This window comes from Nelumbo lutea, chromosome 1, assembly GCF_056320005.1.
Source record: "Nelumbo lutea isolate HS-2025 chromosome 1, American lotus-T2T, whole genome shotgun sequence".
Lineage (NCBI taxonomy): Eukaryota > Viridiplantae > Streptophyta > Magnoliopsida > Proteales > Nelumbonaceae > Nelumbo > Nelumbo lutea.
Genome location: NC_142684.1, coordinates 67,099,945 through 67,244,123, shown reverse-complemented (window position 1 = coordinate 67,244,123; position 144,179 = coordinate 67,099,945). Strand labels below are relative to the sequence as shown.

General features: G+C 37.4%; 2 protein-coding genes and 1 non-coding gene across 3 annotated transcripts; all 3 read left to right on the top strand.

The window, feature by feature from the left end:
• The first annotated feature begins 22,655 nt into the window (after positions 1–22,655).
• TRNAN-GUU (transfer RNA asparagine (anticodon GUU)) lies at positions 22,656–22,729 on the top strand. The gene has a single exon. It is a non-coding gene; the product is annotated as a tRNA-Asn (tRNA).
• A 26,524-nt stretch (positions 22,730–49,253) lies between these two features.
• On the top strand, positions 49,254–99,953 carry SRT1 (sirtuin 1). The gene is made up of 14 exons (XM_088964091.1): positions 49,254–49,474; positions 50,901–50,930; positions 51,174–51,266; positions 54,136–54,255; positions 55,352–55,452; positions 55,602–55,710; positions 67,350–67,429; positions 71,619–71,697; positions 73,066–73,119; positions 84,106–84,205; positions 95,878–95,960; positions 96,441–96,508; positions 97,025–97,127; positions 99,283–99,953. The coding sequence occupies exons 1-14, from the start codon at positions 49,376–49,378 to the stop codon at positions 99,577–99,579; spliced, it is 1,416 nt and encodes a 471-aa protein (XP_088820217.1). The 5' UTR covers positions 49,254–49,375; the 3' UTR covers positions 99,580–99,953.
• A 13,550-nt stretch (positions 99,954–113,503) lies between these two features.
• On the top strand, positions 113,504–135,510 carry LOC148875048 (Protein kinase superfamily protein). Its single transcript, XM_088964287.1, has 18 exons — positions 113,504–113,701; positions 114,588–115,181; positions 115,367–115,510; positions 115,602–115,727; positions 116,479–116,566; positions 117,754–117,847; positions 118,343–118,436; positions 118,631–118,685; positions 118,820–118,911; positions 126,404–126,574; positions 127,692–127,748; positions 127,902–127,985; positions 128,524–128,608; positions 129,066–129,127; positions 129,255–129,329; positions 134,379–134,483; positions 134,882–135,023; positions 135,158–135,510. Exons 2-18 carry the CDS (start codon positions 114,603–114,605, stop codon positions 135,229–135,231), a joined length of 2,127 nt encoding a protein of 708 aa, XP_088820413.1. The 5' UTR covers positions 113,504–113,701; positions 114,588–114,602; the 3' UTR covers positions 135,232–135,510.
• Positions 135,511–144,179: the final 8,669 nt, after the last annotated feature.

Below are 144,179 nucleotides of genomic sequence, written 5' to 3'. Positions count from 1 at the left end.
GACAAAAGCAGACCACTGATATCAGAGAATGGAAAACAAAACAAATACAAATGATAATTGATGTAACGGTTTCTGGTCACGTATCATTTTTTTTGTTGGATAAATAACTCGTCTGCTCCCCAGAGGCCTGTGACTCAAGGGCTGAAGTGGAGCTCCCTACATAACGCAACCCAGTTGCTCCCTACAAGAGGTGATCTAGCTACCAGCAACGACGGGAACTGAACCGGCTACTTCTTGCTGGCGATGATCTGCTCACCTTTGTAGGCGGCGGGAGCTGAGGGACCTGCGAGAACTAAATCAAAGAACCCGGGGGTGTTTACCCGGCGATGTCACTCCGATGGCTAAGTCAACACTTAGTAGCGAGCTGAAAATGATATAAGAGAATGAGAGAGCTAGAGAGCAGGGGTTACCTCCACCTTTTTCTTGCCTCCCCTTTCGCCCCTGGGGGGGTGAGGTCTTTATATACTAGAGTCCTCGTGGGTTTGGTGGAGCAGTTCTTGGATTCCCGATGTGATGGGACCTGCTTTCGTGTTAGGTGGGCATAAAGCCACCAACCGGTAAGGTTGCCCATTTCCACCTAAATCGGGGAGTGGGTGAGCTAATATAGCCGTTACAAGTCACAATCCCATAAAATGCGGGGTACGGTGGTGAGCTCATCGGGTTTGTCACACGGTGGTCGGTCTGACTAGGAGGCGAGCTACTTGTAAGTGGCAAGCTGCCTGTGGCGAACTGCCTGGGAGGGAACTGCTTAGTGGCGAGCTACCTAGTTGTCTAAGTTGTCAGGCTATGTGAGGGTGAACTGTCTGTGGCGAGCTGCCTGGTGGCAAGCTGCTTGGTGGCGAGTTGCCTAGTGGCAAGCAGCTTGTAAGTACTGCAAGGTGGCGAGTTGCCTGTAAGTGTTGCAAGGTGGCGAGCTGCCTGAGGCGAGCTGCCTAAGGCAAGCTCAAGCTATCTAGTTGTCAAGAGGCTCCACCTAGTTGGCATGAGGTGCCAGGTGTCATAATGTCATAGGAGGGCCAAATCCGCCTTCATCATTTGCCCCCCACTCCCGAGCTGAAAGTAACTCAGTGAAGGAAGTAGATTTCTCCTTTTGGCTCGTAATTCGACGAGCTCATAAGCACTGATTCAGTTTCATAGGCTTTGGGAGCTGCTTAGAAACGAGCTGCCCGTAAGGTGTCGAGGTCTCTACCAGTTTGGTATTGTAGCCTTTAGGCTTTGGGAGTGACTTGTAGTCCACTCTCCGGGACTTTGCCCATGCCAAAGAGGCAACTGGGTCTTATGCAGTATCGTGGCCTTTAGGCTTTGGGAGTGACTCATAGTCCACTCCTGAACTTTGCCCATGCCGAAGAGGCAACTGGGTCTTGAGCAGTATTGTGGCCCTTAGGCTTTGGGGAGCGACTCATAGTCCACTCCTGAACTTTGCCCATGCCGAAGAGGCAACTGGATATTGAGCAGTATTGTGGCCCTTAGGCTTTGGGGAGGGACTCATAGTCCACTCCTAAACTTTGCCCATGCCAAAGAGGCAACTGGATCTTGAGTGATGAAGAAGTCTTCTATCAGATCATCAGTTCGTGCCTGGGCCAAGCCGCCAGGTCGTTGCCAGTGCCAGGTCACACCAGGTCGACGCATGTGCCAGGTTGCCAGGCCGCCAGGCCATGCGCAGGCTGCGCCAAACTTAGCTTTCTGGGAGGACTTAGCTTTATGTAGGATGAGAACTTAGCTTTTTGTAGTGTTTTCCCATAGACGATAACAAATGATATAACGGTTTCTGGTCACGTATCCTTTTTTTGTTGGCTAAGTACCTCGTCAGCTCGTCTGCTCCCCAGAGGCCTATGACGCAGGGGCTGAAGTGGAGCTCCCTGCATAATGCAACCCAGTTGCTCCCTGCAGAAGGTGATCTAGCTACCAACAATGACAGGAACTAAACCAGCTACTTCCTACTGGCGATGATCTACTCATCTTTGTAGGCGGCGAGAGCTGAGGGACCCGTGAGAACTAAATCAGTGAACCTAGGGGTGTTTACCTGGCGAGGTCACTCCGATGGCTAAATCAACACTTAGTAGCGAGTTGAAAATGATATAAGAGAATGAGAGAGCTAGAGAGCAGGAATTACCTTCACCTTTTTCTCGCCTCCCCTTTTGCCCCTGGGGGGTGAAGTCTTTATATATTGGAGTCCTCGTGGGTTTGGTGGAGCAGTTCCTGGATTCTCGTTGTGATGGGACCTGCTTTCATGTTAGGTGGGCATAAAGCCACTAGCCGGTAAGGTTGCCCATTTCCATCTAAATTGGGGAGTGGGTGAGCTAATATAGCTGTTACAAGTCACAATCCCGTAAAATGTGAGGTATAGTGGTGAGGTCCTCAGGGTTGTCACATGGTGGTCGGTCTGACTAGGAGGTGAGCTACCCGTAAGTGGTGAGTTGCCTGAGGCAAGCTGCTTGTAAGTGGTGCAAGGTGGCGACCTTCCTAGTGGCGAGCTACCTGAGGCAAGCTATCTGAGGCGAGCTCGATCTGTCTAACTGTCAAGAGGCTGCACTTAGTTGGCATGATGTTCTAGGTGTCATAATGTAATGGGAGGTCCAAATCCGCCCTCATCAATAATGGTCGCTGAATCTAGATGAGATAATGGTCTCTCAAACCTTGAAAGAGCTTTCTTGGATGTAGATGGAGAATAATTGCTTGTACGGTGCCAAAAACAGAAAAAAATGCAGTGTTTACCATGACAAAAATAAAGCAAAATGACTGGCAAGGCATTGGTGCGAACCGAAGCAAAGGAATTGTGAGTGAGGTAGTGAGGCTACGTACCGGGGTCTCCATTAAAGACAAAGGAAAGCCAAGAGTAGGAGGTAGGCTAAAGGCTAGGGAGGATAAAGTGATAGAATCATGATCTCGTTATGAGTTGGAACCCTACTTATAGGGAGAGATCCCGAGGTCTCGAAAGAAATGAGTCAAAATCGTTTGATTCCCATTAGGAAAGAGAATCTCGAATTCGTTGTCAGTTGTCAGGAAGCATTGCTAGGGTTTTGCCACGTGTTATGAGATATCTCAAGGATGAGCTTTAATATAATAAAAAGTTCAAATAATAAAATAGAATGGCTTTTCTTTTGTTGGTCTGCTCTCAACTTGTTGTTTTCTCTTTAATTAATTGTATATGCTTATGTGATATCATCATGTGGGCTCCACCTATCAGACATGGAAGAGGGGTGCCTAACCCCTTCCCTCTTCCATTCAAGTCTTAACCAGACTGGTTTAGCAAATGCCTCAGGCCTTAGAGTACTATAAGTGCAAAATGATTTTTTTGATTTCATTCTCAGATGTCCTGATGGAGGATGATTTGGCCCGACCTACAAAATGATGACATGTGGACCTGACTCAGCGTGAGCAACAGCTCAGCATCATAGCCTGGTAATGGCTAAGTAACGAGCCTATAAAGCAGCTCACTAAGGGAAGAGCTTGCAACAATGCGAGCTCCGAATTCCCCGAGCTACCTCAAAGGGGATATTCCGATGCAACTTTAGCTAGCGAGCTAGGGAAACCAGCTCGCTTAAGCCCCCAAGCAAATAAGTCATTCTAGAGACTGATCCTAATAAGGGTAACCCTGAAGTATTCCTAAGCTCGCTACAAAATAGCTCGCAAGTGAGCAGCGCGAGCATTTCTCAGGAAGCTTATATCTAATAGACTGTACCAATCAAACTGCACCACGTCTCTTGACCGTTAGCGCAGTCCCTGTCCTTTCGACGGTCTGTACCCATGACTCTCAATAGGCGAAGGCATGCCTGTCCTTTGGAGATGTGTCACTGATCCGAGCAAGGAGTACATTGCAACGACCACCTGTGCAGCCCTAGCAGGTGACGGCTGTGGCAGGGACCCAGTGGCGGTTACGCCCGATCTGACAAAGAACGCCCCTATAAAAGCCCTTGAGGCAGAAGGGAAAGGGATCTTCAGACTTATACTTCCGCACTCTCATACTCTAACTAAATACATCTTTGCTCGCAAGCTAATCTATCGGGCACAGTGAAAGTGCGACCTATTCTCTTAGCTTTCGCACTCTTCTTTTCTCTTTCCCCTGCATTTTGACTTAAGCATCGGAGTATTTCCACCGGATAAACCCCCGGGAATCCTTCTTTTCCATCTTCTCAGGTGCTGCCCTTTGCCAGCAAGAAGCCAGTCAGCAGCCAGCTAGCAATGCCCGGATCGTGCCACACCATTTGTCGTCGTCTGTGGGAAACGCTTCAAAAAGCCTCCCCTTAGTTTCTGCTACTCCCTTTTTAAGACGTAGCACCCATGGCTTCTTCAAGCAACGTCGGACGTAGCATGGAGATGGACATCGCTAAACAACTCCAGGTTCCCGTGGTCTGCATTGGGCAGTTCACTATTCCCCTCTCCGCGGATGGGGTCCCCAACCTGAATGTGCCATAAATAACGGCACCCTTGAGCGTCCCCTTACCTTTTTCAGTCGGGACAACCATCACTGAGCCTTCCATCGTCCCTCCGACGACAAGCCAGAGCCAACTCGACAACCTGGTGTAGTCCATGCGGGCCATGAAAGCACATATGCAACTGTTTCAGCAATTCCAGCTCTACCAGCAGCAGGTGCTGCACCAAGTCTCTCAATATCACTAACAGCAGCAGTTACCTTAGCTGCCTCAGCCTCAACCTCAGCTCCCTTCTCGGCACCTGACCTCGCGACAATCTAGGCCTCGTCGCCAAAATGAGCGCCCTTCTCACCAAGAAGAGGCTTCCTAGGACCCCTCTAAGAAACAATCCTCCTCCTGCTGTAGGAAGAAAAGAATAGCCACTCCAATCTCGCTGCGGACAGTCAGGTCGGGAGGATCCCAGCTTCCCAGGCTTGCGTCGCCCCAGCAATCGAAGTTTGAAGCCCCACTTCTAGAGAACCGGTTTGAGATCCTAGCTGGAGACTCTAAGCAGGACCCCTCCGTCCGCAACCATCACTAGCAGCCCGAGTCGCTTCTTGCAAAAACTATCCCTAACAGTACGGAGGCGAGCAGCATCAACGCGGAGCCCGCCAAGAAGCAAAGATGCCGCCGCCGAGCTCATCGAGCTGCCACCTACAACCTACCCGAACTTAGAGGCAGAGAAGAGATAAGATCGGGCGAAGTAAAAGCTTCTCTCCTTTCTGTTCCATCCCCCCTGTCTCCCGATATCCTAGCTGTTCCAATGCCCAAGGACTTCAAGCTCCCCCCTCTCGATAAGTATGACGGGTCATTCGACCCGAATGATCATGTCGACGCTTTCCAGTCATAGATACACCTGGCAAGGGCTAGTGAGTCTTGCATGTGTGTGGCCTTCTCCACCACTTTCAGAGGAGTGGCCCGCACGTGGTATCGGAACCTTGCACCCAGATCGATAAGAAGCTGGGCACAGTTCGCGCAAGCCTTCACGTCCCACTTCGTCACCAGCAAGCGGTGTCCGCGAACCGAGGAATGCCTTCTCAGCATAGTATAGAGAGAGGGAGAGTCCATCCGGGGCTACATCAAGTGGTTCAACGATGCATGCATGCAGATACCGCACCTAGACCCTACAGTGTACCTTGCAGCAGCCAAGAAGGGCGTGACGCACAAGGAATTCAAGTGGCACATGGTTGTCAACAAGCCGGTGACCATAACTGAATTCCTCGAGCTCACAGACAGGTTCATTGCCACAGAAGAGGAGATCAACCAGAAGGGCGAATGCATGCCCAAAAAGAGAAAGAGAGAAGGGGAACCTTCCATCCAAGGAGACAGCCGAAAGAAGGACTTAGCTCGAGGGGCAAAGCCGAGTCAGCCATTCCAAGCCCCTGTAGCGGGCCGAACTGACTACACCCCACTGAATGCTAAGTGGGTCAAAATCCTGATGGCAATCAAGGATGCCCCATACGTGAAGTGGCCTCCCAGCCTAAGGGGGAATCCTAAGGAAAGGAATAAAAATTTATATTGCAACTTTCACAGAGACCACAGTCATAGTACCGAGAACTGTAAGAATCTCCGCGACGAGATAGAGGAACTCATTCGTCACAGATATCTAAGGAATTTTTTACAAAGTAATAATAATAATAATAATAAAGCAGGTTGGCAAGGGGTGCACAGTAAGGATGTTCCCGAGTCTAGCAACAGGCCGGTAGAGCAGTCACAGAGGCAACCCCTGGAAGAGAGGCCAGTTCGAGGCACCATCCACATGATAGTTGGAGGCTCGATCGTTGCAGGCTGTACCTCGGCGATAGCTCGAACATCTGTTCGCGAAACTTTCAAAGAAGAACAGAATCCTCCGTAGTGGCCGAAGACAGAGGAATCAATCTTCTTCATAGAGGACGATGCACGCAGGGTCCACTACCCCCACGACGATGCGCTCGTCATAAAAGTAAGGATCAATGATTTCGAGGTCAAGCGCATCCTTGTTGACTCAGGTAGCTCGGCGGATATCCTCTTCAAAGCCGTGTTCGACCAGCTTCAACTGCAAGGAAGTGACTTGAGGCCTGCGAATACTCCCTTGGTAGGCTTCAACGGAGAAGAAGTCAGGACCCTGGGGAAAGTAACAGTACCTGTGGAAGTCAGCGCATGGCCCAGCGTAGTAGGCTCAACCAAAATTTCTTAGGGGTCGTGACCCCCTCCCCGTACAATGCCATAACAAGGCGGCCGATCACCTATGCCCTACAGGCGGTGGTTTCCACTTATTATTTGGCAATGAAGTTCCCTACAGACTTCGGAGTGGGGGTAGCATGGGGTGGCCAGCTTGAGTCTCGCAAGTGCTATGCCGTTGCCCTCAAGGGAAAGACCAAGGTGGCCGACAATCTCGAACTGGAGTGACCTACGAAGCAAGGGGAAGAACGAGCTGCACCCACGGAAGAAATAGTTGCTATTCCAGCTTCAAGGGAAGACCCAGCTCGGACACTTCAGATCGGAGTTTCAGTCAAGGAGCCCTTGCGATCTGATCTAGTAAGATTCCTACTTCAAAATTTAGATGTTTTTGCATGGTGCACGACAGAGATGCCCGACATAGACCCTAATCTCATAACTCACAAACTCAATACTGATCCTGTAGTTAGGCCCGTTAGACAGAAGAAATGCAACCTAGCCCCAGAACGATGGAAAGAAGTCGACGAGGACTTCGGAAAGCTCCTCGTAGCCGACTTTATAAGGGAAGTCCATTATCCGAGCTGGGTAGCCAACCCCGTTCTGATAAAGAAGGCTAACGGAAAGTGGTGCTTGTGCGTCGACTACACCGACCTGAACCGAGTGATGAGAGTAGAATTTATCATATTTTTATCCCATGTGAACGCCAAAGCCTTAAGAAGTGGGAAGACAGTTGGTGAAGCCCAAGAAGACGACAAGGAAGCTGAATCAGTTGATCTTCGAAATGAGAATGAGGGAAGCACCCCTAAACTGAATTTACATGAAATAAAACTTCCTATCCCCTACCAAAGAAGAGTCTTGAAGGCCAAATTAGATAAGCAATTTGAAAATTTTCTAGAAGTGTTTAAAAAGATCCATATTAACCTCCCTCCTCTTGATGTATTGTCACAGATGCCGAAATATGCCAAATTCCTGAAGGAGATGATGTCCAACAAAAGGAAGCGGGAGGATTGTGAGTTGGTAATGCTAAACGAAGAATGTTTGGCCATTCTTCAAAATAAACTGCCTCCAAAACTAAAGGATGCAGGGAGTTTTTCTATACCTTGCACCATAGGCAATGCTGAATTTGAGAAAGCTTTATGTGACCTTGGTGCTAGTATAAACTTAATGCCCTACTCTATCTTTAAAAGACATGGATTGCAGGAACTAACATCTACCACTATTACCCTATAGTTGGCCGATCGAAACATTAAATACCCTAGGGGAATAGTGGAAGATGTCTTAGTTAAAGTAGGTAATTTCGTCATCCCTGCTGATTTCATCGTGTTGGATATGGAGGAGGATAGATAGATGCCATTAATTCTAGGGAGACATTTTCTTGCTGATGGTAATGCCTTAATTGATGTACAAAAGGGTCAACTTACTCTTAGGATCAATGGTGAAGAAGTGATATTTAACGTTTTCCAAACCCTGAAGTATCCCAACACGAGAGAACATGAGATATATGCAATCTACTCTATTGATGTGGTGGCAGCCGAAATTAATAAATCAAAGTTAGATGACCCGTTTGAAAGGTGTATTATTAATTCTTGTGATGGCATGCAGGTCATGGAGGAAGAGGTAAAAGAGGCGATGAATTTTTTAGAGGTCGGCCAAGGCCAAGACAATGGAGATTTCTACCATTAGATGGGCCGACCCCCTCTAAACAATTATTACCTTCCATCAAAGCACCTCCAACATTGGAACTTAAACCCCTACCCTCCCATTTAAAATATATATTTTTTGGAGAAAGTTCCACCTTACCCGTGATTATCTCAACTGATTTGACAGGTCTCCGGGAGGAAAAACTGGTGAGAGTGTTGAAACAACACATACAAGCCACCGGATGGAGCATTGCCGACTTGAAAGGGATTAACCCCTTGGTATGCACACATAAGATTTTGATGGAGGAAGGCTGCAGTCCCAAGGCACAACCACAAAGGAGGCTGAACCCTAAAATGCAACAAGTAGTAAAGCAGAAATACTGAAATGGCTCGAAACAGGTATTATCTATCCAATTTTTTATTCATCATGGTTAAGTCCTGTTCAAGTCATACCAAAAAAGGGTGGGATTACTGTAATTCTAAATGAAAATAATGAGTCAACTCCCACAAGAACAATAACTGGTTAGAGGGTGTGCATAGACTATCGAAAGCTGAATGAAACCACTAGAAAATATCACTTCCCTCTACCATTTATTGATTAAATGGTAGAGAGACTTGCAGGGCACGAATATTATTGCTTCCTAGATGGCTACTCCGAGTATCTTCAAGTACCTATTGCACTTGAAGATCAGGAGAAGACCACTTTCACATGCCCATATGGAACCTTTGCATTCAGGAGAATGCCATTTGGACTATGCAATGCACCTACCACCTTCCAATGTTGTATGATGTCATTATTTGGTGATTTCATCGATGACTTCATGGAAGTCTTCATGGACGATTTCTCCATCTACGGATCATCATTCGATAACTGCTTGCATAATTTGGAAAAGGTACTTCAAAGATGTGAGGAGTCTAATCTTGTTTTGAACTGGGAAAAATGCCATTTCATGGTTAGGGAAGGAATCATTCTAGGACATAAGGTATCCTCCAGGGGCATCAAAGTAGTTAAAGATGTACCTTTCGAATTCAATGATGATTGTTTGCATGCATTCAATACCGTTAAGCAGAAGTTGGTTCAAGCACCGACTGTATCTGCTCCTGTATGGGAACTAACCTTCGAAATCATATGTGGTGCAAGTAATGATACTTTGGGCGAAGTTTTATGGCAAAGAAAAGATAAGAAATTTCATACCATTTACTATGCAAGTAGGACCATGAATGAAGCACAAAAAAATTATTCCACTACCAAAAAGGAATTACTTGTAGTAGTATTTGCTATTGAAAAATTCAGATCTTATTTGCTCTTATCTAAAGTCATTGTATTCACTGACGATGCTGCCTTGAGGTGTCTGCTTGCTAAGAAAGATGCAAAACCTAGGCTGCTACGATGGATCTTGTTGTTGCAAGAATTTGATTTAGAAATTAAGGACAAGAAGGGTAGTGAAAATACAGTAGCTGACCATTTATCAAGGTTGGATGAAAAGTATGTTGAAAATATTGATAGTTCAGCCTTACATGATGAATTCCTAGATGAGCAACTATATGTGATTAATGGTAATAATGAACCTTGGTTTGCTGATTTGGATAATTTCTTGGCAGGGAATGTGTTTGGCAGGGAATGTGGTGCCTCTTCACCTGACATACCAGCAGAGAAAGAAAAATTTCTCTTATGTGAAGCATTATCTATGGGATGAACCTTACCTATACAAAATATGCAGGGACGATTTGATAAGAAGATGTATTCCTGAAGAGGAAGTGCTAAGTGTTATAAAATTCTACCATGACAAAGAAGTAGGGTGTCACCATGGAGAATCAAGAACCACTTAAAAAATCCTGCAAAGTAGTTTTTATTGGCCATCACTCTTCAAGGATGTCTTTGCATATGTAAGTGTTTGCGATCATTGCCAAAGGATAGGTAATATCTCCCGATGAAACAAGATGCCCTTGAGCAACATTATTGTCTACGAAATATTTGATGTATGGGGCATCGATTTAATGGGACCCTTTCCAAAATATGTTAATAATTCTTATATACTTGTGGCTGTGGATTATGTGAGCAAATGGGTGGAAGCAGGTGCATACCCTACTAATGATGCTCGAGTTGTCATTAAATTTATAAAGAAATTCATATTTACTCGTTTTGGAATACCTCGAGCCATCATAAGTGATGGGGGGAAGCACTTTTGCAATAAACAATTTGAACAATTGTTCAATAAATATGGTGTTACACACCGAATTGCAACCCCTTACCACCCCCAGACCAGTGGCCAAGTAGAAGTCTCTAATAGGGAACTAAAGCAGATTTTAGAAAAAACGGTCACCACATCCAGGAGTGATTGGTCCTTGAATTTGGATGATGCACTTTGGGCTTACCGTACTGCATTTAAGACCCCAATTGGCATGTCTCCTTACCAATTAGTCTTCGGCAAAGCATGCCATCTACAGTTGAGTTGGAACATAAAGCTTATTGGGCTACCAAATTTTTAAATTTTGATCTAAGCAATGCAGGTGATGCAAGCTAACTTCAGCTCAACGAGCTAGAAGAATGGAAGAATCAGACATATGAGAATGCCCACACTTACAAAGAAAAAACCAAAGCTTGGCATGACTTTCATATTGCAGGGAAGGAATTCAATGAAGGAGACAAGGTTTTGTTCTTTAATTCTCGCCTCAAGCAATTTCTTGGGAAGTTGAAAACCAGGTGGAGCGGACCCTTTGAAGTGGCTAAGGTATTCCCTCATGGAGCAATTGAACTACATAATGATAATGGGAGTATATTCAAGGTAAATGGACAGTGGTTGAAGCATTATATTGAAGGAGAGCAACCCATCCACCATGGGTCCATTCTCTCTTTGAAACCGTCATGAAAGAAAGTTGAAAGTCAAGCTCATGACTTAAAAAGAGCGATTGTGGGAAGCAACCCATTAAGTTTAGTTATTTGTTTTGTTCAGTTTTTTTCTCTCTTATGAGTGTGTTTTTTTTTTTTTGTATCTCACTTCTACAGGATCTCAACGAGGCATTCAAGGAAGTCCTCTTAACTCTTTCTCTCATTGTTCTTATTATGCATATTCCATACATTGAAGACAATGTATATCTTAAGTGTGGGGGAGGATTAAGGGGTTGATAAATTTTTTTCTTCGATTAATTCTAGCATGCTTCAATCATCACTCTTTAACCTTTCCTTTTGAAATTTTTGCTCCTTAGAGACTTGTTTTTTAATGATTGCAAACCACATTGAATCATGTACTTAGGTGGGATAGACAAAAAAGGATGCAAGCAAATCTAGCTGAAATTTTTTGCCATGAAAGGTACCTCAGTAGTGGGAATGATCAACGGACAAGATGCAATACAGATTTGACCCTTGTGAGCATTTGGTTTTTGATAGACAAACATTGTTTGATTATTCTAGAACTTGTCTTATTAGGCATGTTGAGACCATGATAATGAGTTAATGGATTGGAACATGATTTATCCAAAAAAAAAATCTTTTATTTCCTAAATAAGTGTGAGATTGAGCATAAAATACACTCACACAAAAAGCAATAAAAAAAGGGTGAGATGGAGCATAAAATGCACTCATATCCCAAACCCTAATTCACCTTTTGATGCATTGAACTCATGATAAGTGGTGGAGATGTGATACATAAGCAAACTTATGGTAATAACATTCCTGATTTCGTCCTAAAAAATCGTGAGAGGGTATTTTTGAATCTTGCTACATGTGATTGTAAAAACAAAGAGGTCTTACTCTAGTCCTAAATTATTCATGCGAAGAGATGCTTGTTTCCCTTGATTGTCGATTTCACTTGGGGACATGAGGATTGGCGATTTAAGATTATTCTTTGACAAGTTACAGAGGAAAAGAGGGGACGAATGGAAAGACCATTAATACTGGATCAAGGCATGCGGGAGAACAAATACCCTTTTGAGTTTTGTCTTCCCTGAGGACGGGCAAAGTTTAAGTGTGGGAGGATTTGATGAGAGTAGAATTTATCATATTTTTATCCCCAAATATTCTGTCTTTTATACTGAATTAGTACTTAATTGGACTCATATTTGTTGTAAATCGGATGATTTTTTACAGTTTCAGCATCGTTCAGTAATTTGAGCCTAACTCGTGTACTCGAACTCTATTTGGGATGATTCAATACCCACTAGAAAGATAAGAGAAAAATCCACAACTTTTGTGTTTTGGGCTTTGGCATATTCGGCCTGCATCAAAGTCAAATCCGTGCCCGACATCAGGGAAAATTCGTAGGAAGGCCCAATTCGCAGTTGAAGCCCAACTTGTAGAAAAGCCTGGAAGCAGCCCAATTCGCAAAGGAGGTCTAATACGAATCCAAGAACAAGAAACTGAGAAGAGTCATTCCAGATCTAAATTCTTGATATAATCTTAGAAAGATAAAGGGAATGAGTTCACTAGATAAAGAGATAAGAGTAGGATTAGACTATGACTTTCTATTCTTGCAAGATAAACTTCAAGAGGAAGTACGAGACCACCCCCTCCCCTTTAAGCTATATAGAGGGGTGGGCGGACCAGCTTTAGGCATCACTCAATATCTGGATTGAATCAAGAAGCAAAGGAGCAATCAATCAAGAAAGGAGAAAACAAATCAAGAAACTTGAGGAAGGTGATCAAGAATTCAAGAAACCTCAAGAAGAAGGTGGCAGCAAGAAGAGGAGATCTCAGCACCATGAGCGAATTCTAGAGTTCTTTCTTTCCCTTTGTTTGCTTTAATTCTTTTATCATGAACTGATTTGTTTCTTGTTAGGGCTGTGGAAAGCCTAACCAGGTTAATGATTATATTTTTATCTTTATGATTTATCGAAGATTGTGATTTCCATATAGTCTATGAATTATTGTCCTTAATGCAATTAAGAGCTTGGCCACCTCTTAATTGATTTGTGTTATGTGAATGAATCGAGAGAGGAATTCACATAATTGACTGATGATGTGTGGCTCATTGTGACACAAGCAAGTGTACTAGCCGTTCAAGTAATAAAGTAGTGAGCGAAGTATCGTTCCCACGAGGATTTAGGTAATAAGTATCAATACTGAATTGAGTACTTCTTATCTGACTAACAAATAAATCAAAACTTTAATGAAAGTTAAAAATCCTAAACTAAAATCTATCTAAATCATTGGCCAATTGCCTTCAAATCAGGTTAGAAGAGTAATCAGTAAATGTCAATCTCAGAAATCAGCAATCTATCAATTCGGATCTTTCGAATAAATCATGATTGAGCCTTGGTTTGGTGAAACCCTAATGTCATGAACAGCCTTTCTCAAGCGCATGTTCATCCTATGCATGAGTGACGGTTCTTCTACGAATAGCAAGAATCTAATCCCCATGCATGCATTTCTTCAAACACTTCTAAGGCATCAATTCAATTCTGAATTGATCACCAACTGAATTGTGCAAGTTATCTCTAACCTTACACTCAATTCAGTTCTTGAATAATAGATCTGAATTCCTAAAGTCTTTTTCAAGCACTCTAGGAATTCCAAGCTGTAAATCCATTCGGCCAATCTGAAATTTGTAGATGTAAATTCTCTTTCAAGCAATTCAGATCTTGCAATCTAGATCTGAGAATTCAGATTTGAGTTTTGAAGGTTAATTGGCCGAATTAATCTACAATTTAACCCCTATTCAAGAAACTTTAAGTACAATTCATAACCATTCGAATGAATCAAAAAGAATTTGATTCTTGAACTAAAATTTTACAAGCTGAAATACATCAAGAAAAAATGGAAGGAGAAATGGAAAGAAAATATAACAAAGAAACTGAATTCAAATTAAAGGAGAATGAAACTACAATTGAGTTATTACAAAAGATCTCTGAATCACAAAACCCCAATTTCGAACTCACCTTCTTCTTCTTGCTTGCTTGACTTGAACTTCCTTCAGCCCTTCTTCTTCTTCTTGCTTGCGCCTAGCCTTCTTCTCTTCTCTTATCTCAAGGTGGCCGAACCTCTAAGAGTGGGAGAGCCTTCCTCTCAAGCAATTGAACACCTCTCTCCCCTCCTAGAGACCTCCTTATATAGTTTTTCAAAGAGGCTCTTGCCCCTTCTTGAAGCCTCTAGAATGGGGTGTATTGCACCCCTTTCTTGAGCTTTCTAGAGCTCTCTTGAAAGCCTCCTAAGGGCTACTATTTGGGCTGCACTTAGGCTCTCTCTTAGCACATGATAGCTATACTTTGAACTGCTCTTTTGGGATGAGAATGGGCCTTCTTTGCTGGGCTGAATTCTATTCTTAGCAAGGCTTTCTTTTCTTGGGTATTCTCAAGGAATCCACTTGCTCTTCTTGGGCCGAAGTGCTCTCTCTTGCCTCCACAACCGGGCTGGGCTAAAATTGGTCTTTTTGAACATTCTTTTCTTGCCTTGTTCCTTCCTTTTCTTGGATTAATTATCCTTGAAACTTATTCTTACCAGTAAGCTAAATTAAGGCAAAATTTAATAAAACCGACATAAAAATCCATGCTAAAGTTCTCAAAAATTATAGATAAATTGTAGGTTCATCAACTGAACAGTTCATAGTGTGAATTGAATAGTATATAGAGATATATATACATGATTCATCTAAATTTAATGGTTTTCCTTGGATTTAATGCACTTCCATCTTGAGAGCTCTACTCGAGAGATCGAAGGGTTACCTGATGGGCGTAGTTTTAGTATATCTTGAGAGAGAATATTAAATAAAATTAGAAAGGCATCAACTTATGGGAATGACAAGTAATCTTGGTTAATCGAATCCATTAATATTAATTACAATGGTTAGGTGGACCAAAAGCCCTAGCGATTTCATCCATTGCATATTCGGTTAGTGATCACCCTTGCTTCTATTTTCTTTTTCTAGTTTTTATTTTTAGTAGTTCTTGCTCAAATCTGAATTTCGATTGTCCACATAATTAGGGAAGTCTGTGGTTGTAATACTTATTTTGTTAAATCCCCGTGGGAATGATATTTTTATACTACTTGATAACTAGTACACTTGCTAGGGTTATATTTATACTTATCACTGAGTCTGCCCAAAAGATTGCTTCCCCCTCCCCAGAATCAACCGCTTAGTGGACGCGACCTCAAGGCATGAGTTGCTGAGTTTCTTAGACGCCTATTCAGGCTATAACCAGATCAAGATGGACCCGACGGGCTATAAACAGAGTTTGGTCTGTATTATTACAAGGTTATGCCCTTCGGATTGAAAAATGCTGGGGCAACCGCTTAGTGGACGCGACCTCGAGGCACGAGTTGCTGAGTTTCTTAGATGCCTATTCAGGCTATAACCAGATTAGGATGGACCCAACGGGCTATAAACAGAGTTTGGTCTGTATTGTTACAAGGTTATGCCCTTTGGATTGAAAAATGCTGGGCAACCTTTCAAAGGCTTATAAATAAACTATTTGAGCCATTAATTGGCAGAAAAATAAAGTTTTATGTAGACGACATAGTCGTCACAACCCGATTCTCATATGAATTAATACAAGACACATTCTGTCTTTCAAATTCTGCGACAATTTAACATGAAGTTAAATCCAAACAAGTGTGTCTTCGATGTTACCTCAGGTAAATTCCTAGGGTACAGCGTCAACCAGCACGGCATTGAGGCCAACCCGGATAAGTTAAGGCCATCCTAGATATGAGACCACCCTGAAAATTGAAGGAGGTTTAGAGGTTGAATGGACGCATAGCCGCCCAGAGCTGCTTTATGTCCAAGTCGACAGACCGCTGCCTACCTTTCTTTAAGGTAATTAAAAGCAAAGGGTTTGAGTGGACCCAAGACTGCCAGCTCACGTTTGACGATCTCAAGAAATACCTCGCTAGTGTGCCAATCTTAACCCGGCCCGAAGAGGGCGATGTTTTAGAGTTGTACCTCTCGGCAAGTCCCTGTCCTTTTGACAGCGCAATCCCTGTCCTTTCGACAGTCTGTACCCACGACTCTCAGCAGGCGGAGGCATGCCTACCCTTTGGAGACGTGTCACTCATCCGAGCAAGGAGTACATTGCAATGGCCACCTACGCAGCCCTGGCAGGTAATGGTTGTGGTAGGGACCCTGTGGCGGTTACGCCCGATCTGACAAAGAACGCCCCTATAAAAGCCCTTGAGGCAGAAGGGAAAGGGATCTTCAAACTTTTGAATACTTTCGCACTCTCATACTCTAACTGAATACATATTTCGCGAACTAATCTCTTGAGCACAGTGATAAAGCGCGACCTACACTCTTAGCTTTCGCACTCTTCTTTTCTCTTTCCCCTGCATTCTGACTTAAGCATCGGAGCATTCCCACCGAGTAAACCCCCGGGAATCTTTCTTTTCCATCTTCTTAGGTGCCGCCCGTTGCCAGCAAGGAACCAGTCAGTAGCCAGCTAGGAGTGCTCGGATCGTGCCGCATCAGGTCCCATTACCTCCATTTCCTTCAAATGATGGGTGGCAACTTCGAATCAACTTAAGTGAGTTGTTTTACAATGCTCACAGCTATTTTTGGTTATGTAGGTGTTTATTAGAAAAGCCACCACATAGGCATTGGTGTTTATTGTGCATGAAACCACTGTTAGGTTTCAACGCTTATCAAATGAACAATGAAAAAAAGAAATCCTTTGATTTATGTGCATGAGGTGTTGGGGAAAAGTTCAAATTCCCGATCCCTCAATGCCTAGGCATTTATTGAAACAAAATTCTTATGTAGCAAAGCTAAGGTGGAAAGTAACTTCATGGGGTGTTACTTGACCTACCCATAAAACGTCCAACCAAACAACAAAAGCAATAAACGTTTAAAGTAACATTTTCCAAATAAATGTTTATCTTATAAACACTTCATAAAGAAACACCCACAATATCAAACGCATACTTAGTGGTTGTGGGTCATCTTATATTATCTTATCTTATATATATACTTAATACAAATAGGTGCAAAGGCACCTACTCGTGTGAAGCTCAAACGTGTGGAATCTTACGTTTCCTCCTTCACATTTACTACTAAACATTTAATTATTTACAATGATGCCATTGAATAAAACAAAAATAATGATAACTTGTCATTTGTCATCTCCATTTTTCTTATTTGATGCTAAACACCTAACTATTTACAATGATGTCATTAATAAATGTATACCTCTTTCATATTTGCTAAAAATATTTTCCCTCTCTCATTTTATTTATTTAACTTTCTCCCTTCCCGAGCACTATATTTAGGTAGGGATGTAAACAGATCGGATCAGATTTGAATCAGGGTATATCCAAATTTGATATGCCACTGTTCATGTCAAATTCGATCGGATACGATAAGCTTCAACTTAAATTCGAATCTTATCGATAAGTCAAATCTTCATATCTGATCCAATCCAACTTGTTTTCTTTAAAATTTAATAATTATTTAAAAAACAATAAAATATACCAATTTAAATAAAGAGAAAACAAAATTGCAAGTATTTTTTAAATATTTTCATCATATATATACATGTTTTTATAAAAAATAAATAATATAACAAATTTAAAAAGATACAATATAAATAATATATTTATAAATAAATAATATATATTATATATTTATATTTATAAATATATAACATATATCAGATCAGATAGCGTGTGATCTTAATCCAATCTGATTTCTTATTGGACCCTGTTATTCGATCCGAAGATTCAAGCAGGGGGTGATCTGAATTCAATAAAATAGGAACAGATCTTGGATTAGATCAGATCACGATTAAATCCATTTGCACCCTTATAATTAGAATTGTCAACGGGTTGGGTTTGGTTCTAAATAGCTCCGACTAGTCCTGTCCCAATAATAAATGAATATTTATATACTTATTATTCATTTATTTAAGTAAATTATTATCCATAGATTTTATTTATTTAGTTTACTAAATTATTTAATCAATTAATAATTTATTTCACTAATGAATTATTTTTTCTCTCTCACCGAGCCTAATATTTAAGGTTATCGATGATTTAATTTTGGTTTGGGATAGCCTCTACTTGTCTCATCCCAATAACTAATGAAATCTTATTTATTTTTTGGCCAAATTAAAATTTACTTATTATTCATTTATTCAAGTAAACTATTACCCATAGATTTTATTTACTTAGCCTACTAAATTATTTAATTAACTAATAAGTTATTTTACAAATGAATTATTTTTCTTTATCTCTCCAAACCAAATATTAGAGCTATCAACGGGTTAAGTTTGGTTTGGGATAACCTCTACCTATCTCGTCCCAATAATAAATGAAATTTATTTATTTACTTTACCAAATTAAATTATTCATTTATTTATTTTAATAAATTAAATAAATTATTATCCATAAATGTTTATTTATTCAATTCAACCCGAGCCTAGTATTTAGGGTTGTGAATGGGTCAGGTTTGGTTTTGGATAGCTTGGACCAATCTTGTCCCAATTATTTATTTATTTTACTATACTATCGATAGATTTTATTTATTTAGTTTACTAAATTATTCAATTAATTAATAATTTATTTTTCTAACAAATTATTTCCCTCTCTCCTTGAGCCTAATATTTTGGACTATCAACAGGTTAAACCTATCCATTGACTGGGTTTGGGTCAAGCTTTGCCTTTATATCAATAGAACATATTTAGGCCCAAGCCCAAGCTCGGCCCCATCAGACCTCGATCTTGAGCCTAAGCCTAGGCCCAAGCCCAAAGCCTAGACCCAAGTGCAAAGCCCAACCAAGAAATTGAGAAAATTATTTTTATTCTTTATTTAACAACAAGATTGATTTATTTATTTGTATTATTTCATTACATAAAATATAGTTTTGTTATATAAAATATATTTTTATTAAATATAAATGTATTTTGGTTGAGCTCGAGCGAGGTATTTCTATAAAGCCCAAGCTTAGCCCCGAAAAAGTCACACTTAGTGTTTTGGGTCCGAGCCCAAGCCCATAGGCCTAAATTCATATCCAAGCCCGCCCAAGAGTGGGTTGGGTAGCCCGATGGCCTAGCTTAGCCTGTTGGCAACTCAAGCCCAAAAAAAGTCAAGCCCTGTGTTTTGGACCTGAGCTCGAGCCCAAGCCTGTAGGCCGAAATTCTTGTTCAAGCCCGACCAACAGTGGGTCGGGTAACCCAGTGACTGGGCCTGGCCCATTGACAACACAAAATTAATTAACTAATTAAGTAAGTAAAATAAGTAAATAAATAAATAAAATTTATTTATAATTGTGATAGGATTGGTACAGGCTATCTCAAACCAAACCCAACTCATTGATAGCCCTAAATATTGGGCTTGGGGAGAGAGAAAGAGAAATAATTTGTTAGTAAAATAAATTATTGATTAATTTAATAATTTATTCAATTAATTAAATAAAAGATGATGGATAAAAATTTACTTAATTTATTAAACTAAATAAATGAGTAGTTTAATTTAGTAAATTAAATAAATAAAAGCTCATTTATTATTGGGAGGGATAGGTATTGGCTATCCCAACTAGATCTATTCATGGGCCAGGTAGCTCGATAGTCTAACCCAGCCCCATTGACAACCCTAAATTAATTAATTAATTAATTAATAATTTAATAATCTAACAAATTATTATTGCTAGCAAAATAAGACCTAGAATCGTGTCATTTATTTTACTAAATTTATTTATTTATTAAATTAATTATTTTATTATTATTATTTAACTATTTACAGTTATGCCAAGGACCTAATGAGGAGTCTATTGGCAATACTTAGACCATTAAGAAGGGAACAGGTCTCAACTTTAGAGGCATTTGCAACCGGTGGTAGGAACACTACAAGTCATCAACGACAAATCACAATTAGTTGAATTGATATAAGCTTATTAATTAAGAGAAGCTAACCAGCTCAATTGGAAACCACTTGAATTGCAAAGGAATTATAAAGAGAGACCAATTAGAAATCACCATTAACTGAGTTGAACCAAAGAGAAATTTTTAATTGAATATCAGCAATGAAAAATCAATGAAAGTGCAAAAGAGTTAAGAAAAGAAGAATTGAGATATCTAGATTACCATACCAAATATAAGCTTAGGCAATAAGAGGATCAAGAAGTATGGAAGGAAGAAATCAATAATAACTTGAAATATAGGGGGTTAATGGAACCAAAAAAAAATTGAAATATAAGAAAAGATATATCAGATAGCCTTTGATCTAAAATATAAAAAAGAATCTAGATTTAAATGATGGTTTGAATGAAGTGGAAAACTAAGGTAGTTTACACCTATAAAGTGGTTGCCTATTCTTTAAGCTCGGGACCGTTTGGTAAGTCTTTTTTGAAAGATCTTCTGGAATCTATAACAGTCAAAAGACATAGTGAGTTTTTGCATCAAGATCTTGACAGCCAGAAGACCGTCTGGTTAAGGCATGTCTTTCTGCGCAAAGATGAATTGAAAAAACCAAAAAGCTCCATTTAGAGCTTTTCAAAAATAGCCTAAAACGGGCTTCATGCGCCTTTTCAACCCAATGTCTTTTGACAGTTAGATCTCTTACAAACCAAACGGAAAAAACCACAATTCAATTTGCCAAGCTTCTAAATAGCCGATAGACTACACGGAAAGACGTGTCAAATTGGCCACTAGTTTGTTAATAGTTTCTATTTTTGGAAAACAAATGAGAAACCTCTTGATGCAACTGAAATAATCAGCAATGAAGTTTAATTTAAGAGGAATAAAATGGTGGTTTACAACTTTCTTATAATTTTGATTCTTCTTTATTGTTCATTCTATGGGTGTAATTAATAACCTCACTAAAGTGAATATAGCTGATTACAAAAATAGGTCAAGATATACCAAAGAAAAGCTTGTTATGGCTAAAGACATAAAGGAGATAAGCGATCAAAACAAACAAACAAACAAATAAATAAATAAATAAAAGGGGATAGCTTGCTTGGAAATAAATTCAATGAGCAACTACCACCATGTTGTTCTTGGGAAGAATGAGAAATCACTTGAACTACAAAGGAATTGCATAAAATAACCAATAAGATATCACCTTCAGCTAAGTAGTAGCATTGTAGCAATTAGAAAATAACAACTGCACTGTTTTCATAAATGAACTATAAAGAAGTTCTAGAAAACCAAGCAAACGATAATTATAAAGATAGTCATATTGGAAGGAGTTCTAGAAAACCAACTATTTCCATAAATAACAGAAATGTAGATGACTATTGTTACAATCCTTACCTTTTCTAAAAATAAAAACTTGCAAGGAAAATGATAGGGGCAGGGGTTTTTTTTGCCCGCATGAGGATGTTTAAGAGACATTAATGGATGTCCGGATGCCCGTTAAAGCCATAGGAGAGGCCAGATGCTGCAACCCTACGTATTGGAGTCACCCATGAGACCGAATCTGCTCCTCACACCTGACACCTTACAGGCGTCTCACACGCACATCCTATCATGCATTGGGAATTTTTCATGGGAGATGTTCTCAATGCACGGTAGATGTGCATGTGAGGCACCCATTTGTGAGGAGCAGATCCCGTCTCGTCACCCATCACCTATGCCATGGTTGCGGGTGGGCCCATCCATGTGGTGTTGTGAGAGAAAGAAAAAAATGCAAAGGGGAAACACAATGTTAGAAAAATAGTTGCAATGCATAATGTTAAAAATGAAAGAAATAAAGGTGGATTGCCATTGAGTGGAATGGAGGTACCCTTGCAAAAACTGAAAAGAAGATGAGATGTAATCTTTATTGCTAAAATAAATGAAAATAAATGCTCATATAATAACAATAATAATGGGAAGAGGGGTTCATTTTTGCACTTTCAAATGGAAATCCCACTGGTGTGATAACTGAGAATGGAGAGGTCTACGTGTGTGAGGCCTTTGGTGAGAGGGCCCTCACCTCCCCCCCTCTTTTATCTTTATAATATATAGATATAGATGTCCTCTAAATGACTCAATGAAACCTCCCAACATCTCACGTTGCAATGTCAGTGATTAAGCCCACTAGTTCTTTTTATTTTTCTTTAGGCATGTGGAGGGCCTCCTAATTTATGTTCATGAAATTTATTAATCAAAGTTATTGATGAAGTGAGTGTTGGCCAATGTGAATGATTTTCAGGGTGTTCATCATTCATCAATGTGGAAGATTTTAATTTGTTTCCTAAATACAAAAAACGATCATCATATCAGTAGAAACATTTTGCTGATGTGACAATGGTTTATGTTTTGAAAAACAAAACCAATCATGTTACAGGTAAAAGTGACAATTATTTTCGTATGAACTTATCGAAAAATATTTTTGTATTATAAAAAAAAACAAAATCATGCACATCACTAGAAAAGCGCAAACCATCTAAAATTAGGAGTGCACCTTACGTTGGCATAAATAAGAATTTCACTCTAATTAGGGCCCAAGCCTTGAAATTTTGACAAAAGTTTCATCCAATGTTGTCCAATATGTACCCCTACTTAAAATGATAGGGAGAGTTGGTATTTTTAAACCTAAGAGCAGGAGTAGCTTAGTTGGTTAGAGCGTGTGGTTGTTAACCACAAGGTCGAAAGTTCAAACCCTTCTTCTAGTAATTTTTTTAACCTTAGAATAAAATGCACTATAAATAAAATAATTTTATTGTACTATTTGTATGAGGAGAAATTGATAATACAAAATTTATAAGAATAATCATTTATGAAACCTGGTTACCTTATACAAATTTGATTGTTAGTTTCATTTTCTAATACATTTTTTTGCTCACATAATACAATTACATTATAATTGAATCTCCTCATAGTTTTGTTACGATGTTTCCCCTCAAATGGTAAATCAAATGATATTGTTTCTCGCATAGGTTTTTTTTCTCAATTCATCGTTGAAACCCCAATCCTTCCAAAGTACCTAAAAATCCTCGAACATCGGCATCAGACCTAAGACCTCCTAAAATATCTAACCCTGAAATTTCAACCTAAGATTCCCCTTCATTAATTCTTTAATCAAACCAAGATTCCCTTTCGAACCCTCTTATTAGCTTGAAGCACCCACAACCCAAATCTTCTTGATCCAAACACCATTGAATCAATTAGACCATACAATTGAACCCTAGACACACCAAAAACATCTACCCATAAATTTTTAACCTAAAACTCCTCTATTTGTCCCATCATCAAACAAATATTCCATTTCAGATGCTCATGTTGACCCAAATTTTTGTGATTTTGGCCCTCCAAAATCAATCAAATGTTTCCATAAGATCCTAAACACCCTAAAAACCTTACCTACCAAAATTCAAACCAAAATACCTTTGTTTGCCCCTCCATTACACCAAGATTCCATTTCAAAGCATCATATTGAATGGATTAAGTCATTTCCGAATCTGCCCGATCTCGGCATAATTAGGCCAATCTAATCCTACCAATCAACCCATAATGCTCAAAAACACCAACTTACCATATTTGAACAAAAAAATTCCCTCATTATCCCCTCCATCACAACAAGATTATGTTTCAAATTTAATAAATTAACCAAATCACTACCCCTCTAGATCTACCTAATCTGAGCCTATTTACGCCAATCTAACCCCATCAATCAATTCAAAATGCCTAAAAACCCCCCACCCAATAAAACTTTAGCGCAAAATACCCTTTTTCCCTCCATATAAAAAGATTCCATTTTAGCCAATATCATTAACCCGTATATACAAAACCACTATATATACTCAAAAACATCTCAACCCTTCATTTTTTTAACCCTAAATACCCACCATTAAACTAAAATTTTCTTTTGGACTCCTTAGACCCAAATTGACTAAAATACCCCCTAAGCATACCAAAATACCAAAATTAAATAAACAAATAAATAAATAAATACCATAATTAATTATAGTATTTTTAATGATACTTTGGCAATTAATTACGGTATTTATTTAATTAATAAACAGTATTTATGAAAACACTATAATTAATTAACGGTATTTAGATATAATTAACTAGTAATTCATTTATTAACAATATTTTATTAATTATGGTATATATTTAATTATTTAACAATATTAGGTATATTTTTTGTAATAGAACTTTTTATTAACTATGGTATTTAATTAAATAAATACCATAATTAATTAATAAGTACTATTAAATAATGCATTGCTAATTCTATTAAATAAATATTATAAAATATTATAAACTTATACTGATAATTAATTAAATAAATTAAATAAATCATTATGAGAGAGGGAAAAGGGAGTGATTATAAGGGAGCAAGAAAGCCTAAGAATATAACATGGCATGTTTCTACTTTGGTGTATATATATTGAAAATTTTCAACTACATAACAAAAAATATATATATTTATATATAAATATTAAAAATATATTTATAAAAAAATATAATAAATAATAAATATAAATACAATAAATATAAATTTCAGTATATATTAATATATAATAAATATAGATTAAGATGTTAAAATTATTATTATTAAATATCAATTTTCTAAAAGTTATTTTCTAGAATAATTAATTGATTTAAGTTAAATAATGTTTTTAATATTAGAACATTAATAATTGCAATTATTATTCTACTTTTTAATATCTATTAAAACTTTTTTGAAAAGTTATTACCTATTTTTGTTATATGAAAGCCTCAATACCTCTAAATTATCTAATATGTTTTTCATTATTTCAATAATATTTAAAAAAATTAAATTATTTATATCTTATATTCTTATTAGCAAATATTATTAAATCAATTATAATTATTTTTGTTTTTTGATAAATTTTTTAAGGTTATTACATAATTTCTTTAAAATATGATTTAGTTATTAATTTTTCAATATCTAAAATATTTAAAATTAGTTATTTACAATATTATTCATCTATTTAAATAATATCACTATTTAGTTATTGCAATATTACTTAAGTCCATAGGAAATTAGGATCATCAGTCATTCTGTGTCCTAGAACTTTCATTTCTTATTAGACATCTAGTTTAATTCACTTGTCAATCATCCTTTTAATCATTGAATAACATTAAATTCACTGTTTGATTAAGTCATTTCTTTTATTTGGCCCACTTGCATGAATGACCTAGTTAGTGTTTATGTTTTTCTTGAAAGTGGTTAGAGTATCTCTTGTGGATTTTTTTAATGTGTGTGTTGGTTCTATTTAATTTTTTAATGCCCAAAAAATTATTAAATCTTCTTTGGAAATTGGTAAGGTAGAGGTCGGTTTAACCGAACGCAAGTGGGGTGCCTAACACCTTCCAACACTTTACCTTGGTCATTGGACCCTAAGAATCTATCCTCATTGGGCAACGAGTCACCAAGAAAACAAATTGTTATTCTTGAAAAATCTTGGCTTTTCCTAAATTCTCAATTCCCAAAAATTTAGGTGGCGGCTCCATTGAATCCATAATCCATATTTGTCCGTCCCCCCCTCCGAGTCAGGTAGCCACAGATGGCAACTCTGCTAGTGACTTTCTAAGAGGACTAAACTCAAAAAATCGAGTTCCAAGGATATTTAATTAATTTTGGGCCTATACACATGTTGCACACACATCACTCATGTTGCAATGCATTTTACCCTTTCGATTTGACTTTAGGTGGTCCCTAGTATGATTGCTTAGGGATAACCATCCTAGAAAGAATAGGACCCTTCTCTCTTACCTTCGATATCTCCAACCACCGCTTGAATAAGGTTGGGGGCTCTGGATAAATGAGGTGAGGCCTCAACAACGTACCCAAGACTTGTCTTGAGGTATATGGGCAGCCGACCCGAATGAGGTTCCCCTACACCCCTTAAGAGCCTATAGAAACAAACCCAAGCCCTTGCATGTAGACACCTAGCAACTACCCTTAGGAGTCCCAACTAGGCATTTTAGTGCATTGGTACTTATATGCATTTGTCTTCTACTTGCACTTAGTTCTTGTTGTCTTGCATCTCTCTTTTTGTTGTGTTTGTATTCTTGTTTTTGTCATTGCTTAAGCAAGTTGGTAGGAGCATTTGCGGGGCCCACTCAGGTAAAATTCTTCATTTTCTTTCAAATAAAAGCCTACACAACCCAAACCCATGGTCACAACCCAAAGTCAACCTAACCTAAGTATGGACTTCTCTCAATATATAAGGGTTATTGAACGGATGTAACAGAATCATATGGATAAATTCCAAACTCAAATAGATCTATTCAAGAGACAAGTTAGAAAACTCTGATCCAATGATCAAGCCCAACCCAACCAGGGGCAAAGCATTCAGGCCCAACCATCATGGGCCACGTCAATGCCAATCCAACCCTACCAAGGGCTATACAGCCAAGCCCAAACTTCATGGTCCCCATGCTTGCCAATTCAGCCTAACCAAGGGAAAATCACTCAATACCAACAATCATGGGCCTCATCCATGCCAATTCATCCAAACTAAAGTCAAATTACTCGATCCCAACCATCATGAGCTACATCTATACTAGTCCAGCCTAACTGAGGACAATGCAATTGGGTTCAACCATCATGGACCTCAGTTCAACCAAACGAAGGGCAATACATCTAAGACCAAACTTCTTGGGACACATCTACACCAGTCCATCCCCACCGAGGTCAATACAGTTAGAGCTAACCATCATGGGCCACATCTATGCCAATCCAGCCCAACCAAGGAATTATCCAGCCTAGCCAAGGGCAATACAGTCAATCCTAACCTTCAACTCATTCAAGGCCATCCAAGGCAAGCCCAATCATATTGGGCCACAGTCCCACTACAACCCATCCAAGGGTATGCTTACCTGACCTAACAATGCCAGTCCAGTCAAGCCAAGCCCAGTTCAATCAAGTCCAGGTCCCAATGCAAGGGCCAACAATAGCCCAACCAATCCAGACCTAAACACCCCAGTCCTCAATTCTAATACATCTACCAACCCAAAATTCCATGCAAACGGCAACAATCTTGCCCATGACCCCAATCAACCCAAGGTTGGGCCAACGGTTAGACCACATAGAGCAAAGGCTAAGCAAGTTGCAAGGCAACAACCTAGACTTACTAGACCTTGACTTGACTACTAGACATAGACTACCTCCAAGATCTAATTGGCTTGACATAGACAAATATGATGGGATAAGATTCCCAAGGACCCACATAAGAATGCATTAGCAAATACTAAGGCCCATGGCCTTAATTGATGAGCTTCTAGCCCAATCATTCTTAGGGAGCTTTACTGGACCTACTGAGACTTGGTTAATGAATATCGAACCTAGCTTAGTAAAGATTTGGCCAAGTCTAGTTGACACATTTGTGAATCACTACTCGTAAAACATAGACATCCTATTGTTAAGGCATAAACTAGAATTGGTTAAGCAAGGACCAGAAGAATCGTTCACAAACATCATAGCTAGGCGAAGGGCCCAAGTAGCTCGAGTCCTTAAGAGGCCTAGTGAGGAGGACCAAATTTCAATGGTTTTAAAGAGATTGAATAAAGTATATGCTAGCAAGCTGACTCTGACTTATCATTCCACTTTTCAAGCCCTAGTTTGTGTAGGTTGCCAAGTGCAAGACTCTTTGATAGCTGGTAATACATTCACTATCGAAATATCATTAGAAGCTGATATCTCATCTAAAAATGAGCATATTACAAAGGCTAAGCCTTTAGAAATTAAGGTGGACCAACTAGGGAATGAGATCTAAACTCAAGAAGTGATCTACAATCAACCTTGGCAAGCAACCTGTGAGAATAAGTTGATCCAAGATCTAGAAGACCAACACCAAACCGATCCTCAAGACCCAACAAAGCTGCAACAATCCCTACCAAGTCATTAGGTCAGCACCATGCAACAAAAGAGCCAACAATTTGATCCCAACAAGTACATCAAGACCATCCAATCAGTGGAAGTTGTATCAAAGGCTAAAGAAGACAAGACTTTTGATCCAACCCAACTCATCAAGTCGATTCAGAGGTCAGGAGAAGAACCCCCCCAAAATGGTAATGCACATTATTAGTGTGGTGCAATAGAAAACTGAAGAAGATCAACCATAAAGCATATAAACATCAATGAACAGTTTAAAAAAGAAAAGCATAATGTGCAATCTGACCAACTAGACTTAGAACAAGGTTCTATTGCCTCAATTCAAGTGATTCCCACAAATCGGATGTAAGAAAATCTTAGTACAGATCTAGACCAGGGGCAAAGTTCGGCCTTGAAATCCAGTAGCCCATCTCTAGATTTGGTATTGAAGATCGGCATGGTATGAAGGAAGACATAGACATCTTGCATGGCACAAAGCAACCAGAGGAAGACTCAAATCAAGTCAATCAAGAACCCATCACTGAATCAGAAAGGCTGGTATGGTGCATGCCAAGAAAGCTAGAGCCGGAGCAAGTCGACCTATAACCCATCTCAAACATAGACACTGAAGATTAGCATTACATAGAGCAGGTAAATCAAGAGCCTCAACAAAACAATCCAAAGCCTAACATCATCATAGAAAAAAGAGATTGGTATGGCAAAAGACAAGGCAAGAGAAGCCAAATTGGGTTGACCAAGACCCCACCATTGGTAAAGAACCAGAAGGTAGGAAACATTAAGAGCAAGTGGACCATGATCCTAATCGGCCCAACTTGGGTGTAATTGACAACTTGAATCTAAAGATGCAACATGGAACCCATCAGGATGTAGAACGAGATAGCCATGACCTAGATTGGTCTAATCTTGAGGCCATCAAGATGTAGAAAAAATGACCATGGATCTCCAACAAGAAATTAAGCAAATAAAGCTTCTCCTAGGATGGACTGATTCAAATCTTGTCATTAATTCGGGCATCAAGGTAGAACTCTTGGATCACCAACAAGGGATGCCTCTCAAACCTCCTAATCCACCAGGGGTGACACCCAAGTCCATTTTTTATCAAGGCCCAAGTTTGAGGCCTCAAAGCTCTCTACAACTTCTTGTACAAGGTCGCCTGCTTCCTGACCTAAATCCGGGTAATCTGAACATTGATGCACAATGATTAGTCTTAAGCCCACATTTGACATTGGCCCGAGACAAAGGCCTCATAATTTTTTTCCAATCACTCGGTTCACCCATCTACCATGGGATAGTCCTAAACCCACATTTGACTTTGGCCCTAGTCTAGGGCCTTACAATTTATTGCAAAAACTTGATTCGCTGGATCCACCATGGGCTAGACTTAAGCCCACATTTTTCCTTGGCTCAACCAAAGGACCTCATAGTTTTTCAGAACTACTTGACTCACCATGGGCTAATCTTTAGCCCATCCCAGGCATAGGTCCAAATCTAGGGCCACACAGATTCCTACTACAAAACTATAAGCAAAACTCCCTTTATTCAAGCATGAAGCGGTCAGACCAAGGACCTGTTACTAGCTTCGGCCCTTGTCTGGAGCCCTCACATGTTTTAGAGGATGAAAACATTATCAGTCAAAGAACACATCATGATCCAACTAGATTAGCATCACCAAATACCTCAACACTCTCAATCAAGCAAAATACAAAGTCATGCATGATCCCCTTTTTTTGGTGATTGTTTATCATCTTTACTTTCATCCCTTTATGTACCCTAGTCAAAAACTTTCATATTCAATTTGTTTTTGCATTTCTTCACTGCTTTTCCCCGACCCCTATGCACTTAATTCAACCAGGATCCCCCATTAGATATAATGAGTCAACTATTCCTCCAAATACATTCATCTTCAATGCTGGAGACTCATTTCTTGATCTGAAGTGTCAAAGGATTCCTAAGCATCCCTCTTTGGGATTCTTTATCTTAACCATTGATCCAAGAGGTTACCATCTTTCAAAAAGTAATACCTTTTCTTAGCATGATTTTTCAAAAAGAAAACAAAAAAAATCAAATATTTTCTTAAAAATAAAAAAATAATAAAAAAGTTTCATAATACAAAAAAAAAATCAAAAATTTTCAAAATCCAAAAAAAATAAAAAAAAAAGTTGGGATTTCTTTGTCTTTAGAAGCAAGGTTTGAGCAAAAGAGTTCATTGGCACTGAAGCACATTGAGAAGGATTTTACCAATTTACATGCAAAGCTAAACTGCATACTCAAAATCAAATGGATCCAAGAAATGTTCAAGTCAATGACTCTCTACCATAGAAAGTTGGTCAAGTGTTGGAATCATGACAAGAACAAAAGTTCGTCATCATCAATCACCATTAGCACACTCATCATCTGATCAACACTTGGTATAGAGTCAATTATCAGTCTTGACCGCAACATGGCAAGTCACTAGCATGACAAGGCACCATGGTCCACATCATGCCAAGACATTTGATTAGAATGATAGATCAACGTCAGGAGATCCTCAGCATGACAAGTCAACCTATCAATTCTCAAAGTAACTCCTTAACATGACATCTCAAGATAGTCATATCAAGCAAGTGCTAAGCGCGTCAACAATTCAGGTATAAATGGACTTCCTGAGCTCAAAGTGCATAGAAAAAAATGAAAAGAAAAGAAAAAGAAGAAAAAAAAGGAAAAAGACTAAAAAAAGATTAAAATGGAAGATGTTCTTTCCATCCTTTCCCAACTCTTCTAACGCTAAGGGCAAAACAGTCGATTAAGGTTCACCAAAGAGGCCACCTTTGGTAGATTGTCACCCCACTGAGCCACCTATATATGTTTAGACATTCACCACATGCGACCCATGAACAGACCTAAGCCCTTCCTTCATTAGCCTTGAAATCTGACCCCTAAACACTTCCCGAAAGTGGATAGCTCATCTTCTCAATCTCTTTAAGCTACATGAAAAAAAAAGTGGGACAAGGATTCTTTGAGTTAACCTCCTATATCTTAGGCAAGGGGCAACGAAAGCCCTAAGGGATCTATAAAAGAGGAGGCCATCTTTGGCCCGACACCTACCCTAAGCTACTCATTATCACATCTTAATCCTTTGCAAGCCACTTTGGACCTACCCTTTCCTTTCTAAAACCTCAATTAAAAAAAAAAACAAAATTATTCAAAAATGTTTTTCCTTTTACACCCTTTCATTTTCTCTAGGGACCTTTTGATGAATACTCACCCACCTCCATCCAAACTAGGGGAAGCATGGTCAGGAGAACAAAAGTTTAGTTTTGACAAAAATTTCATGAAGAAAGAAAAAAAATTAAAGAAAGAGAAATGAAATCCTAGTACAAGTTAAGTCAAATATGCAATCTATCATTTCCCAAACTATTTACTTACTCAAGGTAGGTGATACAGTGCATTCAAAATACCTCAATAGGCCCCTAGGTGCCACTTTCAGTTTGAGCCTTTTATCCCTTCCTTTCTTCACCCAAGCCTTAAGCCACATTTCGTCCTAAGGAAAAATCCTCCTTAGATCCCTGGGCAACAAAGAAGATAGTTGGTACTACTCTGAGAAACTCCCTTACTAAAAAAAATATTGCCCTACAATTTTCAATAAGAAAGTGACCCTTGAACACTTACACCCCATTGTCCTTCTCACAAACCCACAAACCATTAAAGAAACCTTATGTACTTTATCCCTCCCTTTCCTAACCTAAATGCAAAACCACATTATGTCTCAAACAAAATCCTCTTTAAATCTTAAGAAGTTGTCAAGAACCTATTATCATAATCAACTTCTCCCAGAACTATGCTAGGTCGATCCCATATCGAGTACATAGGTAGTCTAGACCCTTGTCCTAGATGAAGCCATTCCAAAGGAAGGACATCTCCCAAGCCCACTGAGTTGAAAACCCGAAAGGACGACTCAAACAAAAGATAGGGCACGAAAAAAAAAACAAGAAGAATAAACAAAAGGGAGGGGGGGGGAAATAAGCCTCCTAGATGAAAACCTAAAATCTAGGCAAAAGATAAGGAACAAAAAAATGGCATGAGCAATGAAGTTCATATCCCTTCAAAATGAGCTTACAAAAGATAAATGACACAAGTTGAAGATGAAGGAAATTGAAGCCAAGGGAATGACTTATGTTGAACTTTGCTACAAGATCCAAAATTGGGAAAGCCATGAATGACTAATCTTGCAATAAGTCTCGGGTCTAGGCAGAATTTCGTGACAATTATATCTTGAAAAAGTGGCTAAGCTCCTAAGTCAAAGTTTTAAATCAATTCTTTGTGCGCAACATGCTGATAATAGTTCAATAACTCCAACGGTGCTTCTGAGGCAAGAAAGTTCCAAAAAAATTCCAAATATATATATATATATATATATTAACAAGCTATGCATTCACATTTCTCAAAACAAAAAAAAAAGGTGTTCTCAGCATTTCATGTAGTTCATCACCACCATTACTCCACCATACATCTCCAAGGCATATCAATTACAATTATCAGTCATCAAGCATCAACACAAGTAAGCACTAGGTATACATTCCTCAACTTAAACATCGTCTCACTTGCATTGCACTACATCTTTTATGGGAGCCCTGAGTCCTATATGCCCCTAATCTTCATATTAGGTGGTTGACCCAACTCCCAACATCAAAGCATATTTTGGACTTCAAAGCCAAATGCCCAAAGAGGCATGTATATTGACTTGCCCAAGTCAAACATACATGGCTCAGGTGTAAGAACCTGCTGGATGTCTTTTAGTTATGCTTAACAAGAAAATATTTTGGACTGACTTGCCCACACTCAACAACTTTCTACAAAAATACATTTTCTCATTGAAAAAGGTCTTTTTTCCTTTTTCATCATCTATTTATCAAATCATGCATCCTGAAAATTCTCAAGAAATTGGCTAGCGAGAGATTCTGCAACTCCTCTATTGCAGGGGCAACCATAATCCTAGACAACCACACAACCATTGTGGGTAAGAGATTTCATTTCAGAAATTCCTTCGGGAAGATCCATGGATTGGCCTGTGTACGGCAATCCTAATGTCAACACTCAAATGAGTGCTAAACAGCTATGGGAGCGTACCATAGGAGGAGATTCCAGGGAGATCATTTTCAATAAAAAACAATCTTCTTTCAATCATCAACACTTTTGTCATGAAAAAGTTTTTCAAGTAGCATTCTTTTGAACAGGACAGTCATTCCATTGCAATTCTACGCAAAAAAATTGGTTGTTTCCTCAAGTTTTGTTGTTCGGATTATCATCCTGCAACAAAGAGGAAAAATCTGTAGACACCCCATTTTTGTGCTCTTTAGTCTTTATACAGCACTTTGAGCTCCAAGCATGCTTCAACTAACCTATTAGCCAAATTGGGAGTATTTTTGGAATTTTAAAAAAGTTGGGGCCTTAAGGATCCAAGACCATAGGTACGTCGAGCCTAGAAAACCAAACCCAATGACACCAATATCACCCAAATCCGACACTACTTACCCCTTCATCTTTAGACCAAAGCTGGAACTAATTCTGATTGTCCAATCGAAGTCATTTTGACCCTAAACCTCATTCCACAACAAATCAGAAATCCAAAACCATATACATAGAGACAAAAAATCTAAATACAATGACACCAAGATCACCAGATTTCGACACAGATTACCACTTCATTCCAAGACCCAAAGTCGAAACCAATTTCGATCATCCAATCGAAGTCATTTTGATCCTAAATCTCAATCCACATCAAATCAGAAATCCAAAACCATAGGTATGTTAATCCTAAAAATCCAAATCCGACAACACCAAGATCACCCAAATCCAACATCGTTTACCCCTTCATCTCAAGACCCGAAGTTGAAATCGATTCCAATTGTCTGATCGGGATAATCTTTGATCATGAACCCTATGCCTCATGAGATATGAAATCCAACCTTTTAAATGAATGGAGCTCAAAATTTTGAGTCCAACAGTACCAAGATTGTCCAATTCCGACATCGTTAGCCCCTCTATCATGAGACCCGAAGCTAGATTCGACTTGGGCCTTCCGTTTAGAATCACTTTCACTACAACTTCGAGCCTAGGGTATCTCACGACCAAAATTTTCTCTTAGCCTCTAGAAGCATCTTAAAAATCCAAGATTTGACCAGATAGGAGCCTCCAATCAATCAAACCAATCACCCAAACTTAAAATGTCCAATTTAGGTAAATTGGTGAAATCTTTCATTCTTTATCGTGATTGATTGATATGATTTCTTCCAAATCTGTCTTGATAGCCCATTCTCTCAATCAATCTCCCTTCAAAAACCCTTTAAACCTCAGTCACTGATCTCCCAACTCAGCCCTCCATTCCCCTCTCAAAAAACTCTATTAATACAACCCCTTTCCCACATCCTAGACACAATCTAGCTTAGGGAGAGATCACTATCCCCATTAGCCTAGAGAATACACCCCCTCACATCCCAAACAGCCCCAAGTTTCCCTAACCCACGTCCTATACTCTTTCCCCACCATCTCTCACGTCCTTAGAGCCCCCCATATCAGTATTATAGTCCAAGAAACCACCAGATGGCGCATACATCCAAGAGACGAAGCATGAAACTTTCTTGAAGTGACAATGGTGCAACAAAATGACAGTTATACAACAGAAATCCTACATCATTTGGGCTACATAACAAGCGTCTTTGGCCTCCCAAATGACCAGGAATTCATCTTCAAGCTGAGGCATTCTTCAAGGAGTTGGAGGTTCCAAGAAGAGCTCAACAAGTGCAATACTCAATGTTTGAATTGCTCTACTAAACCGATTTTTCTTGTTAAATCCCTTCATTAGGTATGCTATTTCTGGGTTCCTCTTAATCACATGCTACATTCTTAATTTCTCTTGTTAGATAGTTTAATTTTTTTTAACTCTAAGTATTCACGTAAATTTAGCCATTGGTTGCCCGAAGATGAACAGAAATTTGTTAATTTCTCCAAATAGCATTCACCTTTTTCATTTTTTTTTAATTTTGATTGCTTATTTAGATTTTTTATTAACTATTTAATGGGGTTATGTCTAAAACCATTTTGTCTGCTTCCCCTCATTAGAAATAAAGCTTATTTTCTTAATTGCCTCTTTTCTTTTATTTTTCTTTCAAATTTGTTTAACAATTCGGTAATGAATAGTCTTAGATCATGCCAACGCGTGGATTTTATATTTTTTTAACTCACATGATTTAAGTTTCATTCATACACTTAGGTGATTGTAAGATACATTAGTATGATCCATTTGCTCATTTGTTTTAATATGATTTTTTTAATCCTTTAATGTTCTTTTTCCGTTTCAATATTATTTATCTTCTTTAATCAATCTCTTTTAAAGTCACCCCTCCTAGGTTCATTCAATGACTACATAAGCATCACCATGCACAAGTCCATAGGAAATTACATCAATCATTTCATGTCCCAGAACTTTCATTTCTTTAGACATCTAGTTTAAGTCAATTGTCAATCATCCTTTTAATCATTGAATAACATTAAATTCACTATTCGGTTAAGTCGTTTCTTTAATTCGGCCCAATTGCATGAATGACCTAGTTAGTGTTTATGTTTTTCTTTAATCTCTTGAATGTGGTTAGAGTATCTCTTTTGATTCTTTATTGTGTGTGCTGGTTCTATTTAATTTTTTTAATGCCAAAAAAATATTAAATCTTCCTTGGAAATTGGTAAAGTAGAGGCCGGTTTAACTAAAAACGTGTGGGGTTCCTAACACCTTCCCACACCGTACCTTGGTCTCTGGACCCTAAAAATCTCATCCTCATTGGGCAATAAGTCACCAAGAAAACAAATTGTTATTCTTGAAAAGTCCTGGGTTTTCCTAAAGTCCCAATTCCCAAAAATTTAGGTGGCAACTCCATCGAATCCATAATCCATATATCCACGCCCCCCTCCAGGTCAAGTAGCCATAAGTGTCATGATAGACTTTAATGCCACAAGGAGCTTTGATGTCACGATGGACTTTGAAATAGATTTGACTAAAATGAATGATTTTTTACTAAAACTTGATGAGGTAATTATCTTCATCCAAAGTAATAATGATTCATGTATCTAGGATGCATTATGTCGTTATGCAAATCAACAAAGGTCATACTATGTCATGATGCAAGTATGCACAAAACATTGATATTCTGTAGTGTGGGGCTTTGGTATCATGAAGGACTTTAATACCATAATGGACTTTGGTGTCATGAGAGACTTTGAAACAGATTTAATTTAAATGAGAGATCAATGATTTTTTAACTGAAACTTGATGAGTTAATGATCTTTAACTAGAACAGTAACAATTATGTATCTAGGATGCTCTATGCCGCAAAGCAAATCAACAATAACCTTACTATGCCATGATGAAATTATTCATGAAACATTGATATTCTGTTATGAGGGACTTTGGTGCCTTGAAGGAATTTACTGGCACAAGGGACTTTGATACCATGAAGGACTTTAAAACAAATATGGTTATTGTGATCAAACAATAATTTCTATGCCATAGGTCGGGAAATGATATGACTATCTGGAAGCTAGATGATTCTAAAAAGCATGATATGATTAACTAAAAAACACAATTCATCACATAATGAATGATTTTCAAATGAAATTTTTAACTAATCAATCAATCAAGAAAAATACAATGCAAAATGCCATATTCAGATATTTCAAAGCAATTGATATTCAAAGATAGACTTCCATCAGGGATTTTTGCCAGACTTGAATAAGAAATAAAAGCAACAACTTCCTTCTTGAAAAATAATAATCAATATATTTTAAATCTCAAAGACAAACATTGGATATGCAATTATTACTGATTAAAGATTCATATCGAGAAATACCCATTGGAAGGTGGGGCTACTCTAGTTTGGACTAATAAAAGGTAATTTAACTCAAAGGGATTGGTTGCTCAATTTAAGGCAAAAAAGTTGATGACCTCTCCAAAAATGAATATGTATGGAAAACTCCAAATGAGGGATGAGTTGAACTTGCTTGAATTGGGTTAAGTGATAATTCTGCCACATTTCAAATGATTGATAACTTCACTTGCTTGATTACTCAATTTTCTAATGCATGGTATTTCTAACAAAGATATTCTTCTTTTGGACCATTTTGCCCTGATTTTAGAGGATCACTAGGCTCAAATTCTTCTTTTCTTTTTTCTCTTCCCTTTTTTTTCTTTCAATTCCTTCCTTGCCAGCTTATTAGATCCATCAAGTGTTACTTATCAATTTCTCAAGGATCAAGGAGTTCCGACTAGGATGAACCATGGCTTAGGACAAGGATTCTAAAACAAGGGATAAAAGGCTCAAGAAACTTAAACTATAATGGGCATCAAATATTTGAATCCATATTTAGGTATTTATTCAAAATTATGCTCATGTTCTCTTATTTTTCCTCAATCAAACACTCTCACAATCATAAATGAAACAAAGTGCTCTTCATGTCTTTTAATACTATAGGTTATACACCCAGGTGATTAAGGAGAATTTTATTGTAGTACGAAATGTAAATATCTATGGTTAAAATAAAAAACTAAGAGCGGATGTCACTATTGGATGGACAATATCTTATCAATTTGATCATCAAGTCTGCCCTAGTTTCTCACTTGTTCTTCTCTTCTTATCACAACAGTTGGCTGCCCCAATTTATCTTTACAACCCCCTTTCCCTTTTGCTCTTTTTTTCATTCTTATTCTAATTTGTACACTTGCCTTAATTTTTCAAATTCATTTCTTTCCTTTCGTTTTTCTCAATTTATTTAGATTACATGTAGAATTGAGCATTTCACATCTGCCTCTTAGGAGGGTTTATTTAAATGAATCATTCCTACAAAGGCTCAAAGGGATAACTAGTGAAATAAATAATAAAAATGATTTCACGAAAAGGAATAAAGCAATTGGCCAAAAAAGGGCCTCCCATCATTTCTCCATTAAATACATAACACATAGGAAGGAAATACATGTCAAGCACAACTCGCTTTTAATCAACTCAAGGGTATTTATGTCATTTGAAAACTTTAACACTTGGAAACTTTGAGGTTACTCGAATGAGTCTTTTTTTCCCTTTTTTTCTTCTTTTCTTTTTTTACTTTTTTTCCTTTTTATTTCCCATTTTCTCTTTTCTTTTATCCCTTTGGAAATAAGCATCTTAAGAATTTAATTGGTTTAACAAAGAATAAATCCTAATAAAATCATGTCAATGGATTAACTAGTGTTGTTGACAGTGGCAAAAGATATAGGGGAAACAAAAAAAGGACCAATAATGGCCTCCAGTTCTTTTCCTTAATTAATCAGTAGAGCACTAGGTTAATATGACATATTCGTTTTATATTGGCTTAGGAAATAGATCAAATGGATTGCATACCCCATTGCAATGACTTCAACCTTATGACTGTCTTAGATTGAGCTATCAATGATGGATTTATTTGTGAATACACTTGGGAATAGATATTGCTGGCCTGATAGGGCTCCCCTCCCTCCTTAGACATTTATAGCGATAGACCTTCAATTGACAATCATTTTTTCACAAAATTATATCTTTGAGACTTATTTTGAGCCTATGATCCAAAAGTGTCATGCTCATACAATCTTCCTAAGGGAAGCGACAACTTTATCTCTTTCCTAGGCTAGAAAGTCCCCTTACTAAAACTCATTGTTTTATTCAAAGCAAAAAGACTAAACTAAAATGAACCAACTAAGTAAAAACTTTCATTAATATGAAATATGAGTTGTACAATGATCAAGTTCATTTTCAAACTACTAAAGAGTAAAAGCGAAAGGAATAACTAAAAATAAATTCCTAAAGTAGCAAAACAAAACTGATGATATCCTCTAATGAATCAGCTTCTTAGGCATTGGTGATATCATGTCTGGGATTTTCCTAGTGGGATCAAATACACCCTCATCAATGAAATCTTGAATAGAAAACTTTAGTGACCAGCAATGATTAGTTGTATTCCCAGGCCTTTAGTGATAAGCACAAAATGCATTTTCATTGTACATCCTCGGCTTCGGTTGTGGAGGTGGTTTCCATTTAAATGGTTAGAGATATCCCTTCGAAATAAGAAAAGGAAACAATTTAACATAAGAGCATGGTAATTGGGTGAGTACCCTTCTTTTCCTTCTTCTAGGGTGGTTAGTCATGCTAGGTTGCTTGGGTTGGAGCAAGTGGTGGAGATTGTGGTTCCGGCTTAGGTAATGAAGATGCATGAAGCGAAATTGTTGGAGGTGAGATCGATATAACTAATGATTTCTTGAAAACTATAGATCCACTATATAAACATCCTTGAATGATTGGTTTGGAAGATGAGGATGCTAGTTGAAGTGGTGGTCTAAAGGTTGTAGGAGTGGGCATAGATGTTGTGGGGGTTGGCAAGGACAAAGGCATGCCAGATGGGGGTATGTGAAATGTGTTTGTCCCAGTTTGAGATATCAGCCAATCCATCTTGGAACCCAAGACAACCACCATATGCTTAAGCTCATCAAACTCTTGGCGGTTACAAACCGGTTGTCAATAGGAGCATACATTTTTTTAGCAAAACACCAAACCAAAGAAATTAAACTTATTGTGCACAATGCAAAAAAAAAAAAAAACAAAAATGATGAAAAGGAAAGATGATGAAAAGATTTTTTTTCTAAGCAGACATTTTTCAAAACAAAGAATTTTTTTAACACAATTTGAGTAATCTAATAAATGGTCACTTCTATTTTGATTATAGAGTATTAGCAGCATGTCCAGAATCTTCAAGTTAACCTCATCTTGTTCTAGTGTTTCTCCTTTTCTTTTCCATCTTAAAGTAGCATTGATACTCAAACAACGGATAAAATATGCATGAAAATCCCAAAGGGAAAACTTGTGCATGTGTGTGTGCATTGGTGAAGTGAATGAAGTGCAATAAAACACGCTATAAATGACATGGTTGAGGTATGGTAGGACCTATCAGGGAGGCATCCTGGGGTTGTTCTGTAGGTACAAAGAAGTATAGCATTGAAAGGTTAGATAAATGAAAAGATGATTTATTGCCCTTTCACTTGATTAAGATACCTTATTTTTATTTTATTATCTCAGTTGAATCCAAGCGCCACTGCCCAGGCTGCCTATGTACCCTTTGTGAGGGATCAGACTAAGTGTAGTTCAAGTTATTTACAACTTTGATTATAATCAAGATGAAAAAGGAACGCAAAACCACATGATGAAAACTTGTAGTATGTCGGTAAGGCTGAAAGATTCCACTATCGATAAGATTTTGTATTGCAAGCCAGAAAGGTACACACTAATCAGTAGGATGTCTAGGCATCTGATGATAATTGTAAAATATATTCAATCTAAATCGATGGAGCATATTTGGAACTGGTTTTGGCTAAAGTGGAACCAAACATCCATATTGTACCAGCCGTGGAAATAACTGAGAAAGTGACATCGGAAGCGGAATAAACTTTCTCTTAACCCTTCTATCTGATTAGGAAGGAGAAGCAGGACGCTTAAAACCTGAAGGTCCAACCTGTTGATAATTACCAATAACATCTTGTACTTCATTCACTTCCTGATATGGTGAAGGGCCTATAGTCGGACCATGGCTTCCTGATCGAAAGTTATGCTCAATTCTCTTTCCAATAGTGACTATGCTCTTGAAATCCTTGAAATCTTGATACTTCATAAATGTAGAGAATGGTGGATCTAAGGCCCTTAGAAACAATTCGATCATTTCTTCTAAAGGGATGGGAATCTTTAATTGGACAGCAATGGATCTCCATCGATATGCATATTCAGCAAAACTTTTCTTGGGCACTTGTCGCATGCATTCTATTATCTCTCTTGTCAGTGCCTAATCTATGTTGTAATCAAACCATTCCAAAAAAAGTTGTGGGCACTTGATTCAGGTCTTCTTCTCATCTACTTCAAGTGATGCAAACCATGCTAGTGCTTCACCCTTCAAAATCCGTTGGAAAAGCTAAACTAGGATCCTCTCATCTACTCCAAGCTAAATCATCTCTCCGTAGCAGGTGCTCAAATGCACCTTAGGACAACTTTTTCTATTATACTTCTCAAATTTTGGAGTTTTAAACCCTTTTGGCAAGTCCAACCCCGGATGTATGCACAACTCATTGAAATTTGTTGCAAGAGGGGACTAAATATGCTTTAGTTCCTCCAGATCTTGCTTTAACTTTGCTATATCTTCACAAATGGGCACTATACTTAGTGGCAATGCTGCACTTACTAAGGACTGATGTTGATTCTCTATCCCAACGTATGGCTCCCTAGAGTATTCTGATCTTGATAACCTGTAGTTCTTTGAGTATGCTATCTTAACCTTTTTTGAACAAGCAACCATGGTCTTGAAAGGAACTGCTCTAATTCAGAAAGGTGGCTAACAATTCTATCTTATTTATCCTTTCTATTTTTAATGACAAATTTTCTTTTATTAATGCATTATAGATTTTATTTGCACTTTTTTTATTAAATTATTTGACCAACTGAGGAGTGAGAAAACAACTAGAAACTATGTGGGGAGGTTTGCTTTAAGGCAACTAAAGTGGGATTTGCATAATTCAAAATTTATGTGAAAATCATGCAATACTCACAAAACATTGAGAAAATGATGGTAAAACTGGTCTGCCCCTAGTTCAAAACCAGATGGGGTGAACACCGAAGCAAATAAAGAAATATGCATTAAGGTAGGAGTGGATTGACCACCTATGAAGAGGGTAGGCTACTATGAACTAGCTATCTAATCAAAGTGTCCAAGGGTATTGGTGGAAAGATGGGAACTAAGGAGTTGAGTGTGATGGATTGATTCATTAGGTTATAGTTGCACTAAAATGAAAATGAATTAACAAGGGGTAGTAGTGAAAAGCAATTTAGGAAGGTGGGTTAAGATTACCCTATGGCTGGAAATGGTTGTTAATGCTTCTATAGCCGACTAAGTTGAAGGGATGCAAAATGCAATATGATTCTAATAAGGCGGACCTCTATCATAAAAAAACATAGAAATTAAGGAAACACTTTCAAACGAAACCAAAACTAAGGAAAACAGTTTATTCAAATTAAAACTAATGCATTAAGCTTATTTGAATCACCACAAGTTTGAACGAAGTAAACTCAAATTATTTCTTTCAATCCTCACTTTCAGAAAAAAATGTAGTCAATCAATAACAACTAGCACACATATTTTATTTAAGAACCCATAACAACATATTTGCATTATTTTATTAATGTTTACTTCACTCATTGATACTAACCTTTCTTTGTCATTTTTAATTTATTTTCTGTATTTTTCATTCTTCTTGTCCATATCTTCTTTTTTATTTGATTTTTATTTTTCATGTTTTTTTCATTTTTTATTTTTTATTTTATTTTTATTATTTATGAACCGTTATGAGATTTCCGCTTGGTCTTTACTCCAACTTATTTAAAAAACTTAATTTTTTTTATTATCTTTTGCAAAATCTTCCTTACCATTTCCCTCTTACTTTCCATTGCTTTCCTTTTTTTCAGAATTTTATCCTTTTCTTTTTTTCTTTCTTTCTTATTTTTCATTGATTTTTATTTTTTATTTTATAATTTATTGTTTGTGTTTTTGGGCTATTCATGTAGTAGTAGTAGTTGTTGTTCTTGTTGTTGTTGTTACTATTATACTTTATCTATTTATTTTTATTTGACTTTTCATTTTTTTATTTTTTGTTTTTATTTATTTGCTTTTGACATTTTGATCTTTTTATGATATCACACTATGTGGGTCCCACACCTTATATGCATTTTTTAAATTTCTCTCTTCTTTCTCCTTTTCCTTTTTTTCACCACTCATTCTTTTTATCTTTTATATATATTTTTTATTTTTTGGATTTATTATGATTTTTTTATTTTTATTCTAGCATTTCTTGTTTCCTAATTAACTATACAAAATAAATATTATCAAATTTTCCTTTAATAAAAAACTGGTTTCTTTTTTCTTTCCTTTTAATTTTTTAATTTTTTATTTGTTATGAATTTCTACTAGATGTTTATTATATATATATATATATATATATATATATATATATATATATATATATATTGAATTTTGATGATATATATATTTTTTTTGTTTTTTATATTTGTGCTATGATTGGTTTTTCTTAATTATTCAAAAGAAAAATGTAGAAATTTTCTTAAATGATTTTGTTTCTCTTTCTTTTTTTCTTTCTTCTTATTTCTTTTTTTTTTCTTTTCTATCTTTTCTTTTTTCTATTTTTAATTCTTTTCGCTTTTCTCTTTTTTGTATTTCTATTTTTTGTTGATTTTTGAATTTCTTATTTTTATTACATTTTTGTTTTGATTTTTCATATATTTGGTATTTTTTATTTATTATGGTTTTTTCTTTTTATTTTATTTTGTCTATTCTGTTATTTTTATAATTTTTATTATTTTCATAAAATTTTATTCTACTATTCTTTTTACCTTTTGTTTTCCTTACATTTTTTATTCTTTCTTTTTTCCTTTGCTTTTTCTTTCTTCTTCTCTTTTTCCTTTGCTTTTTCTTTCTTTTGTATTTCTTACTTTTTCTATTTTCTCTACTTTTTTTTATTTTTCTTAGCTTTACTTTTCTTATTTTCCCTTTCCTACATCATCTTCTTCTCCTTTTTCTTTCTTTTTATTTTTGTGATGATTTGACCTTTTATTTTATTCTTTTATTATTATTATTATTATTATTATTGTTGTTGTTGTTGTTGTTGTTGTTGTTGTTGTTGTTGTTGTTGTGTTGTTTGTGTTTTTGTTTGTTTTTTATCTCATAATGTTTGTATTTCATTTCCCAAAACCTTGTTTGATTAAAATATAGTCTAAGAAATATAGATCATTCTCATCTTCTTTTTTTCACTTTTAATTCATTTTATTTATTTATTTATTTACTTATTATTTTTTATCCATTAAATATTTTCTTCTTTTTGTTTTGTTTTTTTTTTCATTTTCCCTTTTTCTTTTCGTTCATTTCCTTACCTTCTTCTCTTTTTGTTTTCTTTTTTATTTTTGTGAACATCTTCGTTTATAATTTTTTTTTACTTTTTAATACATTTTCATTTTCATTTGATTTATTTATACATTTTGTTTTTGTAATTTTAACTTTATTATGATAATTTTTTTTGTTTACATTCTTTTGTTTTTTTCACCTTTTTTTTTCTTTCTTCCTTTGTTTTTGTTCCATTTCTATTCCATCTTCTCTCATTTTCTATTCCTATTTTTTATTTTTTATTATTTTTGATATATTTGTAATTTTTTATTATTATATTATATTTTTGCTTTTTATTTTATTTTATTTTTGTGACAATTTAATTTATTTTTGGATTTTCAAAAATATCTTATTATTTCTACCTTCCTTTACTTTTTCATTTATATATATATATATATATATATATATATATATATATATTTCTTTTTATTTTTCTTTTTCTTCTTCTTTTTTAAAGGCTTCACCTTTAATTTTTCTCTATTTTAACGATGTGGTTTGATGTATCTAGTGTTTAACGTTCTGGTTTTGATTAGTTCAGATGTGTTAAGATCGAGGGGATCTAAGTTGTGGGTGTTTGGGCTGGACTAGTGAGATGGCTCAGAATGGGTAAATGAAGGAATATTGAGCCAAACTTTTATGAGTAAGTATTTTGGTTTGTCTAGGGTTTAATGCTGGTGTTTGATTTGAGAATTGAGGTATAGGTGGATGTTTATTGGGACCATCAAATTGGCATCACACATATTTAACTGTGGATTTTATGGCTTTGGGGCTAAGAGTTGGGCTTTTTGGGTATTTGGGTGTTTCAGAGAGGTTGGATGGGTCTGATCGGGTGTTTGGGGCAAATTGAAGGTTCAGACATAAACCGAACAAAAATAGGTGTTGACAAGTATAAAATTATTAATTATATGAATATTATTAAATCTATGATGTTTTTTGTGTTTTTAATAAATATTTTAAAGTTATTACATAATTTTATTATAATATTTAAATAATTCTTATTTTTTTAATTCAAACTTTATTTTGATAGATATAGATGAAAAGTGGGAGAGAGAATAAACAGGAATTATAGATAATTTAGGAGAAAAGTGGGGGATAGTGGTGCCACTTGGCTAAATTAAATTAGATTTTGGTAGAGAGATTTTAGGAATAGTTTTAGGAAGGGATCTCCATAGGGATAAACATAGTGGAAAGACAAGTGGGACAAGCATGATGAGGTGTCATTATGAGAGAGCGATAAGGGAGTGATGATATGCCTTCATGAGAGAGCAAGGAAGGCTAAAAATGCTTTTCAAAACCAGACTGGACTGGACGATTGGACCGGAAAAATCAGAAACCGGTTAGGTGATCGGTTTCGGTTTTCCCCAAAACTAGATTTTCTTAAAAAATTGTTGATTTTGGTTAGCAAACTACTGACCTGGGCGGTTAACCGTTCGAACGGTTTTGATCATTTTTTTTTGTCAAAACAAGCTGATCGTTCGACTCGGTAGTCGGACCCTTGACCGGTTTGGTCTTTGAGTCGGTTTTAAAAACCATGGGCTAAAATGAGAGGGGCTGAGAGTTCTCTATTAGGGTAATGGAGAAAGCTCAGGCCATGATGTGGCATCATTCTACTTTAGAATATATATAGATTATGATTTAGATTGTGTACAAATAAAAAATGGCAAAACAATATATTATATCCAAAAATAACACAATTTTATCTATAGGAGAAAATCAAATCTTCTATTAGTATGTATTAAAACAAAGGCGCCCATGTCAGATGGTTTCTCCTTTCTCCCCTTACCCAATCAAGCTTCTCCTTGCTGCTCAGAATACCATTCCTTTGCCACCTTAACACCACTATTTTTTTTTTCTAAAATCTCTCTCTCTCTCTCTCTCTCTCTCTCTCTCTCTCTCTCTCTCGTATAGTCATCTAAATCATATCCTCTCCTATTTTTTTCCTAAAACTATCTCCCCACCTAAAACTTCCTCCTAAAACATATCCTAATCTTGTCTCTTCCCTCCCCCTATATATCTATATTTATTTCCATCTCTATCTAAATACATGCATCAAATTTCTCGTCAATGTATTGAAATATTAACGTTTAAGTTAAAACTTTTTTTGAAAACAATTTAAGTTAAAACTTAAATAATAAAAGTAAAATAAAAATTTAATAATCAATTAAAAACCTTATTATAATTATAAGTGATACAACTAAAAATAAATAAATACATTTGATTAATTAAATAGATTTAATTACTCTCAATAGTTATTGTTGTTCATTGAATACTCTACTAATTATTGTTAATTAATTATTGAACTCTTCCAAAAAATAATTTAATAGTAAATTAAAATATTTATTGAATTATTTAAATTATAACTATTTTTATTTTATTTATTGCAAATTTATTTAATAGTAATCATAAATAAATTATTATTGACAATTACTTAAATTATTAAGTATAAATATAATTACAAGTATGGTAATTATTATTGAAAATTACCTTTGTGTTGCTTAATTAGTTATCGAACTATTTGAACAAAGTAATTTAATAGTAAATTACTAATTTAAAGATTTCTTTAAGTAAAATATTAGTAATTGATATAACAGTAAGTTAATAGTAAAATATTATTAAATTAGTGAATTTACCATAATTTTGATATATAAAATAATTAAGTAAATTACCAAATTATTTAAATAAAATAACATAGTAATTAAAATAATTTCATAATAGTTGAGTTCAACCCAAGTCAAACCCTTAGAATTAGGCTTAAGGTCCAAGCCTGTGGTCAAGTTGGATCTGTCCAACCCAAGATCAACTTGCACTAAATTTTGATTCACTTAGGTTAGGCTCAAGCCAGAGCCACTGGGCTTGGGTTAGTTAGTAAACACACACACACACACACATACATGCGTGTTTGCGTGTATAATTTAGCTAGGCTCGAGTTAGAATAAGGTCAGGTTGGACTCATGTTGCCAAAGGGCTAAGCCTAGGCCCAACTCCAAAAATTAAGGAAGTCCAAGCATTTAGGCTCAAGCCTAACCTAAGGACTAAAGATCCAAGCCCAACCTATGTAAATTTGTGGGCCAGGTCAGTTTAGACTCATGCTAATCTTGCCCAAGTTGCACCCCTATATATAGGCCCTTTTGAGTTTAGACTGTAATACATATGGGTCCATTAGTTTGATGCCAATATGGCTCCATGTGTTGTACAACAATTGTAAGTGCAAATTATTTAACAAGCTTGTGCTTTAAGTTACCTAATATATATATATTACCTAAAAGCAAAAGGCTATACGACCAATTGCTATGCAATTGCCTAGTTGAATCTTTTTTTATATAACGTAAATGAAATCTTATAATCTTATAATCTTTCAATTTTCATGTTTTTAACCATTATCATTACAAATTTAATCAATTTCAATGATACTATTGAATGAAAAAATCATAACTTCTCCATTTTCCTTTTCGTCTTTCATATTTAATACTAAACATGTAATTATTTACAATGGTGCCACTGCTAACTATTTATAATGATGCTAGTAAACATTTACCTTTTTTCATATTTATTAAAAATTGTTTGTATCTCTCATTTAATTTTATAATAACTTTTATTAATCAAAAGTCCAATTAAATTATTGATACTATAAATAAAAGTAATTTGTAATAATTTTTATAAATAAAAATAATAAAAAATAGTGATCTTATAAAATTAAATTTGCTATGAGTTAACTTTAAAACTATTTTTTTATTAAATTGAATTCTATTTAAAATAAATACATTAATTAATCTCTATATTAGGCCTATACATAACTTGGCCCATGATCACACCAAATTAAGACTGTTGCAGGGCCCTTTCTACTTCATTTTCTTTCTAAAAACTCCATACAAAATAGAAATAGAGCATATGAGAATAAGGATGTCAACCCAATGACCCATAAACCAATTTCCAACTTAAGTTAATGGCTCTTGAATTTTCAAAATGCATTACAAGAAATATAATTGAAAGACTGCAACATAGGTTAGGTTGGTATTTTGTTGAACATTATAGGGTTGGACGGGTTGGTACGGTTTGATTCAACTCTAACCCAACCCTCCCATGCTTCCACTCAAACCCAACCCAACCCAACTCAATGCTATGCAATTTTCTTAACCTACCCATTGTTTATAAGTTTAACTCCACACCAACCAAACCTGTCCTATAGTATTTCAATTGTATTTTTTTTTGTGATACTTTTTAAAAACTCAATAACCATTAATTTAAGTTGAAAATTGGGTTATGGGTTCCAAGATATCACTTTTCCAAAGTGAAAGAAAAAAAAACCTCACAAACAAATAGTAAAATAAATCATATACTCCCTGTTGGGTACCTAGTCTTCCTATCCCTGGCGGGGTGGGGATGAGGATGGGGATTTAATAGGGATCCCCGACCAGGGACGGGATCAGGGATGGAAAGTGAAGTCACTGCCATGCCTCAACCCCAATTATATATATATAAAATATTGAGTGCATATTATTATTTTATATGATATCATTTATATTATTTATGCATATTATATATGAACATATATATCAAAATATATTTAAAATGTCATCTATATGTTTAAAAATTTTCCTTATTTTGAGTAAAATGGAGGATAACTTTTATTTCCAATGGGGGGGGGGTGTCAAGGTTGGGGTCAATGATTTATTTCAAAGTTGGGGTTGGGGATGGAGAATATGATCCTGACCCAAACCTGCACCTTTACCATTCCTAAGGGTTTGCCACATTTGAACCTAATCAAAACTCTGACTTACCCCTACATTCAATTTGGATTAAAACAATCATGAGAATAAATCATAAGCTTGAATGTTATGGGTTAGAAGTTAGACAAAATTACAAGAATACTATTTATATGTCTAGGGGATTATGACCCGATTGGCCAAATCAGCCAAACCTGCACTCCATTTGAGTTAAACAATCAATAAACCATAATATGCCGGATCCTAACCGGGGTGAATCAAGATGATGTAAGGGTGATTCCAGATGAAGTTACCATTTAACTTTGACCTATTTACATCCGGTAGGTGATAAGTCCAACCTTGTCAGGCCCTGCCATGATTCCTAAGTTTAAAGTTTCCATCAAATAACAACTCTCTCTACTTCCCCTCTCTCTAGATTTGAAGTTTTAGGGTTTGTATGAGAAAGCTATTTGGAACGTTTGGGTTGGGTAATAAGGAGTTAAAAGGACATCAACATTTATTATGTGTGCTTTTGGAATGATGGGCATTTTTGTCAATTGCTCTCTAATAGAAATCTTTCCGGTTGTATATGGGAGAAGCTTTGCGTACTTGGGAGAGCCAAAGAGACATACCAAAAAAAAAACACTCCCACTTACGACTTGTCTTCTCGTTCGAAGAAACTTTCAGAGGGGGTTGAGAAAAAGAGTGTCCACAAAGAAACCAACATGTCTCTGGGTTATGCAGAGAAGCTTTCTTACAGGGAAGACGTGGGCACAGTTGGAATGTCCGAGATCTTCGACCCACCTGATCTTTTGCAACAAAAAGTGTGTGTGTGTTTTTTTTTTCTCTCGTTACCGTATTTCTCAAACGAGTTATCTGATTTGCTCTTGTTGTTTCTGTATCGGGTTATACTTGTCAGTTCAATTGAAGAGTTTAATCTTCCCAAAGTTGCAGAACTAATGTAATTTACTTATAAGCCATTCATAAAATTGGGAAAGTATAGTACGTCTGTTTACTGTACAACTAGTCTGTTGGTTTAAAATTGTGTTAGCTTTTTGTTGGATGTTTTGATCAGTATGGGATTTTGTATGTGCAACATTGGAGTAATTCGCCTTTATTCTTCTATTGATTAATAACTTTGCTTTCAGTTCAAAAATGTTGAACATTGAAAATGCTTAATTCGTAGCGAGGTTAACTTGGATTCCCGTATCTTGTTTAATTATTTATTTATGCTGTTTTAGAAGCAACCAATGCCAAATCGTTGTTTTGGCTTTATTCAGGAGCGTGGAGGTTGGGAAAACCTTTTATCTTACTTTTTTTTTTTCTTACACTCTAGCTGATAAATTATTCAAGAAGATAATACATGATGGGAGCAAGTTTCTGATCAGGAAAGTATGATTCAAGCATGCATAAGTTTTTCCTTAGATTTTTTTTTGGAACCGCAAGTTCATTGTAAGCCAATTTGAGAATGAAATACCGAGAATGTCTGGTATGTATGGAGTATGGAGATACCTGTATACCCCCGTAACCCCCCAGCCCACTCATTCAAATGCTATACTGTCTATACTGTTGATTGAAGGGTTACCATATCCTTCATGAGATATAAATAGGTCATAACTTTGATGATTACAGTTGGGGAAATGACAGACTGGTGTAATCTGGTATTCTTTCATTACTTGGTGGGCAATGTGGTGCTGTCATGTACGAGGCCTGGATGCGCAAAGAAATAGCAGAATCCTGTAAAGGCAGATAGTAAAACGTTTCTATGGGTGTTGATAGGAATCTGGTAAAGCTGGGTGTCATTTAAGGTCTGCTTAGAGTTCGTAAGTAGGATCTTCATTTGTTATCAATTACCCTCAACATTTTTTCTTTGTTGTATATGAGTGTGGATAAATGAACTCTTGGATGTTAGCTCATACAATTGAGTTATAATCTTCCTCTGCATCTGGCTTTTAATATGTCTTTTTTGGACATTATGATGGCTCTATTATGAAGTTATTGATAAAATCTCTGCCACTGATGGTTGACAGATGAAGTGTAAAAAATAGCAGAGTAAAAAAATGATATGATCTATATCTCCACTTCACAAATGCTAGTATCTATTTTAGTTCTGTCTTGTTGAGTAATGTGGTTCTTGATTCTCCTGTTATCTTCTTATATTTGTTTAATGGATTTTCTAACTTTTGAGATATGGTACTGTATTTTTCTCTGTTTTGCTTGTCCTGACTGCTTTAATTTGTTGAATGACAGATTGAGGAACTCACTATGCTGATAAAAAAGGTTAGAACTTCCAATAAATTAATCAATTTTTTTTTTCATTACCATTTTTAAGGGCATGTGCATATGATTCTGTTCCATTTAAACTGAATTCAGCTCAACTTAGCCTTAATCCCAATGCTTGTGGCTACATGAATCCTGTCCTACCCTTGTGCTCTGTCAAGGGCATAAATCTGAACTCTTTTTGGTTAGTTACATTGTTCTGTTCCATTTAATGTTTTCTAATTGTTTTGTCTGTTTTTGCAGAGTAAACACCTAGTAGCATTTACAGGTGCAGGAATATCAACCTCTTGTGGTATACCTGATTTCCGTGGTCCCAAAGGAGTTTGGACACTTCAGGTGAAAACCTTGGGCTTATTGAACAATTTATGAATCGGAATTTATTATGTTAGGGAAGTTATTCAAGACACCCCCTTCCCAGTTTAAAGGGAAACATAAGGTATCCCCATTTGTAGATTCTTTATCTTATCCAATCTAACCATAGTAGTATGCATATACACATGGCTCATGTGTGTGTGTGTGTGGGGGGGGTGCTATATACTTTACCTATGAAGCCTGAAATAGTGAGATCACATGCTCTTCATGATCTGTGATATGATTGCTTCTCCTTTTGCCTTCTCTCCTATACTGGTCACTTTAACTTTTTCCTAGCCATTTGAAAGAACAATAAATCCAAAGCTTAGTAGCATATATTGATATCCTTGGCTGTTTTATATTCTCTTGGTCAGTGAATAACTTGGAACTACTTGTATTCTCTTAGTAGCATATATTGTTCTCTTTTCTTCTCTTGGGTGATTGCTGGTCACCTTCCTTTGTATCCTGTCATTTCTTTTATTTTAATAAAAGTTTTCTTTTATTACCCAAAATTATCTAGAACTACTTGTTGGATGTAGTCATAGACCCTTGTCTTTTTGGGAGCCTATGGTACAGAGATTTACAAAGAGACTAGCATATTGGAGGTGAAATTATATTGATTTGTAGCAATCACACTCAAATTATACCTTTTCCCACTTCCCAATCTACTTTTTCTCAATTGTTAGTTGGATGCAAGGTTCAAAATTTTGATATGATACGCCCTGTATTGAGTGTATCATATTGTATTGAGAGGTCACCAGTATGCCCTTTTTTAAGGCTTTTCCAAAATCTCACATTTTAAATGTTAAATAATATTTAAACGGACTCCTGGTCAAAATATAGAAGTAAAAAAGGTTAGTTTTTGGTAGTCTTGAAACACCCAATATGGATGTTTGTGTGTATCGGGTGTATTGATACTTTGAACCATGGTTGGCTGCCAATGGATTGAGTTTTGGTACAAGTTTTGCTTAACCTGACCAAGTAAAATGGGATCCAAGTCCAGTCTGCCCCTTCTCATGGATAATACTCCTATACCATGTCAATGAACCCGACTTGAGGGCTGAGACCCGATCCTGACTTGATAGGGTTGGGTCCCAAGGTGGGTTTTACCACTTAGCCCAACCCACTGACATCCCTAGGCTTTAGAGCCCCTATAAAGATGAATAAGAGATTGGAGCATATAATGAGGGTTATTTTGTAGGAACTGATTCATCATTTTTTTTGGGTGTGGGAATTGGGAGGTTCTAGGAGGGATCATCTTATCAAATGGGGAATGGTGTTTAGTATTGGGAGATGGACTAGGTAGATTAGCCTTGATAAACACCCTATAATCTTGTTTTATGTCTTTGTCCAATACTTCTCTGTTATGGTTTTTATAGGGGTCTCAAGGATCATAGACTTACACTCTTGCTTCTAGAAATTTTAGAGGATGTTTGGTTGGATCATAATTTTAAAGATGGTAGACTTTGAGGAATTGACTATTTGGCTACTTTTTCTTCTATAGATTTTCTCAAGGCCCTTTTTTTTTCTGATGAAGGGTATATATTTATATTAAACAGCACGAAGGGAATGGATAGATTTTCCCTGTACAACAAGAGGTTGTACTCAGGGAATACTTGGACCTCATCACCACACTTAATGCATCCTTTCTCAATTTGCGATCCACTTCTGATCTCCTATTCTTTTGCTAACAGTATCTAAGAGTACCTTTTTTTTGGGGGGGGTTGCTAGATGGTGACCTTTGCTTGATATATACACATTTTGGCCAAATTTTCTCTCCACAAATAAAGGAAAATATTATGGGAATGCATGAATGCAGCCATCCCATGGATAATTTGGGAAGAATGGAATGCTAGGATCCTTTCAAATGAACAACAATCCAGAGATTCAATATTGGATTGATTGAAATCATATCTACTAATTGGGTGAAGACAAAGGAGGAATTCTCATACTGGTCTATGGATGATATTTCTTAGAGGATGGTGAATGGTGGCAGCAGCAATGTTAGAAGGGAAATATATACTATTGCACTGACTCATCCTCCACATAACATGCTAAAATTGAATTTTGATGGTCTGGGAATCCTGGGGATTTAGGTATAAGAGGTGCCTTTTGGGGGGGCACAGGAGGCGTTATATCGGTTTCTCAGGGTCAATAGGAGTTGGGAACTCATTTAGAATAGAATTATAAGCAGTTATTGTAGATTTGAGACTAGCAATGTCATCGGGTTTTAGTGGCTTGATTGTTGAAGGGGACTCTAAAATTGCCATAGGTTGGCTGAGAGGTGAAATGATGGGGCCAGGGACTTATACTTAAGATCTGAGAGGCAAAATACCTGGATCATAGACTGAAGGCTGATTTTCCTCCCCCGGCAACTCCCATGGTAGACTCATTGATCTGTGAAGCTAAGTAGACATTGCCTAAACCGTAATCTTCTTTTGTAAGGAGAGGCCATGCCTCTCCTTGGGATGCTTGTAGTAGTTCTCATATCATGCTAATAAAATCATACTTCAATTATAAAAAAAAAAGTTAAGTAGACATTGCCTAAAGTAGGATGATTATCCTTTAGACTAAAATTCAGCTTCATTAGGCTCTTTTGGGCATAGTTGAGGATGGGGGTGCATGCTGGTTACCCAGATTTGAAGAATTTACACTGCACAGGGACCAGGCCCTCGTGGTTGGCCCCTTCAAATTTTAAGCTATGCTCTGCCAAGCTTGCCCAAGTTTCACCATATACTTCTTTCTATCTGTCATAAAAAGTGTTTTACAAATTACTGATAAAAAAACACGATTTCTTTGTTAGAATTTTTTTTTTACTTGTTATGATTTTTTGCTTTTCCCTTTTGAGTTGTAGCGTGAAGGCAAAGGTGTCCCTGAAGCATCACTACCATTTCACCGGGCAATGCCAAGTGTGACTCATATGGCATTGGTTGAACTAGAGAAAGCTGGTATCTTGAAGTTTCTCATTAGCCAGGTATATTCACATTGTTGTTATTCTATGGACATAGGATATTAATATTTAATATCCATTGTGCACTGTGCATCTTCTGGTAAGAGAAATATGATCTTGGAGATGTTTGTTGAATTTTTTTTTCTGCAACTCTGATTTTTTTTTTTTTACATTATTTGAAGGCAAAGTTATACAAATCAGATGTTTTATGTTCCCTTACCTTCATCTTATCAAAAAATGAATTAGGGATGTTCATGCCCTTTATTCCTTTTCCCCTTCCCCTTCCCCTTTCTTTTTCTTTTATTTTGTTTTCTTTGCATTTCTATGGAATGCAAAACTGTCTTGCTGAAGAGATGTTGGACTAATTTTTGGGCTTGTCCTTAAATGCCACATTTGATTGAATTTCCCTAATCAAATGAGTAGGAGGAGCAGAGCACTCTATTGGAGTTAGGCATCATTGAGGTTGTTGAATCTCAAGTCCTTGTATTGTTTTGACCTATATCATTTTAATGGGTTCTTTTTGTATATATTATTATTTTTTCTAATAACAAAGATATGCTCATATTAGTGTTTTTATTTTTTATTTTTTAATTTCAATCTTGCGTCACTTTCTTGCTCCTTGAAAAATCTGATTGAGATTCTCAAATTACATTGGAGTACAGAACTTTATATATCCTTCAACTGGAACTCTGTTGAAAATTTGAATTTGCTTAATCAAAATGAAAGCTCAAAATTCTTGAATGGACATGCATATTGAAAGTCAAAACCCTGGTTTGGCTTGCCAGGTTGTAGAAGGCACTAGGGTGGAACTGAAGATACTATTGTCCTATTTTTGAATGCACAGCATTTCTGTTTCAACATATATTTTTCTGCATATGGATGGACTGCAGTATTATCAACACCTTGTAGGGATAAGCTGTTATTTCAAAAAAAAAAAAAAAGAGTAAGGTGTTTTGGTATCTTTTCTTTTCACATTCCTTGACTATTTGCTTTTACCTCATTAAGCCTTGCATCTTTTCTAGATGAGTATCTACCTGTATGTTAATCATTGTTAAAATACTCAACTTTATTTATTTTTTTTTAATTTAACATTTCTCCTTAAAATTTTTTTACTTTCCAGAATGTGGATAGTCTTCATCTTCGATCTGGAATCCCAAGGGAGAAGCTTTCTGAATTACATGGAAACTCCTTCCGGGAACTTTGCCCTTCTTGTGGAGCAGAGTAAGTTGATATTTTACTTGCACTATCTGCTGTGGAAACTGTAGTTGATGGATTCAGTGGGAAATTAGGTTTTAGTCTCTAGTGCAGAGTATAGACTTGGAAATTAGTTGTCTTGATTCTCTTAGGGTTTGGTGTGTATTACTTTAAAGGTATTTGCGGGATTTTGAGGTGGAAACTATTGGAATGAAGGAGACATCTAGACGTTGTTCTGATGTTAATTGTGGTGCAAAGCTCAGGGATACAGTGCTTGATTGGGAGGTAACTTGTTTTCCTTTTCCTTGGTTGCACTATAGTTAAAATGTTAAGATGTTGTATTTGTTTCTTTTAGTAATAATTTTTTTCCTTTATTGAACTTCAAAAAAAATGTTAAGATGTACAAAGTTATATTTTCTTTTTTCTGTTGTGAAGAAACATCTTTTAGGAATGGAAACCAATTGTGAGGGTCAACCCTTTGTTATATTTCCCCTTTTTGAAGGAGTGATACAAACTATGGGGAATCTGAATAAGCACAAGTATTGGAAATGTATCCTTAAAATATTGATCTGTTCCAAACTGTTTTGGAGCAGCTACAGTAGTCCGAACCAGTGAAGAAGGAAGAAGAAGATGAGGAAGAAGACAAGAGAAAGAGAGAACAGGAGGGTTTAGTCGAACTGATTAGTATTCCCATTCAGTCGATCCCCTTGTGTTTATTAGGTTCTAATTACACTTACAAAGACTAAACTGCCCTCACTTAAGTGTGGGGCAGAGTACTCTAATAAAACAGCCACATAAGCAAAGTACTTAACTGACATAAGATTATTAAATTACCCTTATTCGGCTCACTCTAACACTCCCCCTCAAGTTGGAGAATATATGTCATATAATCCCAGCTTGTTACATAGATGATTCACTTTCCCTGAGTTTAGAGCTTTTGTAAACAAATCTGCCCATTGATCATTCGAGCCCACATGTTCTGTGTTTATCTCTTCAGCAAGGACCTTCTCCCTCACAAAGTGGCAATCAACCTCTATGTGCTTTGTTCTCTCATGAAATACAGGATTGGATGAGATATGGAGTGCAGCTTGGTTGTCACAATACAGTCTCATAGGTTTATCCATGTGAAACCCAATTTCTTGTAGAAGATTCCTCAACCACACTAACTCACAGGTAGTATGTGCCATGGCCCTATACTCAGCTTCAACACTACTTCTGGCCACAACCGTCTGCTTTTTACTCTTCCACGTCACAAGATTTCCTCCAAGAAATGTGCAATAGCCCGTAGTAGATCTTCTATCATTCACTGAGCCTGCCCAGTCTGCATCTGTATACCCCACTACTTCAAGTTTTTCTCCTGGTTTATACAATAGTCCACGGCCTGGAGCTCCTTTCAGATACCTCACAATTCTAAGAATTGCATCCCAGTGAGGTATACGAGGATCCTGCATGAATTGGCTCACCACACTGACTGCAAAGGATATGTCGGGTCTCGTGATAGTTAGATAGTTCAGCTTCCCCACTAGTCGTCTATACTTTCCAGGATCTTCAAATATTTCTCCTGTATCACTGCTCAACTTAACATTTGGTTCCATAGGGGTCTCAGCCGGTTTTGCACCTAACAGTCCTGTTTCTTCCAATAGATCAAGAACATATTTTCTTTGGCACAGATTTACACCTTGTTTTGACCTGGCAACCTCTATTCCCAAGAAATATTTCAATGTTCCAAGATCTTTTGTTTGGAAATGGTTTTGCAAAAATACCTTTAATTTGCCACCCCAATTTATCACTGCCAGTAATGACAATATCATCCACATAGACCACTAATAGAATCTTCCCAGCTTCTGAGTCATAGCTGAACACTGAGTGATCTACCTGGCACTGCTTCATTCCAAAACTCTTCACCACTTCACTGAACTTCCCAAACCAAGCACGCGGCGATTGTTTCAACCCATAAATTGCCTTTTTCAATCTGCATACCTTACCATCCTCCCCCTGAGCAACAAACCCAGGTGGTTGCTCCATATATACCTCCTCCACAAGATCACCATGGAGAAAGGCATTCTTGATATCAAGCTGAAACAGAGGCCAATCATACATAACTGCCAGGGAAATTAGTACACGAACAGAACCAATCTTAGCCACCGGAGAGAATGTCTCCATGTAGTCTACTCCATACAACTGGGAGTAACCTTTAGCAACAAGTCTGGCCTTCAGACGCTCTACACTATCATCTGGCAAGTATTTCACAGTATACACCCATTTACATCCCACAGCATGCTTACCAGGTGGGAGAGTAGTAAGTTCCCACGTTTGAGTATGTTGAAGAGCAGAAAGTTCCTCCTCCATTGCCTGCCGCCAATCAGGTGAACAGAGAGCTTCTTGGACATTGTTAGGTATGGAAATAGAGGATAAAAGGGAAACAAATTGGCGATGTGATGTAGAAAGACGAGATAATGAAACGAAATTGGAAATGGGATGGAGGGTAGAACTGCGTTTACCTTTCCGTAAGGCAATGGGTAGATCAAGGTTTGAAGGTTCAACAATAGGAGCCATGAGAGGATCCGCAGATGAGGTAGAAGCTGGAGGAGGAGCCGGTGCCGTTCGACGTGTATACACTTGCCGGATTGGTGGACGTTCGGTGGTGATCTGCATGGGATGAGGTGATGAGTCTACTCCAACAACAACATCTGGAACTGGATCACTGACAGGGAGAGGAAGAGGAAGTGCGGGTGGAGACGAGGGTGCTTCAGGACTTGAGAAGAAGGGGACTGACTCAAAAAAGGTGACATCAGGACAGACATAGCACTTCCGGGTAATGGGATTATAACACTTGTACCCTTTCTGAGTCCGTGAGTAGCCAAGGAAGACACATTTAATTGAGCGTGCATCTAGCTTGTCTATTCCAGGACTCAGATTGTGGACAAAGCACACACAACCAAAGACACGAGGAATTAATGGGAATGGAGATAAAGTGGGAAACAAGATAGAGAAGGGGGACCGACCATGAAGAATGAAGGAGGGCATCCGATTAATGAGAAAACATGCAGTGAGTACAGCATCACTCCAAAAACGTTTAGGAACATTCATGTGGTGAAGAATAGACCGAGCAGTTTCAAGAAGCTGACGGTTCTTCCGTTCAGCTACCCCGTTTTGTTGAGGGGTGTATGCACATGATGTCTGAATAATGCCATGTTGTTCTAAATACTGTTGAAATGAAGTAAGAAAGTATTCACGACCATTATCTGAACGGAGAATTTTGATTGGAACACCAAATTGTGTGCGTATTTCAGCATGGAATTTTTGAAAAATAGAAAACAATTCACTTCTTTCTTTCATTAAGTAAATCCATGTCATTCTTGAACAATCATTAATAAAGGAGACAAAATACTTGTACCCATTATAAGACTCTATTTTGATTGGACCCCAAACATCTGAATGAACCAAAGAAAAAGGACTCAACATACGACTCTCAACTCTTGGACTGAAGGACACACGACGATGTTTCCCAAACTGACATGACTCACATTGCAAAACTGACAAATGACTCAATGACGGGACCAAAATCTTGAGAGCCTTGAGAGATGGATGTCCCAGTCGGCAATGCCATTGTAGAGGAGTAAGCGAAGTCTGAAGAGCAATTGAAGATCCACCACCGTCAAGATAGTACAGTCCACCAGCTTCATGCCCCCCACCAATCTTCTTCCCCGTCTTGAGATCCTGAAAAACACAGGTGGAAGGAAAGAAGGTAACGGAACAGTTAAGAGCTTTGGCTATTTTACTAACAGACATAAGATTGAATGGAAACTTAGGGACATATAAAACAGATGATAAGGGCACAGGAGCCATGTCAATATTACCAACACCACATATGGGAGATGAGGACCCATTGGCAAGTGTAACAATTTGTGATGTGGAGGTTTCAGAGAGAGAAGAGAACACACCTGGAGTCCCGGTCATATGATCTGAGGCTCCAGAGTCAATAATCCAGGGAGAGGTTTTAGATGACATGCAAGCAATACTTGATTGGGCAAGTGTGGCAGTGGTATGCTGTGAAGTAGTTTGAAGGAACCGTTCATACTCATCACGCGGTACGCTCACCATTTCCCTCCCAGAGGTAGATGTAGATGTGGGATGAGTTCCGTCTGCCGGTTTACTGTCACTGATATCAACCTCACCCGCTACAGCATGATTAGCCCATTTAGAGGGAGGGCCATGTAGATCATAACAGAAATTCACTGTGTGTCCCTCTCTACCACAATGAGTGCATTTCCTTGTAGAGTTATTCTTCCCTCTGCCACGACCTCCCCCTGAGTTACGACCACCCCGACTAATCATGGAACTGCCACGGCCTCCTCGGGGAGCATGACCTCCCCCTCTTGTACTATATCCAACCCCTCGAGCTGTCACAAGTGCTGATCTATCAGACTGTGTGGAGTTCTCTGTCTGTCCCAAAGAGATTCTACGAAGCCTTGAGAATACTTCCTCAAGTGTAGGAAGAGTAGAGCCCCCCAATATTTGGGCTCTAACTGGTTCATATTCCGACTTCAGCCCCACCAAAAATCTTGAAACATCTAGTTGCTCCCTTTGCTGTTGCTGAACTTTAATATCTGGAGTAAGGGGGTGATAGACATTGAGTTCATTCCTTATATTCTTCATGTTGGCATAGTACTCTTCTAGTGTTTTGGTTCCTTGTTGTAAATCAAAATACTCCTGATAAAGCTGATACACTCTTGTTGTGTTATCTTGTCCAGAATATAGCTTCTTAGCATGCTCCCATATATCCTTAGCCGTATCAAGAAACATGAAGTTGGCACTAATTTTAGGTTCCATACTATTCCACAGCCAAGTCATGATTTGAGCATCTTCTTGCTCCCAATCATCAAACCCTGGAGAGTCCTCCGATGGCTTTTCATCTCTTACATGCTTTACTTTCTTCTTTGCCTTGAGAAACACTTCCACTGATTTGGCCCATGGAACATAGTTCTCCCCATTCAGCTTAATTGAGGTCATTTGTACCCCTAGGTAGTCGGAGGAAATTACCACATTAGGTTTCTGATCATTGTAGCCATCTCCTATTGCTGCCATTGTACTCTTTCACAGTTGCCTCTAACCTTACTTCTCAGCTACAAGCTGATTGATGTTGTTCACAGTTTGATACTTCAGCACCTATTGCAGCCCCTAAACACAACAGTGGGAGCACACACTTGTTCTTCTTTACACTACTGCTGACTTCACACACCTACGACCCACATAAGCATCACAAGCACCACAACACAACAGTAGGCCCTCTTACAACCACTCAATAAAAAAAATTGCGCATCACAAGCACCACAACACAGTCAAACTGCTACACCCAGTTCAGATTTGTTTAACACACTTAAGAGGGCATTACACGACCACAAGGAGCTTGGCAAGGTCACTGCATTCCACCTTACACCACTCGGCCACCTACAGCAGCCCTAACACCACTCAACAATTCACAGCAGCCCTACACCATTCGGCTACTGCACACACAGCCCTTTTTAGGGCAACAATGAACCTAGTTCTCTAGGTTCTAATCAGTACTAACTGATTCTTGAAGGGTTCCTACCCAGAAATACCAGCAACACAAGAGGACTAAATAACCAACCTTCCTTTGAGAGTATCAGCCAACCATTCACTGCTGAAATCACCTTCCTTGATGAAGAAAACTGTGCGCAGCAGAGAGCAACGAACTGTGATGTCTCAGACCTAGGGCGAACCAGCTCTCTCCATTAACCAACTAGAAACGAAGAGGAGGGTGTCACGAACACAGCTGAGATGCTTTGCAAGCGGAAGCAGGTCAGAAACCTTGTTCTGATACCATGTTTTGGAGCAGCTACAGTAGTCCGAACCAGTGAAGAAGGAAGAAGAAGATGAGGAAGAAGACAAGAGAAAGAGAGAACAGGAGGGTTTAGTCGAACTGATTAGTATTCCCATTCAGTCGACCCCCTTGTGTTTATTAGGTTCTAATTACACTTACAAAGACTAAACTGCCCTCACTTAAGTGTGGGGCAGAGTACTCTAATAAAACAGCCACATAAGCAAAGTACTTAACTGACATAAGATTATTAAATTACCCTTATTCGGCTCACTCTAACACAAACATTGAAAAATCAGTGATATCTGAGGCCAGAGAAATACAAAATTTCAAAATTTTTGGTAATATTGTTAAAGCAGAAGATTTAATGGGGAGAGTTTCTAAAGCCTAAATGATTACTTCAAATCAGATATTGTTTTTGTTTTTCACCATTTTGCTCCCAAATTCATTGTTTTGATCTTTTGATTTCTTGTTTTTTTACTTTGATGTCCACTAAATAATTGTAAAGTGGTTATTAGATATTTCTTATAAACACAAAGGAAGTTTACATGGAAATGCACATACTCTTGTGACTTTTTGGTTGCATTCTTTTAGTTCATCATGCTTACATGCATGATATTTCTTGTATTTATTTTTGAAAAAGACAATGAATTAATAGAGAAAAATAAAAAGAAAAATTATGAGCCAAATTGCAGCCGCCAATGAAGCAACAGCTCCATTTAGTGAGAAACTATACTATTCAGCTCCAAAGTACATGTAACAAACTGGCTTACAACCCAAAAACATTTTGTCCCGTGTTATTGGCATGCATGGGTACATCTTTCAAGGCTGTCTTTTATTTTTTTTGATAATTGAAGAAGAATTTTATTAAGAAAATATGGGAATTGTTACAAGCAGCCCACTGAGAGGCATGGGGTGCGACCTCCCTTAAAAAGTAAAAGTCACATAGTACCATGGATCAAGACCTGCCAACCCATTGTATGCTAACATTCATGTTTCTTAGTAACCAGTTGGCATTTTTTGATAGGATCTTGTAGCACCAAATAATTGAGTTTGGATCTGTTAACCAGCCTACAGCAGTCTTGGAGTCACCTTCAGTTTGAAGGTTCTCAACACCAAGTTAATTAGCAATCTGAATACCTTGTAAAGCTGCCAACAATTCAGCCCTATTTGAGTGTCCTATTCCCATTGGGCCTGAGTACAGGACTAAGATATTACCATCCTTATCTCTCAAAACCCTCCTATACCTGAGGGGCCAGGATTTCCTTGACTGCTTCCATCAAAGTTCAATTTTACACAACCTTCCGGCGGCGGATTCCATACTATAGATGTTCTTTCCTTCTTGAGGGAGGCACTAGCCACCTCTATCCAGTTCCTTCTAAAGTCATCAAAGGAGAAAAATGGAAGAATTCTGAAGTTCTCAACCAATGAATTGCCCTTATTAAGATACACTCTTTGATATCCGGGAGACTTCGTTCCTTTTCTTGAAAAATTCTTGCATTCCTTTCCTCCCAAATTTTCCAAAGTGTAGCTGCTCTGATGCATTTCCCCATGACCCTCCCTCTTTTTGTGGGCCATCCAAAGACTGACGGGTCAAAAAGCAGACTTACATCAGTGGGTAAATTCCACCTGGCACCTGCAACCATATAAGGCAAAAATCCAATCCCAAATAGCAACAACAAAGGAGCAGGAAATTAGCAAGTGGAAGCAGTCCTCACCATTAACTTTGCAAAGAATACACCAGCTAGGGGACAAGCACATAAAAGGCCTCTTTTTTTGTAAGAGGTCTAGCATATTGATTTTCCCATAAAACACTTCCCAACAAAGCAAGATAATTTTGGAGGGAACAGGCTTAGCCCAAAGCTCCTTTACAGGAAAAACCAACTCAGTGGAGGAAGAACAAAGGACTTTCAAAAAGGAGGCACAAGAAAAGGAGCCTTTTGGGTGGGGGGACCAAATCAAAAACATTATAGGAATCAAAAGAAGTTGAGAAACATCACCAAATTCAGCATCCCTCAAGCCCCGACGGAAGCCAAAATCCCAATTTAAAGACAAAGGCCAAAAGGGGGAGGAAAGGAAATTAGAGATGACCTTATTCTTAAAAAAGGAAATAGAGTAGAGAGGAGGGAAAATGTCTTTTAAGGCTGAATTTCCCACTTTTATATTCCCAAAAGAGACCAGAAATCCCTGAGCAAACATCATACCTGACAAGATTAAAAAATTGGGGAAGAATGCTATGAATCGCTTTCCAAGGAGTTGTCAAAGTAGCCTGTTGAGAAACACCAGCATCCCAACCATTATTTGAGCGGCCATGAATACTAGCTATCACCTCATGCCATAATGTCCCTCTTTCCAAGGGCCATCTCCATAGCCACTTACCTAACAAAGCTGTATTCTTCAAGACTAAATTTCCTATCCCCAATCCACCTTCTTCCCTACTTCTACACACACTATATCCCACCTTATTAAGTAATCTTCTTCTCTTCCCCTAGCTCCCATAGAAAATTTCTCATTTGCTTCTCCAACTTCTTCGCCTCCCTAGAGGGGATTCTAAAAACAAAGAGATAATAAACTTGGCAAGTTAGCTAGAGTGGGTCTTAACAATGTTACTCTTACCTCCTAGAGAGATATAATTCTTTCTTTTTTCAAGTAGCTAATCTTTTTTTCAAACCTCTCTAGGATTGGAGTCCAAAAACGGCTTTCCTTCGGGTTAGCACCTAAAGGGAGCCCAAGATAAGACAGAGGCCAAGAAGCCACTTGACAATTTAAGCACTCAGCAATGGACTCAATGGTCCCTTCATCCAAATTCATTCCCACTACACAACTCTTATCCAGGTTTATTTTTCAATTAGAGACACTTTCAAAGTAACTTATCAAGCTCTTTAGATTCCTCACTCTCCATGGATCACCCCCTTAATTGAAAATGATGATATCATTTTTTTTATCAGACTTGGAGTCTCCCTCTATCTCAATCTGCTGTAGCCCCAATTGTTTGGCTAGTTTTACACCTTGATGTAGTGCCAAGATTTCCGCTCTTAAGGAATCTCTAACTCCTACTGGACCTGAATTTACCAACTCAGAAACTATACTTGGTCGAAGCTGTGTTTTCTTCCAGGTTCCAACTTCTAGTTAGAATTTGTATCCAGATACTTAGAAGAGGAAACCTGCATGGTTCCGTGAACTATCGTGGATTTAAAGTGGAAAGAAAAAAAGGATAGGCTGTATGTTCACTAGGTAGACTGCTTATGTTTTAAACTGTATATGGCTCAGTGATTTAAAAGGCACATCTAGGCACTCAGGTGAGGTGCATTTTTGGGTAGGCGCCTCACCCAGGTCCTAGGCGTAGCTCGTTCAAAAAGCGCACGCCTAGTGCGCCTACTCATGCGCCTGGTGCACCTTGCGCCTTAGCCCAGGCATGCACCTTTTGAAAATTTGCCGCTTTTTCCTTTTTCTTGAATCTGGCCGCTGGGCTTGGGGCTCCGACCCCCGGACCCCCGTGCCACACCCCTCGAGGCCAGCCCAAACAAGTCCATGTTAAGGTCTTAAATTCTTAGATTTCACACAAAATAATTTTATAGTTTTAATTGCTTTTAAGAAGATGTTGAAGGGATGAGAGATCCATCATATGGATGGCCAAACCCTACAGGAAGGTTGGGCAAAATTTCAAAAATTTCTCTCCCATATGGGAATCACATTCCTTATTTTAGAAAACTGCATTTTCAAGGATTGTTCTTGAATCCAAAACCAGATCAGATCTGAAACCAAAACAGAGGAGAGGGATATACCTGATACGAAGTAATGGTAACTCCCATTGAAGGTGTTTATGCCCAAGGAGAATACCAGAACTAGCTTCCATTGAAGATGACATAGTGTGTAATGAAGCAGGATCAGTAGAATGGCTCTTCAACAAGAACCAGGATTCTTCAGCAAGAATCGTACAAGGGCTAGTGAGCACGACTTTAGATTGTTTCTTCAGTCAAGAAACAATATCAAGAACCTTTCTTGATCAATTCCTCAAGAGGAGATCAAACTGGGTAGAGATGGCAAGAATATGAGAGAATTCTGCAGGTTGCTGTGTTGTATCACTGAGGAATTCGCCCCCTTTATTTATAGCCTTCTCATGATCAACCTCCTAATCTAATAAGGAGAGAGTTCCTTAATCCAAATCTGATATTTGGATTTGGACTCTTGAATTGATAAGACTTATCTTATCCTTCAGCTAATCCTAATTAGATTATAAATCCTATCTTGCCTCCTTTTAATTAACTAACTTAAGCTCAGTTCGAATTGGTCTTTAGGTCCATTAAGTTTATGTGCTTACTTAACCTCTTAATCTGCTGCTTAGTTGACTCTCTTTGTATGGCGTGGGACCCAAACATTGACCTACACATCAGCCACATGGGTTCAGCCCAGCCTTTGTTACAAGGCCTTCCCGAATTCACTGTAGGACATAGTGAACCCTGAGTCCATCACCCTAGGCTCTTAATGGGCCCAACATTTACACTAAATGATCCTTGGGTCCAACCACCTTATGAAAACCCAAGGACTGTGGGCAGATGCAAGATTAGCCCATCAGGTATTGCCCTCAATGGTCTTACGCTTAACCTCTCAACCCATAATGATCAAACACTGCTCGACAAGAGAGGACCTCTCCCTCGGCTGCAAGGAACAGTGCTGCACTCTCTACTCACATGGATCCCGGGAATTAAAACCTTTTGCAAAAACAAATTTCAACGGTTGAAATCAACTGCTGACAGTTTAGGTTTCCATCAGAGAGAGTGCATCCCCGATCATTCACTTTGTTTGACAATGGGGCTGATCCTGTCACTATGAACACCCACTCAGATGAATTCTCGAATTGTCTCAACATACCCAGGTTTTGATCCCCTCTAAGGATCTCACTGGTTGGTATATCAAAGACAGGCTAATCGACACCTAGTGAAGTACCATAACTGAGTCTAAGGGTCAAGCCACCCCAACTAACTTGGCGGCACATCAGTGTTAGCCTTGGCAGAATAAAAATCTCCCCAGATCTATCCAACGACTGTGAAGATTCTAAACTAACACGAGTCTTATAAGTGTCCAGTTTAAGGGTATTACACAGAAACACACCACAATGACATGAATCAATTATGTACTTTATTCATTTACAATAAATGTCAAAAGATACATCAATCTGATTGGAGCTATGGGCATAATTGTCTAATAGATGCTTTATTAAGATGAATGAATGGACATCATTATCAAATAGGGGATTCTTGAAGCTTCGATGAGTGAGCGAAATCCCCTATTTGGTAATGTTGTCCATTCATTAATCTTAATAAAATACATTCTTAAAAGCAATTAAAACTATAAAATTATTATTTTTTGTGTGAAATATAATAAGTTAAGACCCTAACATGGACTTGTTTGGGCTTGCCTCGAGGGGCGTGGCACAAAGGCAGCTTGTAGAATTAGGAATGTAATATGTTACATTAGCTACTTGATGCAATTGAGAAAAAAAAGAGATTGTGGGTTTTTATGCTTGAAAATGTTTTATATGTTTGATTTCATTTTTAAATTTTCATTTGAATATGCTTTACATATTATATTTATGTATTTTAATTTTAGATAATAGGTTTTTTAAAACTTAAGTTAATATTTTAATTTCATTTGAATATGCTTTACATATTACATTTATTTTAAAACTTAAGTTCATATTTTAATTAATATTATGTTTTATAATTTTTTGATTTTTTTTGCAAGTTTTAGCTTTTTTTTTTTTTTAATTGTACGCCTCACCTTGCGCCTTGCGCCTTGTGCTTTTAGAACACTGATATGGCTCAGCATTATGCATGCACTCATATGGGGGGATGAGGTATACGATTTCATGAACTCCATATAGGAGACACCTTACCCAGAATTGGCCCAACTAAATTAATTCAGTTATTTGGTCTTAATGTTACCTTCAGTTGTGAAAGAATTACACTAGTGGATCTATAAAAAAATGTATTGGTCAAAGTGCCATTTTTAACTAATTTTGAAGTTCAAGGTCATACTAAATTTGTTTCAATCTTTTTTTGTTTCTTCTCTCTCCTCTCAGGATGCATTGCCTCCAAAGGAGATGAATCTGGCAGAAAAGCACTGCAGGATGGCTGATGTTGTATTATGTTTAGGGACCAGGTATTTATTGGATTCTGCAACTTCTTTTGCCATCATATCTGTGTTTCCTTTTAATTAGCTGATCAGATCTTTCTATTAAGATTTACATTATGTTTTATGAATTTGATAGAAAGCGCATTCCTCTAGATTTCTTTTAGTTTCCATTCTTTTTTCTGCTTATATTTATTAAATGATAAATAGACTGATCATTGAGGGAGACTTGAAAACTGTGATAAAATGGTTGCAGAAGGGGGAAGGGGTGACATGGCAGTTGAAGAATGAAGTCAGGAGATTTAAATGGCTGTCAAGGGACATTCAATCTGTGTGAGATGGGTGAGGAGATCTGCCAACAGCTTGGCAGATAGCTTAGCTAAGCAAGGGGTACAAAGAACACATCTGTTTTGGGCTCAATTGTAAATTTGATTTGGGTCAGCTTACTAAAGCTGGTTTCTTTCACAACTTCTTGTTGTATCCATGATTTTTTCTAATTAATGAAATCTTTTCTGTGTTGCTGATAATATATATATATATATTTATTTATTTATTTATTAAACGATATATTACTGATTATCTTGTGGAGAAATTACCAACTGGAGACCATGAATTGGAAGGGGAGGGGGTACCTAAGTTGGTTCCAAAATCTTTTGAGTAAATACAATAACACCAAGCCATCTGAGAGAATGGAATGTAAGGCTTGATTTACAAATTACAAATTCTAGTATACTCTGTTTTCAATCAACTACCTTGATCTAGGAAATCAATAATATGAGAGGATCTTTGTGTGAAAGTGGGCCATTGGCACAGCTCTAAGAAGCTCTTGGGCAATACAAGACTGATCTAACCTGACAAGTTAGCTGCTTAAGAAGACTGGTGATAAATATTTGAAGGTCATGTTCTTTCTTATTTTTGACCAAATATTTGAAGTTCCCCCTCTGTCTGAATGTAGATAGGGTTCTGCACTTCTGCTAGTTAGTCTTTATAGTGGGTAAGTCTAAACAACTTTGGGAATCTTACATGCAACAAGGTACACCTTTTTTAGTTAGACACTTAATAAATCAACAGTACAAACTTGGATATTTCATATCAGTTTAAGAAAACTGATTAACTTGTAGGCCCTGTTTGTTTACTAGTAAATAAAAGGGGGATAGTTATTCAATGGGCATCTCTTTCCCATTGACTAACTTTACAGTGTCCTTTTTGCATTATGTACTGGGTTCCATGGTAAGGAGTGCTTCATTTACCCGGGTAAAACTTACCCATCTCCTAGGTGGGTAAGTAAATTTCCCACATGGGGGGAAAGTTTATAAAACATGATGGGACAACTTTGTCTATTTTAATATTAGCTTTTTATGGGTAAAAAGGCCATCATATTACTTACCTGGCAATCAAAAGAATATGGGTAAGTGTTACCTAGGAAACATCTACCTTGGTAAGTGAGAAATTTGTAAACAAATGGGGCCTTAATGTAAGGGATGGGAATTTTGTATTGGGGTCTCCAAGCCTACAGGTTCAGTATCAGTCATGTGGCTGAATGTACCTTGTTCATCACACTGTGTATGGTAAGTCTGTTGGTTCAGCTGTATCCTGTGTATTTCCCCACTACATATTAGCTATGATACCAAAATACCTAATACTGACATGGACAAAGATATAAATACAGGAAATGGGAATGCTACTTTTCATTTCATGTTTGAAGGAAGAGCTACATATGAATTTGAATTTCAAATATTGTTAGATTAAAGCATTCTGAATTCCATCCCTTTTTAATTGAATTAAATATGGATGTACTCCAATCTGATTTGATAATATTTAAACTTTTATATTTGTACTTTTTTTTTATCAATAACTCTGAAAAAATTTCATTAATTAAGGTGCTTTAGGATACAACATGAAGTTGCAAAAGAAATCAGCATAGAAGCTGACCCAGGACAGAATTACAAAACATATAATATTTATCTATATTTGTACTTGTATCACATAAAATTAATATCTATCTATACTCATAAAAAAATTAATATCTATGAGTAGAGTTAATTTTGATATTGTATATTTACAAAAGAGTTTTAAGTTCAAGCCTTATAAAATTAATTTTCAAGCCATTGCATTCATGATGTATGGTATCGAGTTTTTTTTTTGGTTTATTTTATTAATAATATGTAATATTCTGATTATTTTTAGTTTGATTTACTAATGGTATTCAATTTCCATATTCAATCCAAGTTCAATCTAAACCTGATGAATAAGTTTTTATTCAATGATAAAATTCAATTTTCAATCTAGGTATATCTGATCCGATCCATGCCAGTCCAATTTTTACTCATAGCTTGAAGGACCCTCAGAATTTTGTCATTTTTATTTTTATGACTTTTTTTGAAATATTTTTTATAACAAAATTTTGAAAACATAACGGAAGGCCATATGGGAAGGATCATATCACCTAATGTTATCATCTATTGGGAGATTATACACCTGAAGATATACTTAAGACACTTTTCAAATTAGGAGGCCTTACTAGTATTTGTCCCCCCATATGCGTTTTCTATGTAGAGCAAGCTGTAAGTCTACTTTCTATCTACTCATCTCCTGTTCGTTTGTAGCTAGCATTTGGGATTTCTTCTCGCTTTCTAGGTGTAGGTGGGTTCCTCCAGGAGATGTAGAAAGTCCAAGGAGGTTAAATGGGTGTAACTAGCATTTAAGGCTTGGATGAAGGGATAGGTGATTGGGATTAGCCTCTCACACCAAGGGGTTCTTGGCACACACGTACATTACATTAACAAAAGTGTTGTTAGTGTTTACCAAGGGGTTCTTGGCACACACACATATATTATATCATTCTTTTTCTACATTAACAAAATTTGTTGTTAGTTGTTAGCAATGAAAAATCTATGTTGCATTATCTATCAAAAAAAAAAAAAATCTATGTTGCATCATATGCTGGCCCTAGTGTTATTGTTTCATATATTTTGATGCAGTATGTTAATTTGGGGCCATTTGGCCTCTTCTCAGTTTTGTTTTGTACATTTGTCCTTTTATTAGGAATAATTCTTGCCATTATTTCTGATAAACAAGCTTGCCAATATCAGTGATTTAAAAGGCGTGCCCAGGCGCACAGGCAAGGTGCATTTTAGGGTAGGCGCCTCGCCCAGGTCCTAGGCACAGCGCTTCCAAAAGGTGCACACCTGGTGCGCCTAGGGGAGTAATGCAATTGAGGAAAGAAAGAGATTGTGGGCTTTACATGCTTGAAAACGTTTTATATGTTTGATTTTATTTTTAAATTTTCATTTGAATATGCTTTACATGTTATGTTTATGTATTTTAATTTTAGATAATAGGTTTTTTAAACCATTAATTTTAAAACTTAAGTTTAGATTTCTTATTGATATTATATTTAATATTTTTGATATTTTGTTTTTTTTTTTGAATTTTCTGACTCGTTTTTTGATTTTTAGCAGTTTTTCTTTTTGTATTTTTCTGCCTTGCTTCAAAAAGGCGTGTGCCTCGCCTTGCGCCTTGTGCTTTTACAACACTGGCCAATATTGATTTTTGTTGAGATTTTTTACAGTTTTTTATCTTGTTTTTTATTTTTTATTTCTTTAGTTAGTAAGTTGGGACAACAGCCCATTGTTTAGAAGTTGTTAGAATAGTGTTTTTTATGTTTCTTTTAAGTTGTTTGCATCAGCTGCGCAATTAAGGGCACATCTGTCATTGTACATATTTTTTATGTAAAGTATAAATGAGGGCGACCAGATTAGATTGTTTTCTCTTCCTTTCTTCACTTCTTCTTTTCTCTCACAAAACTCTTCCATCTTTTTCTCTTCTTTCTATAATGTTTTATTTTCTGCAGATTTCTACTTATGTTAAAAAATAAATAATGTGAGTAATGAGTTGGCAATGAGCTATTTTCTCCTTTCTAAGAAGTCCCAAAACATTGCATTAATCTCATTGCCTCAGCATGATTTAAAGTACGAGATAAAGACTGGGAAGTGGCAGTCTTATAGGAACTTCCTGAAGTAGGATTCTAAAACCAGTTGCACCAATGGTAATATATGCCATTTGTTTAGTAAATTTTAAGAGGGTGCTTTATCTAGTTATACAGTCAGCCTAGTCAAATATGGATATTTAGGTGCAATTTGCAGATACTCTGTGTTGTTCATATTTTCTCCTTTTATGGGTTCACTTAGATGTTGATGTTCCTAAATGATCTGTGCAGTTTGCAGATTACTCCTGCATGCAACTTGCCTTTAAGATCCATCCGCGGAGGGGGGAAGGTTGTAATTGTAAATCTTCAGGTATACCCTTCTTCCTTCTTGGTCCATCTTAGCTCCCAAAGTAACAAAATATATACACTGTTTATAAAATTATTATTATTATTATTATCAAAGTCTATAATTCTGAATTCCTAATTAGATTGTCTATTGCGGTAGCATGATCATTAACAATGTAAAATTTTAATTATCACTTTTGTGTAAAATGAATTACACCACTACTCCCCATTACCTAGAGAAGTTGGGATGTATCAATTAATAAAACAAGCATTGGCTGACTAATTCCAATATACAACAGAATTTCCTTAGTTCAGTTACAAATTAATATAAATCCCTGCCTCCAGCATTCTGCACTCTAAAAGTGTTTCTATACACACCTAACCTTGCTATTAGATGGGGTTGCCTCTCTTGCTGGATCACTTATCTGTTCATTTTCTTCTGTTGCCTTATTGTTTGAGGTGTCTCTGTCTCTTTTTCTTCAATTAATAATAGTTCATCTTATTTATAAAAAAAGTTAAAACACTTGGCATGTAATCTGAACTGCTCATTCAGGTGGACCCCAACCCAAGGTTGGGTGTCTATAGAAATCCAAGTCTGGTGAAAATATTAATTCTCAATTTGGAAATGTTCCCAATAGGCAACAGAAAAGTATCCATCTGATATAATATATTTTTTTGATGGGTAACTGTGAAATGTATTCATTAATGAAAAAATATACAGTGCTAATTATAAAGATTACAGAAAATAGGCTAGTATCAGCTACCTAAACCCGAAGAACACATGCAACTAGGAAAGAGCATATACACAACGATCCCTCCCCAAAAGTTCTGACCAATGAAACTGATATCTATTAACCCTTGTTTAGCTAATGCATCAGGCATGCCTTTAGCTGGCCTTGGTAATCTTTGCTTGGATATTTCTAATCATCCACTTAAACTTCTTGAGCTCATTTCTATAGGACCAAAGAACACCCTTCTTGTTCAGAAACCAACTAATTATCATCTTGAATTCACCTTGTATTAGCAATTTATTCAGATTCATTTCATTTTACTTCTGCACACATTGAATCACAGCCATAAACTCAGTGGTATAGAATCTCTCTCTCTCTCTCTCTCCAATTGGAGCTGAGAACAAAGCAATTATGTAACCGTATTTATTTCTAAACCCCGACTCTATGGTCCCAGGTTCCCAAAGCTGTTACCATCAAAATTTAACTCTATAAAGCACTTTTTGGGTGGTGTGGATAATATAATACTGCTTCCCATTTTTTTCTTTTGTATTTCAACTTCTATGGTTGCATTCCTGCCGGGGAAATACTGAAATGGTTTGATGCAGGTTTTCATATGTTTAGTTCCTGATGTAGTTCCATTATTTTCCTTGAAAAAAATACAGCAAACTCCAAAGGACAAGAAGGCAAGTTTAGTGATCCATGGCTTTGTAGATAAGGTACTTATGTTTCTTTTTTCATGCACAGTTTCTCTTTAATATCTCATATCATGCATGTGTGTGACTGTTGCATGTTTAGAATTTTGAATATTCTGGGACAACAAAATCATAAAGTGGGTTTAGCTGATGAGAGATGGATCAGTATGACTAGTGGGATTAAATTTGAGATGAGTATATTTTAATTCAACTTGGGGATGCGAGCAATAGGTTACATTATTAGGGAAGGCCGATTCTTAGAGTTTGCTATGTTAAAGGAATTCCTTAATTTTCTTTTAAAAAGCATGGGCGATAAATTGATTATTTTTGTTCCAATTTTCTTTATTTTTGGGAGGGGGGTGTCTTTCTAGAAGCTTCAAATAACCACATTCTTTTGGGTGGAGGGTGGAGGCTACATTATTTAAGGTCTAAACAGAAGGTGCTATGAAGATTGAGCCCTTTGAGGTGGAGGCTTTAAATAAGCTGAATGGGAAGGTGTTGGGGGTGATCATGGGTTGGATTGGGCTTGGGAATTGATATAAGGGGCTTCATGTAAGTTCATTCTCGGCTTGACCTGCACAGTGGACCTGAAATGTAGGTTCACGTCTGGCCCTACTAGAGTCTTGGGTAGGCACTTGAGCTTCTTGTTAGTGTATATATGATATATCATATTACTTTGAGTCAGGCCTGGTGTTGCCCAGACTGGACTGGGGTTGAATAGAAAACCTAGGCCTAGGCTTGGAAGTTTGTAGGCTGGATGGGTTGGGATTTGTGGGCCAAGCTGGTAAAGCACTCCTAAAAGGTGTTAGGACCTAGTGGTACTAAATAGAAGTGAAACATATGGAAGAGGTAGCTATATTATGGTTAAAAATAAGGAAAGCAACGAAAGTGCTAGACAAATAGAGAAAAATCACCTTGGTGCCTATATTTTAAAAAATGGTGGCATACAAAATTGCAATCATTATTATAGGATCAAACATAGTTTTCAAGGCACCAAGGCGAGGCTAGGCGGCAGGGGGGCACCTTGTTGCCTAGTCGCCTAGGCGATGGATTTTTTTAAGTAAAAATCACATATCCTAGGGTAGTTCCCTAGGTTCCATAACCAACTTTCTTTAATAACTATCCATAATTTTCATAAGAAAATAATAAACTTCATGTTTAAGTCTAGAAAATCAACATATTTATGAGAAGAAAAAGAAGAAAGGAAAGAAAATTCAAAAAATATAGGGGCTGAACCCCTATTTTTGTTATAGGAAAAGAAGAAAAGAAAAGGTGGAAGAAAAGAAAATGTGTTGATTAGACAAAATGTTAAGTTCTTCCCTTATTGGTTCAGATTTTGAAGTCATTGAGGGTTCAATACATCAGTTAACAATGTTTGTGTTGATTAAACCCTAACAAATAAGAAAACAATAAAAAGAAATTAGTTTATAAACACAAAAATGAATACTTTTCTTTAATAATGTATATTTTATAATTATAATCTAAAAAAAATAACAATATAAAAGTATTTTATCACATAGCATGCAAAAGTGTGTGGCGACTGGGCGAGGCAAGCTTCCAAGGGTGCCTTGTCGCCTAGGCGTTGCCTTGACAACTATGGGATCCAATTTATAAGCCACACTATGAAACTGTAGGAGAGAGTGATTTATCAAAGTCTTTTTTGGTGGGCAAGTAGAAGCATGATTGTATTGATAAATAAAAGGAGGGTTTGATTCCCTCACTCAGAGGGTTACAAAAAACAACTCTGAGAAAGTGAGGGACCTTCTCTGTAAAACCATTTCACAACAACTTGATGAGGGAGGACCTTTCTTCCTTTCCAAGTGACAAGATTTGGATAAGGACTGTTCCGTCTAAACTCTAAACTGGCTTTTTTTATTGGTCTTTAGTGCTGGACAAGAAAGATCCTAACTAAGGACAATTTAGTTAGAAGAGGTATGAGGTGGCAGATATGGCTTGCACACTATGCAATGGAAGTGTGGAATCTTCTAGCCATCTGTTACTACATTGTGATTTTACTTTCTGGATTTGGATAAGACTGTTGGATTTATTTGGTGTTAAAATGTGTTTCCCGGATGATGTGAAGGGATTCATAGGGCTTTGGTGTATGTAAGAGGCTTAAGAAGGGCTGGAAAATTAGCTTGGAGTTTCCTCCCAACAGCAGTCTTCTGGGCAGTGGGTGCAAAAGAAATAGTAGAATTTTTGAAGAGAGACAGCACAAAAGAAGAGGTTTATAGAAGGATTTTGGGAATGGTACATTCCTGGTTGGAAAATCACCCATTGTTCAAAAACAGACATTCATGTTCTTTTTTATTAAGATTTCCTCTTTTTAAGGAGCTTATAGTCTTTTTGGTTTGGGGCTGGTTGTAGCAGGTATACTGGTTACTTTCCTCTTGTACAGATTCTATTTATACAGGGGTTTCCATAGTTGTATGTTTTTAAAGTTATTAATGAAATTACCTTACAGTTTCAAAAAAAAGCACCCATTTCCCAGTTCATCTGTGATCTGCCATAATTAGCTCCTATAACCTGTTTCCAAAGGTGATTCTTCTCCACACTGAATCTCCACATACTGAGAAGGGCCTTATTCATAACCGCCAACTTCCTCGACCCCAACCCTCCAACTTCTTTAGGTTGACATGCAGAATCCCAAGCCACCAGGTGCAACTTTCTCTCCTCTTTATAACCTTCCCATAGAAAGTCCCTACTAAGTCTCTCTAAAGTTTGTGCCACCGAGGTTGGCATAGAAAAGAGAGACACGAAATAAACCAGCAGATTTGAAAGGGAACTATGAAGCCAAGTGAACTTTCCACCAATTTATTTTATGCTAGGGAGATTAACCATGGAAGCTATCCTTTTATTGATAAAATTGATAGAAAAGATTTGGGAGAAGAAAAGGAGAAATGATTACATGATAGTCAGTGTAAAGGGAACGGGCTGGAGGGGATGGTATGCAAGTTGGTCCTTGAAAAGGTTCATGATAGGGTGGACTGGGATGTTTATGGAATGCTTGGAAGCTGAAAGGTTTTGGTGACAGATGGATTGGTTGGATGCTAGGTTCATAGCAAGGTTTAAAATGTCGATGTCGAAGGAAATGTCACTTACCAAAATATAGGACATATGTCGGAAATGTCGAGGGAAAATATTGTAAAAATTAGAGACATTATGGAAATATGCAAAGATATTTTGTAAAATGATAAAAGAAGCATTAATACATATTTCTAGACTATTATTTTATTCCCAACCATTATATAAAGCTAAGAAACTAAGATCAATAACAAATTAGTAAATGATGATTTACTGATTTATTATGCATTTTGATGTTTTTACAAGGTTATATGATATTTTCTTTTCTTATTTTTAGTTCTGATTTATTATAAATTCTAATATGTATATTTCACACTAGTAAATAAAAATACATTTATTCTGATTTTTTTTAAAATTAAAGTTATAATACATTATGTTTTATTGTAAATTTAATAAACTGATTCTCCTTTTTGTAGTATTAAGATTATGATAAATTCTGATTTTTTATAAAACTTAATGAATTTATTATGATTTTTAATACTAAATTTATAATAAATTATGATTTAGTATAAAATTTATTAAATTTATTCTGATTTTTTATATTAATTGTAGAATATGGTTTATTATAAAATTTAATAAATATTTTTCCGATTTTAATAAATATTTTAAAAAATACAAACTAGTTAATATTTTATTACTTGAAAAATATTTTATGTTTTATATTATAAAGTAAATAATTTATTCTTTTCTTTATATTTTATTAATTCTTTTTATAAATATTTTATTTGAAATATTAATGGAATAATCTATATTAATATACTGTATTATATTAATATAATATAATAATATATTATATTTTTAATGTACATTAGTTGACATCCTGTCGACATAATAGGAAAAACTGTATTTTTTTGGTTATTTGGACTGATTTGCTCGACATTTCTGAAATATAGGAAATGCCGATCGACATAATGTAATTTTTATATTACCATCCATTTTCATGTCAGTGAGCCTCGACATCGACATATGTCAGGCGACATTAGCAACATTTGGCGACATTTGAAACCATGGTTCATAGGTTGTATCAAATCAGCCTGGTTCTCCATCATATTAATGGCTCCTCAAGCAGTTACTTCAAAGCGTTTAGAGGCCTTTGGCAAGGTTGTCCCCTGCACCCCTTATTGTTCATGGTGATTGCAAACATTTTGGATGCATTTTTCAGCATTGCAACCAGTGACAACCTCATTCAGAGCTTTAAGGTAGGAAGAGAGAAGATTCACATTTCTCATTTACAGCATGCCATGAAGCAGATAGGGTATTACTTGGTGAATTTAAGGAGAGTCTTGAAATGTTTTAAGGCTGTCAAAGGGCTCAAGAGCAATCGGGCTAAGAGTTGGAGGAATTTAGAAGTATATTAAACTATAAAGTGGAAAATTAGCCTATAAAATACTTGTGATTGCCCCTTCGGGAGGAAATCCCAGAGGTACTAGCTTTTGGGATCTGGTCATAGAGAGCTGTGATAGAAGACTTGATACTTGGAAGAGAAATCATCTTGCCAAAGGAGGCGAATGTACACTTATTAGGGCAACCCTCTCTAATTGGCCTTCATACTTTCTCTTTGTTTTTAAGATTTCAATCAGAGTAAGAAACTAGGTTGAAAAGTTACAAAGGGATTCTCTTTGGGATGGTGGGGGTGGTTTGTAAACCTAAACCAGAGGGTGGACTGGAGATGGGGCATATCCAAGAGAAGAATATTGCTTTTTTGGGCAAGTGTATGGAGATTCCCCATGGAGCAAGACAGTCTTTGGGCTTCTGTCATTTGGAGTAAGTACGGAAGTAATAGGAATGAATGGCATAGCAGCGTGTCTCTTTATAGAGCCTCCTCCATCAGCCCCCGGAAAGGTATTATTTCTTACTTTGACCTCTTTGTTCCTTTGTTGAGATTTAGTTTAGGCAATGGTAATGTTACAATCCATTAGTCCCACATTGGTAGTATGGGATGCTGTTGTGGGGTGTATATGTGTCTGGGTTCCCTCCCTCTAACAGCTAGCTTTTAGGGGTGAGTTCTCCTAAGACACATAACAGATGGTATCAGAGCCTACACTATGCCTCCCAGTTGCAATCGTGCGGCGCAGGTGGTGACATCGGTATTGCAGTGTTTGGCCGGGACTAGGTGGAATAGTGCAAAGCCAGCCTGCGTGAGTGCCGGGACTGCGGAGCATGGTGGAATGTTATGATCCATTAGTCCCACATCGGTAGTATGGGATTCTGTTGTGGGGTGTATATGTGTCTGGGATCCCTCCCTCTAACAGCTTGCTTTTAGGGGTGAGTTCTCCTAAGACACATAACAGGTAATCATATCAAATTCTGGACCAACTTCTGGCTATGACAAAAATCCCTTTGCTCCTACCTCAACCTTGTTATGCTCTCCTTGGATAAGGAGGTCTTAATCTCCTCAGTAATTGCTAGAGGGGAGCAAGGTCTCTTTTTCAACTTCAGTTTTTGTAGAGCATTAACATATGCTGAATCTCATTCTATTTCAGTTAGAGTAAGAAATTGATGCTGAGTCTCATTCTATCTCTATCTCTTCAAATGGTCAGTTTTTTGTTAAATCCTTCTTCGTCAAGTTGGTGGAAGGTTTAGCAACCCCCTCTTTCCCCTATAAGAAGGTATGGCTTCCAATAGTCCCTCCCAGAATTTTGTTCTTTTTGTGGGAGGAATTAATACCTTCGAGTCTTTGACAGAAGTTCAAGGAAGAGAAAAAGGTATTGCTACTTAGCTCCTCATGTTCGTAATAGCACAGTTGCAGCTACCTTTGCCCCCCCCCCCCCCCCCCCCCCGGTCTTCTTCAATTCTATTGTTGACTTTCTTGAGCAGTGGCTGGGCTGTAGACTGGGCAATAGAGGTATCTTGTATGGGAAGTTGGTGGTGCATGCAGTAATGTGGTGTATTAGAAAAGGGTCTTTGAGGGGAAAAGCTCATCTCTGGAAGACTTGAGATGGAAAATTCTTCTGTTATTTAAACTCTTGGGTAAGTGCAAATCAGTGTTTTAAAAAGCACGGGAGGTGCCTCCAGGCGACCCAAAACGCCTTAAGGCGTATGCTAGAGGCGCTGACACCTTGGAGGCATACCTCATATGCTTTTTTCATGAGGCATGGTAGAGGTGTACGCCTCATGCACACCCCATGTAAAAAGATAGAAAAACAAAGAAAAAGAAAAAAAAAGGAAAGGAAAGGAAAGAAAGGAAAGGGACAGAACAAGAAAGAAAAGGAAAGGAAAGAAAAGATGAGGGGAAAGAAAGTGGAAAGATCACCCCTTTTAACTAGTGATATGCATCTTCATTCTTCTTAATATAAAAGATTTTTACTAAAAATAAAGAAAAAATGAAATCCCTTCCTCTTCTCCCTCCTCCCTTCTCATCCCCCCTTCTCTTAAGTAGGCCTACACCTCTTTGTGTTCGGGAGGCTTACGCCTCTTACATTCTGAACTACGCCTCGTGCCTCTAGGTAGTGGAACACCTTGTGTCACACCTCCGCGTTTTAAAACATTGGTGCAAATAACTTGTTTGGAGGCATTTATTACAGGTCCTGAACTCTTCTTGCATGGCACCTTTTTGGAGGACCGGCCTTTCTCCTAGATCTCCTGCGGAGTTTATACTTAAGGTTTGATGGCAGTTGTAAAAGTTCATTGAATCATATGGGTGAAGCTGGTATTGATGGTCAAATTATTAAATCTAATGGGGACCTGATCTGGGTATTTCATGGGCTGATTGGTGTAGCAGATGCTGCTGAAACTGAAATTCATGCCTTGTTGGTGGGCTTGAGATCTGCGGTGGCTCTTAACATCACTCAGTTGGTGGTGGAAGACTGGAAGGCGACCCCAAAAATGTAATCAGTTGAATGAAAAGCACTCAAGTCTAACTTGATCTGTCATTTTAGATAGATTCCAAGAGAGCTGAACTATGTGACTGATGGTTTGGCCAAGTCAGGGGTGGGGAGGGATTTTTTGCATAGTGACTCCTCAATGCCTTTGTAAATTCTAGCCTTCTAGGAGGTTCTTTTTTGCCTATTTGGGTTTTGGTCCTGTTTGGTATTGCTGTACATCTCCTCATGTACATCCTTTTTGGCTTTTCCCTCCTTTTTTTGCAACGAAAGTTATCCTTTTCTGAAATAAAAAAAAAAGAAAATTTACACGATAGTCATTAATTTGGAGAAAGCATATAATAAAGTCCCTAGACCGATAGTATGGTGGGTTTTGGAAAAGAAAGGAGAATCAATGAGGTCAACTCATATTCACTAATCTTTAATCCCAACTATTTTGGGTTGGCTACACAATCTTGTTCTCACCAACATTGGTCTATCAGGAGTCATGTTCTCTGTCAAACTGTAAATCACTATTATCATTTTTTACCACATCAGACCATGTTGTCTTTGGTCTTCCCCTTGCTCTTTTAGAGCATTCTACATTTCTACTTGCCCCAGGTCACTTAAAAAGGGGGCATTACTTGGTATAATGGTAAAACATTGGGTTGGGAAGCATGAGAATCTGGTAATGCCAAAGGTTAGGACCATATCCAGTCTACCCCTTCCAAGACACCAAAGAGCTGGGACCAACATCAGGTAATGGCCTTTTTCTTACCAAATCATATAAAAAGTGGAGTACTAATCAGGTATGTGGATCATCTAATTAAGGACATGCATGATGGAGGAACAACTAGTGTTGGAACACTTGGGGGAGGGATATCAGAGTTTCCATGGTGTTTATTGTTTTCTGATGATATAGTATTAATTGATGAAACTAGAGGAGGACTAACTGCAAAGTTAGATCTATGGAGATGCTCCAGAAGCAAGAGGTTTTAAGATGGTCAGAACTGAAACAGAAATATACAATGTCAGTTAATAATAATAAGGGCAAATTTCTTAAACTGCCCTTAGGGATCTTAAAATACCCCTAAGTTTTTTGACAGTTGACTAATTACTCCCCTGCCATTAGAGTTGTCACAATCCACTCACATGCCACATCACATGACTGTTATATTTTGACAAAATGACAGCAATACCCTTTCTGTTACTGGAGTTTTTCTTCTTCCTCTGTTCAGAAGGATCTTGAGACACAGAGTGTGATAGAGGGAGGCGCATAGCCCCAAGAAGAGAGTAGGACTACGGAGAGAAAAAGAGCAAAATGAATAGAAAGGGTGATGTCTGAACTCTGAACTGGAGTTTTCACGAATTTTCAAGGGTGTGTGAGATAGAAAGTTCCATTTAAGCTCAGAAGTCAGAAGATAAAACACAAGAAATTTCTTCGTCGTATAAGAGACTACTGATAGCTCTCCCCTAAACTCCTAAAGTAATTTGCTTCGACCAACTTTAGCAGAATCTCAGTTGAGAAGATATCAGGGAAAAGTCTTCTTCTTTAATGTGTGGCCATGTCTGCAGAGGTGGGTGCTGCTTCAGCTGAAGAAAACAATATCAGAGGAATACTCATGGAGGTCGATATATTCAGTACAATGTCGATGGGAATCTTTGAAGGTTCCTACTAAGTTATGTTCCGCTGATATGGCCCGTTGGAAGAGGTGCTTATGGCATTGTCTGGTATGTTATCTCCATTCTTGTTTCATCTGTTATGCCCCTGATTGCAGAGACTTATCTCTATCTTTGTTTCGGCGCAACACTCTCAGTCTCTCTCCCTCTCTCACTCTCAGAGTCTTTCTTCCATTGGCTTTGTCGTTCAGCTGGCTTACTGGAAAATTCCCATTTCTCTCTTTCCGAAATCTGAGGTTCAGTCGCATGCGACAAAATATCATCTCAGCAAAAGATCTGCAACATACAAAGGGCTTTGGGAAATCAGAACTTTTCTACACTTGGAGCTTCAAAGAAAAATAATTTAGATGCATCTCTTCCATCTGTCACTCATTCCTTGGTGATACATCCTATTCGTAATCTTCTCACTTTTCCAACTCCAAGCCCAAGAAAAACACATAGAAAACCATGAACCTAAACTTCCTAATTTTCCTCATCACTGTCTCAGGTGATTTATGATCATTATCGGAATCAAAAGACAATTTCATCGGAATAAAAACAAGGGTAGAATAACCCAAAACGAAAATTAGAAAATAAAAAAGTGAACACAGATTGCAAACCCCGAAATCCGATGTTTTACTCTATTCATTTGGGATTCTATTCATTTGGGATTCCCTTGCTGCATCCCTTCCTTATGCCCAGTGATCTTCTTAATTGGGTCAAATCCTCATGCCCAACTGTCGAATGTGACTTCCGGTAGTTGTTTGGCGAGTGTGGAGCAAATTACAGTATTTGAAAATTTTCATCAGTTGGGTTTTGTTTTGAAAATTTGAGGAATAGTGGAGGGAAAATTGGACATTTCATTTTTTCTGTTAGTACTTAACGACGATATCAATTGTCAGGAAACTTAGGGGGTACTTCAGGACAATATGTAAACAGTAAGGATAGAGTTAGTCAATTAGCTGAACCACAAGGGTAGTTTAAGAAATTTTCCCTAATAATAAAGAGCGTGAGGTACAACTAAGATTGGAGACCAAGAGATACCTCAATACAACATCTTATTTTATTACCTTGGTTTGATAATTTATAACGAGAAAGAGAATAAGGAGGATGCCTCCCAAAGAATCAGAGTGAGATGAGCAAAATGGAAGGGAGCATTTGAATTCCTATTTGATAGGAGAATGCCACTTGGGCTAGAAGGGAATTTTTTTTTTTGATAAATGGCTAGAAGGGAAATTTTAAAAAGGGACTTTAAGGCCAGCAACATTGTACGGAGCAGAGTGTAGGGCAGTTAAGAAGCAATATCTCCAAAAGATGAGTGTATCAGAGACGTGCATGTTGAGATGGATGAGCAGGAAAACCTGAGGAAATAGGATAAAAATGAGCATATCTATTGGAAATCTAGGCGTGGCCTTTGTAGGTGAAAAATGAGGGAAGGAAGAGATGGTTGGGTCATGTATAGAGAAAACCCTCTATAACACCAGTAAGATGTAGTGACCTCTTGCAAATTGAAGGGTCTAGAAGAGGTAGGGGCAGACTAAGGACATGGGTTAAAATGGTAAGAAAAAATTTCTTCCTGGTTGAGGTTAAGAGGAAGTAAGAAAGCAAGGTTGCTCTGGAGCTATATCCCATTTGCAATTTGCTGGAATATATGGAAGGAAAGAAATAGAAGAGTATTTGAAGGCAAAATGCTGGAATCTGGACAAGATTGTGGCAGCTGTTAGCAACTCGGTCGCAGATTGGGTTCTGGTCATTCCAGAATTAAACAAGTTTCCAGAGAACTGGGTGACCAATTAGGAGATATTTTGGGGCTTCAACTTCAAAACTTGGATGGTTTTTTTCAGTAATGTTCCCTAGCAGTTTTATTGGTCTTGTATGCGGGTGGTGCCTTATAACCTCTAGACTGTAATCTTTTTTTTTTTTTCTTTTAATGAAATTTCATTTTTTCATAAAAAAAATAGTAAGAAATGATTTGAGGACCCATAGCTTAACAATGTATACCGCACTGAATAGAACAGAATGGTGGAACAAGATTAATGTACAGATCCTACATAGTTAGGACAAGGTTCTATTGAGTTCAGCTAGTGAGGCCATGTGTCACATAGGATCAAAGTTTAGAACTTGCAGCAAATCTCACAAATAAGCTAGCAAATATAAGTGAATCTAGTCTTTTAAGAATCTCAAGGGAGTTGGTCTTCTTATGTTGCGTTTCTGATGTCTGAATATTCTTGTGACGTTTCTCAACTAGTTTGCTATTTTGCTTTTCTTGATAATCTTGAAAGGACCCACCATTGTGTTTAATGCAATAATTCTAAACTTTTCTTTTATTCCCTAATCTGATTACTTTCTCTCTTAGATTTATTAATTGGATTTGGTTTTAGTTTCTGGTAACATTATTGGCCTTATCTATTTTATTTCATGTTTTCCATTTTCAAACCTTTTTTGTGGGAATGTCGAACGAGAACAGGTTATTGCAGGTGTTATGCACTTGCTTAATCTGCCAATTCCTCCATATGTTCGAGTTGATCTTCTCCAGATCAGCCTCTCACAATTCTCTAGAAGTACAGGTAATCGTTTGTTGCTTTTGTACATTAGTCGTTGATTATTTTAATCTACATAAAGTCAAGTACATATATATGCATACTATCTAGGACATGGCTTTTTAGATAAACCGCGTTGGATGATACTTTGTACATCAATCAAATTGTTATACCATTTGATGATCAATATTCTCTAACTTCTACTTAGTCCTTTAACATTCTGAACAACCATTTTAGAGTAGCATTTTTGTATGGTAAAGGTCATCAAATCTGGCTGATTTTTGGGCAAACTCTTTGAGCAGATGTCTAACCTCAAGGTGAACTTTGATAAGAGTTGTGTGGTGGGGGTGAATGTGGAGGAGAGGGAGTTAAGGAATTATGCAGGTGTGTTAGGTTGTGCAATCTTAAATTGGCCTTTGACATACTTGGGCCTCCCCTTAGGAGATAATCCTAAGAACGAAAGCTTTTGGACTCCGGTAGTGGAGAGATTTGAGAAGAGGCTTGTGTCTTGGATGAGAAGTTATCTTTCCTTAGGTGGGAGAGTCACTTTGATTAGGTCTACTCTAGCTAACCTACGTGTTTACTATTTGTCAATGTTTAAGATCCCTACCAAGGTCTCCAACTTATTGGAAAAATTAATGAGGAATTTTCTATGAGAGCCTGGAGAGGAGAAGAGAGATTATAGGGTGAGATGGGAGGTGGTAATTAGATGTAAAAAACTAGGAGGCCTTGGGATTGGAAACATCAAGAAAAGGAATATGGTGTTGTTGGGAAAATGGCTGTGGAGGTTTATAGTGGAAAAGGAAAAATTGTGGACAAAGATCGTGGCTAGCATGCATGGGCTAGAAGACAATGACTGGGATTTTGGAATTGTGGCAAGGGCTACAACTGCTTCTCCGTGGAAATCCATCCATGATCTTTTCTAGCTTTTCCCCCTTGGATTAGGTACAGTATTAACTTTGGTAATCGAATAAAATTTTGGGAACATCTTTTGGTTGGGGTTTCACCTCCGGAGGATCAGTTTCCTTCCTTGTATGCTTTGTAGATTTGAAAAATGAACCTATCTCTTCTTTTTTAGGTTCTTCAGACTCCATTTTTGGTTTTGGGTGGAATGTTGGCTTGCGAAGGACAATTAGGGATGCTGACTTGGACAACCTCTTAACTTTGTTAGCCATCATCGAGAATATTTTCCTAGATCCCAATAGGGAGGACACCAGAATTTGGACCCCTTCCACCTCTGGAACCTTCTCTTGTGTTTCGTTTTTTGAAACCTTAACTCAGTCATCTGTCCCTCCTGGTTTGTCCCTTTCCCGCTTTGGGTGTTCTTGGAACCCTCCTGAGAGTGTCCGAAGTTTGTTCTCTCCTTTGTTTATTAGATGGCCTAAGAAGCGAGGGAAGATGATGTGGAGTATTAGGGCAGCCGTGTGTTGGTCATTGTAGGAGGAAAGAAATTCTCGAATTTTTTCAGATAAGGAAAGATCCCTAGAAGACCTATTGGACCTAATACTTCTAAGGGCTGCCCACTGGCTAAAAACTATGGAACTGTTTTTAGACTTTCCTATAGCTGACCTGTTAAGAAATTGGAAAGAGATAGCAACCTCTACACTGTGCAGGAGCGCTCTTAGCCCCTCGTGGTCCCCGCCTCCCTCTGGATTTATAAAATTGAACTTTGATGGAAGTAGCCTAAGGAATCCAGGGCCCTCTGGGATTGGGGGAGTTTTTAGGAATGAGGAAGGGGTTGTTTTTGCTTTGTTCTTAGGCTCTATTGGAGAAGGAGACTCTCTTAGGGCTGAGATCTTTGCAGCTATGGAAGGAGTTCAAAGAGCAATGGAACTAAATATTAGTCGACTGATATTGGAAGGTGATTCAAAGGTGGTGATTAGCTGGTTAAAGAAAGAGGACAGTGGTTTGTGGAGCTACAGTAATGAAAAGAAAAATTTTTATAGATGTGTAGGGGCACTGAGATACAATACAACTGGGTGAAGAGGACCGCTAATTCTTTTGCAGATGGGTTGGCCAAGCAAGGGGTGAATAGGGAGTCTATATTTTGGGCTAATTTTTAATTTCCTTTCATTGTAATTTGTTGATGGGGAGCTAAGACTTTTTATCTCCCCCTTATTGTATCTAAAGCTTCATAAATTTTCTCCTAATTAATAAAGTTTCTGTTATTGATAAAGAAAAAGATATATAAGGAAAACAATATTTGAATATTCTGGATGGACATATTTGCTATTTTAATTTCACAAAGTTGACATTTCAAGTGAGGAATTTTTTTAATCTTATATTGCTCAAAACACAACTGTAACTGAAAAACACTTTGAACTCTGTAGAGAAGATGGGCCGAATGGCCCATAGGCTGTTTATCTTTTGTGTTCTTTGCTATAATGGGCCTTAATCTGGGCCTATCCTTCCTTATGTTATGTTCTTTTAATTTTCTACCCAACTAAGGGCTTCTCTGTAAATTACCAAAGTTTAACTTAATAAAATAGAATTAAGGGTGTAAGAGAATAGATTATGTTCGAAAATCTCTCTCTGAACCCTAGTTGCCGCCACCTTCTTCTTCATCTTCTCCCCTCTAGAATTCTGATTTCTGCTATCTTCTTTTGACTTTTTGCATCTTTCTAAACAGTCATTTCCTCTCAAAAGGCTGTTTTTCTTCTTGTTATCAGAGCAGGCTCGGTTTTCTTTCTTTCACCTTTTTTCCCATACACAATGTGTATGGAGAACTGAATTGTATGAATAGTTAAAGACACCTTTTTCAGCCCAATTATTAGTCATTTTTGGAGAGAAGAGGACTGACTTTGTCGCCCCCTTGACAGATTCAGGGGTGTTGCCTGAAACCCTAATTTTCCGGAGAAATCTGATTGCGGGCCCCACAGGGAGTTTGACCTGGGCGCTTAGTGACTGAAGGCTTTCTTATTCTCTTTCTTGAAGATCGAATCAAGTGGTTTGGTGTTCTGTGAAGTCTACAAGGAGCGGCTGTTTTTTTCTCTGTTTCTCCCAGCTTCCGGGTGTGACACAAATTACTCATACGACTGCATAGAGGTTGGCTCACAACACATGTTTTGTTCTATCTTCCTTTGGTGTTTCTTGAAGTTACTTGAAATCTTTTTTGAGATGTTTAAGATGATGAACCCATCAAACATTGAAAACAAACATGTTGTTGAATCTGGACAGGTTCCGAGAGCCTTTGTTGACTCTCTACTGGCTATGACCACAGTCAAGCTGGATGGAACTAATTATCTGGCTTGGTCACAATCAGTAAAGATTCATATTTGTAGTAGAGGCAAGTGGGGTTTTATCTCTGGGAGCAAAAAGGCTCCTTCGGAAGATGATCCATCATATGAAAAGTGGGTGCAAGAAAATTATACTGTTATTGGGTGGCTTGTAAACTCAATGCAGGCACAGATTAGTCAGCACTATTTGTGGATGAATTCAGCAAAGGAAATTTGGGATAGTGTTGCTGAAACCTATTCCCAAAAATTAAATGTGGCTAGAGCTTAGAAGTTGAGAAGTGATGTGAAGAATCTAAAATAGGGGGAGAAACCGTTAGCTGTATACTTCTCAACACTGAAGTCTTTATGGCAAGAAATAGATTTGATAGAGGCTGTTACTTGGGACACCACTAATGATGCTGAGACCTAAAAAAACTGGTTGAGGGAAACATGTTGTTTGAGTTCTTGATAGGACTAAATCCAGAGTATGATATTACAAAACAAAACATTTTATCCAAGGATAGTGTCTTACTGTCTCAGGCATATGCCTTGGTAAGTAGTGAAGAAAGCAGGAGACTTGTCCAGGTCCAAGGGGCTGGTCTTAATGATCACTTTGCTAATATGGGAGTGAAACCAAAGGGGGTTGCAGGAACTCCAAGTAGCTCAGGGAAGAAAGAGATTGTCTGTGAATAGTGTAAAAAGCCAAAACACACTAAAGACAAGGGCTGGAAATTGCATCATGAGCTACTACCACTTCGGTTCCAGAGGAAGCTTGATAATAAAAGGGCAGGGAGTGCTAATGTTGCTGCTAGTTCAGATAGTGACAAGTACCAAACTGAAGAGATGTCGGCTAGTGTGCAATTAGCTGCTATGAAGGCTGAATATGAGAAGTTTGGGAGGATGATTAGTCACCTAGAGGGTGTGACCTCTTCTTCCAACCCTTTAGAGAACTTATCCTCTTCTGCATTGCTCATTCAGGTATACGGGCTTCTGCCAATCATGCAACCATTTCAGGTAATCGTAGGATCCCTTATTGATTCTGGTGCTTCTGATCATATGACCATCTTTTCTACTTTGTTTGTTTCATATGATTTACTTCCTGGACGTGACAAAATCACCCTAACCGATGGCTCTCTTGCCCCTTTCTTCGGCAAGGGAACCATTAAGGTTACAAACTCCTTGGTTCTTCCTTCTGCTCTTCATGTACCTAGACTAAATACAAACTTGTTATTTGTAAGTAGCCTAGCTAAGTCATTAAACTGTTGTGTAACCTTCTTCCCTTCCTACTGTGTTTTTCAGGATCTGGAGTCTTAGAAGGTGATTGGGAGTGGCCGCGAGGCGAATGGAATATACCTGCTTGATACTCTTGGACAGTGCCATGAACAACCTGAAAAAGCTGCTTTTGGGTCTACATCTACAGAGTCTATTAGTCGAGTCATGTTATGTCATTTTCGTTTGGATCATCTTTCTTTTTCTACATTGAGTCATTTATTCCCAGAGCTGTTTAAGGGAATTAGGTTGTCTAGTCTTCATTGCGAGTCTTGTGAACTGTCGAAACATTGTAGAAACAGTTATCCTTTGAGTAATAAAAGATCTTCTTCTCCTTTTAATATTGTGCACTCTGATGTGTGGGGGCCATACTATTTACCCTCTATGGGTGGATACAAATATTTTATCTTGTTCATTGATGACTTTTCCCGCTTCACATGGATATTTTTGATGAAGTCCCGTGATGAAGTTCCCAAACTTGTGAGACAATTCCATGAATTTGTCCTAACCCAGTTTGATACCAGGATTAAAATTTTCAGATCCGACAATGCAAAAGAATATTTTGAGAAAAACTTGTCCTGCTATCTCACTGATTTAGGGGTTATTCATCAAAGCTCCTGTGTAAGGACCCAAAACAAATGAAGTTGTTGAAAGGAAAAATAGACATTGTTGAAGTTGCAAGAAGTATCCTATTTGCCTCACATGTCCCTACAAAGTTTTGGGGTGATGTTGTTCTCACTGCTACCTACCTTATAAACCGTATGCCATCCGGGGTTTTAGGTTTTAAGTCTCCCTTCAGCCTCCTTCATCCGGACAATGATCTTTTGCCCATTCCTCTTCGTGTCTTTGGCTGCACCTGTTATGTACATATTCCAAGTGTCCAAAGACATAAATTTGAACCAAAAGCCCACAAGTGTATCTTCCTTGGTTATTCCCCTACACAGAAGGGTTACTGTTGTTTTGATCCGAAAACTGGCACTCGGTATGTCTCAATGGATGTCACCTTTGATGAGCTTTCTTTCTTTTATGGTTCCTCTCTACAGAGACATTATCCAAAGGGAGAGGATTTGTCACAGGTGTTTGCTCTTCCTCTTCCTGTCCCAGTTGAGTCTTTTGATGAGTCTATTCCTCCTTCAAATGAATCAAGGGAGGATCAGTTACTTCACTCTCATTCCAGTGTTCCTATTTCCTCCCTTTACCTCCTCTCCCTCTTTTTAATCCTAGGATGTATCAAAGGCAAAGAACCAGAAATGAGCAGATTGTTTCCTCTACAACACATGAGCCTCATGCACTTCTAGTCACAGATGAGACAACAAGTACTGTTACAACCCCTTTGGTGTCATCATTCTCAGACCTTGATATCCCTATTGCTATTAGGAAAAGAAAAAGGAAGTGTACTGCTTGCATTTCCAAACACCTTTCTTATAGTTTGCTCTTTCCTTCATATTTTGCCTACCTTTCTTCTATTGCATCTAACCCAATTCCCGGGTCTGTGTCAGAAGCTCTTAATATTCCAGAATGGAGGGATGCTATGAGAACAGAAATTGATGCCCTACACAAGAATGACACTTGGGAAGTGGTTGATATGCCTAAAGGGAAAGATCCAATAGGATGTAAGTGGGTCTTTACTATAAAATATCATGCTGATGGCACCATTGAAAGGTACAAGGCTAGGCTGGTTTCAAAAGGCTATACACAGACATATGGGATTGATTATCTGGAGACCTTTGCCCCTGTTGCCAAGATGACTTCTGTGAGAGTTCTTCTATCTTTGGCTGCTCACTCAGACTGGCCATTTTATCAACTGGATGTAAAGAATGATTTTTTGAATGGAGAACTACATGAGAAGGTTTATTTGTTTCTTCCTCCAGGGGTGTATGAAACAAATATGAAAGGAAAGGTCTGTAGGTTAAAGAGATCTCTTTATGGACTCAAATAGTCCCCTAGAGCATGCATTGAAAGGTTTAGGGCTGCCCTTGTTAGCTTTGGTTATGTATAGACACAGTCTGATCATACACTCTTTGTGAAGAGGAGAGGATTCTTGGCTGTTTACCTGATTGTGTATGTTGATGATATTGTTGTGAATGGTAATGATGTCTCTGGAATTAATTATCTCAAATCTTTTCTTCATATAGAGTTTGAGATCAAAGATCTAGGGGAATTGAGATACTTTCTTGGCATTGAAGTTGGTAAATCCAAGGATGAGATTCTTATCACTCAGAGGAAGTGTGTTCTTGATTTGCTCACTGAAACATGGAAGATGGGTGCTAGACCAGTTGCTATTGCTATTGATATGAGCCATAAACTCTCTGCTTTAGATGGAATATTGTTAGAGGACAAGGGAGTCTTCCAGAGACTACTTGGAAAACTTCTTTATCTATGCATGACTCGGCCAAACATTGCATATGTTGTCAGTTGCATCGGTCAGTTCATGCATGCCCCCAGGGATACTCATATGGCAGTAGCAGAGTAGATTCTGTGTTATTTGAAGGGCTCCCCTGGAAAGGGAATTCTATTTGCCAAGCATGGCCATATGAAACTAGAAGCCTACACAGATGCTGACTGGGCTGGAAACATTGATGACAGAAGATCTACCTTTGGGTACTGTAGCTTGGTGGCTGGTAACATTGTCTCTTGGAGAAGCAAGAAACAACCTGTTGTTGCTAGATCTTCAGCCAAAGCTGAATACCGAGCCATGGCACATGGAGTTTCTGAACTATTGTGGCTTAAATCATTGGAGGAACTAGGGGTTGAGCATGACAAGCCAATGATGTTGTACTGTGATAATTAGTCCGCCGTCAACATTGTTCACAACCCAGTGCAATATGATAGAACTAAGCATATTGAAGTCGATAAACACTTTATTCGAGAAAGGATCTCTTCGGGTGAAGTATGTCTTCCTTTCATCACAACTGAATGACAGTTAGCAGATTTCCTCACCAAGGGCATTCCCAAGGCAAAACTTCAGCATGATACTGGCAAGCTTGGCATGATTGACATCTATGCTCAGCTTGAGGGGGAATGTAGAGAAGATGGGCTGAATGGCCTATAGGCTGTTTATCTTTAATGTTCTTTGCTGTAACGGGCCTTAATCTGGGCCTATCTTTCCTTATGTTATGTTCTTTTAATTTTCTGCCCAACTAAGGGCTTCTCTGTAAATTACCAAAGTTTAACTTATTTAAATAGAATTAAGGGTGTAAGAGAAGAGATTGTTTTTCTTCTAACTCTTAATACCAAATTTCCTGGGAGAGTAGATCCCAATGCAAATAACTCCACCTAAGCCCTGGCAAATCCATCAGCTAAAAAGCTAGCCAATCCTAGAACCCATCTAAATGAATGCTTATTTTGGATGCAAATGCTATTGCCTCTCCAATGTGTTTATGTAGTAAAATGGGCCTTAGAGCCCTCACTTATTCTACTACTGCTGCAATAAATCCCGGTGACATCACCAATCCAAGTTCCTGCAAAAGTTCCAAGAATTGAGTGTCTCAATTTCGTTGGGCTTGTTCAACTAGGATAGCCTCTCCTTCTTGCAGGAAAAAATTAGTCCTTTGTTCTCAATCCATTTATCTAACTGTACACCCAGTGTTTGTATTGTTTTGGGGTGATTCTGCTGATCCTTTCCATCAATCAAATTGTAGATCTAATGCTTTATTAGAGTTGATTGTTCTCCACCATCTCATTTTTTTAGGGCCCTATTCTCTATGGATTGTCTTCATGTGAAGCAATCTAAACCCCTTCATAAATTCTACATGAAAGTTGGGAAAATACTGGTTTGTGTTTGGAAAGCAGCATCAATCCAATAAGTGTACCTTCGGATATTCCTTTTTTTTGTTATCTTTTCCATCGCGTGCTATTAGACCCTCATGGATTTCTTGTTGCATAGTATGGTATGTTTTGATCTGCCAAAATGCCCACCGTTGAATGAGTGTTCTATGCTTATAAACAAACTATTTGCTAGGGTGAAAAAGCTGATCTTGTGGATAGTTTGGGATTGTTATTGTTGTTTTTACCTTTTTTGTTTGTGTGGGTGGGTTTGTACTGGTTCTCGCTCTTGTTGTTTGGCAAGGAAAGCAGACCATCTGTTTGTAAAATGTCTTGGAAGATCCGGTTGGAATTTTTCCCCATTGTAATGATATTTACCCTTCGGATGCACATGGACCTTGATTTGCAACTTGGTCCTGAAACTTTAATGAACCTTCATTTCATTGCAATTTGTTGAGTTATATTGTATTATGCACCTGAAACAACAATCCAGTATGGAGGAGCAGAGGAGTGACAAAAGATTATTCCAATTTAGCTAAGGCAGTGGAAGAAGCAATAGAACCATATCAAACATATCCACCCTTTACTTAGAACCAAGTAAAGAGGTGAGTAGATCACTCCCCCTGACAGAAGATAATATCTCCTAGGTACCAGAACTAGAAGGTGTAGTAGAGGGAATTGCACAGACAGATAACTGGGAATCAAAGGTAGTTGGCGTATTTGCATTCCCTTGCTTTCATCAATCTGACTGGTTTCAAATGAGGATGAAAATTTCAACATCAAATCTTGAGTTTGTTTTAGATGAGATGAGGCAGCAACTTCCTATTTAGGTTTAAACTCTAATAGAAAACAGAAATTTCCTATTCAAAAATCAAACAAGGTGGCCTTTATAAATCTCTACTAATTTCTGCTAAAACTAATTTATTGTAAAGAAGCCTGGAATTTCTGAAAGTAGAAAGTTGCAATTTTACTATAAATAATTATGTCAATTGCTATAAATAATAAGTCTGAAAGTATAGGTAGTACATTTCTAGAAGATTGAAACTCAACTTTCTAATGGATAAGGCAGCATGGACCCAACTTGACAAAGATTTTACTTTGGAGGACACAGCCTATGAGGTCAATTGGCCAATCCATATGTCACTTGAGGACTTCCACACATCTACATGAGCTGAAAATTTACAGTACCAAATTTCAGCCAAATTGACTGAGGTTTAACTGGTCAAGCAGTCCTAGTTGGTAGTGCAATCTGCAAGTATTTCATCTGACCTCTTTTCTTTGCAAATTTTTTTTGAGAGAAGTGAAGTATAATTTTTGCTGAGAATCTTCTGTAGTTTTTTCCCTAGGTTCTATGTTTACACTTGGTTTAATGCACCCAACATCATAAAAAGCTTCTGTTTTGACTCAACCATATCAAAACATGAGATCTGTAATTCTGTATTTTTTGGAATTACTTAGAAACTAATCTTTAAAAATACCATTACTGATTTAAGCATGTTCAAACAAGTCACCACAATGCTTCTAAAAAGAAATAGGCCTTCTTCTTCAGCACCCATTGTTCTCTGTGCAGCTTGCTATTGTCATCTAAAGGTCTAGGTGTCACCAATAGGGCATCATGGTTGTGGTGAACCGCAGAAGCTCAAGTAGTAGAGCTTTGATACCGTGTTGTAATTCTGAGTTTGTAATTACAAAAGAAAGTAAAAGTAAAATAAGAAAGGAAAAGAAGAAGAAAAGAAACATAAGGAAGATGCTCCAAAGATGTGGATGTCCAAATCTTTGGAAACATAGTGCAGTGATAACACTATCTGGCCTGAAAGGAATAGATGGTTGTTCCAAAATGTCTCCGGAGTTTTAGATGTTTTAATTTCTTTCACCTTTGGCATGCTGGTTTCTTAGGTTTCAGTTGCGAAAGGTCTTCTGATAGGTTCTGGAAACCTCACACTCAATTAGCAAACATACACAGAGTTCAAAGTAAAAGAAAACTGGAATTCGTTCAATGGAGAGTGGTAACAGTGGTCTGTTCTTCGAGAGACCGCCGGCTCTCCCAACACTCACAATGTTCTTTCCTGCCTCCCCCCAATCCAGACCCTTCCTTATATAATATTTCTCCCCCCCCCCTGACAACATAACTAATTCCCTCAGAGATATTCCCTCCTGACATCCTAACCGATTCCCTCTCAGAATTATTCCCTCCAGATATCATAACCAACTCCCCCATATATTATTCTCTCCTGATTTCATGACTAACTTTCTCTAGCAATGCCCAGCTGGCATAGCTAATCATTTCCCTCAACCGACTGCTGACCTGGCTTGCGCTGCCCTTTCCCTCTCCTAGCATATGTGAGGATAATTGGGGGCCTATCATCTTCATACCTCAGGCTTTGGTGAGGCAAGGAGCTTATCTGAATTGTAATCTTGTATGGGGGCGGGGGCTGAATCCTGCTCAAGGGGCTCCCCTTGGGGGTTCTGTTGTACTTTTTTTTTTCTAAAGTCTAATAAAATTACATTACATTTTCTTAAAAAAGCAAACATAAGAGAGATGCTGGTTTGGGAGAACCTTAGGATTCTATTCCATTTGGATCAGGTATCTATCAGCTACTGAATCTGGTTAATTGCCACCTAGATTTTTGTCCAAATTTTCTCTTGTAGTGAAGAGCAGAGACTTAAAGCTTATCTTCTCAAGATAAAAAGATCAAATTCAATGAAAGAGTGTTTCTTCCATGGCTGGAGAAATCTTGTGGACAGAAACAACTAAAACCTGCTATGCAAAGGTAATTTTCCATGGCAGTAGGACTGTAAATGGGTCAGATTTGGATTGGATCTACCTAGATATGGATCCAACCTTTAATGTGTCAAATTCTGTCTATATTTTGATTGGACCTGGATTGGGTTTGGATATCATATTATCATAATTTAACAATAAACAAACAAAACATTGTATGCTATTATAAAATGGATTATATATTACACATAATTAATGTAATAAATAATAAATAATTTCCACGAGACTTAACTTATGATCCTTTAGAGAAAATATACCAAGTAAACCCACTTCATTAGTTCATTAATGAACATCTGTGAATTTTATATAGACATGCACATGCATACAAATAATATTGGACTCGGATCTTAATTGGATTGGATTGGGGTGGATCCAGATTTGACGTGATTATATGTGGATCTGATTTTTGAGATCCAAATCTGGTTTAATCAAATTGGATTTCAAATTTGGGTTTGGATAGTCAGATATTGTTTACAGCCCTACGTACCAAAGTCATCCCTTCTACCTGGACGAACTGTTTCTCTCCCTCTTATTATTGTTTATCATTCCAGTTCCAACTATATGATATATGTCAGCTGACCCACAACTAACACTTAATGAAACATCTAATTGTTATTTGCTCAACTTGGTTATTGCTTTCTCACTCTGTCCTTTTGCTTGTCATGTAGAGGAAAGATATGTCAAATGGACATTGAGAATATCTAGTGTACATGGACAGAAAGCTCCATTGCCATTCCTTGAATCAGTCGAGGTAAAAATGTTCTTAGATATTCTTGCAGTTATTCTCCTATGAATAATATGAATATTTCTTACTAGTGTTTTTTCTTTAGGTCTTTAATGCTTGTTTCTTTCAAACAGTTTATAGTGCAAATATTTTGTTAAATCTTCAAGAATGGAATAGTGCACTAACAAGTAACAAGCTGTCATAAGTTGTCTTGCTCCCTCAGAAATTGCTATTTGCTACAGAAACTTTACATATTGGTTAACCTAGTACATAAGGTCTTCTGGTATCCAGTTAAATGAGAGAATCCTTCAGATATTTGGGCTAATGTTCCTGGCCATTGCAGGGGTTTGATCATTGTAATGTTTCTGTATTGTTAGTTACTTTGATTGATCAGTGTTGGAGCAGGGTTTAGAACATTTGTTATATTTTATACTCATGAGCTTCTATTACCTTGTATCTTTGTTGGCTCTTCTACTTGAACTTAATCCTTATCTTTTTGCAATCCAGATTTCTTTTTCAGATAGGCCAGACTTAAAGACTGCCATTCTTCATAAGCAACCATTTCAGCTAAAAAGGTACCTCCAATTGGTTCAACATGTAATGCCATCTTGAATAAAGGTTAACAAACTACTGTTCATTTGTTTTACATTTTGAGAAGCACTGACGCATGGATGTGTATACATATGACTTCTATTGCACAGCCGTTCTATATATGTTATCCACCATCTTATAAAGCCCATTAAGATATATGGACGAGAAATTGGTAATCATGTAATCTTCAACATCTGACATATTATCTGGAATTCTGGATATTTAACCTTGTTTTCTGATCCCTCCAGTAGGATGCAACAATGGTTAAGATAAAGGAGGGGTGTGGTTCTGGGTCTGTCTTCCTTATTTCTTTTGTTTTGGTGATGTCTTATCACCTTTGTATGACTCGGTTAAATCTAGGAATAACCCAAATCTATTGGGGGGGGGGATTCCCATCCCTCAATGTTTGTTTTTTGAGTACTGCATAGTAGGTCAGACTTCCTGACATGTATTCCTTGCGCATAGGTTTTTAATATTCTTCTTGTTTGTATTTATACCAGGGAGATGGTGAAGACAAGACCATTGATATTGGTGCTGAAGCTAAACTTTGGGGATGGCTGTGGTTGTCCAAGCACTAAGATTGAGTTCCCGGTTGACTTTGAGGTTAGATGTTAATGCATATTTAATTATGGACTTTATGGTTAGAAATTTTATATACTAATTGAAGTTAATGTGAAAGAAACTAGCTGGCTAATATGCACAATAATCTTTTTCCCATTCTCCCTCTTACCTCAAGTGGTCTGCAACCAGGTGGTTATTGTTCATATTCATTTTTTTGGAAGAGTAAAATGAAAAAAATTATAGATATAAAAGAAAACGAGATACAACCCGACCAATGGTGTTAAGATTACACCTGAAACAGGAAATCAAGACACAAAAACTAATAAAAGAAATCAAGGGACTCCACATAATGCATAATGTCTAGTCTTCAGGATCAAATGCCTCATCACATATGTCATCATCCTCATCCCAAATTAAATCCTGTTTCCGTCGAAGCTTCTTCTGTTCTTTCTCTTCCTTTTTCCCTTTTTCAAATATTTCAAAAGCTCTTCTAGATAACTTTTCACCTCCCCAAAAGAAAAGCCCTAAAGTCTTGCCAATTCTAGCTTCCCTGTCCACCAAAATCTTAAGCTCCACTTTTTCCCCCCTCCTTAATTTTATCAGCATGTTGAGACAAAACTAAACTACTCTCATCCACTTGGCTTCCTCATCCCCTGACCCCTCCTGACCTCTAGATCTTCCCTTATCAAGGTGATGTAACCTCCTTTCCAACAGCTTGAACCTCCTCCTCCCTCCTTTCATCACCCTTCTTCGATTCCAGAACTTTTAATTTCTTCCTCTGGTAAACTCTTTTATATTTATTGGAGGGTTCTGCCCCAATCAATGTCTTTTAGCCTTGAAGAAACCTTTGACATGTGGGCGAAGTGAGTGCTATTTGCCTCTTTGGCTTTCTTCATCCCTTCTGAAGTTCAAGGTCTCCTTGTGAAAATGTCTTCTCCGCCCTAAATGGACTCCTGTCCTGCTGACTATGATTTTCGCCCTTTGGAACTTCTCATGTTCCAAAGCCGAGCCAGAATTGTCGTCCTTGTCCAGAGCTTCTTTCGCACCCTCAGCACAGCATCCCTTGACATCAATCCCTTCCTCTTCATCCCTGCCTATCACTTCTTCCTTGTCCTCCCCTTCCCCCCTTCCTGGCCCCTTCACCATTTCCCCAGAAACCACCTCCCTTCCCTCCGACTGAATTTCCGAGCAAACTACCCCTCAGTTCTCCTTTTCCAAACTTCTTTGATGTGACGAGAAGGAAGAGAAGAAGAGGAAAGAAGCTCGACTTCGAAATCACCAAAACACAGAATAATACCGGCTTGCTGACCAGAACTCGACTTCTGAATCCTCCCTTCCCCTGGATCAGGCCCTTCAGTTGTGCTTCCACTTGGATCTGTCTCCTCCCGGTTCTTATGCACAATCCATTTCCACAGATCTTCAGACTGAAACACACACCCAGCTCTTTGGATCTGCTTAAATTTTCTCTTTCAAGACCCCCAGCCTGAGACGAGGAGTCTTTGAAGTCTCCCCAGCTTTCTTGACTGCACTGTCTTTCGAAACTCGAACCTCATTCGAGCCCTCACCACCTTCTTTACCTCCCTGAGACGCCTCTTCGTCTTCTAACAGTCCTGATTCCGCTCTCTCTTTTAACTCTCCTCTCCCCTGACAAGCTGACAGGTGCAACCATTTCATATTCATCTTACTGATCATAATGAAACATTTAAGGAAAGAGAAGAAGCAGAAAAGCTGACAGGTGCAACTGTTAAGTGCCTGACAAGTATTAAGAATGTCTTTTACTTTCATTATAAGCAAGAAAGAAAATATCACTTTGGATAACTATAACCATTCATCTACTTTGGGTTTCCTTTTGCTTTTCTGTGTTGTCGGGGGTTTGCCCCACATTGGACCCAAATGTGCACCATAGCTGTTGGGTGACAATACTTCTATCTTCATTCTAATCTTCCATACCAACTGCATCCCATGATAGTGTAGTCCAAGTTGTCAGTTATCCCACTAACTACAGATTTATCATATAGCACCTTACCCGCCCATATAAGGGACCAAAGCCTCATTGTAAATTTACAATAACCCCAGAAAATACCTTCTTGGTAGAAAAATACTAACCATGTTAAACTCCAGTAATTGTACCACCTTAATAGCATATAAAACAAGTGTCCTGGTTGTGAAGTGTATCCTTAATCTTCATATGGTGCAGATTGTGACAGATGGCTTCAATTATGACAAGGATGTCATCTTACAGAAACTGAACGACAGAGCAATCCAAGAGGGATGCTGTGGGCAATATGCATCCATAGAGAGGAAGATCCTTACAACCCCGAGAAGTGAGGTCACAGTCTATGCCATTGCAACCAATATAGTCAGTTATGACCATCTTCTGGGAACCTCTAAAGCATCTGAAATCGTTCCTCAGAGTGGTGGCTATATGGTGAAAAGGCTCAATGAGGGCACTAATGGGGTTGAAACATCCCTGAAGAGACCAAAGAGATGTTAACTGTCATTTCTTTTTCTATTATGTGCCTTTTTTTCTTGGTCTATACTACTATAAGTAGAGGAGAGGATCCAGATTGTATAGATATTCTAGTTGTAGTACTTACAGGCAGGCATATATGTTTAGGGACTGAGTGAATTTTGTGTAACCACACTCAGTCTTCCCAACAGTGGATATGTAGAAGGGGAAGGGGACATGGCTGCCATGGCCCAGTTTTGTAAATTCTCAGCAGCTTTGAAAACCGTCTTAGTGGAAAAAGGATTCTGGAATAGGTAGTTTTTGGGGGCTCCTTACCATTCTTCTTTTGTGTATAAATGTAAACAACTTTAGATGGATTCCTTAATATTCTCGAAACCTCCTATCTTACAAGGAGTAAATGGTGCATAAAGATTATATAATATGCTAACGTGGCCTTTACAGGTAACGCCTAAATAGATGACATGCTGCAAATGCTCTCCAACTGTGACTGTTGAAGGTGAACAACAGGTAGGCTTGAGATTGCAACCCCCTGGACAACAAAGACATCGGGTTATGCTAGCAATTAATTGAGAACAATCAAAGAGATGACACTATGTTATAGTCATGTGTCCTCCCTCTATCAGCGGCATTTATGTTCTTGGGATTACTAAACTGACTGCCCTGCCCCTCATGGCCTTTGCTGTCCATATGGTTATTTGAGAACAACCAATCAAAGACATGATGGAAAACAATGGCCTTCCCACTCCCAAGTCCAAATTGGTACATGCCTACATGGCTGAGGCATATTCTGCCTGACTGTTTAACATTGCTTATGCTCCATCAGAGCAGGAAACTATTCACATTAAATGGCATTTTCTATTGATTTGAGATCAAAATCTAATAAAAGAATTTTGTCATTCTTTTTTCCCTTTTTCTATTATTTATTTGGTTGTCCTGATTAGGAGTCCAAGAACCCTAGCTTTTCTTTGTCTTACCTTGGTTGATCAGATACTATGTTCTCAATCTATGACTAAGAAATCCCATCTACTTGATCAATGCCCTAGATTTTTTTTTTTTTTTTTTTTTTTTTTTTTTATGGTAAAGGAGGTTAAAGTAGCTGGTGAATTATTTAGAGTCTGAAAGGCAAATAGTGCTACACTACAGGTGGCTTGCTTGTCCCCCTAAGCCTTCAACTCTGGTAAATGTGGGAATTGATTTCAGGATTTGGCCACATCCAGCTAGACCTTATCAGCTGGGGTTTGGTACATTTTCCTTCAAACATGTTGCTAGACCCAAGTCACCCAACGCCCAAAGTGGGAAGTAATGTTATCGGCTTATCGCAATAATATTAAACTCAAGGCTCAAATGGCCGTATCCCAAATTTCCAATGTAATTCAACCTTGAAAATGGTAGTGGAGTTAAAAGTAGATGTTCGGTTCCGTTGGAGTTTTTTAGGGAGGCGTTTATCAGATCAATGTTTATTTGATAAACACTACTTTAAACGCTTTTTCTTTTCGTTATTTGGTTGGGCTGATTTGTGGGAGTTTCAAGAAATGATGTTTAAAGGCACTTGATAACTCAGCGATGAGAAACATTTCCTACCTTGTGCTGTTTGGAAGGGCGTTTCAAGAAGTGGGCCATATGGGCGATTCGGTGTGGCACCTTTTCTTGAGTTGAGTGTCATATTTTGAAATCTAATGGTCCAAACTACCCTTGTGCATATTTTGAAATTCAAGGGTTGATTTTGGATGAAAATGACATCCGACGGCCAAAATGATAGGTATAGAGGATCATTATGAGCCGATGGTCGAAAATACCCTTTGCGCATCCAATATATATGGTATATCCTAATAACAAAATTCGGAGTCATTTTACTTGTTACTATACATCTATCTTAATGCATTTTACTTCTTACTACCCTTTGCGCATTCAATGCTATATGAATTCAACGAATACCAAGCTTCCAAAATTTGTCATTCACACGTTAGAATTGGATAGAATTCAACAAATTGGCATATATTTGACTCGCACAAGATACGGAAATTTCTTCCATCACATGTACAGATTCACCAAATTTGTTAATCATTTGGTTTTGTACAGATTCACCAAACTAGCTTCACGTTGATCAGCTTAAATTGATTGTTGCACCATTCAAAGGAGTAGTTAGTTGTAGCCCATGTCCCCTTCAATTCTCATCTTTTAGCTTTACCACTTGTTTCTGTACCCGAAGCGGTTGCAATGGACTCTTAGAAATGAAAAAGAAAGAAGACGACAGAGTTAACATCATATTAAAGCAAAGGAAAGTTCACCGGATGATCGACTTTCAAAGGGGTAGGTATGACATACCATTCAGATCGGGAAATAAACAAAGAAGCACCTTCCCGGTGTATGCAACAGCAACACCTCGCTGTATTAGGGCTGCCAGACAAAAAAAAAAAAAGTCGCAATGGTCAGTATGAAACATACGACTGGCGTCGAGGAGAGGATTTGTAGCAGTCGATGACAAACTTACTGGCGACTTGACCTGTTCATGGGCCGGGTGGCCCAACGGGCCAGGCCGGGCCATAGACTGGCTTAAACATGCAAATGAGCCCGCAGGCTTGACCTCGTGCCAAAAAGTCTGGCCCATAATAAATTTGAGCCAGGCTTGGGATTTGCCAAAACAGCTCGGCCCAGCCTGACCTATAGACTAAACCCCAAAACCCTAATATCTAAGTAACCCTTCTCATTCATCTCTTTCCACTTTTCCGGTTAGCCGAACTACCCAGTGCCCATTGCCAAACTTCTCTTCTCTTCACATCCTCCTCACACTCTCAAGCAATCATAGAACCGGCGAGCATTTACTAGTGCAACAATTCTGACAGACCGACAGTGAGTCTTCTCTCTCTCTCTATCTCTTTCTCTCTCTCGTTCCCCTTCTCACTTCTTCTCTTTCAAATCTCAGACACCGGAAAGGCGGCAAACAGAGGCATCGACGGCGGTGGTGAATCCTCTCTCTCCCTCTCTCTCTCTCTCTCTCTCTCTCTCTCTCTCTCTCTCTCTTTCTCTCCCTCTCTCACAGATGTGTATTGACTCCACTTTTCACTATTAAAATCGCATCTCACTACGAACTGAGCACCGGCGACGGTAGTGAATCCTCTCTCTCTCTCTCTCTCTCTCACACACACACACACATAGACACGAACTCAGCACCGTCAAACACAATCACCGACGGTGAGATCTTTCTTCTGTTAGGTCGAGCTTTGGGCTTTTTATTAGGGCCGGGCTCGGGCTCGGCCCTAACAAAATCATGTTTATGAAGAGTAAAAGCCCGGTTGGAGCCCAGCCCATGAACAGGTCTACTGGTGACACACCCTCTCTAGTTACCGTGAGAAGAAAATCTCCCTACGCAAGTCCCTCTCTATGGCTATCCTTGCGAAAAGTCCCTCATGCATAGTGGTAAGGGTTTGGGGCATGGGGATTTTCTTCGCAATTTCAGTGATCCGTGAAACACTAGATATCTCTCCCTTAATCGCCACATCGCCAATACAGAAGCATATCGATCATGATTTCGACTAATGACGCATTTGCGAATGTTTTGGTGTGAAACGTCATCAATGGACTTTTACATCAATGACGTTTTACACTGCTTACAAGCGTAGCCTTGGGTTCAAATTGTAGTATTTAGCATGTCATTGGGTCTCATGCTAGCATACTATTTTTTTTTTTCAATTTGAGTTAGGGAATTAATCATGTTTTCCAAAACCCGACCAGACTGGATGGTCGGACTAGAAAAACCAAGAACCGATCACCTGACCATTTCATTTTTCCCCACAACTGCTTTTTTCCCCAAAATCGTTGATTTTGGTCAGCAAACTACTGAACCGACAAGTTACCCATTCAAACCGTTCAAACGGTTTTGACCATTTTTCAAAATTTTTAATTTTTTTTTGTCAGAACGGGCCAACCGTTTAGGTCGAATCGTCAGATCATTCGACCCGGTAATCGAACCCTGATCGGTTCGATCGTTGGGTCGGTTTTAAAAACCATGAAATTAATAGATGTAGTTGATAACAAGGATTAAAACATTGACATGATACGCCTAATACGGGGCATATCGTATCGATATTAGGTTGCACCGATACGGGATACGCTACGATTGCATGTGTATCCTACCAGTCATAGCGTACCGGTCAGATACACCACCATATTAGCGCGTATCGCATAGTATCGGTCGATACGTGTTGACACAGAAGCATATCGACTAATGAGGCCAAGCCAATTACATAGACATAAATATGTGCACAGGTTAAGCCCTGATTGGGCTTGGAGAATTACGCCTAGGCTCAGCCATAGAATTTGTACGTATGATACAGACCCAACCTTTTTCTAGGATGAACTGAAAATGATCACCCAAGAGTATAATTTGCTTTTATAACTAGACATCTGGTTCACCCAGGACCAGACATTTTTTCCATGCGGATTTTGCGACTATGTACCCCATTAAGGGTTTACTTGCCTAGTATTAATAAAGTTTCCTTCAAAAAACACAATACAACTTGCTACATATTTAGTAGTCAGCACTAGGCCATCATGTATCCTATAGAGAAGCAAATGCAGCAAGGCCATGTTTAAGTAAAAAGATTTACTACTTCTGTGAAGTACTTTTGTGGATAATAAGGCCACACTTCCTTTTTTTTGAAAAAAATTTGATGTTGGTGAGGTGGTTCGGTATTATATTTTCATGTAGGCACTTCCTTGAAGGAGTGAAGTAAAGATGATGTTTGGGAGTGTTTTTCTAATGGACTTCTTTTTGTTTTTGTAATTTTCATGTTTGGAAAATCCAAAAGCCCATCGAGAATTTGTTTAGTGAAAAAAAGGGAAAATTATAGTTAGATCCGGTTGTACATTTAAAATTAGGCTATAGGTTGGTCCAGAAACCAACTAAAGCCTTGACAACCAGTTTTACATTTCAAATTGTAAAAACCCCCACCATTTCATCGGAGGCTTATGTGGTTGTTGCCAATATGGGACTCTTAATCCATCTTGGACACAACAAAAAGTCTATACCAAAAATAGGTTTTTAGTTTCTCTCTCATTTCCAATGTCTCTCGATCTCCCTCCTTTCTCTCTCACTCTCATAGTCATTTCTTGATCTCCTGTTCCTTTTGTCTCTCCCACTTTCTCACCTTTGGCCTACAACCAAATCAAAACATCTTTTTCTCTCATTCTCTTTGTCAATCTCTCACTCTCTCACTCTCTCTCTCTCTCTCTCTCTCTCTCTCAATCTATCATTCTCCCTCATTCTCCCTCAGTCTTTCTCCCACTCCCTCTCTTGTTCATTTTTTTTCTTACACACTTATATGGTATTAACTAGACCGTATAAAAAAACTAAAGGGACCAACCACTTGTACAATCAAATTATAAATTTCTATCAAGTTGGTGTTTAAGTGTGTAAGAAAAAAAAAAAAAGAATGTGTGAGGGACTGGGAGAGAAACTGAGAAAGAATCATAAAAATCAAGGGAGAAGGAGAGATCGACTGAGAAGAGAGAAAGAGAGTAAATTCAAAAACAAAAGACTATTTTTATTTATTTTCAAATAACACAGTCGTTGAGCAGAGAGAACGAGACCACTATGAGAGAGAGAGAGAGAGAGGAAGTGGGAGAGATACTAAAAACTTTTTTTTTTTTATTTCAAATCATCCAACATTAAAGGGCAATTTCAGTATAAGTAGTGGGAGAGAGAGAGAGAGAGAGAGAGAGAGAGGAAGTGGGAGAGAAGCTAAAAGCTTTTTTTTTTTCAAATCATCCAACATTAAAGGGCAATTTTGGTATAAGTTTTTGGCTGTGTCCAACATGGATTAAGAATCCCATGTTAGCAATAGCCACCTAAGCCTCTGAAGACATGATTGGGGTTTTTATAATTTAAAATGTAGAGCCAATTGTTAGAGTTATGTTGGTTTCACCTGCAACTTAATTTTAAATGTACAACCAGCTCTAACTATAATTTTCCCAAAATATAGATGGGACTATTATATTTTTACATAAAAAAGTCTATTTGAAAAAATAAAAGAAAAACTCTAATTAGTTTTTTATGTTTGTATAAATTATTTTGAAAATATGGGAAAATTCTCGATTAGTACCCTGTACTTTGGGTCTAGTGCTAGTTTTGTCCCCGAACTTTAAAACTCAACAATTTAGTACCCAAACTTTCAAAACATGCCAATTTAATACCTACAATTAACCAACCGTCAATTGCGTGCATCACGTGACATCATGTGTGACTTAGAACTTTTGAAAATGACAAAGTTACCCTTAAAAATAAAATCATGTTCATCAACTTCTTCCTTGAGAAGATGAAAGAAAGGTGTAATCCCATTTGATTTCCTGGTGACCATATATTGCCCAACCATCTAAAAGGGTCCAATATGCTGCTCGAAATACATGATACTTAAAAAAACTTATAACCACTTTATTCAGGGAATCTCCCTTGATACAAATATGTGAGAGCAATGATTGCGATTATGAACTTAGAAATTACTTATCTCTTTGCTATCCTTTGTTTCACCACTAAATACCAATGAAACATATAGTTGTAAAAAATGTTGTTTTGTATTTATTTAGTCATTGCTTAGAGATTCCATTTCAATTCAAGAATTATCAACTGCATTACAGATTAGAATAGTCGGATTTGAATGCTAAATCTTGAATCCATCAAGATTGCCAATTCATCCAACGATTTTGTTGGATAGCTGTGAGTGAGGTGGTTAGGCTACATATGGGGTCTCATTGAAGGACAAAGAAAAGCTGGGAGCAAGAGGTAGACTAAAGGCTAGGGCGAATGAAGTGATATAATGATCTCTCATTACAAATTGGACCCCTATTTATAGGGAGAGATCCCGAGGTCCCAAAAGGAAGAAGCCAAAAGCGTTTGATTCCCATTAGGAAAGGGAATCTCGGATTCGGTGTCAGTTGTTAGGGAGCACTACAAGGGTTTTGCCACGTGTCTTATGAGATATCTCAAGGATGAGCTTTCCTTTCATTTGAGGATTTTCATAATACACGTGTGCTACTTCCTTTCATGACCCTCTTAAACTGATGTGGCGCGGGTGATGTCACTATTTAGCTCGCGTGTTCTCATTAGTTCTATGAGGTGTCTCGTCATGTGCATTATTAATGACGCACATGCCTCTTTCATTTACGTATGTTCTGTGATGAGTGTAAGCTTTAAGCTCAACATAAGGTCACACGGGTCTAAAATTCATCGCAACATGTTTCAGGTCATGAGTTCGTCGCAGATGTAGGATGAGTTATGGACTCAACGCAGGAATTCGTGTAGTATTGGTTTAACACCTTTTGTGTTCTGATGGTTTGAATGACAATCATATACTTACAACAACAATTTACAATAATGGAGGCAACAGAAAAAGCCTTGTACCATTGTTGTTGTAGCGACAAGGTAAGTCCATTGGTTGAATCCTTACTGAATCGTAAGCAGAGGCAAGGAAGCAAACTAGTGATGTGCGTCAGAAGTTGTGTCTTAACATCCCTAATTTGGAGTCACATGAGTGCACTATGATCCATGAGAGAACCTCAATAGAGAAGCCATGGCTCATTGTTGACATGAAACCTTTAAGAATGAGAAAAATCATCGTTGGTCCCCACTCCCCAAACTCTATGTGTTGGTGTTGAAGCCTATTAGAGCATATTTCGGATAGAGTCCATAATAGATCTGGGATCTCTCTTCACCCTCTCATATCTTTACTTATTTCTTATATGTACCTTATCTCCTAACTTATAGTTACCTGTGTTGTAATCCAACTCGTGCTCCTAAGTGTTGTGTTGTAATCAAATTGTCATCAATTGATCACTATAAATACTTAAGGGTTTGATCGTTTAACCCATCAATCCATTCTTCAATCTTCATTGTGTTATTTGTTTAACTTGGTATCGGAGCTTAATACCATGGCCTCCAACGGTGACTCAGTTTTTGCTTCAATTCAAAATTCTCAAAATTCTCAATCCAACATGTCCTCAACCATCGATGTGATTTCTTCTTCGACCTCTACTTCCTCTCACTATCTCCCCATCAAACTGAGTGGAGATAATTACTTACTCTGGAAGGTGCAACTACTTCCAATCTTCTACACTCACAAGGTCATGGGAAATGTTGATGGTACCACCAAGGCTCCTCTAAAAGAAGTCGTTGATCCTAGTAATCCCAATAACAAGGTGTCAAACCCTGCTTATGCTGAATGGTTTCATAGGACCAATTGGTCCTTAACTGGACTATTTCTACTCTCACCAAAGGGGTGTTCTCTCAAGTGGCAAGCCTTCGATTATCACTTGAGGTATGAACTACTCCTGTGAAATTTTTTATGCACATTCTCGACTCTAGATTCTTTAGATGTGTTAACAGTTAAAGAGTTTAAAGAAATCTCTCTCTATCATTAAATATATTAATAAAGCTAAGGGTCTCTCTAATAACTTATCTATTGTTGGCGATCCCATTAGTTCTACAAATCTTGCATTATTTGTTTTAACTAGAGTCGGTTTGGAATACGAATCGAATGTTACTATTTTCACCAACCGATCTGATATAGAGTAGCTCGATATTGATGATATATTGGGCATTCTCTTAAGCCATGAAGCGTGGTTAGAGTAATATCTTCCTCGGTCTATGGACAACTCATCATTGGTCAATCTCACTTCTTTCAAAGGCAAAAATTAGTCCTCTCAATAGCATCCTTGGAAATGTTCTCCTTCTAACAACTGTGGTTGTAGTTGTGGTCGTGGACATGGTGGATCTAATGGAGGCCGAGGTCGTGTTCGTTCTATCATCATCTGTTAGGTGTGCAACACTCCCAGGCATGATGCACACAAATGTAAGCGCCATTATGATCTTAATTTTAATAATCTACAAATAGAGGAATCCAAACCAACAACTTTTCATGGAGGAGTCTCCTCCAATTTTGATCCCACATGGTATCCAAATTCTGGAGTCACACATCATATGACGCACAATGTTGATAATCTGCAAAATCGTTTTGATTATGGTGGTTCTGATCAGATTAAGGTCGGCAAAGGGGCAAGTTTATAGATTTCTCATATTGGTTCTTCTCTGATGTCTCATAATTCTCATACTTTTTAGTTGAATGATTTAATGCATGTACCTTGCATCTCGAAGAATTTATTATCTATTAGCAAGTTTACTCGTGATAATGATATCTTTTTTGAATTCCATCGTGATTATTTTGTTTTAAAAGATTATATGGGGAGACAAATTCTACATGGACCTAGTAGAGACGTGCTATGTTGTTTCCCAAGTAGTCTCGGCATCAAGAATGGTTCTCTAACTACTTTTATAGGTGAAAGTACTTCCATTGTTGGTTGGCATCAACAACTAGGGCCCATAACTCTTTAAGTGGTATGACAAGAGATCTCCAAGTTCAAACTCTTGTCTTATGCCAATGATGTTCCGTCTGTGTGTGAGTCTTGTTAGTTAAGGAAGAGTCGTAGGTTAATCTTTCTTCTTCTGATAGTCATTATAGTGGTCCTCTAGATTTAATTTACTCAGAGGTTTGTCCAGCCCTTGTTGTGTCCACAAGTTGTTACGGATATTACGTAATATTTCTTGATGACTATATCAATTTTACTTAGTTATTTTTGATGCACAATAAGTCCGATGTATTTGATATTTCTCTTAAATTTAAGAAGCAGGTAAAAGTATTGTTTAAGAAAAAAAATTGTGTTAACTATTCGACCAGGGAGGAAAATACAAATGGGTATCATCGTTTTTGGCTGAGCACAGTATCACACACCACCTTGCCTACCCACACACTCATGAATAGAATGGTGCCACCAAAAGAAAACATCGCTACATCATCGAGTCTACCATGTCTCTACTTGCGTCCTCAGCTATCCCCTTCACTTTCTGGATGATGCAACCTCTACAATTATTTATTTGATTAGTCAGGTTCCTACTAAGGTGTTGTAAGGTTAGTCTCTCTTTGAAATACTATTCATTACCACACCTGATTACATGGTGCTTTACACCTTTGGTTGTGCTTGCTATCCCCTACTTTAGCCATACAATCACAAAAAGTTATCTTTCGATTGTTTCGTTGCATATTCATCAGCTACAATGACTCTCACAAAGGATATAAATGTTTTCACCCTCCCCCTAGTTGGCTTTATATTTCTCATCACATCATCTTCGACGAGAGTTGCTTTCTGAGTATTCTTGCCTCTTCTCCGTCTTCCAAAAGGCAAATATCATACAATGGTTACTATTTCTATACCACCGGTCTTCTCTTCTCTAATTCCTTGTTCAACGATGCCCATGCACTCTCCATAATATGCTGACCGACCCTATCTACTTGCTTGACCTCGTCTTCGGCTATTGTGTCTCCACCTATCGACAATGTTATTTTTGGTGATGTTCCTTTCCTACTCTACATGGCACTCAACTTGTACAAGAGTTGCTTGATGCTACTCAACCAGTCCCGACACCCTCTACCCATACTATGCTAACCCGTTCCCTTACAAGCTATCTACCAACTCAATCTCATACAACAATTTGCTACCCTATTCTAAAGGTTCTACTCACTACTCTTCATGATGATCTTCACAAGCCTAGTTGTTTTTCTAAAGCCATTAAAGAACCATGCTAGCGTGAGGTGATGTCTCGAGAGTTTAATATGCTCTTGTTCTTAATGACATGTGGACCTTAGTACCCTATCAACCTCATATGCATGTCATTGGTACAAAATGGGTGTACAAACTCAAAAGGTGGGTTGATGGGTCTGTTAGCGATGTAAAACATGACTAGTTGCTCAAGGGTTTAGTCAAGTTTCAGGGGTTGATTTCACAAATACCTTTAGTCTGGTAGTGAAGTCGGTCACCATCTGTACTATTCTTGCCCTCTCCACTACTCTAGGTTGGTCCATTTGGTAGTTGGATTTCAACAATGCTTTTCTCAATGGTTATGTCTCTAAGGATATTTATGTTCATTAACCGAAAGCTTTCAAGGACCCAACTACCCCTCACCATGTTTGTAAACTCACTAAAGCATTGTACGGCCTCCATTAGGTTCCCCGAGCATGGTAAACTCGTCTCAGCTCTCGTCTCCTTCTAATGGCTCCTCACAATCTACGCTTGATGATATTGTTTCTACTTTAGGCCGGACCTTCTCTTTGAAAGATCTTGGTCCAACACACTATTTCCTTAGCATGGAGATTATGGCTCAACCTCATGGGATTGTCCTAACTCAACGGTGGTACAATTTAGATCTCTTGAAGCGTGCTAACATGGCTACGGACAATCTAAACTCTCAAGGTTTATTGGTGACTCTCTCTCAGATTCTTCAGAGTATCGAAGTATCATTGGTGTGCTCCAGTATCTTACTATTACATGGCTAGACATCTTATTCTCCATCAACAAAGTTTGTCAGTTTCTTCACTCTCCAATAACAGGACACTAGGCCATTGTGAGACGGATCTTGTGGTACGTCAAGCACACAACCAAACATGGACTCCATTTCTACTCCACTTCAGCTCCTCTCACTCTTCAGGCTTATCTGGTGCTGATTGGGATGGTTGCCCCGATGATCGGCGTTCCATTGGTGGTTATCTCATTTATTTAGGACAAAACTTGGTTGCTTGGAGCTCTAAGAAGCAGTCCACCATCGCTTGTTCTAGTACTGAATCTAAATTCCGAGCTTGTGCTAATGCTGCCATGGAATTGCTTTGGGTTCGTTCTTTATTACAAGATTTTGGCCAGTCATTGACTCATATGCGGTTATTTGGTGTGACAACATTGGAGCAACATATCTTGTAGCCAGTCCTGCCTTCCGTGATCGTACGAGACACATTGAGGTCAACTTCCATACTCAAACGATCTTTTCATATCCTCCGGTGATCAGGTTGCGGATCTTCTTACCAAATTGGTCAGCGGTACTTGTTTTGTTTCTCTTATGTCCAAGCTTCATGTCCTTCCCGGACATTTCACTTGAGGGGGCGTATTATAGCATGTTATGTTTTGGAGAGATTCCACAACAGATCTGGGATCTCTCTCCACCTCTTATCTCTACTTATTTCTTATCTATACTTTATCTCCTAACTTATACTTATCAGTGTTATTATCCAACTCAAACTCCTAAGTGTTGTGTTGTAATCAAACTGTGATCAATTGATCACTATAAATACACAAGGGTTTGATCATTTAACCCATCGAATCATTCTTCAATATTCACTGTGCTATTTGTTTAACTAAGCCAGATGTCGTTACCACTTTGTTTCTTCTATTGGCCACTGTCTGCGGCTTCCACAATAGATTGGTCTAGCGTGAGTGTTACACTAACCATGCCCAAGGAGGGAATAGGTTTGTATGTCTAAGATTAAATAGGATGTTGTGTTCCATTAATCGTTGTGATGACTAAATTCCATTGTTACTTCCGACTTTATGTTCTTAACTTGCAGGAGAACTGTCAGCTACTTAAGACAAAGTTGATGTTGCTTCAATCAATGGTGACTTATTCTTAAACCGATGCCCAGAATATGAGAGAAATCAAAAGAAACCCAATCAAAACATAAGCTACAACCTACAAGCTAAATAAAATGATAATGAAAATTTGAAAACCATTTGATATGAATTAGATGGTTAATTAAGAAAATTAAATGATATTTGAAGAGCATTTATGTTTTTTTAAATGCCACTTAATGACTAGTTATGATAGGTACTGAATTGATATGTGAAAATTCAAGTATTAAATTGTCACGTTTTAAAGTTTAGGGACCAAAGTGACATTAGACCAAAAGTACAGGATACTAATTCAAGGTGGGGCCATGGCAATAGGCAATGGGGCGGGTTAGGAATGGCAATGGGGCAGGTTCAGGGCGGGGGTTATATTCCTTGTCCTCGACCTCAACTCTGAAATTAACTTCCATTCTCGTCCTCGATCCCTACCAGGGATAGAATTTGTCCTTCATCTTTGATTCTTGGCAGGGATGGATTCCCTACGGAAACCTGAATCCCCGATTTTTTTAAATAGCAGTATTTTTTTAAAAAATAAAATTTACTTAAAATAAATATAAATTTTAAATTATAAATAATATTTTAATATATTTTAATATATATATAAATAATATAAATAATATAATAATATATATTTAATATAAATAACATTTAAAAAAATTTATAATACAGATCAATCAAAACCCACCCATAAATTTTGATAAATAATATCATATCTTTTTCGGGGTCGGGGTGGGCGGAGAAGTCGGGTCCCCGGATTCCAATGTTTTCAAATTGCCATCCCTGTGCATCCTAAATGTTTTCACATTTCGGTGAGGTCGCAGCACGTTGAATACAATTCTGATTCCAATCAGTCTGTAGGTGATAAACCATCAGATTGTCTCGGTTTCAGATAATATCCTCCACTTGCATGTCCCAAGTTCCAACGAGACAACTCTTTACGGTTGCAAGAATCTGCGGTTGTCCACGCGTCGAGCTATTAACATTTCAAAACACTGATCCTAAGATTGCCACGACTCAATATGCTGACCAGTCACAGTCTTTCTCCATCTGCCTCAAGTCTGCCTATCAACAATGACCAAAACAGTTTTCCTCTCCTGTTATAATTTTCCTTGAGGCAGAAAAAAAAAAGCTAATAAAAAATAGAAAATAAAAAGAAATATCCGAGCTTTGCACGCTGACGCTGGTGAAAGTTAGACCAAGTGGCATAACAGCGTAGAATCTGGATCTGCTCAGAACAAAAAAAACTGTCCCAACACTTTTCAACTTAATCTGTATCCGCACATCGCATACATGATGGGTTTCGTTCGTCCCAAATTCATCGTGAGTGGTGTGGACACTGGACACAGATGTGTTGGAATTGTGTGGAAGACTTTTTATTGTTAGCAAATCCCATCCCAACAACGTAACGTACGCGCAGTGACCGAACAACTGAATGGTGATGGTGGAAGGCCATGATCATGTTTGTCGTTTACCCAAACACTGTAGAAAAATTGTTAATCCGGTATGGACTATGGAGTCTCCTCACTTCTTCTCCAATCAAACTCTCGTTGTATCGAATTCTGCTTCTTCTTCAGTGTTCCATTATAAGCTTCGACATTGCTTGCCGAACCTTAATATACACCGAATGCTTTGATTTTCAGAGATCGAATAGGTGAAGTTTACCAGAAGCGTTGGATGAATCATTTATCTGTTTCGGTGTTTAAATTTAGAATAATTTCCTTTGAAACCATAATTTTCTTGGGAAAAATCTTTGTGGCATGATCTGATTTTTTTTTTCTTTTCAATTTCTAAGTGTTTTAACTGCTCTTTGATTGTTTTTATTGATTGAGATTCGAATTATTTTGAGTGTTTTGAACATATCTGTGTTTAGTTGAATCTTCTGAACTTCAGAGGTTTCAAAAGCGCACATACTTTTGCAATAAAAGTTCCACTTAATTGATGGATGACTCCTTTAATCAGATTTCTAACTTGTTCTGTCTTTTTATTATTAAAAATGCTTGCCACGTTAATGAATAATAACAATTTTCTGTATTAGATAGGCCGCATATCAGTTCAACCTCAAAATATAAAAGTTATATTACTGTACTTGCAAATTTATCCTCTGTTTTAGCTAAGTATATGAAAAATAAAAAATAAAAAAATTAAAGTTTACAGCCATACTCTGTATTCATAGATAGAGGAGTTTGATACACATACGTTAATTTTTCGTGTGTTTTCTTGATTATTTGAGATTCTTGACCGACTTTAATCAAAGATGCATTTCAGTAGTTGAATATTTTAATTTTTTATTGCTGAGAAAACTTTCTGAATCTTGGTGGACAGAAGAATCCTTACAAGAACACATTGATGTGTAGTTCTGTCTTTGTTGTTGGATTTAATGGCTGAATCTTTAGATCGAAGTATCTACCTGTTAGACTTTTCTTCTTGCCTTCTAAAGTAAAATTAGAAGGCTGCATTACTGGCTTCTGATTTTCTCTCATGATTTTGATGTCCAAATTTCCTATCTTAGTTTTATATTCTTCTTCTGTTTTTTACAGGTTTTTTGAGATTTAATGGCGGCAATACTGGCTTCTCATGGCTGTTATTGCCGCGACCTTCAGTTTATGGATCATGGAAGGGCAGCAGACTGTCTCAGTTTCTCAGTATCAATTTCTAATGATAAATTCCAAAATGTTGCGAGGCAAGATTATGGACTCCCTGCAGCTAATAGGTTTTTAAGGTTTCAAGTTAATGTGCGGCAAACGGAATCATCAGAGAAGTTGGGTACAAATGGGCGAGCTGCTAAAATGGCATCAACGAAGGAAGTGATGAGAAGCAAAAGCTCTTCTATAAATATGGGAGAGAGAGTGAATGGTTCAAAGCAAGTTGTTAATGGATACGGAGCAAGCCTGGTTAAAAGAAACACTGTTCCAGCTCTAGTTACACCGAAAATCAGAGACTCTAAAGATCTTCCATTTACAGAGGAGCTGAAAGTTCTAACCTCAGATGAAGGTTTCAGTTGGGCGAATGATAACTATAGTTCCTTGCAAAGGACTATAGACGTGTGGTCCTTCGTTCTTTCCCTTCGTGTCCGCATTCTTTTCGACAGTGAAAAATGGGCATATCTTGGAGGCTTCACAGAAGATATGCAAGTGAGTTTTGTTATTCCAGTATAGCTGTTCTCTTGTCCAAACTCCCTTCTGCCACTATGAATTTGCTTAATATCGGAATGCATCGTATACTCGTCATTTTTTTCCTCCTTCTTGAAGGCCCACTTATACACATCAAAACATAATAAAGAAGTACTAACTTAAACATAAGCTCTTTTTTCACCTAGAAAAATAGAAGGCAAAAAACTGCCTCATGGTTGCGGGAAAAGGTACTGCAACTTGGGCCAACTTTTATTAAACTCGGACAGTTATCCTCAACAAGGTCTGATCTTTTTCCGCGGGAGTATGTTGATGAGCTTGCTAAGTTACAGGTATCCTTCTCGGTTATTGATATCTATACCGGTAATGCCTGAGATACCTTGCTTCTCAACCGTTATATGATTCCTATCTCATATAATGCAGGATAGAGTCCCCGCATTTTCGCCCAAGAAAGCAAGAGATTTCATAGAAAAAGAATTGGGAGCTCCAGTCGATTTATTATTCAAGGAATTTGAAGATCGGCCAATTGCTGCAGCTAGTCTTGGTCAGGTGTTTGCTCCATTTTAAGTATCACATATCTCTATTTGTTCTAACATCAAAATTAATGGGAAAATTTTTATTACATCATACGTAGCCCTAGAAAATAATTTCTCCCCTCTTTTAGTTTGAAGATAAGGCTTAACCCAGTTGTTCAGCTAGTTGACAACTAGAGGTTTTTGTTGATGGCAACCTCTTTCCGGCCTTTGTTTGCCAGCCTGCAGATGCAAATTCCCTCTAACCCTCCCACCAAAATAAACACAACAAAAGAAATTCAGAGATAAGGAAGGATTAATATTTATAGAGTTATTTAGGGACTCTCTTAGCACTTCAGCAGAACAACTCTGCAGGGCATATGGGATGGGATCTGTGCCTGTGGGTCAGTTGGTTAATGTACTGCTCTGCAACCAGACCAAGTTTTAAATCCAGTTGTTCACATTTATAAATAATTGAATAAAATAAAAAGAATTAGAATGCATGTATTAAGCTCAGGAATCACATGTCATTTCCTATCAGAAAATGCAGTAACTGAGGTTAAAAAGAAATAAAAGAGAAAGATATGACAACAAGAGGAAATAAATTTTAAAGGTGATTGCATGCTAAAAAATGAAATGACTCTTGTAAAAACATCTAAGGTGAGTAATAATGGTACAAGACTATTGCTCTTTACCTCTGCTTTTTTTTTTAACTAGCTGTGTCATTGTTAATATAATGAGATTCTTTTCCCTTGGCTGACTTTGAATTTGAGGATTATTTTCTTTAGGTACATCGTGCTGTTCTGCATAATGGAGAGAAAGTAGTTGTGAAAGTCCAAAGGCCTGGCCTGAAGAAACTTTTTGACATCGATTTACGTAAGTAATGATTATTCTTGACATGTTCACATTTCCTTATTAACCTTTCATTAAGAGTGCATGCAAAATATTCTCTTTTTAACTGTTCAATATTCAGGATTTGTGCCCTACGTTTTTATTTTGACTTAAAAAACTTCTAGTTTTACATTTCTAAAAGCTACATTTTATGCCACCACATACTCATTTAACATATCTTATTTGCATAATATTTCTTTACTATTTCATCTTGGGTACTGATTAAATAGGATTTTCCCTTTTATCTAAGGCTGCATTTAGATGAGAGGGCCAATCCACAGTCTCTAGTATCAATTGGGTCCATTTCTGTGGTGGAGCTGAATTCAGCAAAACATGGAATTTTAGCCATTGCATTAGTTATTTCCAAAAGCAAGACATAGGGGTTGTCCCAGATCCTCTGGAATTGGTCTGATCTTCTTCTATCTATTGTCCTATGAATCTCACCTTGACAATGCCTTGCCCATTGAATCATGGCTATCTCTCAGTGTTTTTAAAAGGCATGGGGGGCATATGCCTGCAAGGTGCCTCCAAAACACCCTGAGGTGTATGCCAGAGGCGATGATACCTCTGAGGTGTACGGCTCATACTCCTTTTGTATGAGGCATGCTAGAGGCATACGCCTCACGCACCTCACACACAGATCATACAAAAAGACAAAAAAAACAAAGAAAAAAGAAAGGAAAAAGAAAGTAAATGAAAGGAATGGAAAGGGAAGGGAAATAAAAAGAAAGAAAGAAAGAGAAGGAAAAAAGAGAAAAGAAAGAAATGAAAGGGAAGGAAAGATAAGGAAAGAGAAGGGGAAAGAAAGTTTCAGCGAGTGTTATGCATCTTCGTTCTTCTTAATATAACATATTTTTATTAAAAATAAGGATTAATGAGATCCTCCTCCTTCCTCCTCGGTCTCCTTCCTTCTCATCCCCCTCCTCTTAAGGAGGCTTATTTCTCTTATGTTCTAAAATATGCCTCACGCTTCCAAGTACTGGAATGCCTCGCGTCATGCCTCCATGTTTTAAAACATTGCTATTGCTGATTGTGATGCTTGTTAGGTGTTAACAGTTAACACATAAACCTGGTTGAAGGACAGATATTTCATGTCTGTGACATGGACCAATGAGCTTATCTTTGGTTTTGTCAGTTTGATTATCTTAATTAATGGCTCTCTTTTTTTTCAGGAAATTTGAAGCTAATTGCTGAGTATTTTCAAAGAAGTGAGACCTTTGGAGGTCCCACACGAGATTGGATTGGTATATATGAAGAATGTGCTACGTAAGTAAAAATCAAAAACAAAAAAAAAAAAGCCATGTTCTGGATATTTGTTTTACTATTTGGAACAACATGTTGAATAAGATCTATCATTTATTTTTTTCGTTTACTAATTTATTACGATCATTTTCAGGTTTACTTCTATGGTGAAATTTTTAGGATAAATCATATGATCTAAGAAACTTTCTTTTGATATGTTTAAGTTTGAGAGCATAGGAATTACTCTGTATGGCAATATGTGATGCTTCTGACATGAGCTATTGACCTGAAGAGATAGTACATATACATTTGAAACCTCCTTTAGGCAGTGTTTGGTTTGAATGGAAAGGTAGGAAAACCTATACAAATACCTTTCCCTTCCTTTCCCTATCTTTTCCTTCAAACCAAACACAACTTTAGTGATGGGAAAATTAAGGTGTATGTATATGTCTTCGAAAATTAATTTTCTCTTGCTGTTCTAATTCATTAGCCATTTTTTTTCATTCTTCTCAATTGCAGGATTTTGTATCAGGAAATTGATTACATAAATGAAGGAAAAAATGCTGATCGATTCCGCCGGGATTTTCGAAATGTTAAGTGGGTCCGCGTACCTGTATGTTTCTTGTGACAAGACTAGCAATGCTTATTCAATTTTTAGTTTTTAAATTTTATCTGCTAACCTATTGGGGATTATAATGCCACAGGAATACTTGACTTGGTAGTGAATTATAAACTACTTTTCAACTAGATTTTTATCATTATAGATGGCTTACACTTCTTTCTTTTTTCTTGTTTTTTTCCTGGTAGTTGGTATTCTGGGATTATACTGCCACAAAAGTGTTGACACTGGAGTATGTTCCAGGTTTCAATCTATAACATATTACATGTTTTATGTGGTTCAAGTTGATATTGGTTATTAACTTTTTGTAGATTTATAGTTTTAGTTTAAAATGTAAGAAGATTGATGTTTGTTTGATACTTTACTTTCGTGAGCAGGTGTCAAGATCAACAAATTGGATATGATAGATGCAAGGGGCTATGATCGTTCTCAAATTTCTTCACGAGCAATTGAGTCATACTTGATTCAGGTTAAGAACCATTACATGTGATGTGAAAAGACGGGATTGATTCAAACTAAACACAACTTAATAAAGCTTTAGCCATTTTGGAGTTGGGCATACAAATCATGAGTTGCCATTCTGTTCTATAAGTCATATCCTCTATTGGATTGTGAATTCCTCAGTTTTTTTCCCCGTGATTTCCACATATGTCCTTTCCAGCCTTCCTTTAGCTCTTTTATCAATCTCAACTTGCATTCAGTCATGCCTCATAAATGTAGCATGTCTTCCTCCACACATGCCACACCATTTTTGTTTACTTTCCCTCATTTTATCACCTATTGGGGAAAATCCTAGGTTTCCTTGGTTGCACCCACTTGTAGTTCTATCCTTTCAAGTATTGCCATCGATTTGCTTCAATATCCCCACTACTATACTCTAGACCTGTCCATGGGCCGGGCCAGGCTGTGCTTTTCCTCTTTATAAACAAAAAATGACCAAGCCTGAGCCTGAGTCCTATATAAAGCCCGAAGTCCAATCTAGACAAATATTTTATAATATATTAATTATATATTATTATAATAATATATATATTATTATAATAATATATTATATATTATATAATATTCTATATATTATAATAGATATAATACTTTTTTTCACTATTAATTTTATTCTTATAACTTGAGAATAGTTTATCTTCTAATGTGAATCCAATAAGAAAAAGAAGAAAGAAGCAGAGAATAGACGAGAAGAAGAAGAAAAAGAAGAAGAAGAAGATGAAGAAGAAGAAGAAGAAGAAGAGAGAATGAGAAAAGAGTGGTTAGGCTAGACATGCCTTGCCGCCCACTCATCTATTTATATGTTTGCAATTTAAAATATTAGTGGTCCCACTAATGCCCCTGCTGCCTACATAAGAAAAGAAAAAGAAAACTAAACTGCCATAACTAACATAAATAACCTAAAACAAAGGCAAACATGAAGTGGGACCACACTAATAATTACTGTTCTACATCTCTACATCCTCCCCCTCAAGTTGGGAATAGATATTAGTCATTCCCAACTTGCGTAAATCTATTTCCAACTTGATCTTTGTAATTGCCTTAGTGAAGAGGTCAACAAGTTGCATATCAAAGGCAATATATGGAAGACACACTCCTTGAGAAGCAACTCTTTCTCTTTAATAAAATGTTGATCCATTTCAATATGTATAGTTCTGTCATGCTGTAGCGGATTATGAGCAATGTTAATGGCGGCTTGATTATCACAATACAACATCAAGTGCTTTTCATAAGCAATACCCAACTCCTCAAATAAGGATCTCAACCATAACACTTCAGCTACACCGTTAGCCAGGATCTATACTCAACTTCAACACCGGAACAAGTAATAACATTTTGTTTCTTACTTCTCCAAGAAACAATATTTCCCTCTACAAAATCACAATATTCAAAGGTAGATCCCCTATCATCAACACACCTAGCCCAATCAACATATGTGTATACTTCTATCTTCATGTGACCATTATTTTTGAAGAGTATGCCTCTGTCTAGACATCTCTTCAAGTATGCAAGTATCTTCTCAACTATAAGAGGCGAGTGGTTCTGACGGAATGCATAAACAACATAAGAAATGTCTAGTCGTATTAGACAAAGATAGAGGAGTTTCCCAACCAATTGTTAAAACATAACTTTGTCTTCAAGGGGCTCTCCACCTTCTGCTCTTATCTTATGATTCTATTCAATAGGTGTTTCAGCAGGTTCAATTCCTAACTTCCCAGTTTCTTCCAAAAGTTCAGGAACATACTTTCTTTGGAAGACAAAATGCTATGTTTAGACCGAGCTACCTCAATGCTCAAGAAATAATGTAGTTCTCCCGAGTCTTTCACTTCAAACTCTTGGTGAAGTAGTTGCTTAATAGAGTCAATCTCATTAATACCACTCCCTGTTGCCATAATATCATCCACATATACAACAAGTAGAGTCAAGGAGTCCATTTTCTTAATGAAAAGCGCATGATCTGATTGGGCTTGCATATAGCCAAATTTTTCCAAAGTCAATCTAAATCTATAAAAGTAGGCTCTTGGATATTGTTTTAGTCCATATAAAACATTCTTCATCTAGCACACCTTCTTCCCTACTTATGTACTTAGAATCTAGGAGGTAACTCCATGTACACCTCCTTTTGTAGATCACCATTGACTCATTGAGGAAGGCATTCTTAACATCCATTTGGAACAGTGGCCATGAGAAATTTGCTAAAATAGATAGTAAGACTTTGATAGTGTTCATCTTGGTTACTGGTGCACAAGTCTCCAAATAATCTATGCCATAAGTTTGTGTAAATTTGCAACCAATTTGGTCTTATATCTCTCAATATAGCCATCAACATTGTGTTTCACTATAAACACCCAACCAGTTTCTTCCCTTCAGGCTGGTCAACTAACTTCCATGTATTGTTTTTAATGAAAGCATCCATTTTGACTTTCATTGCATCTTTTCACTTAGGTACCAATAAGGCTTCCTGCATTGTTTTAGGAGTAGAAATAACAGCAATAGATGCAAAAAAGACTTATAGGATGGTGAAAGATGACCATAAGAAAGGACCTGGGAAATACAATTAGTAGTAGATGAAGTACAACGAAGCTTCCCTTTGCATCTTTAACTCATTTCCAGCCATCTCCATTAAACTACCAAGAAGTCTCAATTTTCAAGAAGAACCACAGAGTACAACCTTTTCTTTGCTGAAAACAATGTAACAGTCACTCAGAAATTACAAACTATCAAGATTAACCAATATGAGATCTTTAACAGTCAAGATAATAAGCCTGAAATCAGAGAATCGATCGTAGGATTAGGAAAACCCTAGAAAAAATTCTGAGTAAACAGAAATCTATCAGCCACTCCTTCCAGGTAAAACAAAGACAAAGAAAAGAAGAGAAGAGGGAGAAGAGAAGGAGAAGAGAGAATGAGAAAAGAGTGCAGTTAGGCTAGACTTGCCGCTCCACTCATCTATTTATATGTTTGCAATTTAAAACATTAGTGTAGTTCCACTAATGCCCCTGCTGCCTATGTAAGAAAAGTAAACTGCCATAACTAACATAAAACAAAGACAAACATGAAGTCGAACCACACTAATAATTACTGCTCTACACCTCTACATTTTATGATATATATTATATAGTATTTATATATATATATTTATTATATAATATTATTGGGATGAGCTTATTTGGGAAAGCCTGAGCCCAGCCCAAAAAATAGTAGGGCATGGTGTTTAGAGCCCGTGGGCTTAAAACTTTGTCCAAGCCTGATATAGAACAGGAAGGGCCAGGCTAGCCCATCAAACTACCTGGCCCATGACCAGGTCTACTACACTCATCTTATGGATGTCTTGCTTCTTGATTGTGTCATACTCTCCTTCAAACTACTTACTGCATTATTAGCATTGTAGTTGTCTCATGGAACTTCAATTTCAACCTAATTGGCATGCACTTCATCCATCCCAATCTAATTTTTTTACTAAAATTCTTAGGTCCATCCATCACTATGGATTATTGAATCGAGGTAGCAAAAACTCATTATTGTTGTTAGTTACACTGCATATATTTTGTGTTAATTGTACAATGCCATTATCTAATGTTGGTCCTAGATACCTCTAATCTTGGGAGGGGTGGACTGGATACAGAACCAACCTATTTTTTTGTTTACTTTTTGCACAAAGTGGCCTCTCTCAAACTCAACACCTTGTTCTTGTACTTGTATATTCTATCTTACTCCTATCCATCTTAAGACCTTTTGATTCTAAATCTTCTCTCCATATTTTGAGCTTTGTACTTAACATTGCTTTGGTTTCATTAGTTTGTATTGTGTGATTAGCAAACAACATACACCATGGGGCTATCTTAGGTAGTTTTTATTATCAAATCATCTATTAATAATGCACACAAAATGGTGGCTAAGAGTTGGCCCTTTGTGCAAAAAGGTTCTTTTGTTTAGATGTTTTGACAGTAGTCACTGGACCATCATGTATATCATTAAGTACAATGCCATTACCCAATGTTGGTCCTAGTTACCTCTGGTCTTGGGAGGGGTGGACTGGATACAGAACCAACTTTTTTTTTTGTTTACGTTTTGCACAAAGTAGCCTCTCTCAGACTCAATACCTTGTTCTTGTACTTGTATATTCTATCTTACTCCTATCTATCTTATTTTGAGCTTTGTACTTAACATTGCTTTGGTTTCATTAGTTCGTATTGTGTGATTAGCCAACAATGTACACCATTGGACCATCTTAGGTAATTTTTATATCAACTCATCTACGAATAATGCACACAAAATGGGGGCTATGAAAGGTTCTTTTGTATAGATGGTTTGACGGTAGTCACTGGACCATCTTGCGTATCATTAAGTAGGTCAACTTAACTAATTGGAGCTCCTATTTCCTCCCAAATCCCACTTTCAAGGAGCCATATGATATGCTTTTTCTCTATATAAATTAAACACACACACACATATATATTATTTATATGATTCATGGTCAAACCGTTTGACCCACAACCTGGCAGGCATTCTAGTTATGTGTCTGGTCCAAGTCTTACAACACTAGGTTTTCTAGTAAGCTTATTCCATGTCATAGTCTATGCTTGAAGCTAGCTTATCCAACATCATCTTCATCATCATCTAAGCCACATCTAAATTATATAGGGTCTCAGCTACATGAATACTGTTTTGCAATTCCGTCCCGTTCAATACCATATCCGTTGTTAAACTGTGGGCCCTTAAATCATCTCTCACTACTTCAACCCATTTCCTTTTTGGCCTGGTCCTAGCTCTTCAAGCCCCTTCAACTTGTAAAAGGTCACTTCCTCTTATTGGTGTTGTATACGGTCTTCTCTACACATGTCCAAACTATCTTAGTCTACTTTTACTCATTTTATCATCCATTGGAGCTACACCTAGGTTCTTCGTAAGCTTATCCAATATAGTTGGGGAAACATTTTTAATACTCTAATTGTGGTGTTCTTCCTCTATTCATCAACCATTTCTTCCTCTATTGATCAACCATTTTCCCTATCTCATTATCTTAATAAATAGTTTACTCAACTACTTCACCTATTCCATTGATTTCCAAGCTTCTATTGAGACATATCAGATATAAAGCCTTTCGCTTTGGTCACATTCCTTAGAGCCTTTTCAACCTTAAGACTAAAGCTGCAAACTAAGCTCTAATTGAATAGTTCAGGCTCGAGTTCGATTAGGCTTGATTTGAGTTTGAACCTCGGGGGGGGGGGGGACCAAATTGGGACTAATATCTCCTTAGCCGGGGCTGAGAAAGCAACTTCTCTCTAATTTCTGGACAAGTCATCTATTGATACATTATTAAAGAGTTCCAAAGACTTGTGGCCAATGCATAACCCTGAGATCAATCACCTCCTGAATAGCTTCGTTGTTTGTCTCCTTCCCTGAGAATAGTCTGAAATTTCTTTCTTCCCAGTGGTCCATATGATAGCAGCCCTTATGCAACGCCACATTATTCCTCCTCTTTTCTTAGGCAATCTGAGGAAGGACGGAGCAAACAAGCTTTTCACATCTGGTGGAGGGGCCCACCTGCAACCAAACAAAATAAAAAACCATTTCCATAAACCTTTAACAAAGGAGCAGGAAATCAATAAATGATAGCAACTCTCACCATCAACCTTACAAAGAAGGCACCAATAAGGAGACAAACAACTCTTTGGTCTTTTTTCTTTGAAGCACGTTCCCAACAAAAACATCCAATCCTCGGAGGAATAGGTTTGCTCTACACCTCTTTAACAGGAAAAGATAAACCCCCACTAGCTTCCGGTTGGGTTATGGAATTGGAGAAGGATGAGCAAGTAAACAAACCATGAGGAATGGGGGTCCAAATTCTTTTATCAAATTGGGAGATATCCAAAAATACCCCACCTAGAACACTCAAAAGAGACAAGGTACCATTTAGCTCAGAATCTCTGATTGCCCTTCTAACTCCCAAATCCCAATCAAACCCAGATCTTGAGTTAGAAGGAACCAAGAAGGTTGAAATAGGTTCAAGTTTATAAAGAGACAGAGCAAACAAAGAAGGGAACTGCTCCTTCAAAGGGGAGTTCCCCACCCATACTTGTTCCCAAAATTTAATATGGTTCCCTGAATGCAAATCATACCTGATCCAAGGCAAGAACAATGGAAGGATGGCTTTGATGGATTTCCACAGTGATGCCCTTGACGTCCTTGCTCTAATTCCAGTGCCCAGCCATTTGCTGCTAGCCCATGGATGCCCACCACTACCTTTTCCCACAGCTTTTCTTTCTCAAGAGGAAGTCTCCAAAACCCTTTTTGTTACTCTTGTTATATAATTAGTCACCTTACTTTACATGTTACTAACTCCATCTTTTTAATTCTTTTCCCCTCAATTATTAATTTACCTTAATTTGTACCATTTTATCCTTTTAGATCCACTGCCTAACTGTTAGGCACCTTTGCTCACTTGACTTTTCTCCCATCTTTTAATGCAAACATCCAAAAATCAAAGGCCATCAATCTTTGTCATATGATCATGTACTTGCACTATCCTCTAGATCAACCTTTATAACTTCTTGTTTCATCTTCCTTGCACTATCCACTTTGAAGGTCATCAAATTGTCATATTTCTTCCTATATGTGTGTGTGTGTGTGTGTGTACACATATATAGATATATATTATGTATATGCATATGTATGTGTGCATTTGTGTTGCTAGAACTAATTTTATTGCAAATCAATAAATTCTCACCTCATTTATTTCCAAAAATCCAACTCCTTCATGCACTGTACCATTTTTATCAGCAATTGACTATTTGTCAACCCTTTTATTAGTGGTGTCAAGAAATGCACAGCATGTATTTTACAAACTTATATACTCTGTATTTGATGTACAGTTTAGTTTCAGGCAGCCAGTCCAACACTGCACCCCTACTGTTATTTGCAGTACCCAATACTTAAAATGGCTATGCATTGATCTCTCAATTTAGAGGGTAGTCACCCCATGCCAAAAACTGTCTGCTAACACCTTCAAGCCATCCTATTATATCTGATGCACCATTTCCTAGGTCACCATTTAAAGTGTCCTTGTATAATATTTCTCTTACTATTTAAATTCTTTGGAATAGCCCATTGATGTTATTCCAAAAATTCTTCTTAATCCTATTTAAGGGGTCAAAGCACTCATTACATTAATTCTACCCCAATCCCTGTCAATTTACTCCTGTGTACCATACTCTGTACCCATCAATTTCCTTTATTTTTCCTTTTCAACCTAGTACCCTTGTAGACATTTATCTTGGCTTTTCTCTTCTTCATTTGTGTATAGTAGTTCTATGTTCTTTGATATCCTCCAATGTAGATCATTGCCTAAAATGGATGGATAAAATTTCCTTAAGAATATTTTGAATATAAAAATGTCATTTAATAATCATTTATTTCATATGGAGGCTGCACTTATTATTTCATCTTGACTGGTTCAGATACTGAAAACTGGGTTCTTTCATGCCGATCCTCACCCTGGAAATCTTGCAATTGATGTGGATGGAACACTCATTTATTATGACTTTGGTATGATGGGAGAGATAAAATCTTTCACACGAGAAAGATTGCTTGATCTGTTCTATGCAGTTTATGAAAAAAATGCAAAAAAGGTATGCGGTTTACCACTTAAATAATGCAATATTGCTACTTCTAAGTCTAATACCAAGCTTATCATTTGTATAATTGAATTTGCAGAAATTGATGACAAGGACAAAATTTCTATTTATTACATGGCAACATTAATCTATCATTTCACTTGTTTCATATTTATGAATTCATGCCTCTTTCATATTCTTATTCTGAAACTGTGCCATACTCTTACATCTGTTAAGTTACAACTCAAGATAATGGTCTGCAAAATGTACAGTTAGTGTTAAAGTTCGTGTCATTCAAAAAAGTAACTACTAAATGCCACCATTCTTAAACAATCTATCAGCTTAAAACCTTTGGAAAGTATGATTTGTTGTAAATGTAGCATTTAATTGTGAATGGAGATAAGTTCTATGTATGTGTGTTTGCATTTTCTTTTGATTGCCTTTGGGGGAGGTCAAAATCTGATAAATTCCCCTATGCTTAGAGCCTCAGATCACTATTCAATTTCCATGGCTTCCAATTAATTGGATTTTGGGGGAACACAAGGAAATATTGAAAAAAAATGGTGAAGATTTCATATAAGTTTCTATTCAATGGATTGCTTCAGCTCATTCTTATAATACTCTGACATCTGCGCAATGATAACATGGTATGCATTTTTCTCTGGATTTGTGAGAGTGGATCAATATCTAATTGATTAATCTAGAAGTATCTTACAAAATAGTTCAACTTCTTTGAATTCAAATTGATTATGTTTTCTGTAAGTATCAAAAAACTGCATGTGAAGTTACCATCATAATAATGGATGGCCATTTCATGGTTAGACTTATGCTGGAAGGATATCTGGGTACTTTCACCCAGAAATTAGGCTTTAGACATACATTTCTGGCATTTTCTTTAATATTCCAATTTCCAAATTATAATTGTTTAAAGCCATCTACAAGGTTCTTTTATCAATTTTGATGTATTTGGAGACAATTTTCTTCTAGTTCCATTACACATCTATAAACTATTGGACAAGTGTACATTCAAATGCCCTGAAATGTCAAAGATTGATAACTTACCAAAATGAAATACATCAAGTTTGTTCGCATTTCCAGAATTAGTTTCAATTTTTGAGCTGCTACCCTGCAGGTTATGCAAAGTCTCATAGAACTTGAAGCACTACAGCCCACAGGAGACATGTCAACAGTATGGCAGTATTTTTACTTAACATTTTTTCATTTAAAGAAAAGGGTCAAAACCATTTCTTCATAGAAGAAATGCAGTTGGCTTGCGTTGTGGTTAAAAAATGAGTCTTCCAAGCACTAAATCGTTCCTCTTTATTTCATGATGTATACACAGGTAAGGAGATCTGTGCAGTTTTTCTTGGATAATTTATTAAGTCAGACACCAGATCAGCAGCAGACTTTGTCTGCCATTGGTGAGGTATGCAAAGATTTAATAAACCTTGGAGAAGAAATTAGTTCAAAAATTCAATTCGAGCAATTGAGGATTTGATGTATTAAGTTGTTTATGTTTACTGAATTAACCTATAATTATTTTTATAGGAATTGAGTTTTTTAATAAATCTTGGAGAAGAAATTAGTTCAAAAATTCAATTCGAGCAATTGAGGATTTGATGTATTAAATTGTTTATGTTTACTGAATTAACCTATAATTATTTTTATAGGAATTGAGTTTTTTAATATATATCATTATTCCCTTCTCAATAGATGCTATAACAATGAATTTAGACTGATGTGGAAAACAGAAACTTAAACTCAGACCCGCTTTAATTTCATCAAACATAAATCAACTAGAACTACTCTCATTGGTAATATAAGCATAGACATAAAACTTCATATCTGATATTTTATTCTGTCATTCTCTTTCATTAAGCATGAAACGCATGAAGGTCAACTGTATCATTTTAGTAATTGCATTGTATACAGAACCTCTTAATTTCTGTGGCATTTCTTTGCAGGATTTATTTGCAATTGCAACAGACCAGCCATTCCGCTTCCCTTCCACATTTACATTCGTCATAAGGGCATTTTCAACACTTGAAGGTTGAATTCTGCATTTTGCACCTGCAACTTGGCACTAATTTGAATGCATTTTTACCAATTTCCTTGCTCTAGTTATGCATGAGTTCATGTTTTTAGTGCAAGGGAATACTACATTTTCCCATATTCTGTGACCCAAATTTGGTGTAAGTGGATTTAACAACCTACATGCGATATCTAGGGTTAAACATCTGGTCATTGATTTGGACCATAAAAATGTAGGCTGACCATGGTTTGACTTGATAAAGGCCATTACCCAATGCTGGTCCATCTATTCAGGGTCTTGGGAGGGGTGGACTGGGTATGGACTTTTGTGGTGGCTAAGTTGAACACCTGTTATGTAGCTGGTGGAAGTTTTATAGTCTGCAAGTTCATGACCTATGGGTCCTTTTAAACTTGTAACCTGGCAGATGCGATTACATTGCAAAATTTATTTTGAAATTTCCGTGCACTCTTTCAGGAATTGGTTACACGCTAGATCCAGAGTTTTCTTTTGTGAAGATTGCTGCTCCTTATGCACAGGTATGTGCTTGTCTAGTTGGGTTTTAAGATTCTGATCTTTAGAGTAGCATGAATTTATATTTACTCTATAATAGTTCATCTATGAGATCCATTGAATTATGCCTGTAATATTTCAATTGAAATGCAGGAACTATTAGATTTAAAAAAGAATCAACAAAATGGAACACAACTTGTGGAGGAAATAAGAAGACAAGCCAATGATGTATCCTTTTCTAACTCTTTCACCTCCTTATTTTTGTTCCTTTGTTCATTGCAGTAATATTTATTTCGTTTATCATAAATTTTTATTTTTTTACCAGAAATTAGTTGATTTCCTTTTCAAATTTAGTTAAAACAATTTACTACTGCTATTTCATATATTTTACTATGTTCAGTTTAATACTTTGTTAAGATATACTGTATCAAAAACTAGGAAGAATCAAGAGATCATAGAACATCATATAAGATGCAATGCACACGATTATCCCCCAAGGAATGTATTAGAAATGGATAGAGTTGTGAAAATATCTACACATCCCACATGCAGTGGGGGTCTCAACTGTTTGATGGTTCAGTCCAAGGATCAGCCTAATCAGAACTTCTTGTCAATGGACATTCTGTCTCTGAAATATCATGCAATCACATATCAAATAATGCCTCCCTCTACAATCAGCTTTTTTCTGTCTCTGAAATATCATGCAATCACATATCAAATAATGCCTCCCTCTACAATCAGCTTTTTTCTGTCTCTGAAATATCATGCAAGTGTTCCAGTTCTGTAGGTGCACTAAATCAGCTTTTTTCTACGAACTTTTCAGTCTTGTGCTACTTGAACCCTCCAAATGTCTTGTATCTCATGTGTGTGAACCAGGGTCTGGACTTCAGTTTTGGTGTAAGCTTTACTTCCTATGGAAGTAGAATTAATTCATGGAAGTTATGCTAATGTTGCAAAAAGTTAGGAGGCAATAAAACAATCATCAATTTACAGTTAGAACTCATTATGCTAGAACAAACATTTAATTGTATGAAATGCAGAATATAACAAGCTATGCAAATCACCAGGCATACACTAGAGATCCAACATAAATAGTTTATAACTATTTATGATGAGATAAATACATCTTTTATCACAAAATAATATGAAAATGACACTTTCGTTTACATTAACTTAAGATTTTTAATTTAGTTTCATTATTTTATCTTTTTATATTTTAATGAAGTATTTTTATTTAAAAATCAGGCATTTATGACAGATAAAATGAACAAGTAATAGAAATTAGTTGCTTATTTTCTTTTTATTTTTAGCTAAGATTCACATCATACAGAATTGTTCTGTTTTACAACTTTACTTTTTTATATGATTATTGTATTATGAAATATTTTAAATAGGAAGAATGCCTCCTAATTGGATCAATTAGGATTCTTCTCTGTATGAACTACATTTTTCTTCTTCCCTGTGGAGTGGTATTGCCAAATTGTCTACTGGATAGGGGACCCTCTACATTGTCCACATCATTCCCATACCTACCTCGTATTACTCTCTCTCCAAGTAGTATTATCTACTGAAATAATACAAAATTTTCAATGAGAAACACTTCATTTTAGATATGTGGAAATAGAGGTCTTTTAAGTGGAAAACTGTCTTACTGAGAGAGAGGATCAAGAAGCAAACAGGTTGCTCCTTTTTGCTCTGCAAACAATATCTCCATGTGGAAGATTTCTGGTTCATTCAGATTCTTCTCTAGGGGGCATTTCATTCTCTATATAAAGTAATGTTTCTACTGATATCAACTAACCATAGGTAGAAAAGTTAAAAAGTATGTTTGGTTTCCCAATCCATAAAATAATTTTGACCAGTATACTTAAGTAAAGAAACTTACACTGATGATAAGTAATTTATTTGAGAAGCTACTTTTTTTATAAGTAACTTATCATACACCTACACCAAATTCCACCTAAATGACTTGACTAGTATAAGTTTCCTTTTGTAAGTATTTTTAGTAATTTTTTAATAAAAATTTAGTATTTTTTGTACAATATGTACTAGAGGTTGGCATGTATGGACAAACTTAGAAGTTCAAATAAAGTAACAGGAGTACATGACAGCTAGAGAAGGAAGGAAAGATATATTAGGGGAGAGTTTCTTCTCTCGATGAGGGGGAGGGCATGGGGGAGAAAATTGCATTTATGGCCAATCACTTCCTATTTTGAGATAGTATTAAGAGTGTTACCTTAAGTTTAATTAGGTTTGCCTTTTGGCCCATAGTTTACAGTTATACCATATCATCATCATCATCATCTAAGCCTTGTCCCAACATTCGTCTACATGAGTCCACTCCATTCTGTTCAGTGCCATAAACAATGTCTAGAGAACTAGACCAGACCAGCTGCTCTGACTAGTAAAAGCATGAACCAATTCACTAGCCAATTTGGCTAGGCCCTAAAAATCAGTCGTAACAAAAAATGGTCATAACTGGCTAACCAGCCATTCCAACTAGGGAATTGGAACTGGTCCCAGTTTTATAAACTTTATTTATTTATTTTTAATTTCCAAAGACCATAACTTTGTTCTTGATTATTCGACTGAAATGATCTTTTTTTTTTTTGGGTAGCTTTTTGCGGTCTATGTGTTCCAAGGCACCTTTGCCCTTGGCCCACTATTTTTAACAAAAAATGCCTTTTTGGCCTCAAATCTAACTTTTTAGCATAAAAAGTTAAAACTAATATAAAAATTATATGTTATATGCAGAATATAACTCCACCAGTGTGACCTTGTCTTACACTGCCAGTCCCAAGCCTAGATAAAGGAGGAGGGTTTTGTCAGGTTGGCAGTTGGCACTAAAACTTTTGCCAAACTCATGAATATGCAGAACATAATTATAGATTTTAAATATATGTATGTAATTAATATTATTATGTGTATATTATATAATTATGCATATTACATATATATTATATATCTATATGATGATGTGTCACGGGTTGACGTAGTCGACCCAGGCAGTTGAACCGGTGACCCACGACCAAGAGGGGAAAATAGTTCAGCCTCTGGGTCAGTTATCTAAATATTGGCCATAAATGGTTTTGGGTTTCTAGTGGAAAACCTTCTCTCATTTTTTTTTCCTTAAAATACTTTTCTAAAGCTTAGGCTAAAATGTTTCGGTTTTGTTGGGAAAAGTTTTATTTCAAGTAAGATGAGTGCATGATTCACATGAATGCATAGATCAGCCAATGGCATGGTTAATTCTCTTGCAAGACAAGGGGTGAACAGAGATCAAATATTTTGGGGAACCATCTAAGGGATGTAAGGGTAATGGGGGGCTGCAATGTATTGACTGTTACAAGATAATAAATCAGTTTCTGGATTATCCATAAAACTGTTCTCTCTGGAAGACCAGCTGGATTGACCTGATCCTCCCTTTTTTCCTACTTAAATTTGGTATAGATTTTGAGGCATTGCTTTGAAATTTTAACAAATAACAATATATTATATCCTAGAGATGTCAGAAGGGTATGATACCAGAAGAACTTTGACCAATCAGATCCCCCTCCCCAGTGAATTTTGATGAATACCAGCTGATTGGTTACCACTTTTATGATATCAATTGATTGGTTATCTAATCAGTATTTTAGGCACCATGCCTTTTTTGTAATCATAGTCAGAATATATCAATATAAGAAATCTTATTTCATATATTATTTACATTTTGTGCTTTTTTTCTTGAAAGTGGGGTGGGTGGTTGGGAAGAGGATATGCAACCAGGTCATTGGAAAATTATTAGTGATGTCGAAGGGAGGATTTGATCCTTTGTACTGGGTTCAAACTAAGTTTTAAGTAGCCTAGCTCGACTACATTTCAAGTTACAGGCTAGGCTTGAGCCGAGTCAAGGGTTGTCATGGGCCAGATTGGACTGGGCTTCTAGCCTATGGAACATATATATATATATATATATACATATAATTTCAGGCTGGGCAAATAATGATCACCCCTACTTGAGACTGGAAATTCAAGGTCACAGGTCAGGTCAGATTAGGATTGGGTATGGCTCAGATCTGACCCATCTTGAGCCTGGTCTTGATGTTAGGGCTTCTCTTCTTGTGGGGTAGCATGCATATCTTGTATCTCAAGCTTTATGTCTTCATTCATCCATGTCTTGTGTTCCATTCTACAAAATACATATGCAGAAGTTCATAAGTGGCCCTTGATGCACAAATTTTGTCCTTTTCAGTATCTTACCTTTCGCCGTTGTCGCTTCTTTCATGAAAATTCTATATTATGGATCTCTGAGTCCCCCCTTCTTTTTCTTTTTTGTTTATGAAGTGTTTCTCAGATCATTTCTTACTACTTCAACCCATGACCTTTTTGGTCTACCCTTAGGCCTTCAACTTGCAACAGGTCACTTCTTACAAGTGCTGGCCAAACCATCTTTGTCTACTTTCTCACATTTTATCACCTATTGGAGAGACTACTGGGTTCCTTCAAATGATTTAATTTCTGACCCTATTCTTTCTTGTTTTCCCACTTATCCATCTCAGCATATACATTTCTGCAACACTCATTTTCATGGTTCAAAGTATCGATACGATACGCCCCGTATCGTATCTTTTAAAAACGATACAGTACAAAATGCCTGTTTCCAGGTGTTTCGGACCCCCAATTTTTTTTTTAATAATAAAAAACAACCTATATAAGCTTCCCAAAAAACTAAAAAAGAAATAAGTGTTTTGGCCGTTTCTAAGTACCAATATGATACGGCCGAAACGCGTATCGTATCGATACTTTGAACCTTGCTCATTTTATGGAATGTTGTTTCTTGACTGCCCAACACTCTATTCCATACAGCACAGCTAGCCTTACAACTGTTTTACAGAATTTTTCTTTTAATTTAAGTGGTATTCACCTATCACGTGATAAAACTCTGGATGCAACCCTCTGTTTTTCCCATCTTGCTCTAGTTTTATGTGCACCATCCTTCTCAATCGTTCCCTTGTTATGAATTATTGAACCAAGGTACCAGAAAGTCACATTGAATTATCTCTTGGTCTCCAATCCTAAGTATACCCTAATTTGCATTCCTATTTGTTATTCAATTTAAATATCACATATTCTTTTTTAGTCCTACTTAAATGATGCTCAGATATATCTTGTAATTTTTTCTGAAGTAGAGCTTTATATTAGTTTTATACTGACATGTACGCACATTTTTATTTTGACCAATTTGTTTTACCTTTGTTTCCTATTTGTTTAACATGTATAAATAAATAAATACAGGCCAGAACCTATACCATTTCCATGCCATACAGAATCCAGCGTATAGAGGAATTTGTGAAACAACTTGAGTCAGGAGATTTGAAACTCCGTGTCAGGGTGCTAGAGGTACATCACCTATTTAACATTATTGTGGTATTATTTTAACATTTAAGGTGATGTTTTTAGTTACAGCTAGAAGTTCTAGCTGAAGAACAAGAATGAAGATCTGTGGTCATTTGCTTTAGTTTTCACTGATTATGATAGAATGCAGTTATGTCTGTATACATAATCCCCTTTATGTAATTAATAGCTCATCCTTCTAACATTCGGATAGAGAATAGATACCAAATCATCGAAAGTGCAAAATGGACTACTTTATTCATGGGAGATGTCCATCAGTTCAAATAATAATAGCCATTGTTGGACAAGTAGCATCTCAAAGTCATCTATGCTTGTATGCAGAACGTAACAGTATCTTTATTAAACTGGAATTCCAACAAGTTTTCTTATGTTTCATTCAACAGTCTGAAAGAGCTGCTCGGAAGGCAACCATACTTCAAATGGCTACCATCTATACAGTTTTGGGTGGAACCTTGCTAAATGTTGGGATCACATTCAGCAGCCAAGGTGGCCAAGTTATCGCAAATGGATCTTTCCTCGGTGCTGGTTAGTATCTATTTTGAATCTCTATTTAACTTCAATTAATTTCTTTTCCCAGGCAATACTTCATGACTAAATGCAATTATTCACATTCTCAGATGACTCATTGTAATAAATCATGCCAAAAAAAAATACTGCAGGTGTTTTCTTGACATTATTGCTTAGGTCCATGCAAAGGGTGAGGAAGCTCGATAAATTCGAGAAGATGATCTAGTTCCAAAGCAACCAATACTTTTTCCTGTATTCTATATCTCAATCTCTCAATTTCAATTGTTAAGTTGTACAATTTTTTATGTGCAAATGCATGGCACAACCCAGGTACAGAGCAGGATGCTTACAAGTTATTGCCATGTAAGTGCACCACAATTAAATGGGGAACCATTTCCCCGCCACCCGAATTTTAGAAACATAATCAATGATTCAATACAGAAATTAAAGAAATGTAAAGAAAAATATCTGAATAAATTTTCAGGTTTGTTACATCAATCATCAATGAACTGACTCTGCATGCATGGTTTTCCTCTTGATTAATACGGTAACCAATCAATATTTTAAGCGTTATCTCATGATGCCCACCTATTCGTAGATACATACTTGTATGTAAATGTAAATAAATCAACCTGAGATCTGTGAGAGATGAACATCTTTTAGTACTCAATGGAGGGGAATAATTGTCTGGGTAGTAACCAGCAATTGAAAAGGAACCTGGTCGAGTGATAACGCTCGTAGGGGTGTCAATTGGACTGGATTTGGTCCAATCCGATTCAGTCCAATGTGATTCTATTATAAATGCACCTGGTCCAATCCAATCCAATGAATGTTTTGGAGCAGTTTGGACTGGTCCAATTCAATGTCTGGACCGTCCAATCTGTTAAAATTCATTTTGATTTAGATTGATTTCAACCCAAATCCTGTCCATTGACACATATATTCTTATCTCATATCAATGGACTAGATATTGGCTTAATCCAACCCAATCCAATATAAATTTGTTATGGGCAGACCAGGTCTAATCTAATCTAATAAATATTTTGGATTGGATTGGTCCAATCCAATGTCTTGTTTGTTTGTCCAATCCATCCAAATTTATTTTGGACTGGACGGAGTCCAATCCAAAACCGGTCCATTGACAATCTTCGAAAACGGTAATAAGAGTACGAACCATTGATGGTGCTCATTAGGCCTGGCAAAAAGTTGACCCAACCAGTGAATCCAACCCAACCCAACCTGAAAAAAGAGGGTTAGGGTCTCATATTTAGCTACCCAAATGCAAAAATGACCTGACCCGACCCAAAAAAACTGGGTTGGGTTGGGTCATGGGTCAACCCGCTGACTTGATTGTTAAGTCTAATTGAGATTATTTTATGTATTGTTAGAAGTTCACTCTTTATTTTTTTTTTTCTATTTAGCCTTTACTTATTGTTTGCTCTTTAAATTGTTAAGTGATCAAGTTTTTTATTTTATATTTGGAATTTTAAGGTTAATTTTTTTAATTGACATTTTTATGTAATTTTTCTTTATTTTTTTAAACTTCAATTTTTTTTGGGATGACCTGAATTGACCCATGGGTTAACCCTAATCCGAACATTTAAGATTAGGGTCTAGCTTTTTGACAACCCAACCCAAAATTCAACCCAAAATACCTTAACCCAACCCAATTGCCAGGTCTGGTGCTCATAGCCAGGCAAAGTGGAGAGAGGGCTGAATAACAAATTAGAAAGCGGGATCCCATGGGTCATGGGGTCTAGGTACTGTACAGGGGTAATTGATTTGGTGAATTTCGTTATACACATAGTAATATAATTAAGATCTCAATACTCAAAAAAAGTCATATGCCTCATGTTGTACCTTGTATTGGTGGTTATTGCTATTGATATCAGCGGTTATCTTTGAATTTGAAATCCACTCATAAAAGTGGACCAAGTTTGTATGCCTGTGACCTGTCTGTTCTGGGCCAAAATCTTTTACATGAATAAGGTGGGAAAGAACGGAGAGATTCCTTCCAAGTAGTTTGTAGCTTAAAAAGAGGTTTTTAAGCTCCTTCACCCTCTATTAACGGAAATATTTTCTTAATCCAAAAGAACTTGCCACATGCAAGGTAGACCTTTTTTTTTCTTCTAAAGATGATGTCTGTGCCTGAATTAAATGGATTACATCATAGTTTTAAAAAACGACCCAGAAATAGAATCTTTTTGGCCACTGGTTTCTGGGTCGATGGTTTGATCGTTTGGTTTGAATGAATAGCCTGTTTTGACAATAAAAATTAAAAATAAAAAATGATAAAAAACTGTTGAACAAATTGACGGTTCGACCGCCTGAATTAACAGGCCATTAACTGATTCAACACTTTCTAACTAGAGACTGGATTTGGGATAAAACGAAACTGATTGCCTAAATGATACCATGGTTTAAATAGTGGCTTAAAAAAATAGTACCTAAGAGTAAAGACATGACCAAGCTGATTTTGAGTGTAGTCCAGGTGGGGTCCATCTAATGATGGGTCCTTGTCATCTGAATATACCTACCTCAAAGTATAAGTTACGAGGACCCAGACCAGACTGCAACTTGTAGTCTTGTGTCCTCATGCCCAAGCCTATCCCTTACTGTCATTGGTTTGACATCAGGCATGTAGAGAATATTAAACTTCACACTGTTTAGGCTGATAGTGTTAACAAATGAATAGTAGGGAGGCACGTTCTTTCCACAATCTAACTATGGCTACCCACTTGTTTGCTTAGCAGCAAATCATCACCTCCGCCCCACCCATAAAGGAGGCCCGTGATGTATAACTGGAGCACTGCTATCTGTGTACACCAGTGTACATCGTTTTCGTACTCACAAACCAAGACTCAGCCGGCCCTAAAATGCTCTCAACACAGACGAGACGACGACAATTAATTGCGAGGGGTCCAGTTTGGTGTGAGCAATTTTAGAAGTAAAAAAGGTTTGCTAAATAGGCCCAATAATGTTCTTTCCTACGTATATCCCACTATTTCCGTCTGTCATGCGCAGAGGCAATTTCGCCGATAACACAACCCATCCATCAGCTAAAATGCTAAATTAAGGTTCTGAATCGGAACCAAAATCCGTAAGTTGGAATAAGAATTCATTTTCCAAGGTTGGGGAAGGAATGGTCATTCGCTTAAATGGGGAATGCCATTCCATCAAGAATGGAAATGGAATTCTGATTCAAGGTTGGGAAAGGAATTTGGCTTCCGCCAGTGCAAAGCTCACTCAAACAGCCTTGCATTAGGAATATCTCCATAATGTTTTTAAAAGCGACCTGGAATTGAAATCATTCTGGTCATTGATTTTTGGGTCAACAGTTTGACTGTCTGATTTGAATAGTCGGTTCTGACAAAAAATAAAAGACAGCCAAAAATCGTTGAATGAATTGATAATTCGACCGCTTGAGTCAATGGATTATTAACCAATTCAACGAATTTTTTCCAAGAATCGGGTTTGTAATAAAATAAAACCAATTATCGAAATGATTTCTGGGCCGAATGATCCGACTGTCCAAATCAACAGCCATTCAAAAACATATGTTTTATTTCATGAAAAGAGATTCTTAATGCAAGATTACAAGAGACTCTTCGAACAGTGAGCACGGACTTGCACTGAATGAAGCCGGGCTCTTCACAAAGCCATACTTCACTGAACCCAGTTTTCCCTCTCTTCAGATAATCAAACCCAAGCATCCATTTGTCTTGTTTTTCCTATACTGTGATCATAATTTGTTCAAGTGGCTATACATGGTTTTCTTTCTTTGGACTTTGATGAATTTATTTAATTAGATCAACTACGATATCTAATTAAACAATGATATCACCATATTCCAAGAGAAATTTGCATGAAGTTTTAGGGTTATTAAAAGTGTAGCGCAAAAATGATGGGAGAACCGATTATTATACTACAAATTTGTCTCTCTTGAGAAACTAAGAATGGAAGGCCTAGTCCTCACATGACGAGAGAGACAATGAGACTTATTGACATCCTTGCAGGTTTGTTCATGTCTTTTCATTCATAACATGAAAGGTGCTTCCGTGTTTGATAATTAAAGGACCTCTGCATCCGAGACATGTCGGTGTCCTTATAGTATAATAATACATAGAACATTCCTCATGTGTGGTGATTGGGACATCTGGATTGCCACAATTAAACTCATGGCTCTAGCATTCCCCAAAACTTAAAAGGAACCCAGAACAGAATCCATCAAACCCTCATATGACATCACCATCCACAATATCTATAAACTACCTATCATGTTTAAATTTGTTAATGATGTGAGAGGATCAGAAGACTCCCCCCTATTCATTCAAGCTTTTCTTTTCATAAAACAAAAAGAAAAAGAAAAAAGAAAAGGAAATTTGTCGTTTGCGCAAGCAAATCAGTATCATTAACAAAACATGTTTTGTTTTGTATCCCAATTTTAAATTTAAATAACCCTAGGTAAGTCATCTCATCTACCATGAACACTTGTATCAACAATTTTAAAGGGTTTCAGACTTTTTGGTCCAAAAAATACTTCAAAACACCATAAAAAATAATGGGTTTCTTCCAATACTTTTGTTTCTCTTGTTTTTAAGAAGCACGTGTTTAATTTAATTATTAAACCTTTTATTATTTATATATATATATATATACCACACCACATGTAAGTGATGAGCCGGCCTCACCGCAAAACAACCCATATCAACTTGCTTGTAACACCAAGAACAGTCATCAATACGTATATAGATTTGTTCAATAAATTTTACTTAATAAAATGAAACTTTATTTTCTCTTGGCACAAGCTACATACGCTTGTTTATTGAAATACTGAGAACCTCATTTAGAGGCTTGAGAGAGATAAATCAACAATGCCGCCATCAGCACCGGGAAGACAGAGAACACAGTTAGTGGTGGAGGCTGTGGCATGCCCGGAGACATCGCTAATGGCAGTAAAAGAAGAAATGCAGCCACAATCACCATCGCCACAATCGAACCAACACCCCATTTGTAATGAACCATCTTCTTCACCTGAGACCTGAGAGATTGACCAATAAATACAGTTAATTAATTTCAACTTAGGGTCCGTTTGATTTACAGTTGGAATCAGAATCGGAATTAAAATAATATATTCCTATAGTCTATTTGTTTCAGACATGAATAAAAATAAAAATTAGAATCAATAAGAATGACATTTCATTCCCAAAGGAGGGAAAGGGAATGATCATTCTCTCCGATGGGGGAAATGCTATTCCAACAAGAATGAGAATAGGATTCTGATTCCGCCCAACCAGTTCGATTCCGATTTTAAACACTTATTCCCTTAAACCAAACGGGGCCTTAATCTCTTTCCATTTTGGTCAAATGTCTTCATGTTTGAAATTTGAAAACTAATAACTGAACTGAAAAATCCAGGGATACCTCTATTAATCTGTATTTCCACGTAATTGAAAAATCCAGGGATGCCCACACTGACGCACTCAGTAATGTGAATCTCCACGTATGAAACGATTGTATATATAGGCGTGTATATTGTAGTATTGTGTCTCTTCGGAGGGGATACAACCATACAACTAACCAACGTAGCGTTTGGCTAGCATGAGATTATTACCAATAATTTTTATTTGGTTTCCGGATTTATCCCCGGATGCTGGTGATAAATATTACTTCGGAATTCGGATCAGGGTTAGATAATTTAATATTATTTTTTATAAATTTAGTATTTATATTCATATGTAAATTTATAATACATGCATAAATCATAGATTGATTGCTTTTATTATAATTTTAATTTCTTTTTAATTTCAAAAACGATGAAATGGATTCGGATCAATGTAAAAATCCGATGGGATCTTAATTCGACCTTAGACCCGATTCAATTTGGATTTATTGTTTTGATAATTGCACCGGATCATTGGGCTGGGATGTGGCTGCATTCAAGGTCTAGACTCTTGACCTTGGACAAAGCCACACAAACCATTGTAGAGCCATTTTGTTTTTTATGTACAGAAATTGGGTGCAGAATGCAGATGCATGTTACATTCTCTTTACATGTGGCGAGACAAAACGCCAATAACATTTCCACGTGGCAAAACCAGATATGCTGATCCAACTTTCTATTGTTTTTCTCATCCAATGGGACAAAATGACTAAATTTTTATATAAAAAAAAATTAATTTTATTACATGTGAATAGTATCACTGAAAGCTCTTTTGATTCAAAATCTTAATAATGAATGTCGTAGACTTTGCTAGTTTGCTTAATTAAAAAATGATGCTCGTCTTTAGGAAGTTGCTAAAATCAGGTCTCAAACAAATTTAAGAATACTAGACTAAATTTTAGTCAGGTTTTAATTAACAAACTCGAGAACACCCACAATAAATTTCATAGCTAAAGTTATGATCATCTCACCAAAAAAAGGTCTGAAATCAGCAATTGGTTTTCCATTGCCTTGGATTCTTGGGTCTTCAAATCAGGTATCGACTCTTAAGTTCCTAAATCAAAATCCTTTGAAATTAAAATAGAAATGGTTTATTTTTATAATCTATTTGGTTTTGACGGGAATTGGAAGGAAAATTGAAATGAGCTGAAATGAAATTCTCATTCCCACGAAAAGGGAGGGAGGAAATCATTCTGATATTTATTGCAAGAAGAAGAAATTACAGGTTTCAATACTGCCTGATGAAAGCAAATGGTGCAACTCATGCTGCGGAAAAGTTCGGGTTTAAGTTTTAAATCTACTTCATCTGGTCGTTTTTATCTTTTATATACTTTGAATTTGGATTTTAGCTTTCTATTCTTGTTCTTCTTTTAATAGCTAGGTGTTATCTGTAGTTGTTGTTTCGTTATCCTGTGCCTTATGCATGTCTGTGGTTATCTGTCTTCTCACGAATATCAGTTATTCACCAAAAAAAATTTCTAATTCCAGACCCCAAACGGAACCCTTAGTAATGAATAACAACGTTGTGACAGAAGTTCAAAGATCTCTTCCAAGCTAATTTTTATTCACCTTGAGAGTGGTTTGCATACATACATCATGATGATGTGCGATCTGGCAGCTCTTTGTTGGAGGTTGATTCAGATGCTGAATTGGCTAGTTCGTCAGGTCAACCTATAAAGAGACAGTATTAGAGTGCCTGGGTTGCTTTACCCAGGATGGGCACTCTGATGTTTAAGTCAGCAAATTGAAGATTTTGGAGAGATCTAAAAAGCAAGATAGCTAGAGTATTTGAGGCTAAATCGTGTGCGTACCTTTTTTGAGGAAGGGGACGCCTTTATATAGGCAAACTACCATGCAACCCATGAAGCGTGTTTGAGATCTCTGGCCCGCCCGGTTCAAAGGTGGTTTCATACATGTAGGTGGACTCCGCGTAAGCGGATAGTGCTTATCTAGTAGCACCCGAAATGGGTGGAGTGATAAATGGCTATTCCAATGGCATTGTGATCCCGAGGAAGTCAGAAATGATAACCCACTTAATGAGGTCCCCTAGAACGTTAGGTGGGCCACTTAACCAAACTTAGGTCGGGTCAACAAAAAATGGCCACCTCACATGCCGACTTGTCGACTTGCCAAGCCGGTCCTTAGTGTTCGGCTGCCGAGGTCATTAGGTTGGTTCAAGGTGTTGGGGCACTTTCATGGCTTGCTTGCATGGTGCTAAGACTTGTACTAATTGTATTGGTGCCATGTGTTCTCATATCATTGGAAGGCCAAACTACCCCTCATCAATTGCCCCTTACTCCCGAGTCCATGTTGGTTCGGTGAAGGGAGTAGCTCGTAGTCATTCTTCGATCTGTGGTGATTTGTTTGGCCGTTCGCAAATCGTGGAACCTATTTTCCTAACTCGATTCAAGGGTGGGCGAACACACGAAAAAATTCAAATTTCAAATTTCACATTGGTGTACAAGTTAAGCGTGCAAAATTCAAAATTCAAATTCACCTGCAAGTATTGCAACTTTCTCGACCATCGATCCAATGCTAGGATGCCTCATCCGTCAATTTTCTTTGCTAAAGGCTATAAATAGGGGGGTCCCCGCTAGGGTCCCATTCGTACTGTTCTGAGATTTCAGCCAAGGGAGAGGGGTGATTAGTTGGAGGAGAAATCTGCCGGGGAATTACTATCAGATTCGCTAGTGAGATTTGCTTATAGTTAATTTATGTTTCCTAAAAGCTAGTGAGTTACTTTCCATTCTGTAGTCATGTCTTCAAGTGAATCCGAAGGGGGTCGTCTTATTCTACTCAGGCTGAGGAGGGGACCTCAGCACGAGATCGGAGAGGTTCCCATGTCAGGGCATCAACGTCGCAATAGGAGCCGGAGGGTTCCCCATTCGGTCCCAGCAAGCTGAGTAGGGAAGAAATCGTCGATTTAATTTCATCATTTCATATTCTCACCGAGTTCAATTGCATCCAGCCCAACCCAGATCAATTCCTATTGAGCCATGACTAAGGTGAGGTTTGTGTCTTCGAGGAGGCATGATTGTCGACCTCTGATTTCCTCTGCACCCATTCAATGTCGAGGTGCTTTCTTTATGGTATTTCCTTGGGGCAACTCCACCCCAATGCCATCCGGGCCCTTGTGGGGACAATTTCTCTTAGCCACCATCTTGATTTTCCTCTAGACATAGATATCTTCTTGGGTCTATGTAGTATAAAGAAGGTCCCCAAGGTGCCCTATTTCTTTTACATGTCTTTTCGTCACAGTTATAAGCTTCGAGGGGGCTTCCTACAAAAATTAGGGACTGGAAGAGTAGGTATTTCTTCCTTTCTCGAGAGGTCGGATGGCCCATGGATACCGTCTGGTGACATAGTGCAAGAAGGATTTTTGAAGTTGAGTTCGACGAAGAGATGAATCTTGAAGTTCAGTGCCTCGTGTGTCAATGATTACTAGTAGACCAATTCCTAGCTAAGCCTATGCTCGTTCAGGCTGGCCTAAGTCCCATAGGTAGGTCAGTCGAGTCATCCTTTGTGTTTATTTTGGAAGTTGATTTCTAGTTTGGCTAATTTTTCTTTTGTCTTTTTCAGAGATTGTGAGTATTACTTCTCTTCTAGTGGCGGCAAAGAGACCTTCAAATAAGAAGAGGAGGGCGGCTAACTCTTCAGTTTACTCATCGATGGAGGGTACATTACAAAAGGCCAAGGAGAGGCTTGCCGCGCGCATGCCCTTCGACCTCGAA

Bases quoted from the DNA above. Each gene is read 5' to 3' on its own strand.
- SRT1 (XM_088964091.1), top strand. From the start codon at position 49,376: ATGTCTCTGGGTTATGCAGAGAAGCTTTCTTACAGGGAAGACGTGGGC. The intron at 51,267-54,135 runs GTGAAAACCTTG...TTTGAGTTGTAG, and splicing joins AAGGAGTTTGGACACTTCAG to CGTGAAGGCAAAGGTGTCCC. The intron at 97,128-99,282 runs GTTAGATGTTAA...CATATGGTGCAG, and splicing joins AGTTCCCGGTTGACTTTGAG to ATTGTGACAGATGGCTTCAA.
- LOC148875048 (XM_088964287.1), top strand. From the start codon at position 114,603: ATGGCGGCAATACTGGCTTCTCATGGCTGTTATTGCCGCGACCTTCAG. The intron at 115,728-116,478 runs GTGTTTGCTCCA...TATTTTCTTTAG, and splicing joins CTGCAGCTAGTCTTGGTCAG to GTACATCGTGCTGTTCTGCA. The intron at 126,575-127,691 runs GTATGCGGTTTA...GCTACCCTGCAG, and splicing joins ATGAAAAAAATGCAAAAAAG to GTTATGCAAAGTCTCATAGA.